This window comes from Aethalodelphis obliquidens, unplaced genomic scaffold (assembly GCF_003676395.1).
Source record: "Aethalodelphis obliquidens isolate GAN/ISIS:26980383/991018 unplaced genomic scaffold, ASM367639v1 scaffold48, whole genome shotgun sequence".
Lineage (NCBI taxonomy): Eukaryota > Metazoa > Chordata > Mammalia > Artiodactyla > Delphinidae > Aethalodelphis > Aethalodelphis obliquidens.
The window spans coordinates 3,605,631-3,747,650 of NW_020837992.1; the positions used below are offsets into that span (position 1 = coordinate 3,605,631).

The following is a 142,020-nucleotide window of genomic DNA, read 5'->3' on the forward strand; positions in this document are numbered from 1 at the left end:
GAGGGAGGGAGATGCAAGAGGGAAGACATATGGGAACATATGTATATGTATAGCTGATTCACTTTGTTATAAAGCAGAAACTAACACACCATTGTAAAGCAATTATACCCCAATAAAGATGTTAAAAAAAAAAAAGAAAGAAAGAAACAAAATGTGCTTTTATAATTTTTCAGATCTGTTGCCTAACTCCTAGGGCATATTTACCAACACTGTTTTTCCTATTTAATTTATTAGAAACAATGCTTCTCACCCCTGTTGAAAAGTGAGCCGTGTTGAGTCATGAGAGTGATTTACACACGAATTTACTCCCTGGGAGTTGGGAGAGCGCTGGATCAGCCTCTCTAGGGGTGGAGCGGGGGCAGGGGGGACAGGGAAGGGCTCATTCAATTGATTTTTAAAAAATCCAGAGAAGGAGACACATGCCCCAAGGTCCACAGGCTGAGGTACTGAGTCCTGTTTTCTTGGCTGCCATCTGGCCTGCCCCGCGAGGTCCACAGGGGAACTCAGTTGGGGTCTCTTTCCTTGCTTTTCACTTTTGGCTGGGAAGCTGACTTTATCCCTTCCTGTAGGACATGCAGGCACAGGGTGTTTCTCTCTGCCTCCTGGGTGTGATGCTCTTTCTGTGCTCAGTGCATGCCCGAGGTCTCAGGAGATGTCTGATTTCCATGGACATGCGCCGTATGGAGGAGAGTTTCCGAGGGATCAAAAACGCCATTGTGAGTACGGGTTTGGGGTGAAGGTGTGGGCAGGGGGGCGTGCCTCACTTTACATCTTAACGTGGAGAGCCAGTTCTTTCTCATTACCTTTGTGTCTCTGGAGAATGTGGAGTACTCACTGCTTGTGTCTGTTCTTATGTTTTCCTCCACAGCAAGCTAAGGACACCTTCCAAAATGTCACCATCCTGTCCACATCGGAGACCCTGCACAGCATTAAGGTATTGGCCTGTGTCTGCTCGTTCCTCTATTGTCATTTTTACGGTGAAGTGGCGCAGGGCTGAGGGAGAAATCCTCACCCTGTGCTCTTCTCTTTCCTAACCTCCAGTGAACTCTGATGCTCCGGCTTCTCACATGTGAACTGATGTGTGAGGGCGCACTCGCGTCTCAGCGACCTTGAACCCCACAGGAAGGTGTTCACCCAGGGAGTGATTGGGGTGCCACACGCTCAAATGGGACAGGATGTCTAGGGCTTAGGGTGACTCTGGAAGGTTTCATGGGGAAGTTGAGAAAATGAGCAGTGACTTAAAACCTGAGTAGGCTTGGGGTTAGTGGCTAAAAGAGATGGAAGGGTTTTGGGGAGAATGGGTATGCAAAATCAATGGATACATGTCAGGGGACATAGAGGCAACCAGGGGGAATTCCTTGGCATTCCAGTGGTTAGGACTCTGTGCTTTCACTGTTGAGCACGCAGGCTCAATCCCTGGTCAGGGAACTAAGATACGGCAAGCCGCGCGGCACGGCCGAAAAAAATAAGAGACAACCAGGCTCGTGGTGTGAGGGACATGAAGGCAAGTGGAAGAGAATGAAGTGCACAAATACATTGGAGTCATTTTACCAAGAACCTTAAGCCAGGCCAAAATGGAAACTGACTAGCTGAGCCTCGGCCTTCTTTTTTTTTTTCTTTTTTGGCTGTGCCGTGCGGCCATAGGGAGTCCCTGCAGGTTTTTGAGCCAAAGACTGTATGGCCACAAAGTCTTTTAGACACAGTCGGGTGATGTTCTTTACAACCGCCAGCTTGAGGCACGAAAGCAGGGAGGGGATCAGTCTACTTGTCCAGAGAGAGGTGGTGAGAGTGTGTTACAAAACTGTTGGCTTACGAGGTGATAATTCACTTTACAGAAGGGGCCACTGAGAAGTGCCTTTAAAAGTGAGCTCCTCCAGTCCTTGTAAGCATTCTAGAAAGATCCAGTTCTTTCAGGCATTTATGTGACAGAGTGTAAGGTACATCCACAAAGAGCTACTTTTTCCTTGGGCTTCTCTGCACGAGATAATTCTTCTAGGCAGTATTAGGCCTGATTTATTTATGGTAAACACATGGGTCCACTTCCTAAATACTATTCCAGCCAATGGTATAAGAGACTCAGAGGATATGATAGCTGGAAGGGACCCAAAAGGCCATTTGTTCCCAAACCATCATTTTCAAGTGACCAAATTGACATCTTGGGAGAAAAAATGACTAGTTAATGGTTGAGCCAGGAATAGACCCCCCAAGTCTCATGCCTCTGTCTCCAGATTCTTTGTCCTCTCAAGGTTTAGAAATAGCTGATGTGGCATAAGGAAAGGGGTCAATGAGGATGCAGGTCTTTGCCATATTTCTCCCCTCCCCACCCTCTCCCTCCTTGATAAAACAAAGGTTGCAACTTTTTGCCCGGTTGGTTAAGGGAATTAGCAGGAGCAGAGGAAAAGGAGGGTTTTTGTGTTGCAAGGTGAGTTTCCATGTCAGAAAATCTGCCTGTCGGGCCAAGGAGGCTTTGCTGCTTTAATGCTAATGAAGATAAGTGCACCACTGGCTGTAGCCACTTCCCTTCTCAGACTGAGCCACAAATCTCCTGCTCTGGCTCTCAGGGCTGAGTGCAAACTGCTAGAAGGAAACTCTGCCTGGCCAGCTGCTTTAAACTGTGCCTGGGGAAGTCAGGAGCTTTCCCTTAGGGAGAGCTGCACTCTGCCCGAGGAGGACCTGCCCAGATGTGTGCATTTCGGCAGCTGTCAGTTTCCACTCTTGCACATCTCAGCTCCATCCAAGTGATCCCTGAAGTTTAAAAAGGACAGACTGGGGGCTTCCCTGGTGGCGCAGTGGTTGAGAGTCCGCCTGCCGATGCAGGGGACACGGGTTCGTGCCCCGGTCCGGGAAGATCCCACATGCCGCAGAGCGGCTGGGCCCGTGAGCCATGGCTGCTGAGCCTGTGCGTCCGGAGCCTGCGCTCCTCAATGGGAGAGGCCACAACAGTGAGAGGCCCGCGTACTGCTAAAAAAAAAAAAAACCAGGACAGACTGGAGGAGGGCTGAGCAGGGTGGCCAGGATAAACACAGTGTCATTACACAGGAAGGAATATGTGCCCAGCACAGGCCTGACATGCAATAGCCATCGAATAAACACATGTTGGTGGCTAGGAGATGTTCCAGAGAGGCAGACTTCAGCACAATGTAAGGAAGTACTTTTCAAGACAGCTGCTCAGACATTGGTCCTTTCAAAAGGGAGGTGTCTGATGGAAGCGGTTAAGCCGAAGTTAGGGATGACTTGTTGGAGATGCTGTAGAGAGAATGCTAGTCTCTGACTGGTCTCCATCCCTTGTGAATATATCTCCTGGCCATGTAAAAAGAGGGTAAGAACCGCAGTCTCTCCTTGGTGCCTTTGTCATAAGTAGCTTTGGTGTGGTTAAGAGGACCCTCTGAGACCAATATGAATTTAAAAAAATGACTTCTAGTTATCTCACTCCTTCTTGCCCCTACCCAAGCAGGCTGCTTTGATCTCTAAGATAGTAAGAGAAGAGGGCCTCTGGGGCTTTCCCTAATTTGTGTCTGAAGCCCTTAGATGTGTGCTGCGTGACCAAGAACCTCCTGGCATTTTACGTGGACAGGGTGTTCAAGGACCATCAGGAGCTGAGCCCCCAGATCTTGAGAAGAATCAGCAGCATTGCCAACTCTTTCCTCCACATGCAGAAAAGTCTACAGCGATGTGTGAGTCACCAGCAGCATCTGCTTTCCGTCTGCCCCAGGGAGAGCCCAGGACATGCTGGCCCCAGTCAGTGTTCCGAAATGGATCCTGGACTCAACGGCAATTCCCGGCCCTGTCGCCCATGGGGAGAGCTGTTGGGAGCTTCTTCCAGTGGTCCCTCCTTGTCCAGGGCTTCCTCCTCACCAGACCCAGTTTCCTCATGGATAATCTTCCTGTGGTGACCGACTTATGTCAAAGCATCTCTTAAGTGATGCCGGGGCTGGCCTGTGAGAGAGGCATACTGAGGATGCCGGGCTTATCACAGGCGTACCCCTAGTTTCTTTGTTTCTGGCCCTTTGGGGTTTCCATACCAATTAACCTCTGGGTGGTTCTCTGGTATAGCCTCTCCTAAGGATCACCTATTCCTTCACTGGGATCTATTGAAGACAAACCACAGAAATAAAACCAAACCCAAACAAACCAACAAAAACTTAGGCCAGGAGAAAACCTGGACTCTGGCCCCATCTCTGCTGAAGATTTCCTTTGTAACTTTGTGGCAAGTTACTTCACCTATCCGTGCCTTGGGTTCTAAAATTGTTAGAAGAGGTCATGACCCCTATCCCACTTACATTAGATTCATTTAACCAATTATTTAATTAACTGGCCCAACATATTCATTGAGTGCCTACCTAACGCTGTACTGGGTGGTGACACACAGACTTGGAACCTACTCTCCAGGCCTTTCCAGCCCTGGGGAAGTGCAGGGTGACTCTACATGCAGACCCTACTGCCCCCTTCTGCCCCAACCTGGGTTTACTCACCTGACTCTCACCTTGGGAGGAAGGAGAACTATCACTCCTCATGCGGGAGGTGGCGGTGAGAGTGAGCTGGGGTGGAAAGGTCCTCTGATGGGTGCTGTCTCTGCTTGATCACAGCAGGAGCAGAGGTTGTGTCACTGCAGGCAGGAGGCCACCAATGCAACCAGAATCATCCATGACAACTACCATCAGGTAAGGGAAGGGAAGAGGATGGGGAAGATGGAAATGGGATGTCAGAGCCTGATTGGGCAGCCTCCTCTCCATTCAAATTCATTCATTTACTCACCAGTATTTATTTATTTATTTATTTATCCTAACATCTTTATTGGACTATAATTGCTTTACAATGGTGTGGTAGCTTCTGCTTTATAACAAAGTGAATCAGCTATACATATACATATGTCCCCATATCTCTTCCCTCTTGCATCTCCCTCCCTCCCACCCTCCCTATCCCACCCCTCTAGGTGGTCACAAAGCGCCGAGCTGATCTCCTTGTGCCATGCAGCTGCTTCCCACTAGCTATCTACCTTACGTTTGGTAGTGTATATATGTCCATGCCTCTCGCTCGCTTTGTCACAGCTTACCCTTCCCCTTCCCTGTATCCTCAAGTCCATTCTTAGTAGGTCTGTGTCTTTATTCCCGTCTTGCCCCTAGGTTCTTCATGACCATTTTTTTTTCTTAGATTCCATATATATGTGTTAGCATACGGTATTGGTTTTTCTCTTTCTGACTTACTTCACTCTGTATGACAGACTCTAGGTCCATCCACCTCACTACAAATAACCCAATTTCAGTTCTTTCTATGGCTGAGTAATATTCCATTGTATATATGTGCCACATCTTCTTTACCCATTCATCTGTTGATGGACACTTAGGTTGCTTCCATGTCCTGGCTATTGTAAATAGAGCTGCAGTGAACATTGTGGTACATGACTCTTTTTGAATTATGGTTTTCTCAGGGAATATGCCCAGTAGTGGGATTGCTGGGCCGTATGGTAGTTCTATTTTTAGTTTTATAAGGAACCTCCATACTGTTCTACATAGTGACTGTATCAATTTACATTCCCACCAACAGTGCAAGAGGGTTCCCTTTTCTCCACACCCTCTCCAGCATTTATTGTTTGTAGATTTTTTGATGATGGCTATTCTGACCAGTGTGAGATGATACCTCATTGTAGTTTTGATTTGCATTTCTCTAATGATTAATGATTACTCAGCAGCATTTATTGCGGGTCTGCCCAATTCTGTGTCTGCAAAGAGTGTGTTGGTCTTACCTCATCTGCTAGTTTCCTGGGCTCCCCTTCCCTATCATCCTTCCAGCATTTTCTTATGCCCTCACATATCAGACCTACGTTAAGTTTTGAGGGAAAGCACATACTGTTTAAGATGGGGGTGATAACAGAGGGAGCAAAGATCTCCAGAGAACTGTAAGCTGTTATATATGAAACATGCTACTTTCTGGGTGTCACTGTGGCCAGTAACTGACATCAGCATCCTGTGTGGTGACGAAGAATAGTGCTTCTCGTGTAGGTGCAGATGTTGAATGCACACCTCATATAGAGGTGGAGTTAGAAGCAGTGTTTCTTAAGTGCATCATTTAGAGATTCTGTTAAAACGCAGGTTCTGGCTGGTAGGTCTGTGTTTCAACCACACTCCCAAATTATGACAATGCTTTGAATAACAAGGAGCTGGGGAGTCCGTTCAGACCTCTGCTTCTTTGTGGAGAGGCTCCATAGGATAATATAACAATGGCTGAAACGCATATTGCTCTTCCTATGAGCCAGGTATTGTTCTAAGCACACTAAATGTATTAACACACTTATTCTTCACAACAATGCTATGAGCCATTATCTGCAGTTGATAACTTAGGAAAGCAAGGCACAAACAGGTTAAGTAACTTAACTAAGTTTATACTGCAGCTAAGTGATGGAGGTAGGGCTCGATCCCATGCCATCTGGCTCCACAGGACATACTTTCGGATCTTACCATCTCCTTCTATTCTGCTGAGGAAGAGTCAGGAGACTTGGGTTCCAGTTCAGCTCTTCTACCGACCGGCTGTGTCACATTGGGTAGGACACATCCTTAGGGGTTTCAGTGCTTTAATTTGTCCAGTGGAAGCACCACCTTCTCCCTCCCCACTGCTGGGCACCTCTGGGATTGAGGCTTTCTGGGAGAACAGAAGCACTAAAGCAAACTGATGTGAACAGGAAAGTAAGCAGAACTGCCAGAGAAGCAAGTTGTTTTTTTCTGGGAAATATAGGAAAAAGAAAAACAGATGGCAAAGAATGAAGACCTTTTCATTTTGTTTATAAGTTGCTGACATGATTTAACTGCTTGTTTGTGGAAAGCAATTTAGGTCACCTATTAAGAAAATAATTTGAGGTCTGTATGCCCTGCAGATATAATGGTTGAATAAAAAGCAAACCTCGTGGGGACCAGAACGTGGGGAAAGTGATTTGAAAGCTATGACACGGTCTAGCAAGGCAGGTTCTTATGATGATTTCCATGGTTTCAGTTGGAGGTCCGGTCTGCTGCCATTAAGTCTCTGGGAGAGCTGGACGTCTTGCTAGCCTGGATTGACAAGAATCATCAAGGAACTTCTGCTGCCTAAAGACAAGAAGTCTAAGTTTGGGGGATGAACAGCCCCTGAGAGGTTTCCAGTGGGAGACAGCCAACTTTGAAGGGGAGGGAGATAGGGAAGGCTCCATTTTTATGCAAACTGGGTCTTTTTGAGGAAACCTTCCTGCCCATTTGGAGTTCTCTTCTTTGGGGCTGGGGTATTGTAGGGGAAAAATCTAGGTTTGAGCACATCTTACCCTGTAGCTACAAGTCTCACTGGCTCGGCCCAAGCTGTCTGATTCCACCTGAAAGTATCCAAGCAGTCTACTGTCATATTTATATGAAATATGTCTGTCAAAAGGTCCTGTGGGCCATCCTGTAGGGAGAGGGTGAGTTTCCCCCTAATTTATTGTGAACTTGTCTATCCCGTGTCTGTGATGTGATCTAAGTGGTATTCTGTAGTGCATATTGTACTGATTGATTTTTTTAATAAACTCTGTTCTTTACCAATGAGTGGAAGTGTCTTCTGATCCAGGGAGAAGGAACCATGAATGGTGACTATTAGAATTAAAAGGGCCTTAAAGAACAGAAACAGATGGGGAAACTGAGACCTAGAGAGGAATAAAAATTTACTCAGAGTCCCAAAGTGAGTTAGTGCCGAGGGTTTCAAACTGGACTCCATCCAGCACACTGTCCTCCACACAATGATCAAGAGGATGAACATAGGGCTTCTGATCATGACTCCTTCTTGCTACCACTCCTTTTCTGATCTCTCTTTCTCTGTGTTTCTGTCTTTTCTCTCTGTCTCTCTGTTATTGAAATTGGGTCCCACAGCTCTACAAAATCAATACTCACAAATGTTGATAGAAAGGAAATGTGCCTTCAGTCAGAATGCTGGCAATCTGGGGAGATGGACTCAGCATCCCCCAGAAACCACCTCCAAAGATTCTGCTCGGACGTGAAAGCTTCTAAAGGGAAACAGGAAAGTAATCTCAGTTTATCCCTGAGTTAGGGGGTCAGAGTCACCGCCATCCCCCACTGTGTGCAGGTTCGTCGACTCCTCCTGATTTTTCTTTAGATGCTATCTTGTTCACAAAGTTTGTTCACAAGATTACTGGAGGGGAAGCTGGGGAAGAGATCTGGTCATCTGTTGATTACCTATTCTTCATTTCTATTTCTTTGATCTACGGAAAGGATCAACAAGTTAGGCAAAGTACTGGGTGATCAAAAGATTTGAAAGGTGTGCTAGGGAGGAGATGAGTAGAGCATTCGGGTGCCTGGGTTAAGGTCGGTGACAAGACAAAGAAGACAGCTCTTTCCTGCAAAGAGCTTTTTCCTGCCCAAAGCTGCTTACATCTCTTTCTCTCTCTCATTCCTTTCTAGCTGCCTCCAACCTGGATGTCTTTTCTGACCCTAAGTTCATCCCGCATGGCTATGTATGTGGGGTTGGAGAGAGGGTGTTTCTGACAAAGGGATGGTTGTCATGGTGACAAAGCTGAATGAGTGCAGCCCAAGGCAGGGGGGATTCTCGGTAGAGGGGTTCTGGCCAAAATGGGCACTAATTTCCAGGTGGACAGTCCTCCGATGGTTAATGACAATAACAACTGGTACTTACTGAGCACCTGCACGTGCCAGATGCTGAAATAAGTGCTTTACATGTACCATCCTGGGTCACTATCTATACTGTAACGGGCTGGCTGAAGCAACTTTTCTTTATTCCTACCTGGGAAAGAGATTTCACAGAACGTGCTTTAGTGGACAGAGCAGGACCTCTGAAGTCAGACAGACCTGGTTCCAATCCTATGTGACTTTGAGCGAATTACTTAGTGTCTCTAAGTCTCAATGTCCTCTTCTGTAAAATGGAGATAATAGCACCAGTCTGCAGGTGTTGCTGTGAGTTACAAGTGAGGCGAAGTCCCTTCTAGCGCCAGCAGGGTGGGAGGCTGCACGTGTAGTGTAAAGAGTGCCAAGTCAGGAATCACAGTCTTGTTCCAAGTCTGCCATGACTTGCCCGGGGCAGGTCACTACATTTCTTTGACCCTTAGTTGTCTGTAGTGTGGGTACTGATCCCTGTGCTATCATTTAAAAGCCAGAGCATTACGATGGCCTAAGAAGCCCTCATATCTGCACATACCGCCTTCCCAACTCCCTTTCCTCTTACTGTGTCCCCTACTTCTTGTCCAGGCTCAGTACCGCCCTACCACACTGGCCCACTTCGTGTTTCTCAAACATACCAGGCATGTCCTCACCTTAGGGCCTTTGGGGTTTGTGTGTATACACACGTAAGCTAAGGTAGGAGTAAAAAAACACTCCAATGTTATGCACGAATGGGATTAATAGACTATTAAGAAGAAGCAGAGTTGTTTGCAGAGGACTCAACCTTCCCAAGGAGACTTGGCTGGATGTCCATCCTGAGCCGGCTGGATGATGGTAGGACCAGTTTCATTAGAGCATTTCTCATCATCTGTGACTCCCCAAGGTGTGCTTCCCACAGACACCTACGCAGCTTACACCTCCATCTCCTTCAGGCCTTTACTCAAAAGGTATACTATTTAAGCATTAAGACCCGATTTCCGGGGCTTCCCTGGTGGCGCAGTGGTTGAGAATCTGCCTGCCGATGAAGGGGACGCGGGCTCAATCCCTGGTCCGGGAAGATCTCACATGCCACGGAGAAACTAAGCCCGTGCGCCACAACTATGGAGCCTGTGCTCTAGAGCCCATGAGCCACAGCTACTGAGCCTGTGTGCCACAGCTACTGAAGCCCGTGCGCCTAGAGCCGGTGCTCCACAACAAGAGAAGCCACGGCAATGAGAAGGCCGTGCACCAAAGAAGAGTAGCCCACGCTCACCGCAACTAGAGAAAGCCCGTGTGCAGCAACGAAGACCCAACTCAGCCAAAAATAAATAAATAAAATAAATAAATTTATATTAAAAAAAGATCCCCATTTCCACCTTCAGCCCATCTTATACCCCTTTCCTGCTTCCCCAGTATCCTATTTTATTATTATCTGTTTCTCCACTCAAATGTAACCTCCATGAGGATAGTTCAGTTTCTTCACTGCCTGGCACTTAGTAAGTGTTAAATTCACATTTCATGAATACGTGATCTGGATGCATTAAAACGATAATAACAGCAAACATTCATACAGTGCTTTCCACATGCCAGACAGTCATCTAAGAAATATACATAATGTAATATATTATGAATATATATTTCATTTAATTTTCATGACAGTCCTATAAAAGTGAGAATGAAATAAAATGAAAAAGGCCCCCTGTTTGAATGTTAGCAATACAGATCATTAAACCCGAAGGAAGAACCTGGGCACAGAAGTTAACACCTGAAGTCACACAGCTCATAAGCAGCAGAGCCAGGCTTCCAATCCCGGCAACCCGGTTCCAGGATGAACTTTAATGTCAACAACAGTGTACAGGTGTTGAGCACTTATTATGCGCCAGGCACCGAGGTGCAAACTTCTTTCGTTTTCTCCTTTCCTCCTCACGATAATCCTCTACGGGAAAGATTATTAACAACACAATTACACAGATGATGAGGTCTGAAGCTTAGCGAGGTTCAGCAGCACACTGAGGGTCACGCAGTTAGTTGTGGAACTGGGATTTGTTTAATTAAACAAGGAGACCGTTACCCTTAGGTGGCTGTAATGCCCTGGTGGGTCTGTGTAAGCAAACCAAAATCTAAGCACGTAAATGCTTCAAGGTTATGAAATCAAAATGCTAAGGACCAATCATAAACAGCAAACTAGGCTTTAAGCTGTAGCCAATCAAATAGCTTCCTTTCTTTGCTTCCTCACCTTCTCTATATATGTCCTTCCAGGCTTCTGATCGCAGAGAGCTCCTAACCACTTCCAGTTTGGTGCTGCAGATTCCAATAGATTTTGGCTCAAATAAAATGGTAAAAATTTTTTAATATGCATCAGTTTACCTTTTAACAATACCCAACGCAGGTGTTCTACCCCACCTTGAATGCATGGTGGACAAGAGAAGAGGAGCTTTACTGGCATAAGGAGCTGTACCTGCAGGAAATAAATATGTTGTATCAATGGTTGTAAAGTAGAGGAGGAGGATATAGGGCAGGAGAGGGAGGGGGAAGAAGCAGTACTGACGGGGAAGAAGCCCCACCCCCATATCTCCTGCCTGCTTACTTCACTTTCACCACTTCACTCGTCTACCTGTCCTTGCTCTCCTTCCGGACTTGAAGAATGTGTCCTGGCTCTTGTGTAGTCCACAGAGGGCCTGGCACAGAGTTGTGCTTTTTGTTCTTGGTGTTGTTATTTTTTGTTCTTGTTTTCACAGAGCTGGTGCTTCGTAAATACCTGCTAAGGAACCAAGTATAAGATTCACTCCCAAACCATACCTTCTGAGTCCTTGATTAGCCCCTAGGAGGAGCCCTTGAGAAATCTAGGGCGCATCTTCCACTGCTCAGGTGCAAGAGGAGGGAATCCATAGCTTGTGGCAGGACCATGCGTGTACTTTATGTATATGACCTCACTTAAGTCTCAGAGGAGCTGAGGGGGTCGTAGATCTCATCCCCATGTGACCAGCAGAGGCATCGGAGGCTCGGGGAAGTGGGAGGACTTGCCTGAGGTCACATAGCTGAGGGACGGCAGGTCCAGAAAGTGAACCCTGGTCTGATCTTCCTGGCTCCAGTGCTCCCTCCTTGCTTTGTTTGGGCCAAGCTCGCTAATCCAGAGCCCAAGTTGCTACACTGCATGCCAGCAACACAGATCTTTAAACCCAGGTGCATAAAAAGGGGCCTGGACTTGCCAGCAACAAGTCTGTGAAGTTACACAAAAATTTATTGACCAACACAGAGCAAAGAAGCAGAGGCTGACTTCTGAATGTGTCACGGGATATTCCTGGCCCAGACAAGTCTGGGCTCCTCCTGGAGGACATTCTATCCCCCTTCCATCTTCCAGAGCAGATCACTGACAGCCACACAGGCTCAGGGCAGCCTGTCTTTTAGAACCATGGACTTGCCCAGAAGTTTGGCCAAATGGATAAGATAGGTTTGTGTGAAATCCTGGTCCTGCCACTTATTGTGTGATCTTGGGCAATATACTGAACCTGAGCCTCCCTTTCCACATGGGCACAAATTAAGGAGATAGCTGCCTCATGGATTGTTATAAGGATTCAAGGTACCATTTATAGTAGCTGTGTAGTAGGTGCTCATTAAAATGATGGTTGTTACTATTTAGTGATTTTCAACTTTTCTAATCTTATTTCCCACAAAACACTGTTGTTTTGGGAAAGCCTTCCTCTTACGTGTTTTTTTAAACTAGCAAGTGAGACAAGGCAAACTGTGCTGCCTTCCGGGTCTGCACCTCCGGGAGGCTCTCAGCTGAGCCCCCGCACAGGGGTGCTTGCAGTTTCTGTGCGGCCAGGCTCCAGGCAGCCTTCCTGATTCTCCTGCTACTCAGCCCACCCCCTGAAGGCTCTTCTGCCCGTGCCCTCCCTCTGTCACAGACTCAGGCCAGTGTGAAACTCTTCCCTTGACTCTATCTGAACCTTGCTTTGTTCACGCCTAGCACAATCCCTGTTGCATCCAAATCACTTGACGTCCCCTGCAGCTGTGAACAAACGCCTCTGCTCAGTGGCAGAAGCCAACTGATCCTTCCTGGAGATAGACGCAGGGGTCAGCAAATCACGTTTGCTCAAGGAGTTTCGGGGAGGATATATTCTTAAAAAGTCATTATGAGCTCTAGAGATAGTGTATACTTGCAGTTCTGTTACGGAAAGATATTCAATTAGCCCAGTCTCAGGCCTCTACCACGGAACCACCGTCCGTGGAGACTGAATGTTGTGAAAGAGACATTTTCTGTGCAGGCACAGACTTGATCCAGGCACCAGGACTGGGCGAGGGTTCAAAATCCAGCTTTCATACCAGGAGATAAGTTTGACTTAGCACGCCTTTGGTCTGGATGTCTCTCTCTGGTCACTTTCTAGATGCTCTAAGAAGACTCTATGCCTCAGTTTCCTTATTTTGGAAAATGAAGGGAAAAATCATCCCTACCTTAAGGGTTGCCTGAAGATCAAGTGAGTTAATATTTCACGAAGTACTTAGTGCCAGGCACGCGGTAAGTACCATAAGCGAACAACAGAAGAGCCTGTGGCCACATTCTGCTGCTCTCCTAGCTCTACCCCAGCCTAGACTTAACTTCCTGAGAACCATAGTCCCACCGCCAGGGCAGAAACAGTCTTCCTCCTGCTTCTTCCTATTCACCTCCACCCCCATCCTCATTTGTGTTCCTGGGACCCAGAGTGATTTTCCAGTTTTTGACAAGTCAGAGACATCTTGCTTCCATCTCCTCTCTCCAGACTGAGCTCCTCAGGACAGCTACTTTGTGAATGGCTGCACTCAGTAAATAAATATTCTTTGAATGAATGAATGCATGCATGCCACAAAGGCAACCCCAGCTGTCCTCTAGGCAGCTCACTCCTGGCCTCTTGGAGGAAGCCTACGGCTTTGCCGTTTGGCTTTAGGAATCTCTCTGGCTTCCTCTTATCCTCCAGGACATTCCTTGCTAATGTCCCCGTCTCTAGCCCATAGCAAAGATTCAGTTTTCCCCTCTGTCTGGCCTCCATGGCTTGGGTTTCGATTTTGCCCAATTGTTGTTTTACGGTCCTTAACTCTATGTCCTGAAGCCTGAAGCATTAGTGCCTCCCATTCCACTCCTGCGCTACCAGCCCTTTGGCTATCGTGCTAACCTGGACCCAAGCTCTCTTGGGAGCCATGTGGTCCTGCGGCCCTGTGGGTGGGGAGAAAGAACTCAAGAAGTACCAACTTCTCCTCCTCTTCCTCACCTACTCGACACCTCTAAAATATCCCTCACACCTAGTCCAAGGAGAGCAGGTGTACTCTACATGAGGAACCCCTGAGGCAGGGTGCAGACGACATCCCTCTGTGGTCACACCTGGGGTGGTGGGATTATGCCTGGGTGGCTAGAAGTGGTGTCTTGTATGAGAGTTGTTGGCAGTCAGAGAGCTCAGTCTCTCTTCAGGGAACCAGCACATGAAAAAGTGCCATGAATTTAGTTAGGGAAACACATCAGTAAGCAATTCTGTTGAGTTCCTGGGATGCATGTGATGGTATCTAGATCCTGAGCAGCTTATCAAAGGAAAACACTCACTGATTCTTCAGAAATGAAAAGTTTCAGAGTGGAACGTCCTCAGATTGATGCTCACAGTTCATTGCATTTTGACTCTTTTCAACCTTTTTTTTAATTACCTACCTCCCTTCCCTACCCAACACCCACAGGAGCACCATCCTCCAGGTACCAACTGGCTCTCTGGTCTCAGGAATTTTGTTGCAGCTTTTCTTACTTTGAGGAGCAAGGGTCCTTCTGCTCCTGACACAGTCTCTCCATCCCCAAAGCTCATAAATTATTAGTTCTTCAAAGTGTTGCTCAAACTGAACTTTCTCCAAGAAACCTTCCCAGAGATACTCCTTATCCCTCAGAAGTCATCTCAGCACTCCCTTCCCCCAATGCCTATGATGAACACAGACCCAGAATTGTTCCAGGGAAGTCCTGGTAACAAACACTCCCATCATCCCTATAAACAGCCTCATTCTTCTCAGACTGCATGTCACAATTGGGAAGATATGGTTGCAATACCCCTGGGCCTTTGCGTCTGCCATTAGAGCAAGGGCTATTAACCTTTCATGTGCCATGGCACACCAGCAAAGCCTATGGACCCTCCTCAGAATAATGTTTCTAAATGCATAAAATAAAATATATAGGATTGCAAAAGAAACCAATTTTATTAAAATACAGCTATCAAAATATGGAAATGACCATGGGTATTATATAATAAATGTGCTTCTTTATTAATGCACTAATTAAGATCTAGCAGTGGGCCTGCAAATTACTGACATTTCTAAGTCGTGAAGATTGTAAATATGTTGAGATATCTGAAATGACCATAATGCGATACAAAATATCTGTGATTTGTATCAGTGACAAAGTCACAGGCACCATTAATACTATTGTGGTCTGTATTTGTTTCCTATCCTTTTAATTAAAAAAAAAGTTAAATTTTGATTAGAGGTTATTGCAAAGATAAGATGTGGCTTTTTCCCATCTGCCTTCTGCCAGATTGGGAACTCCTACATTAGAACATCTGTTCCCCTCACCATGCTCTGCGGTACCCTGAGAGGTCCCAAGAGACCAAGCCTGTTCCTTCTGGCATTCTTGGGTCATCCAGCTCAGCGCCTGCACACGGGAGACTCCACGCTCGTTCGTGCAATTAAAAGGAAAATAATTGAGTACATCCTTATTCTCCTAGGTGAGAAAACTTAATTCAAGTTCATGTCTGGAGTTTTGTTCCCAGACTCTATGTCCAGGAGAGGGTTTTCCCAGTGGCTCCCACTTTGTAGACAGGGGACGGGAGGGGTTAGCTAACTCTGGGGGACCCAGGTACGTCAGAGGAAATACCAGGAGAGAGGATAGCAGCAAGTCGGGCTGATTAAACAGACAAGATGGAAAAAGCAGGAAAGGGAAATGATGTCACTCATTCTGTCAGCTTTGAGGAGACGGAACTGAAAATGCACTGCTTCTGAGGGAATCGGCTGCGCCGCCCATCCCCACCCTGCAAGGGGGTAGCAGGGGCCTCAGGTGGGGCGAAGCTTCTAATATTGCAGGCCCGAGAATGGGAGCTGAGGTCTTCCTCCAGCAGAACCCTCATGGCTACGTGTTTCCCTGCAAAGTGATGCATCTGGGCAGGAAGCCCAGATGCCAGCAAATGTGATGTCGTCATAGACAGGGAAAACCCTAAACTGCCAACTCAGGACTTGCTGTGGGAGAAGAGGAGTGGCTGGGTTTTTTTTCTTGGTTTCTAGAAAATTGTTTCCTGCCCCAAAATGGCTTGGTTAAGAAGCCAATTTTACTTCATAAGAAAGAATTCGTTTTCTCTCTCCTCTGCCCAGCTTATCTTTTCAACTACACAGGCACTGATTACATGCTGACCCCTAGTTTTGAAACCCTACTTCTTAAAGTTAGATTGATGTGCTCATGAAATGTATCCTCATTTCTCTACCAGAGCTGCATCATCCCCAACCATTCCATTTGAGCACTGACAATGTGCTATGCACTGCGCCGCCCTTGAAAAATCTCCTGGTTAGTGCACAGCTATTACTGTGTCTCTCCCCCACTATAAGACCCTTCATGGCTCCCTATTGCCTCAGGGCAAAAACAAAGAATTACAGAATCAAAAGGTCCAGCTGAAGGAGACTTAAGAAGTCATTTAATTTATTTCCCCGCAATTCACAGATGAGGAAACTGAGGCCCAGAGAAGGGAAGTGATTTCCCCAAGACCACACAGTAGGATGAAGCTGAATCCAGGGTAGAACTTAGGTTTCTAGTCTAAATTCACATTCCTTGGCATGTTATGCTTGCTCCTTGATGATGCGGCCGTATTTCCAACCTGATCTGCCACTGCTAGTTCATTTGCCTGTCCTCAAATACCTTGTGAGCTTTGCTGCCCCCTCATCCCTGTCCTGAACGCCCTTTGCCGGACTTCACCTCTCCTCCCTACCTCTCTCCAGAGTCTTTGTCCGTTTAAAGGTTCAGCTCAAACCCTCCTCGGTGTGAGCCTCCCTCCTCTGTGCTCCTCAGCACGTACCTTCTGCTCATGCAGAAGTGTTGACTTTGTGGTTCTGCAAGCACGTGCTTATCCCCTCATCGAGGCTATAAGCAGCCAGGGACAAGAGATCCCCTGAGGCATCACTAATCCTCACAGCCTTCAGCAGTGTCTTGCAGATAGCATTTAGTTAGTAAATGTTTATGGAAAGAACGACTTAAAATCTATTCTATCAGACATAAGGAGTAATAAAAATCTACTTTCGAGCTTAAAGATTTGCATAACTATGCATATATTTAAATATTAGAACTGGGTGTCCTGGCTCTCAGTCCCATTTGGTGTCCAGTCAACCCCCTCTATGTTCTTTCCATAGAAGAGTCATTTCTTCTGCCAGAATTATGATGGGAAAAGCTTCTCTCTTGGTCTCATTTTCAAGGGATGCTACTTACTCTAGAAGAATAGTTCATAATGGGTTAAAAGTGTCATTTATTGGAAAGATTACTTGATTGATTTCAACTTCTGAGTCTTTTACCAGCTGAGTGACCTTGGGCAAGTTACTTAACCTATCTGAACCATAGTTTCCCCATTTGTGGAATGAGGGAATTGGACTAGATGTCCTTGAAGTCACTTCTAGCTCTAATACTAGAGGAGTGATATTGTGGCAGGGGTGCCCCTGGGCCCCGCACAAATTAAATTATGAAATGTATGCACTGCAGGCCACTGTCTTCTCTAAAGGATCTGGGATTGTACCAGCAGGCAGGGGCCAGCTTGCAAAGGGAAGAGATTCACAACAAAACTCTATTTCACTTTTCTTCTCATGTGACAACTTAAGGGGGTCATGTTACAGAAGGTGTGGCAATAATTTGCAATTATTTCCAGCAATTATTTGCAATCCTGAGCCAACATGTTCTTAGAATGATATGATTAATATTAATGCTCCAAGAAAAAGTGAATTTCATTGTATTGGGAAGTTTGAAAACCTTCTGATTTTAGGACTTGAGGACGGGTTGCAACAGTTCCTTGCTTGTTTCATAAACTGGGTAAAAACACCCATCCTGTTTATCGCCTGTGAGACAGGTCCTCAAGCAGCTGGTATTGCCTACGATAGGATGGAATTATCCCAGTGATTCAGGAATCCTGGGAGGGATGATGGGACATGATAGAATGAGAAAGATTGTTTCTATTATTGTGGATTCAGTGTCTGGAAGGTTCTCAGACAGATGAGATGGGTGATCTGTTCTTTTAACTGAACATCTTGTCAGGTCTCTCCCTTGTACATAGGGCCAGAAGTAGAATTGGGAATCCTATCCCTTGGCATATTCCCCTTACTTTTCCTGGGCCTCCTTGCCTCTGAGGACACACAATTTAACACAAAGAGTAATAAATTCCAAATTAGGAGACCTAGGTTGATGTCTCCATCCTGCCACCAACTGTCTCCTTGATCTCCATGTTGCTTCCCTGGGCCTTAGTACTCACACATCAGTAATAACAGTAGAAAGAGATACTGTTTTTTGAGGAAGATCTGTCATTTACTGGCTGGGGGAACTTGGGAAAACCATTCAACCTCTAAGCTTAAGTTTCTTCATCAGAAAACTGGGTTATAAGACCTGCCTCAAAGAGGTAATAATTTATCCAACACATACTTATTAAAAGCTTACTATGAACTGGGCTCCGTTCCAGGCATGTGTAATATAGGGGTAGATAAGACAGACAAAATTCTTGCCCTCAAAAAGCTTATATTCTTAGTGGAATTTTATGAGAATTACATGACAGTAAGTATAATATATATGTATTAGTATATATATAACATATGTTATATATATTATGATTAAAATATATAGAGCATTTAATATCTAAGTCCAGGTACTAGGCTTAGGATACGCTCTACATTATCATTATAATAGTTATTAGGTTGAATTATAAGACAAGGCCAATATCAGACCAGTCTTAATTTTTAATTTTTATTTTATTGAATTACAGTTGATTTACAATGTTGTGTTAGTTTCTGGTATGCAGCAAAGTGATTCAGTTATATATATACTTTTTCCTATTCTTTTCCATTATGGTTTATTGATGTTGACTATAGTTCCCTGTGCTATACAGTAGGACCTTGTTATTTATCAATCCTATATATAATAGTTTGCATCTGCTAGTCCCAAACTTCCAATCCCATTCTTCTCCCACCCCGCCCTTTTCTCTTGACAATCAAGTATGTTGTCTATGTCTGTGAGTCTGTTTGTTTCATAGATAAGTTCGTTTGTAATATCAGACCAATCTTGACCTACACAGATGGAAATTGCATGTGGTTCAACCTAGCAATATTTTTACTATCCTTGATTCCTCCTCTCCCTAACCTACAGATTTAATCAGTCTCCAAACATTTAAAAAATGTATTTAGATTCTCTCAAGTCCACACACGTCTCTCTCTCTCTCTCTCTCTCTCTCTCTCTCTCTCTCTCTCTCTCGCTCTCTCTGCTGCTACTAGTTCAAGCCAAGGTTAAATCTCTTCCTGGGACTACTTCAATGGCTGGATTCCCCGTCTCCAGTCTTACCTGCCTCAAGTCCATTTTCAAGTGTGCCTCTCTTATCTCATTGCTTCTTGCTAAAAGCTTTCATAACGCCTTGCTTTTGGATAAAGTCCTAACTCCCTAACATGACCAATCTTACTTCTGACCTCCAACCAGCTTATCTTTCACTCTTGTGTCCCCATTCTCCTCTCTTGCTCTAATTTTAGGCCATTTGGTAATTACTGATTGGTTTGTATGTCTCCATTTTCAGGTACAGCTAAGCCTGAGATCCTGTGGTTTTAGGATACAATATAAAGAAGGAACAATTTGAAATCAACATGTTCATTCAATAGTCATCAAGTGTTTGCTGAGCACCTACCAGGAACCAGTGAGTGTTGGGACCATGAAGTTGAACAAGGAGCTCTCAGGCCAGGGGGAGATACAGATATGTAACTCAAAAAATTGCAATTCACTGTGATAATTACACAAGAGGCACAAAATAAAGGCAGCTCCAAAGGTGGGAGGGAGGGATAAATTTTGCCTCGGTAAGTGGTGGCATAGAGAGAGAGAGAGAGGTTAGGGTGAGACAGAGGAAGCTTTTTATAGCAGGTAAGTTGAATTGGTGTCTGTGCAGAGTGTGGGATGGGATCTATTCAGCAGATTTAAAAAAGAATAAAGTATTCTGATATAGGAAAAGCAGAGTCTTCATTATTAAAGGAACTTTGGATTGCACATGAGCTAAACTTACTTAATCATTACAGATAACTTAGAACAAAACAATTGGATTCTTATTGGTTAATGAGAAGGAATGGACTGACACGGGTACAGCTTATATTCCCTGAAAGTCTTGTCAGAGCATGTTTCTCAATTTTACTTTAATCACAGTTATGGATGAGAAATTGTTTACTTACTAACAAGGATGGAAAAACAGGCATAAGCGCAAGAGATATTTAGATTAGATATTCACACGTTTTCAGCATTTATCAAGTATTACAGTGAAAAATTACAGTCCTCATTTTCAAGGAACTTTAGGAAGACATTAAAAGACATTAAAAAGGAGTGTTCTGATCAAAAGGTAGAAGAGCAAAGCATCATAGTGACATTGAATGTCAGAATTGGAAAAGATCTTATACATTATCTATTCTATTACTCTCATTTTACAGATAATGTAAATTGACATCCAGAAAGATGAAAGAATATGCCAAACTTATCCTAGTAACTATGGAATCCCTGAACTTAAATACAGGACTTCAGAGTGTCAGATATTGAATAGGAAAAATGTTGCAAAGGAATATGTTACAATCTCTACCATCTTGACGGTTTCCAAAGCACTGTTGGAGGTTAATCTCAGGTGCCTTAATTTAATCTTGCCTGGAGGTGTGTCCTGCCTAATGGATTAGTCCATGTCCAAGAAAATATTCCAGTATCACATTAGGGAGAAAAAGCAAAGACCCATGAAACAGAGGGCAACGTTAGACTCTCATGTGCCAAAGAAAAATCTGCTGTTGGAAGTTAGAGAAGAGAGGAATTGCTTTGGACCAAAGTAGTTCAGGAATAAAGAATTGGGGTCCACTCTTCAATGATGAGTGGAGGGAAAGTAGGGTAGCCGTTGCTGGAGAGAAATGGTGGGAAGAGCAAAGGCAAAGGAGAAACAGCAGGAGTGAGTCCACAGTGTCTGGGTGTGGGGAGAAAACTGGTTAGGAGAACTGGATTTAGAGGAGGGGGGAAAAAGCACCTCCTGGAATTCTCTTCCAGTTCTGTAATTCAGTGATCTTTTCTGTTCTGATTACCATTTTACCTTCCTTCTGGAAGGAAGCCAGAAAGAAAGAGGTTTCCTTTAACCAATAACTAAACCAGTAATCTCCAAAGAAGTGCTTCTTAGAGAAGGAAGGTGTTGAGGTAATCCAGTCTGCAATTAAACTGCCTCAGGCCGGGAGGAAGTCCAGTGCCACCAGAGAAATTCCAGGGGAGTTTTAGCCCTCACCTGTGGGAGCTGACTTCCTTCATGGGATATATATATATATATATATATATATATATATATATATATATATATATATATATATATACACATAATTGGAAACCTCTTAGCTTGAGACAGACTCCTAGGAGATCACAAGTAGCAGCCCTTCCTGAACTCAGGTAAGAGACCTCCTTCTCTCTACACTATTCACATAGTTCTGGGGATGAGCCCAGTTCTCCTAGTCATCTAGCCAGGTGTGTTCAGGGCCATGTCTAAAGGAGTCCTTTGCATTAGGGCAAAATATCCTAGAGCATAGGGCATTGTCATGTTTATCTTTGTATTCCAGTACCTAGCATGATATTCAAGACAGTGGGTGCTTAATAAATGCTGATCGAATTGTTGAATTTAACATATATTTACCATATACCCACTATGTTCAAGGCAACTAACATCATTCTCTATTTAAAATGAGTTGATCACTCACTAGATGCTAGGTGTACGAATCATGCATCATTTTATTTAAATGTCAAAACAAATTTCTGGGGTAAGTTTAATTATAACCATTTGGGAGCTAAGAAAACAAAACTCAAGAGAGGTGAGTTGACTTGTCCAAGGTCACATAGATGGAGAGTGACTAACTCATCCAGATTTACCTGTGACGTTTTCAGTTTTAAAAGTTAAAGTGAGGCTTCCCTGGTGGCACAGTGCTTGAGAGTCTGCCTGCCGATGCAGGGGACGTGGGTTCGTGCCCCGGTCCGGGAAGATCCTACATGCCGCGGAGCGGCTGGGCCCGTGAGCCATGGCCGCTGAGCCTGCGCATCCGGAGCCTGTGCTCTGCGGCGGGAGAGGCCACAACAGTGAGAGGTCCGCGTACCGCAAAAAAAAAAAAAAAAAAGTTAAAGTGCTATGCCCTGGATCCCTCCCTAGTCTTGGGAAAACTGGGACAACCTACACCGATGGGAACTTGCAGAGCAGGCATTTGGACCTAGTTCTCAAACCCAGAGTTCTCTCTGAGGGTTTGGTTTGTTTATTCCTTTTTCCTACATGTGGCAGTATCCCAGGTGAATATGAATGTAAAGTATACCGAGCCTATTGATTGGAACGTAGGAAAAAAATCAGTAAGCAGTAATGATTATCAGTGCTGTACCAAGGCATCCTGGAACCTAAGGCAAACAGGAAAGATGGACACCTTTCTATATATGCTTTTTTAAAATTTTTATTGGAGTATAGTTGATTTACAATGTTGTTTTAGTTTTAGGTGTACAGCAAAGTGAATCAGTTATACATATACATATATCCACTCTTTTTTAGATCCTTTTCCCATATAGGCCATTACGGAGTATTGAGTAGAGTTCCCTGTGCTGTACAGTAGGTCCTTATTCGTTATCTATTTTATGTATAGTAGTGAGTATAGGTCAATCCCAATCTCCCAATTTATCCCTCCTCCCCTTACACCCTGGTAACCATAAGTTTGTTTTCTACATCTGTGAGTCTGCTTCTGTTCTGTAAATAGTTTCATTTGTACTCTTCAGCATATGTTTTTATTATTTTATGTGTATTATTTTCCCAAGACATTAAGGTAGTTGAAAATTATTGAAAAATTGATAATTAGCTGCATTACAACTCACATTATTTTTAAGTTTAAATATGTTATTTATTATAATTTTACTTTCCTGGTTTTAAGGGAAGAGAACTCATCACTAATATTTTCATCATATACTTCTGATACATAAAAACATAGATATGGATATAGATACATAGATAGATATAGACGGATGGATAAACATATGTAGATATACATGGCTAGATAGATGATGTATAGATAGATAGATAGACAGATAGGAGCACTCATTTCCCCTTTTGTCCTGGGTTTCCATATGGCTCAGCATGGCCCTGTCAGATTCTGTCTTTATTTAAATTGTTAATCTTTTGTTCATCATGGATTGTTTTCATTAATTTTGCTACTGTATTAAAATATTATTTATCTTGATTACTGAGACTTTTGTCTCCTTAAATTTTTTGCCTGAAGTGAGTGTTTCACTCTCCTCTTCCTAATCTCAGCGCGTTATCATTTTACCTTAAAACTCAGCAACTACTAGAAAGTACCTTCTTACAGAGCAAGCCTCATCCCAAGAAGAAATGAGTTCCTTCCCACCTTTTTCCTCTTCCTTTTGGGATCACTTACCTGATCCTCAGCCTGAGTTACAAGGCTAGGAAAACGCGTACTCTTGGATTAGTCCCAGGTATGCCTGAGTGCTGCCTTCCTGCAGAGGGCGCTGTGGAGTCCAGGTACCCCAGGAGGGTGGAGAAGTGCTAGGTGGAATTAGGCTGATTGCCCATCAGAACTTGCCTTTCCCTGGCAGAAGGACTGTTATGAAATCATTGACTTTCTATTTGTCTTCGGGGCTGAAATAAATCTACTATCCTCAAATAACCAATCTGATCTCAGACAAATGCCAAATAGAGCTAAGTTCCCCATCCCTGGGGATGGACGTAAAATCCAGACAATTTCCCTGAAATGTTTTTGGTGGCTTGGCAACAGCTTCTATGAGGTTCAGTTTTCCCCCAGTCCCTCTGTGGGTCTAAGGGGACCAGAAGGGTGAGCTACATTGGCATTCTGGAAGGGAAGACTATATACGTCAACTCGCAAAAACAAGTCCTGACATTTTCCCTGAAATGTCATCCTCTATCTACTCATTGCAAGTGCCTGCTGCTCCAGGCCTTTCCTGCTGGGCAATAACGATGGGGCTGGGATGGGGAGAGAATAAAGGAGCCAGGACCTGTAGCACCAACTCATACTCAGACCCTGAACAAGCACCCGAAGCCTTCTCTTCTCTTTTTCTTAGTAAGTTGGATGAATGTGCCAGACCATCTGAAGTCAGATGAAGCTATTAAGTTTCACCAGGGGATATCGGGGACTGGGGGAAGCATGTCCCTGGTGACAGGACTGGCTTCTTAAGACATGAGATGGGGAAATCAATAAGTCATGCTCTTTCCTTTGAATTCTTAGCTCCTGTGGTCTCCAGAATCTGGCTCCAGAATCTCCTGGTCTCCAGAATGAAAGGCTCTGGTCTTCCCCTCTGCCTTCTTTCTGCTGTGTTTTATGTCTTCTGGACACCTTCTGCCAGGCTGAAGACACTCCATTTGGGAAGCTGTGTGATCACCACAAGTCTTCAGGCAATTCTAAGTGGATTTTCAGAGATACAGGACAGAGTGCTATGTGAGGGAAGGACCCCACCTTTCACTTTGTGACTGCCTCCCCACTTTTCTTCTTATTTTTCTCTGTCCCCCAGCAGTGGGATCACAAAAAGAGGCAGGCTGGGGACTCCTTACCAGGAGGATGTGTTCCCAGGAAATATCTGTAGTTCATAATTCAAAAGTGTTTTGGAGAGGGACTCTGCCCACTGTGCCATGGCAGGGAGGGGATGGGAGGTCTGGATGTCTAAGATCCTGGCAACAGTTACTAACCTGTACTTTTTCATCTTGCCTTCCTCAGTTTAGCAACCCAAAGATGAAATCATTGACCTCAGAATCTTGAGGAAGACTCAGCCTTTGCAAGACACGAAGGTACATGCTTGGTCTGTATGAGTTCTGGGAGGAAATATGAGTCGGGGGAATCTCCATCACCCTTGTCCCTGGACACCCTCCGCCCACCAACACGCCAGTCTTCTTCGTAGCCTGCAGGTCAGTGCTGCCTCCTCCGCCATATACTGAGACTCTACCTGGACAGAGTATTCAAAAACTAACAGACCCCTGACCACCATATCCTCCAGAAGATCAGCGGTCTCGCCAACTCTTTTCTTACCATCAAGAAGGACCTCTGTCTCTGTGTGACTAAGGGTCTTGGGTAAAAGGATCCACCTCAGCACATAGCTTCAAGGACTTAGCAATCAGGCTCATTCTTAGCCCCATTTAATGGATGGAAGAACTGAGTCCAAGAGTTCTAAAAATCTGTGTTGAGCCATGTGACTAGGTAGTAAGAACTCGGTTATATTTACTTTTGAATACAAGCTTCATGCAAAATGTCTACAGAACTATAAAGTGCTACCTATTTGATGTCACTGGTAATTTCCTAGTATCCATGAAATTATGCTTCTTCTGTAGGTGAGTTATCCTGCGGCATACTAGTGCATACTGAGTCCAGGCAGCTAATCAGCAGACAACCGGACTCAATCTCAAGATAGGACCTAGGAATCCAATTCTCTTTCCCATGGGGGCTCTCTGGAGGGAGCTAGACTAGAACTGGGTTGGGGGGTGTAGGCCAGATGGGATACAGTGATCACAAACTCTTTCAGTGCTGCCTGTTTCTAAAAAGAAACAATGAGCTCTATATGCTTCCTCTTCTAGCTGGTGATCAGTTTAATGATCCTAAATAAGGAGGTCTGAAAAGACTTCTATAGGTGAAAGAATAGAACTTCCACCTACTTCGTGTCAATGGCAAGGGCAGAAAATCAGAATCTTTAATAAAATCTATCATTCTTTGGTATTCTTTTCAGCATGCCCATATGACATGCCCTAGTGGGGAGGAAGAAATGGAGAAATACAGCCAGCTTATGAGCCACTACGAAGAGGTATATGCAGTTTTGGCCTTGGTTGGGATGAGTGTGTTTTTAGAACTGAGATCATAGATGGGTGTGATAGATGTTCATACTCAAAGAAATGTTACAGCCCTCAGGTTAATGGCCCTCTGAGGTCATGTGGACTGTCCCTCTTCTTTAACCCAGGGGATACCCATTCAGGCTCTAGAAAGGTGCTGTCTCTGCAAGATGCTCTGGGAGTCAAGAAGGAATAGCCATGATTCCATCAAGTCACTCCAGAGACATCTGAACTTTTCAACTACACAAACTAGAGGCGATAGTTTTCCATCATTCATACGCTTGTACATACCCTCAAAATAGTCACTCACAATTTCATGCATGCCCGTGCCATGCTGTTTCTCACCTCAATGCCTTTGCACATCTGCCAGGAAGGCCGGAGTCTGCTCCACACTCAATAATTCCTACTCATCCTTTAAGACTCAGCCTAGGCATCACCTCCAGGAAGGCACTGGCTACTTCTCTCAGAGTTAAGTGCTCCTGTCATCCTGTGGGGACCCCATCATCTATTTCCCACACTACATTTTAATTGCCTGCTTCTGCCTGTCTCCCTCACTCAACTGTGAATTCCCTGTGGGTAGTGACGGTGTCATTCATTTCTGAGTTCCTAGCCAGCCCAATGCTTACTTAGCACAATAAATATTTGTTCCATTGAAGGATGCACAGTAGGCAACCCATACACACACACACACACACACACACACACACACACACACACACACATCTTTCTTTAAAAAACAGCTTAATTACTTTGATCTCTGTGATTCAAGAGGCTTGAGTTGTAGTCCCAATTCTGCTACCCCCCGGGCCTCAGTTTCTCTATGTAAGACTAGGGTGATTGGACTCAATGATTTTTCCTCCCTCTTGTGAGATCTTGAGGTTCCATAATGTCTCTCGAGCTCTTCATTTTGAAAAAGATGCTCTGTTTACAATCTCCAATAGACCTACCAGTGAAAGGAGAGGATTAACCTTGGAGCCCACATTGTCTCTTTATGAGCTGCTCACCACTTCACTTGGTATCTTCCAGCTTCAGCCTCAGGCAGCAGTGGTGAAGGCTTTGGGGGAGCTAGACATTCTCCTGAGCTGGATGGAGATGGACTAGGAAGAAAGTGATGCTTCTGAGAGTATTCTGGGCCCAGACTCCCAGCCCTCAGTACCCAGGAGGCATGACCCCAAACCACCATCTCTTTTTGTATAATTTAGTGCTGGTCACTGTGTATATTATTTATTTATTATTTGTTTCCTTATTGTGATTATCTTCATGTGTTCCTATTCTTAATCTAGAGTTTTATCAGATTTTAATAAGATCTTTTTTACTGTTGAGTGTATTTATTAGTTAATATATTTATTTCTGCTATTTAACTTATTTATTTTTATATTTGAAGATGAGACTTTTAAAAACAATTCACAGATTATATTTATAGCCCAACTAGAGCAGGTTTTTCGTAGAGTAAACAAACCTTCTAAATTCTAGAGGAGTGGCTAGAATTTTATTAAATTAAGGACATGTTTACTGACCACCAGTGTTTTAAGAGATACTTAAAACTGAACCAATGGCTACTAAGCGTGGGTTGTGGAAGAAGAACTTCTGATGTGAAATTACAGGCTTGTCTTACAATTACTGACCACCCCTACTCAACTCCCAAACCCCAGACTTGTGTATCTTCCATTTATGGAATCCTCTGGGGCCAGAATGTATTTTTACAAATAAAGTTTTCTCCGTATGATATCTGCTTGGAGTTTGAAAATGCTTCAGGAGTAGAAACAATGGTGGGGATGAGCTTGAATCTCATATTACCTAGGGACCTCTTGCTTCTCTGGGGAAGGAAGATGCCAGTGAGAACCTGGGCCTTCTCTCCCCTGCCAAATGCATCCCCAGCTCTATCTCCTAAATCACCCACGGCTCTGATCCCATGACTCTGCCCTCCACATAAAGGGACTGTGACTGGGTGAGGGGCATCAGCCCTCCCTGCTTCCTCCTTGCTGGTGTTGAGCACTCTCCCCTCTGTACCACTGTTTTCCTTCTCATTTCAGGCTCTCATACTTCTGTGTCAGAGGTCTTCATTGCAACACAAATTATAATGGGCAGGAAGCTCTATTATAAGGGCTAAGAATGCACAGGGGCAAAGTGTACTTCCCGAGCCCTGCCCAGGGAGGTGCATGAGCCCTCTTTTGAGGTCCTTCCATTTTGGATCCTGGCCAGCCTCATGGTATAGGATGCTCCTGGATTAAGTCTTTGAGTTTGGAAACAACGATTAAGTCAGTGTTCTCGTTCCAGGCCCCTTTCATGCTGAGCTTCCCTGGGCTTGAAGGAGCCACAATTCTGGCCTGGATTGCTTGCCTCCTTCCTCCCCAGCTCACTCCGAATAGCACCTCAGCTTAGCAGTTTAGTTTCCACAGTTTCAGAAACAGCAGACTGATGCTCCTATAGTGAGCTTTCCCACTGCTTCTGGTTTCTGCTCCCAGCTCTCATCCTCGGCCCTGATGAAGTTTAAATAATTTTATTGATTTTTTTCTCATTATTAAGTAACAACTACCCAGTAGAGAAATTTTGGAAAATACAAAAAATATAAAGAAGAAAATGAAAATCACTCATAATCCTATCACCCATAGATAACCATTCTGAAATGTTTAGGTTTTTTTTTAAAATAAATTTATTTATTTTTGGCAGCGTTGGGTCTTCGTTGCTGCACGCAGGCTTTCTCTAGTTGTGGCGAGCAGGGGCTACTCTTTGTTGCGGTGTGCAGGCTTCTCATTTCTCACTGAGGTGGCTTCTCTTGTTGCTGAGCACGGGGTCTAGGCGCGTGGGCTTTAGTAGTTGTGGCACACGGGCTCAGTAGTTGCGGCTCGCGGGCTCTAGAGCGCAGGCTGTAGAGCGCAGCCTCAGTAGTTGTGGCTCACAGGCTTAGTTGCTCCATGGCATGTGGGATCTTCCCAGACTAGGGATCGAACCTGTGTCCCCTACATTGGCAGGCAGAGTCTTAACCACTGCACCACCAAGGAAATCCCTAGGTGTGTTTTTCTCCAGATCTTTTATCTTAGATTCAAATCATGATTCAATTCTGGTTACCTGATTGATTTGGGCTGTAAAATTTAACCTAGGAACCTCTGGAAAACAAGATGATAACACCTACTTTTCAGGGTGATGGAAGAGATGGTCTTTTATGTTCCTTTGAAACAGGGCATTTTTGCTTTTATACTCTCCATTATGATCACCTTTCTTCTATCAGATTTTCCAGTTGCCTGTTTTCTGGTTTCCCTGACCAGTCTGACAAACGACTCAGCTTTAACTCTCAAGGCACAGTTGCAAAGTCAACTTCACTGATCTCAGTGTTAAAATTAGAACCAACATGAGACATGCTGAGGGCGTATCTCAGGTTGACCCACAGAACTGAGGATGAAGCTCCTCCCTTTGTTTTCTGGGAAGCATTTCTGACTCTTCTGAGACTCTGGGCCATGGGAAGCCTTGGTCTTTTGGAACTCCACATTACCATGTAACCACTCCTTGCCTGTTTATTCCTCTCCCCTGCAGGACCCTTCTCCTCCTCCAAGTCATTTTTCTGGTCTCTGCTTGAGCTACCACAGTACCAACGATGGGGAATTCAGCAGTGGAGAGTCAAACCAGTTTGGAGACTAAGACAAAACTTCATGAAGGTGGGCCATTAAGGGACAGACTCTAAAGAATAGTTTACAATTGTCACTTTCAATTCTAACAGTGAAAATGATCGTTGTCATTTATTAAGTACTTCTCATGTGCCAGGCACTGTTCTGGAAGCTTCACATACATTATCTTATTTAATCCTTAAAACAATCCTGTCAGGTAGGTTATTATTACCAGTTTGCAAGGGAAAACGTGCTCAGAGATGGTAATTTGTGCAAGGGCAGAACCAAGATTTGAGTTGAGACATCCTGCTACCACGGCCCTCTATGCTTTCCCACTCTACTGTCTCCTTTCCCAACAGTGGCATCTAGTGTTCAGAAGCTCAGTGGGAAGGAATAATAAGTTTGGGCTTCATAGAGACATGAGTGAAAATCCTGATTCGGACACTCACTATCTTGGACCAGTGACATAACTATCCTTAGTACTATCCTTAGTTTCTTCACCTGCAAAGTAGGATTATACTACTTATCACGCTGAATTGATGTGAAGACTAACCAAGATTGTCATATCTAACTTGTACAAGCACATATTAAGTATCAGGTACTGTTTTAAGTGTGTTGCAAGTGCCTGCTCATTTAATTTACACAAGAGCATGATGAGCTAGGTGTCCTTGTTATCCCCATTTTACAGATGAGGAAACTGAAGACCAGAAAGGTAAAGTACCTTGTTCAAGTTTACAGCTAATAATGGTGAGGGTAAAATATGATAGAATAGGCAGCCTGGAGAACCGTGCATTTAACTACTTCACTTTGCTGCCTGGCTGGAATGCCCAGTACGCAGAGAGCACTTGATCAACAGAGGCTCTGGATATAGCAGTGCTTCTGCCTGAAGGGGAAAGTGATGAGCCTTCCTGCCAAGCTGTAGCACTAACTATTAACTTCCTGGTGCAACTTATCTCTGTAACATCTGTACTGAACTTCATTTTTCCATGGATCTGAACCTTGTTTCCTCAACAAGCAGAACAAGTTCCTTTGGAGGTGATAAGATAAATATGCTAAATCTCAGGTTGACCTATCAGTTCTGATTACTCTTAGCTCTTAGACCTTGGATTAAGCATCTTAGACCACTCTACTTCTCTGGGCCTCAGTTTCTGATGAGAGATTGCATATAGTAATAGACAATGGCTAGACCATGTATAAAAGTAGAACTCTGATCCACAGTCCGCAGCAACCAGCCCAGGAAACCAATCCATTATCTGCAGTAAACAGCCCAGGAAGCCAGTCTGCTATCTGTAAGTCAGACTTGTATGAAATCAGACCACAGTCTCTAGCAACCAGCTCATGAAGCCGAACAATAACTCCTGTAGCCACTGGATCCAAATGGTCAGGAATTGATTAAAAACCGACAGCTTCCCTAATTTTTGTCCCCACTTCCAACCTAGCATGAACCAGACCAAATAATGCACCCCTAACCGATCGTATAGGATGCTCTGCTTCTAGTTAGCCTACTGATGGCTTCCCCACACCAGCAGCCTCCAAGCAAGGCATACCTGATGGCTTCTTTGTTTTCTCCTGTAAAGCTTTCCCACTTCTGCAGGCCTTTGAGTCTCTGCCAAAACATGTGATGGTGGCTGACTCCCTTTCTATAACAAGCTCTGAAAAAATAGCCTTTGCCTGTTCTCATTTGGTTGGTCTTCATTTACTCCACACTGCATTTGTAGAATGAAAGAGTTGGGACAGATGATTCTGAATTCTAGAAACTGGATGTGCTATCGCTGTTTCAGGAGATCAGATGTAGCTACTGCTGCCTTAATTACCAGTGGGGTTTGCATGGTTCCTGTAACATCAGTTTTGGATTTAGAATTTTAGGCGAGCTTATTTGATTGGAAAGACCTAGGTGATGCCCTAGATGCCAGGGAGACTGGACAAGCCTTCCCTCTGATGGGAGGTGGGCTCAGAAGGAAGAGCATCCCCTAAACTTAGGAATGAGATCCAGTTGCAGGGTGACTAAAAAGGGTAAAAAAAGTCTGCTGTATCTCTCACTTCCACCGTGCCTTGGGATTGACCCAATTCCCTGTTTTCAAGGATTCAGACCTTCTCCAACATGGTCCAGTATAATTTTGTCTGCCCGTTCTTCTTCCATACAGATGGAGAGCAAACGGACCATTGCCCTGCTGGACTCTTAAGTTCCTACAGGACAGGACTGTGTCTTTTCAGCTTTTTAGCCTACCCTATCTCAGGAAAAATTACTTTATTGATAAGGACTGAATTCAAAAGCAGGAGAATGGAATGCATTTTTAAAAATTAAAAACAAAAAAAATCTAAATGAAATTGGCTTCTCTACGTGTGTGGTTCTTAGTTAATTTTTTCATGAATTAATGGCTTTGGCTTTTGCTAGAAAATAGATAACACACCCTGCAGACTGGGCCTTGCCAACAGGAGGCAGCAGAACAACAGTTGGTGAAAGAATGAACTAATAGGGCCGCACCCCTAATTCACTGGAAGGTTGGCAGGTTGAACACTCTCCCGTTCAACCCAACTGTCAGGAGCACAATGAATCAGTCACTTAACGGGAAGAGGGTAGGACTCAGAGACCTACCCTCTGAGGCAGGAAGGAGGCAGGAAGCTGTGGATTAAAACCAGAGTGCTAATACCTTTCAGAGTACATTCTTTGTCTCACTGAACATTAGAGGTGGGCAAGAATTTACAGATCACTTTACAGGGTAACTGAGGTTCAGAGAGGGAAAGTGAGTTGTCCAAGGTTACACAGTGAGTTATGGCAGAGTTGCATTAAATTAATTAAAAAATTAAAAACTCTGCATTTAATGCAGAGTTGGCATTAAAACTCAGGTCCCTGTACTTCCAAGATCACTAAATCTCAATTCAGTTAAAGAAGAAGTAAAAATCGCCCAGATTGGAAATGAAGAAGTACAACAGTCTTTATTCATAGATGACATGCCTATCCAGGGAGAAATATCCAATGGATTTACGAAAAGCTAGTAGAACTAATAAGAAAGTTTCGTTTGGTAGCAGGATATAAGATCAATATACAAAGATCAATTGTATTTCCATGCACCATCAACACACAATTGGAACTTGAAATTTAAAAAAATACTATTTAAAATAACATCAAAAAGTTTGAAATCCTTGGAGATAAATCAAGAACAAGAAATGTAAAACAGCTCTACACTGAAAACTGTAAACCATTGCTGGGAGAAATGGAAGATTATTTAATAATGGAATGATGTACTATATTCATAGGTCTCAATATTATTATGTCAATTTCCCCCAAATTGATCTATAAGTTCAATGCAATCACAATATAAATTTCAGTAGCCTTTTTTTTAAGGTAGAAATGGACAAATCCACTTTAAAATTCATATTAAAAAGCAGCAGACCTAAAATAGCCAAAATAACTTTGAAAAAGAACAAAGTTGGAGGATTAATATTATTAGATTTCAAGACTTATATAAAGCAATGGCAATGAAGACAGTGTGGTATTGGTGTAAAAACAAATAGATCAATAGAACAGAATGGAAAGTCCAGAAAAAGACCCACACAACTAGGGGCAATTGATTTTCTACAATCGTACAGAGGTAATTTAGTAGAGATAGAATAATCTTTCAAGAAACGGTGCTAAAATAATTGGATATTGTATAGACAAAAATAAACTTGGATCTATACTTTACTTCATATATACATGTTAACTCAAAATGGACCATCAATCTAAATGTAAAATCTATAACTATAAAATTTCTCAAAGAAAATCTGAGGAAAAAATCCTTCTGACTTTGAGTTAGCCAAAGATGTCTTAGATACAACACCAAAAGGAGAATCCATAAAAAACCGAATTGATAAATCGGACTTCACTAAAGTTAAACACTTCTGTGCTTAAAAAGACACCTAAGAAAATGAAAAGACAACCCATAGTCTGGGAGTACATATTTGCAAATCCCTATATATAATAAGGGATGTGGGTCCAGAAAATATAAAGAATACTCAAAACTCAAATATAAGAAAACAACCCAATTAAAAATTGGGCAAGAGATTTGAACGGACACCAAAGAAGATAAATATATGCAAAAATAAGAGAAACACATGAAAAGATGCTCAATATTGTTTGTCATTAAGTATATGCAAATTAAAACCACAGTGAGAGAGAGTTGAAGATGGCAGAGTAGAAGGACGTGCTCTCATTCTCTCTTGCAAGAGCACCGGAATCACAACTAACTGCTGAACAGTCATCGACAGGAAGACACCGGAACTCACCAAAAAAGATACTCCGCACCCAAAGACAAAGGAGAAGCTGCAATGAGATGGTAGGAGGGGTGCCATCACAATAAAATCGAATCCCATAACTGCTGCGTGGGTGACACCCAGGTGTTAGTGGAGAACAGAAGTCCACCCACTGGAGTGAAGGTTCTGAGCCCCACGTCAGGCTTCCCAACCTGGGCGTCTGGCAACAGGAGGAGGAATTCCTAGAGAATCAGACTTTGAAGGCTAGCGGGGTTTGATTGTAGGACTTTGACAGGACTTGGGGAAACAGACACTGCACACTTGGAGGGCACACACAAAGTAGTGTGTGTGTCGGGACCTAGGGGAAGGAGCGGTGACCCCACAGGAGACTGAACCAGACCTACCTGCTAGTGTTGGAGGGTCTCTTGCAGAGGCAGGGGGTGGCTATGTCTCACAGTGAGGACAAGGACACAGGCAGCAGAAGTTCTGGGAAGTACTCCTTGGTGTGAGCCCTCCCAGTGTCTGCCATTAGCCTCATCAAAGAGACCTTGGAGGCTCCAGTGTTGGGTCGCCTCAGGCCAAACAACCAACAGGGAGGGAACCCAGCCCCAGCCATTAGCAGACAAGTGGAATAAAGTTTTACTGAGCTCTGCCTACCAGAGCAACAGCCAGCACTATCCACCACCAGTCCCTCCCATCAGAAAGCTTGCATAAGCCTCTTAGATAGCCTCAATCCCCAGAGGGCAGACAGCAGAAGCAAGAAGAACTACAATCCTGCAGCCTGTGAAACAAAAACCACATTCACAGAAAGATAGACGAGATGAAAAGGCAGAGGGCTATGTACCAGATGAAGAAACAAGGTAAAAACCCAGAAAAACAAATTAATGAAGTGGAGATAGGCAACCTTCCAGAAAAAGAATTCAGAATAATGATAGTGAAGATGATCCAGGACCTCGGAAAAACAAGGGAGGCAAAGGTCGACACGATGCAAGAAATGTTTAACAAACAAAAAGTGCAGGACCAGATGGCTTCACAGGTGAATTCTATCAAACATTCAGAGAAGAGGTAACACCCATCCTTCTCAAACTCTTCCAAAAAATTGCAGAGGGAGGCATACTCGCAAACTCATTCTATGAGGCCACCATCACCCTGATACCAAAACCAGAAAAAGATACTACAAAAAAAGAAAATTACAGACCAATATCACTGATAAATATAGATGCAAAAATCCTCAACAAAATACTAGCAAACAGAATCCAACAACACATTAAAAGGATCATACACCATGATCAAGTGGGATTTATCCCAGGGATGCAAGGATTCTACAATGTATGCAAATCAATCAATGTGATACACCATATTAACAAGTTGAAAAATAAAAACCATATGATCATCTCAATAGATGCAGAAAAAGCTTTTGACAAAATTCAACACCCATTTATGATAAGAACTCTCCAGAAAGTGGGCATAGATGGAACCTACCTCAACATAATAAAGGCCATATATGACAAACTCACAGCAAACATCATTCTCAATGGTGAAAAACTGAAAGCATTTCCTCTAAGATCAGGAATGAGACAAGGATGTCCAGTCTCACCACTATTATTCAACATAGTTTTGGAAGTCCTAGCCATGGCAATCAGAGAAGAAAAAGAAATAAAAGGAATACAAATTGGAAAAGAAGAAGTAAAACTGTCACTGTTTGCAGATGACATGATACTCTACATAGAGAACCCTAAAGATGCCACCAGAAAACTACTGGAGCTAATGAATGAATTTGGTAAAGTTGCAGGATACAAAATTAATGCACAGAAATCTCTTGCATTCCTATACACTAATGATGAAAATTCTGAGAGAGAAATTAAGGAAATGCTCCCATTTACCAATGCAACAAAGAGAATAAAATACAGAGGAATAAATCTACCTAGGGAGACAAAAGACCTGTATGCAGAAAACTATAAGACACTGATGAAAGAAATTAAAGATGATACCAACAGATGGAGAGATATACCATGTTCTTGGATTGGAAGAATCAATATTGTGAAAATGACTATACTACCCAAAGCAATCTACATATTCAATGCAATCACTATCAAATTACCAATGGTATTTTTTACAGAACTAGAACAAAAAGTCTTAAAATTTGTATGGAGACACAAAAGACCCCAAATAGCCAAAGCAGTCTTGAGGGAAAAAAATGGAGCTGGAGGAATCAGACTCCCTGACTTCAGACTATACTACAAAGCTACAGTAATCAGGACAATATGGTACTGGTACAAAAGCAGAAATATATATCAATGAAACAAGATAGAAAGCCCAGAGATAAACCCACGTACCTATGGTCAACTAATCCATGAGAAAGGAGGCAAGGATATACAATGGAGAAAAGACAGTTTCTTCAAAAAGTGGTGCTGAGAAAACTGGACATCTACATGTAAAAGAATGAAATTAGAACACTCCCTAACACCATACACAAAAATAAACTCAAAATGAATTAGAGACCTAAATGTAAGACCAGACACTATAAAACTCTTAGAGGAAAACATAGGAAGAAAACTCTTTGACATAAATCACAGCAAGATCTTTTTTGATCCACCTCCTAGAGTCATGGAAATAAAAACAAAAATAAACTAATGGGACCTAATGAAACTTAAAAGCTTTTGCAAAGCAAAGGAAACTACAAACAAGACGAAAAGAAAACCCTCAGAACGGGAGAAAATATTTGCAAACAAATCAATGGACAAAGGATTAATTTCCAATATATATAAACAGCTCATGCAGCTCAATATTAAAAAACAAACAACCCAATCCAAAAATGGGCAGAAGACCTAAATAGACATTTCTCCAAAGAAGACATACAGATGGCCAAGAGGCACATGAAAAGTTGCTCAACATCACTAATTATTAGAGAAAAGCAAATCAAAACTACAATGAGGTATCACATCACACCAGTTAGAATGAGCGTCATCAGAAAATCTACAAACAACAAATGCTGGAGAGGATGTGGAGAAAAGGGAACCCTCTTGCACTTTTGGTGGGAATGTAAATTGATACAGCCACTATGGAGAACAGTATGGAGGTTCCTTAAAAAACTAAAAATAGAATTACTATATGATCCAGCAATCACACTACTAGGCATATACCCAGAGAAAACCATAATTCAAAAAGACACATGCACCCCAATATTCATTGCAGCACTATTTACAATAGCCAGGTCATAGAATCAACCTCATTGCCCATTGACAGATGAATGGATAAAGGAGATGTGGTATATATATACAATGGAGTATTAGCCATAAAAAGGAACAAAATTGGGTCATTTATAGAGATGTGGATGGACCTACAGACTGTAATACAGAGTGAAGTAAGTGAGAAAAACAAATATCATATATTAACTCACATATGTGGAACCTAGAAAAATGGTACAGATGAATTGTTTTGCAGGGTAGAAATTGAGACACAGATGTACAGAACAAACATATGGACACCAAGGGGGGAAAGCGGCAGGGTGGAGGGGTGGTGGTGTGATGATTTGGGAGATTGGGATTGACATATATACACTAATATGTATAAAAATGGATAACTCATAAGAACGTGCTGTATAAAAAAATAAATAAAATAAAATTCAAAACAAACAAACAAACAAAAAACCCACAGTGAGATACTACACTATACCTGTTAGAATGGCTAAAATTAAAAAGACTGACCGGGCTTCCCTGGTGGCGCAGTGGTTGAGAGTCCGCCTGCCGATGCAGGGGACACAGGTTCATGTCCCGGTCCTGGAAGATCCCACATGCCGCGGAGCGGCTGGGCCCGTGAGCCATGGCCGCTGAGCCTGTGGGTCTAGAGCCTGTGCTCCGCAACAGGAGAGGCCACAACAGTGAGAGGCCCACGTACCGCAAAAAAAAAAAAAAAAAAAGACTGACCATATCGTATGCTAGGGGAAGGTGTGGAGGAAATGAAACTCATATGGGCTGTTGGGAATATACAATGATACAACCACTTTGAAAATAGTTCGGCAGTTTTTGAAAAAGTTGAAGAAACAGCTGCCATATGACCCAGTCATTCCATTCCTAGGTATTTATCCAAGAGAAGAGAAAGCATATGTTCATGAAAAGACTTGTATATAAATGTTCATGGAAGGTTTATTTTTAATAGCCCCAAATTTAAAACAACCTAAATGTCTACCAACAAACGAAGGGTTAAACTGTGATGAATGTGTTCATTATCTTGATGATGGTGATGGTTTCCAGTTGTACACATATGCCAAAGCTTGTCATATTGTACATTTTAAATGTGCAGTTTATCGCATGACACTTGTATATCAGTAAAGTTCTTTAAAAATAATTCAATTTGAGGTAATTTCTCTTTCTAGGCTTTGTGGAGGTTAGAGGCATATAAAGAGAGTGAGGTTGGTAGGACAAGTCACTGCCAGCAATATAAGACTCAATGTAATTAAGGAAAGACCTCTATGTGGGGAGATGAGGGAAGGCTTTCTGAAGGAGGGATCCTTGAATTAGACCATGAAGGATGAGCAAGGATGTTAGTGAGTGGCATAAAAAGACAAAGGACCTGAAGTCCTGCTACCCCAGGGAAGTGGTTCTGTCCTGTGCTAATATCAATATTCTCACACGTATAGCGTATGGCAGTTCAAAATACCTTTATTTAACTTATTTATGTATGTCCCACCTCCTTTCAAAGTGATCGAGGGTGGCTTATAAGGATACATGCAATACTGCAGGATTTAAGGAAAACAGATGAAACACTTAGAACACAGATAATACAATGAAGTTGAGCTAAGATTGTTCCACAAAGGACATGTCATAAGGTTCTGAATCATAACTTGTTAGAAGGATCAAGATTTGGCTCTGAGATTTATCGAGGCTGGAACAAAGGGAGAAACATGGTTGTTACAAAACTCGCTAAGCACTTTGTCTGTGTTATCTCATTGCATCCTCACAGATGTACCCAGCAGGTGTGTCTTTCCTGTCGGTGGCAGAAGACATTGGTTTTTCTGAGCTGTTGGGGAGCTGGGGAATATGTGGAAGAATCTTCCTTTTTGTCTGTTTTGCCTGAAAGAAGAAACAGCTGTTGGCTTTTAGATGAGTCTTCTCACTGAGAAGAATTCAAGAACAGCTGGAAAAATCAGGAAACATGAAAAAAATACTGTTTGAAGGTTTTGAAGAGATAACAAAACAGACATAATTCCAGGGCCAAGATTTGGGAGAGGGAAATCCAGAGAAGTGAGCCCAGCACTGGGTACTGCTTTTCCCTGAGGAAGGTCATCCAAATTCAGAAAAGTTGATGAAAGGTTGGGAAACAGAAGATGTGCCCAATTTGCCACAAATTTACAGGATCAGGGTAACAGCAATAGGTGCTTGAGCCTGCTGATGAGGGGTCCTAGTAACCTCCCTGTCAAGCTTCCCGTTGAGATCCCAAAGTGCTACCCACTAGGTGTCATGGTCACCCATGGTGATCCCCTAACAGGGACAGAAAATCAGCTTCGAATTATCTCATTCTGTGATTGGATTAAACTAATGTGGAATTACCAATCCCCTACCCTCCTTCCAGAAGCAAATATAAATCCACCTCAGAGGACGATAATATCCTAACCTTGAAATTATCTTTATAACTTTTCAAATACAATGTCGGGGAACGTTTAGAATAGGCAAAACCATAGGGACAGAAAGAAAACCAGTTTTTTCCAGGGACTAAGGGGAGAGAGAGTGTGGTGTGATCCTAATGGTTATGAGGTTTCTTTCCGGGGTAATGAAAATGTTCTGAAATTAGATAATGGTGCTGATTGCACAATTCTGTGAATATACCAAAACCCACTGAATTGTACACTTCTCAGTGAATTATAAAAGGGTGAATTCTATTTCAATAAAGCTATTATTTTAAAAATGAAGGGCTTCCCTGGTGGCGCAATGGTTAAGAATCCGCCTGCCAATGCAGGGGACACAGGTTCAAGCCCTGGTCCGGGAAGATCCCACGTGTCGCAGAGCAACTAAGGCCGTGCACCACAACTACTGAGTCTGTGTGCCACAGCTACTGAAGCCCGTGCGCCTAGAGCCCATGCTCCGCAACAAGAGAAGACACTGCAATGAGAAGCCCGTGCACTGCAACGAAGAGTATAGCCCCCTCTTGCCGCAACTAGAGAAAGCCTGTGCGCAGCAACGAAGACCCAACACAGCCAAAAACAAAATAAATAAATAAATTTATAAAAAATAAAAATGAAGATGAAATAAAGACATTTCAGATCAACAAACTTTAGAGGAAAGTAGAAATAGTTAAGGTATAATGATTTTAGGACAAAATGATTTGGCTTCTTAGGAAACGATTTAGTTCTCATTTACTTTCATTACAATTGTTAATCAAAAAAGAGCCCACTCAATGAATTCTGGTCTTGACGTTTTCATATAGTCTCATGTGACTTCTCTTGGGGCTGGACTATTATTTTTGTTAAGTTTTCTAAATTTTTTTCCTTTTTTATTGACGTATAATTGACATACACTATTATATTAGATTTAGGTGTACAACTCAGGGATTCAATATTTATATATATCATGAAATGATGGCCACAATAAGCCTAGTTACCTTCTGTCACCATACAATATTATTACAATATTGTTGATTATATCCCCTATTCTGTACATTACATCCCCATGACTTATAACTGGAAGTTTGTACCTCATAATCCCCTTCATCTATTTCTCCCACCCTTCTATTTATCATTTCAAAGCAACTTCACAAGTTCTCTAAACAGATTGATTAAAACTGGAATGAGCCATAGTATATTCTGACATATTCTACTGTTTCCATATGGAATACTATTATGACACTTTAAAATTTTTTCCTAAACAGAAGCTCATATTGTTAGAGGCTAAGTGTTTTTTTGTAGCTGTATCAAGCTCTTTTCATTAATAAAAGGCATTAAATGTGCCATGGTAATATATAAAAATACTATTAATAGTATTCTACGAATAGCTAACTCTTTTTCATGCTTCCTAATGTGTCAGCCTGTCTTCTATGTACTCTGCATGTATTTTCTCATTTAATCCTCACAAATACCTCTGAGGTGGGTAGTGTTATTCTCACTTTACAAATGAGGAAACTGAAGCATAGAGGAATCAAGTGACTTACTCATGGTCACACAGCTCTAAGTCTCAGAGCCAGGGGTCCACACACAAAGTGTGGCTCCACGGCTGCATGCTTTCCGGTGCACTGTACTGCCTCCCATACACCCAGGCTTGGAGTCAGAGACCTGGGGTCAAGTCTAGGTAGTCCCATTTTCTAGCTCTACGAGCTTAGGCAAATCACTGTTTAGTGAAGTTTTCCTCTTTGCCTTGGCTTCCTCATTGTTAAAATGGAGATAATGATGTATGCTCTGTTTCACAGGGTTTTTGTGAATATCAAATTGTGGAAGTATTTAGTAACGTACTACACAACACGCTGGCTGGCTTACTGGACTAGTGCGGAGACCTACCCCTAACCATTCCCCCACACACTGCTAAGAAATGATGAATTCCAGTCCCATGCCACCAGAAGCTGCCCAAACCCATCACTCTGGAGGTATGTGGGCATCCTGGGACCAAGAAAGTCTCTGAGTGTAAACTGGAAAAGTTGCTTCACTGAACTCTGTAATACTTTGGGCCCAAACATCCTATTAGGGGTGAATATGACCTTGCAACATTTTTTGGCTGGCGCAAATTGGCGCTGAGAACCTGGTGAGGAGAGTCCCATTCTCACCGTCCCTGGGGCAGCCCTTGGAGCTTGCCATCGTTGGCTCAGCCAGCTCTGATGGCATGGATGGTTCCTGGACAAAGCTGTGAGAAACACCCCTCTGGGAATTCTCAAAACACTCTAGAGAGTGGAGCCCTGCAAGAGCCTGCTAGCTTTATATCAGCACTGGGGACCACAGCACTTTGAGATTTTTAATTTCTAACTTTTCATCCCAGGTTAATGAAATGTGGACTTTCAGATTCTGTTATTCCAGGTTATTTTTATTCTCATCTTATTGTGGGAAAGCAGAATTCACTCAACCAGGATCAAGCAATAAGATCCATTAGATCAGCTTTCTGGTGGGGCCATGTCTCTGGCCTGGGAAGAGAGGTGGTGACTTCAAGGCAGGAACTAGTCCACAGAGGGAAACACCCTCTCTTCATTTTCATGAGTAATAACATTTTCCAAGAGGATACGTTTTGGAAGTTAAAGTCAGAGTCTGAGTGGAGAGAGCCCCACTCGCTATTATTGCTGGAAGCAGCTTCTACTCTTCATCAGCTCTTTGACTTTTGATAATTCCCTGGATTTGATCATTTACCTGTGGGCTAGGGCTGAAGATGAGGAACCAAAAAAATCTATTTTGGGTTAAGAACCCAAATCATTTCTCATTTCCGGTACCATATGTAAGCGTTTTCAGGGACACAATCTCTACTTTCTCACATTCTGGGACATGTTCAGACCTGCTGGGCCTTAGCCTGCCTTGCTTTGAAAGTTTTAAAACCCATGTAGTAAGTGAGTGTGTGTGTGGTGTGTGTGAGTGTGTGTGTGTGTGTGTCTGTTGGCTTGTCCCAAACTTTTTACTGGCACCTGTGAGTAGAAGGGTCCTCTCCATCACTCCTGCCAAGAGCACAGGGCTCTCTCTTGCATACAAGGATTTCAGACTTCCATCCATGCTTCATTCCAGAGCTGTTTCCCCTTTATGTGACTCCTGAGTGACTGAGCAGCCAATTCCTGGATCCCAAAGTGGTCAGCATCATGCCGTAACCTGACCTCATCCTGCCGAATGCATAGTTTTCATTGTATTCAAGGAGAAAGCAGTACTTTGCATCAAAGAAGAATTTTGAGACTCTGTGACTTATAATGAGTTGTCTAAATAGCATGTGGAATAACAGTTTTGTCTACAGCAGAGTCTACATTCATTTTCTGAGGGTTGAAAGGGACTTGAAAAGTGTTTAAATCCCTCTCTCCTCTAACATTCCTTCTGTATTAGGTTAGGCTATGTTATACTGCAGTAACAGACAATACCTTAACCTTTCTCAGTGGCTTATTACGACAAAAATTATTTCTCACTTATATTACATGTCTGATATGTGTTAGCATGGGCAATCTGCTCATCATGGGTACTCAGGGACACAGGCGAAGGAAACACTTCCATCCCTTAATGCTGCCATCCCAACACAGGCAGGATAGGAGAAAGCATGGAGAACTGTGCACTGGGTTTTAAATGCTTCCACCTGAAAGGACACCTGATTCGTCCACTTATATTTCACTGGTCAAAATAGTCCCGTGGCCATGCTGAGCTTCCATGGGCCAGGGAAGTGCAATTTTCCTGTCTCCTAAGAAGAAGGAAACTGTAAATGTGAGGGGTAACTGCAACATCTACCATACTTCTCAGTGGGTATCCCACCTAGAATACTTCCAGAGATTTCACTTCTTTATTCATGTGATGAGATGACCCACAAAAATGCAGACTCTGAATCACTCTGAATACTTTTCATATCGAGTATCTTACTATTTGTTTATTTCTTTAATAACCTATTCTGCTGTGCTGAGCAATGTGAGGAAAAGAGAAGATCATATCTGTTCCTTTGCCCTCCCAAGGTCCTAGACCAGGGGAAAGGGGGTGGAGGGGGAGACAGAGGCAGAGAGGGAGAGGGACAAGGGAAGGGGAAAGATGAGCTTCAGTGCCACAAAAGAAATTCAAATCCCTGTGGTGTTCAAGGGTGATAAAAATTCCTTGAAGCTTTTACAAGAGCTTCAAGGAAGAAACCTTTACAAACAGGTAAAATTTTAATGCAAATGTCTCTTTCACTCTCAAATGGTGTTTGTTGCATTCTTTTTACACCAGTTATACAAAATAGTCTGAAGATGAAAAGAAAATCTATCCAGCCTGTAATCTTACTCCTTCAAAATAAGTATCATTAGCAGGATATATGTGTGTGTGTGTATACACACACATATTATACATGTGTATATGCATGTATGTGAACACATATATACATGCAATCTGTTTTTGACAGTCAACAACATATCACTTCATCTTTCTATGTCGAGGCAACAGATGGTGGTTAGTGTTTGGCACGTGGTAAGGGTGTCCCAGATTCTGTGAACAGCAGCGCAGAGGCAGGAGCTGGAGGTGAGCAGCCCAGTTTGGCTGGGAGCATCATGGGCAGAGGTGTGAGTAGGCCAGGTCTCAGAGAATGTGTACTTCCACAACAGGAATTTCAAAAATTTTCTGTGGGCAATGGTGAGACTAATGATTTATTTAAATTTTAAGTAACTTTTAAAAAACCTTACCCTTGTATTAAACTTGTAGAAACTTGGAAAATACAGATAAGCTCTAGAAAAGGAAAACACTCATGATCTCACCACTCAAAAATTCCTGTTAACATCTTGGTATTTATATTTCTAGATCATTTTCAACATGTACATATGCTTATTGTACTGTTTACAAAAACGGGACCATACTGCATATGTCATTCTGTAACCTGGTTTTTAAGCCTAAAATGTTATAAAAGGTTTTTTTGAAGAATGTAAAGACAAACTATATTTAGTGGTTGAATAGCATCCTATTACATGGACTCTTGCCCATAGAAATAACCAGTTGAAGATCACATCAAAGTAAAAATAAATTTAATTTATCCTCTCCCTTAAATGCATTCCATTTACCTGGTTTTGAAATTAAGAATTTGGGCTTCCCTGGTGGAATAGTTGTTGAGAGTCCGCCTGCCGATGCAGGGGACACGGTTTCGTGTCCCGGTCCGGGTGGATCCCACATGCCGCGGAGCGGCTGGGCCCGTGAGCCATGGCCGCTGAGCCTGCGCGTCCGGAGTCTGTCCTCCGCAACGGAAGAGGCAGCAACAGTGAGAGGCCCGCGTACCGCAAAAAAAAAAAAAAAAAAAAAGAATTGATTAAAAAACAAGCTAAAATGTTGAAGCCTCTGTGCTAGGCACTGATGGATACAGAAATGGACAAAAGAGCAATGGGCTGGGGGGAGCTTTCCTTACCTGAAACCAAAGGTAATTTTAGGGGTTCAGGAGTAATATGATCAGAGTTGTGCATTTAGAAGGATCTTCTGGAGTAGTGTGCATTCTGTTGTAAAGAGGGATGAGACTGGGAGAGAGTCTATAAGACAGATGAAATAGGGACATCTCTCCCTTTGGCAGAATGGTGTGGGTGGCGCAGAGAAAGCATGAAGGCAGCAGTATGGAAGCTCTAGGATAGGATAAGACTTTCTTATTCACAGACCCAGGACTCTCTCTTGTGCTGGCCTAATCACAGACTCTGTTTCCCTGGGATTCTACAATCAGATGGATGGTTATAGCATAATTTCATGAGTTTTTACTCTCATACTATGGACACACACAAAGCTGGTCCAGGTGTTTAATAAGGCCATGGGATTCAAGGCCGTGTCTCCCAACCCAATGGTTGTTGCCTGAGCAAACTGGTCAACACTTGGCAAAGACATGTTTATAAACAGCCCAGGAGGCTATTGGGGCCTGTACATAATTAGATTTGGGGATCAGTCATATGAAATGCACTTATTCAACAAATGCTCACTGAGCACATGCCATGTACCAGGTTCTGAGGGCCATTCTGAGATGGAGAAAACTCAGAGCTGGTGCCTAGGGAGTTCATGGCCTGGTGGACAAGACAACCAGGGCACAGGGAGCGATGACAACGGTGCCATCAGAAAAGAGCACAGGAGTAGAGCGACTGCTGCTGTCTAGGACTCTAAAAATGTCCTTGTAGGTCTAGAGAATGAATTTGGCTAGGAGGTAGGCAGAGGTGCTATTTCGGGAGCATTGATGCTGTTGAATGACCTGGGATGGGATACATCGCATTCCCACTGAAGCCTTTGCCCTCTCTTCCTCCTTTTCTCCCTCCCTCCCTCCCTCCCTCTCCCTCCCTCTCTCTCTCTCTCTCTCTCTCTCTCTTTCTCTCTCTTTCTTTCTTTCTTTCTTTCTTTCTTTTCTTTATTTTTTTCTTTTCTTCCTTTCCTTTCTTCCTTTCAAAAACAATCTGTTAGAAAAAGCAACCTTAAAAACAAAAAAAGCAACCTTGAATATGTGAGACACAGATTGGCACAGGGGACATGGACCATGATTCATCACCTGGATCTACTCAGGAGACTCTGTCACTATCATTTTCCCCAACCCTGTGCACTGCCGTGTATTTATTTAAAATACTCTTGCCCTTGGGACCCAAAAGTTGATGCTCTGCAGGCTGTGGGAGGGTACAAGAGCCTGACTCCTGGGAGGCAGTTGCAGCTTTCAGAACTGCATGTCTCTTGTGCTTCTCTTTCTTGTGACTGGCCAAAGTCTTTGCTTAGAAAGCCGAGACCCAAGTCCTTCACCCCACTTCTCCATTCCTGTCTGTAGCTCCCAAGGCTCAGTAACACTAGGTTACCTTACATACCCTGCAGTTGTATTTAAATTGCTGTTGTCCATTGATTTCCCTTAACTTTCAAGCAAAAGAACAGTTATCCTCCTTCTTCCAGCAACTTCCAGAACCTTCTTCTCCTTGGTCCCCTATAGCAGCTGTGTGGCCATAGAATTAGTGGAGGTCACAGTGGTCTCCAGCAGGTGCCCTCCCTTTATTTTTGCTGGCAAACTCCTACTCAAGCTTCAAGCCTTAGGTCAAATGTCACCTCCACTAGAAAGCTTCTCAACCCCTTCCAGCACCATCCAATACACACCTCACGGAGATTCTGCCTCACATGTATGTTTCCATTGGCTCCATCCTTCTGTTAGTGGTGTTAACACATTCCCGTGACTCGTGTTGCAATCGATCTGTTTGCAAGTGTATCCACTTTACTGACTCATTAGAGCACAAGTACTGGGTCTTAATTCTTTTTTTTAACAGCTTTATTGAGATATAATTTGCATACCACAGAGTTCACTGTTTAAAGTGTACAATTCAGTGGGTTTTAGTATATTCACAGAGTGCATCACTATAATCTAATTTTAGAACATTTTTCCTTACCCCCCAAAGAAACCTTGTACTCATTAGCAGTCACCCTCAATTCCTTCTATCCACCCAGTCCCCAACTCCAAGCCCTAGGCAGCCAGTACTATATTTTCTGTCTCTATAGCTGTGTCTTTTCTGGACATTTTATAAATTGTTATCATAGTCATTCATCTTTTGTATAGACTTTTCTGACACTCAGTTGGTGCTGAGGAAATGTTTGTTCATTAAATGTGTGAATACACGCAAGATTGAGAAGTTGACGGAGGGTGGAACAGAGGAAAGAATACTGGACTGAGAGCCAGAAGACCTGCACTCTAGTTCTGATTCTGTCATTTATTTATGTGACCTAGGGAAGATTATTTGACTTTTCTGATACTTAGCTTTCTAATCTGCAAAGGACAGTTAATAATATCTATCCTCTTTCTCATAACATACTTGTGACAGTGAATATCAAATGAGAAATTTCACTTGGGGGTACTTTGTTCATCTGAGCATGCTGTACAGATGTAAGAATGATCTATGTTTGTTTTCACTCTCATCCTTTGAAATGCCTGTAATAATAAATCATTTATTACACTAGTGACAGAGGATGAGGTGGAACGGCAGAGTGCCAGTCTAAGGGGGCCAACCAGTGGACACCCACCCCTCATCTCTGCTCCTGGAATGACGGCAGCTGAAACAGGGAAAAGGACTAACAAAAGCCCAGAAATCCCACATCTATCAGTGTGTGAGTTTCCCAGCCAAATAAGGAGATACCAATCCATTTTAGAGTGAAGATTAAATCAGGGAAGAAAAATGGTGATGTAACTTTCTTTTATGTCTTGGCACTCAGGAAATACTGATTCACATTCTCATCACTTCTCTCCCGCAGGGCATTTCCATTAATCAGAGAAGGAGGGGGTATTCAGGTTTAGGAGTGAGCTCTTCACTGCCTCACCCAGGAGTGGAGAAGGGAACCTTCTCCATCCTGGTTCAGTCCTTTCCTCTATATATAGGTTTAGGAGAATTTGTAGAGGATGTGGGGTGGGAACAGAGTTACTTCTCAAAGGTAAAATTCAGACTGCAGACAGGATATGGCACACGTGAAATGCATATATACATATACACATACATATGTGACAGACGTGGCCTGAGAGTAACAGAATAGACCTCCTCAATCCAATAAAGTGTATTCAGGGAAGAAAGTGGCCTTGTAAATCAAAGTTTATCCTCAGAGGACATTTTCTCCTGTCCAATATTATTGTGAAGAAAAGTCTCCAAGTTTCCAGAGAGATTAGAAGAGCCCCTGGTCTTAGTCTGGTCCAGGATGGAGTTTGGATGAAAAGACATGGATCTGGACTAAGGGATCAGCCCCCCTTTCTCCAGCCTCTCAAAGTCTGAGACATCGAGCTTCTCTGGGAAAGGGGCATGGGGGGAATGGTGGTGAGCCAGGGAGCCAGGCCTCGCCCATCTGCTCCCACCCAGGAGCCTTTGGTCACTGCCTTCCAAGTTGCCATCTTGATTTGTCCCCTCTCCTGATCATTTCATCAGTCCACTGCTTCCCCCTGTCCCCCAAGAAGGGTACCCTTCTAATCCTTCTCTACGCCTACGTCAGCTCTTTCCCCACAGCCACTACTCTCCTCTAGTCCAGGATTTTTTAGCCTCAGCTCTGTTGGCTTTGTGAATCACATAATTCTCTGTGGTGAGGGCTGTCCTGTGCACGGTCCTGTGCACTGTAAAATGTCTCCAGACATTGTCAAATGTCCCCTGGGGGCAAAATTGCTCCACTGAGAATCACTGCTCTAGTTCCTTCTCCTTCACTTGAAGCCCCTGTTTGTTAAGCATTTACCATGTGGAAGATACCGGATGGTCCTTCGTGTGTTTTATGTAAATGCTTCTCAAATTTTAATATACATAAGCATCATCTCGAGAGTTTTTAAAGTGCACCTTCTGGTTCAGTAGCTTTGGGGGAAGGGTCTGAGATTTTGCATTTCTAATGAGCTTGCAGATCTTGCTGTTTTGCTGGAGCACAGACTACACTTTGAGTAGCAAGGGTCTACGTCATTGGGTCCTTGTGGCCCTATGAGGACTCGGTTTTACAGATGAGGAAGAGAAGACTCAGAGAGCTCCTAGGGGCTCATCATGTTTGGGGCCCAGGTCTGCATGCATGCAAAACGCGAACTCATAACCAGTGATCTCAGGTGTCATGGGACCAAGGTCTTTGAGTTCTCCCCATGCTCTCCCTTCCCTGGGGAGTCTTGCTACGATAAGCTCAGCCAAGCCTGAGAGGCAGACACGTGTTTGCCTGGAACGTCCGTATTATATTACTCCTTCCTTAGACAGTATGAGCAGCTCGTGACCCCAGGTGGGTATTCTGAAGCATGACCTCATGCTTCCGTCCTAGCCTGCTCTGCTAACAGCTCATCCCTCCCACCCTCCCGCCGATCGGTGGACAGTTGTCTAGGATTGCGGCTGCTCTAGGGGCTCACTTTTCCTCTCAGCTCACCTGTCTAGTCTCTCCAGCCCTCTCCTGCCTCCCTGTCATCTATTACCACAATACTCTTACTTTGTCTCATAAATGCCTCTTGGCATCTTCTTCCCATCATAGTTAGGGATTTTTAGTAATGAGCTAGACCCTGAAGGGAAAAAGGGTGGGTGATGTGGGCCCCTGCCTAGGACTAGAGGACGAGACTCAGGTCTTCCAGGAGCAAAGGACTCACGTGTGGTACCTGTAGCAGCAGTGGCAGCTGGGCAGCCTGCTGGCTGGGGATTGCATCATGTATTTGATTTACTAAAGAAAACAAACAACACTGTGAGTGTGATGGAGGGAAGGGGTGCTGGTGCCAGAGAGATTAAGGGTCGGCCACCTGGAGAGGTTGGAAGGGCTGTTCCTCCCAGGGTCCCCTGTTCTTCCTCCTCCCCGGAGCCGGAGCAAGTTATCCTGCCCCTCACATCACATTTCTACTCCCATGGCTTTGCCTGGACCCAGGTTTAAGGAAACTCTTAGAATGTTTGTGAAAGAAGGTAATTCAGAGCAGGGCTTGGCAACCTCTCTCTGCAAAGGGCCAGAGAGTAAATATTTTCAACTTTGTGGGTCATATGGCCTCAGACCTACTCATCCTCGTCACTGTAGCACGAAAGCAACCCTAGACCACATGTAAACAAATGGGCTTGGCTGTGTCCCAATAAAAATTTATTTATGGACACTGAAATTTTAATTCACACACTTTTATGTGTCACAAAACACATGTTCTTCTTTTGATTTGTTTTCAATCATTAAAAAATATAAAAACTATCCTTCTGTCACCGGGCTAAGCCATTCTTAGCTTATTCTTGGCCGGTAGTTTGCCAATTCCTCATTCAACGTCCAATATTTCCCAAACTGTGTTTCCTAGGGTCAGGCTGGGTTAAAGAAAGTTAAACCCACGCCTGGCCCCCTGCCTCTACAGGGTACTAGAGGTTTCCAAGAGGGGCTAGCACATGCCAGCCTTCTCTAATTTACTGACAGTGAAATCCCTAGTTTCATGGGGAGTCTTGCAGACAAGCATCCTTCAGGACTAGATTCTGTGGAACATGCTTTGGAAACACTGCTCCAGTCTGCCCCTCATTCTACAACCAGAGAACTGAAGGCAGAGTGCCTTGCTAGTTGGACACATGGCCAGGTCTCTCTTTTTTTTTTCTTGTGGTACGCGGGCCTCTCACTGTTGTGGCCTCTCCCGTTGCGGAGCACAGGCTCCGGACGCGCAGGCTCAGTGGCCGTGGCTCATGGGCCCAGTCGCTCTGCGGCATGTGGGATCTTCCTGGACCGGGGCACGAACCCGCGTCCCCTGCATCGGCAGGTGGACTCTCAACCACTGCGCAACCAGGGAAGCCCGAGGCCAGGTCTCTTGATGGCACTGGTGTTCCTGATGCTGCACTGACGCACCCCCTGGGTAACCCCAGGCAGGGCAGCACCGCTGAGGCTAGACCACTAGCACACAGGGCTCCCAGCCTTCCAGACCTGGCCATGCACAGCCGCTTCCTTATTCTACTTGAACCTGAGAAGGGGCACATTTTGGTTGAGTGATTAGACACCTGGGTGGCTGTATGTCAGGAAACACTCCAAAAATTCTTGTCCCTGACCGATTAAAGGAGAAGCATATCTTGGCCATCCTTGGCCTCTGGGTTACGGTTGCATCATTAAATAGGGCTTAATTATTGAGTGATTTTAGCAGTAAGGAGACTAGTGTACTCTGTACAGTAATAATTGGTTTACCTGTGTATAGGGGTTACAAAGCACCTCTGTGGCACTTTTGCATTTACTCCTTACGCCTGCCCGCTGAGGGTGGCGGGATGGGTTTTTGTTTGTTTGCTTGTTTTAATTTTATGGATGCAGAAACAGAGGCTTGAGGTAGCTAGACACCCTGCCCCTGGCACACCGACAGTGGCAGAGCTAGAACTCAGACCCAGGTATCACCTCACCTCAGAGGCTGCTTTCTCCATTGCCCCATTGTCTCAGAGTGAAGGGTGACTAGGCAGTGAAGCAATTCTGTAGGACAGCATGACCAATTTCCCTTTCTCCACCTCCCTCTTCTTCCTCTGCCCCTCCCCCGCAGCCCCCATATATAGGAAGCTCCACAAAGCCTGGCTTGCCTGTGCACCTTTACTTTTGAAGCTGCTTCCATAGCTGGAACAGGAGCCTTCCATTCACATTTGCACCCTGATCGCTGAATGGTAGGGGTGCCTACCCAACCCTCTTCCTCTACAACAGGAACCAGCCACCTCTAAACAGCAAACCCTCAAGCATCACTTCTAGGACCTGAGGTGAGTGATGGGAGAGTCTTGAGTACTTGGCTTTGAAGCCTTACACTGACCGCTGCCCTACTGGGAATGGGGGCTGGGGGATGGCAGAAGCCAACTTTTCCAGTGTTTATGTAAGGGTGAGATATACCGTGAGGCTGAGCTGCTTTCTCGGGTTTAACACCCAGAAGAATTTAGGCTGGAGGAGAGGAAGGCCAGGAGGATTATGAGGCCTAGAGATGAATTTGCAAGACAGGCTGCAGATCCTGTGGAATTTGAAAGAAGGGTATGGAAAGAGTCTGAGTGAGAGGCTGAAGGACAGAGCTGCATGACAGGACAATGGGTGCTGGCTCTGGGCCCACTTCTCTGGTCCATGTGTTGGCAGGCACTCCAGAGACTGGCCTTCTCCCCGCTTCCTGCTCAGTTTAGGGGTGGAAGACTGAGTGTCCTCAGGTGTGAGACCAGGGCCAGGAGAAAGAAAGGGAGGGAGGGACTGAGTTCTGAGGAAAGAAGGAAGGAAGAAAAGCAAAGGACAAAGAAATTAGGGAGAAGAAATCTCTGCATACGATTATGATAGACAGACAATGGGGTTCCCTTCCTCTGGCTTGGGGCTCTTCACAGAGTCTTTCAGTGGAAGGTTTTATAGGTGATTCCGCTGGAAATCTGATTCCTCCTCTTGTTCAGTTACCTGAAAATTTAATTCTTAGAGTCGAGAGCCAGTCCGTCAGTTGAGGTGGCATAGTGAGTATGTGACCATAACCTATCAATCAGCTAGTCCTTCCCTGTGGGTCAGGATTAAACCCACGGCTCCTCATGAGTCGGAGGTGGCCTTCTCCTGGGGGAGGGGAGAAAGACCTGTCCACGTGTGCCCGGTGACTTAAGGGCAGAACTCAGGCAGGCAAACGCCTAGTTAAGCTCTCTATCCTGCTGAGCTTAGGCTCCCTATATGAGTTCTTCGGCACATTGTAAAAGAGTGAAGAAATGGCACTCCTCATTTCTTCACTCTTTTTGGTCAAATTCTGACTAGCAGGTTGTTGGCTAGAGTTGACTGTAACAGAGCAAGGAAGGAGGTGCAGGGGGTGTGTGTGCGACATGGATTGGGGGGGTGCGCAGATAGTGGGAAAGCCAGATCAATGGGTATGAGACCGAGTGGCAGAAAGAACCTTGCCCCACCCCAGGGCACCTCAGCAAGGCCACATGTTTGAATTATTCTAACACCGGGCACCCACTCTAGTTTCAGGTTTCCCATCTGTGTGTCCCCGAGGCTGGTCGAGGCAGAGCCAAGGAGCATTACTCTGGGGTGTACCCCTGCTGGGGCAGAGGGCCTGCCTCAGAGGGATGCCTCCCTTTCTTCCAGCAGGATCGCCCCACTCCTTCCTCTGCTGCAGATGGGCTCTCCTGTGTGCATGGCTGCCCTTCCCTGCCTGAGTCTGATCCTGCTTCTCTGGAGCCAGGGGCCAGGGGTCCAGGGCCAAGAGTTCCAATTTGGGCCCTGCCAAGTAGAAGGGGTAGTTCTTCAGGAGCTGTGGGAAGCCTTCCAGGCCATGAAGGACATTGTGGTGAGTGAAACGCTGCTCTGAAGCCAGCCGTGGGGGTGATTCCTTTTGCAGCATGATCATCATTTCCCTATCTAGGAACTTAGTGAAATCAGACGTATCACGAGTCTGCATTTCCTCTTGCCCTTGGGGAAACGGAGGCTCAGAAAGATGTGGCCAGTCTGTAGGAAAAGAAACACAGCCCGCAAGGAAGAAAGAAGGGAGCCCAATTCATTTGAGCTTCATCTATGTCCCAGGGTCACATGAGACTCCACCAATGGGAAGTCATGGGAAATCCTTCGAGACCCACCAGAGTTTTCACCTACTGCTTTGCCAGCTCCTATTATCCTGTTCCCACCTGCTTAGGCCTTGAGTAATGGTCGAAGAATGTTTAATGCTGAGCTGGGAAAGAATGGTTAATAGAGCTTGTGACACATAGTACTTAAAGGCCAATCCACATGCGAAGCAGAAAGAAGGAGTTGATGAGGCAGCTAGGGAAGAGGGGAGGGTGCTGCGTTGGAGACAGGGCATCTATGTATGATCTTGACCTTGAAACCAACCCGTACAGCAACCCCTACCTTCGCCCCCATCTGTTTCCTTATTTGCACAATGAGGAGGTGGGACAAAGGAGCTCTAAAACTCCTTCCTCTCAAGCATTCTTTGGCTCAAGATTCAAGAACTGGGATGAGGGGTGGGCTGCAGGGGAAGCTCCAAGGGGCAGCCCCCCACCCCGCCCCAGAATATGGGGGTAACATCCCATTCCTATTGGATCTTAAACCACATGGGCTTATTTCTTCCTGCCTCAAGTGACCAAAGGGATCAAACAGGTCCCTCATCAAAGCTCTAAGAGCTCCTGGGATTCCATCTGCCCCTGGGGGCCAAGATTGGTGATTTTCTGGGCCTGGAACCTTGTACCCCTACCCCAGGGGCCAGCTCAGCATGGCCTTTCCTGTGTCCTCCCTCTGGCCTCTGAGATCTCACAGACTGGATAGATTTAGGGGTCTGGGGAAGCAGCGTGTATTTGCAAGGTCGGTTTCTATGCTGACCCCCAACCTGGCGACATCTGTTCTTTCTTTCCCCAAAGCAAGCTCAGGATAATATCACGAGCGTCCAGCTGCTGCGGAAGGAGGTTCTGCAGAACGTCTCGGTAATCAGATGCTGGGGAAGGATGGTGCCTCCTCTGGGTGGCTGGTCTTCTATGGGTGACGCTGAGGGGTTGTCTAGGGGAGGCTGACAGAGGACTTCACTTCTGCCCTGGGCTGAGCCTGCCCAGGACAGGGCTTGGTAGTGAGCCAGAGAAGTAATATCTGGGGTTGTCATCTCAGTATCTGGGGCATGTGAACATGTGGCATGAGGAGAGGGGCGGGGATTGCGGCTTGTAAACCTCTGTCTCCATTTAGCCAGAGTTGCCATCAGTCTAGATTTCTCGCGCTTTTGTCGGCCCAGTGAGCATGTGCTTAGGCCACTTCCATGCCCTGCTTTTTTCTCACCTGTTACTCATCACCCATCTAGGCAGTGAGCAGAGACGACTGAGCCCTGATCCCTGAGAGAGGCTGAGCTTCCCTCTGTGGCACTTCAGAGGGCCAGTGTGCAATCCCTGTGCTCAGGGATACTTAGTTTTCTTTTCTCCTCCTTTCTTCTCCTTCCAAGCCTTTTCCCTGCCAACTCTCAACCAATCAAGATCTGGTGCTTTTCAAGGTCCATCACCGCCCAGAGCTATTAGAGAGGCCATGTGGTATAGAAGAAAGAATACTAACCAGATGGGAGTCAGGAGTCCTGGGGGCTAGGCTGTGTCTGCTACTGACCGGCCATGGGACCCTGGGTGAGTCCCCCCCTTTCTGGGTCTGCGGTTCCTCCTGTCAAACAAAGGGGCCTGGAGGCTCCTTAAGATCTAACATTTATCAGCATCTCCTAGAGGATCGCTGCCTCTACTGTGCTTATCTTGCCTTGCATGGCACGTGAGTGGTTCATCCAGGGCTGGGGTGGGCAGAGGCCTTGGCTCCGCAGTGACCCCGCCCCTCCCCAGGAGGCTGAAAGCTGCTACCTCATCCATGCCCTGCTGGAGTTCTACTTGAACACTGTCTTCAAAAACTACCGCGATAAGGCAGTTGAATTCAGGATCCTGAAGTCATTCTCTACTCTGGCCAACAACTTCATTGTCATCGTGTCCAAACTGCAACCCAGTGTGAGTAGAACAAAGCTGGGACTGAGGCCCACAGGAAAGGCTATGTTTTCAGAAGACTCGTCTTCCCTTATTTGGCCCTGGCTTTTATTCCACAACAGGGAGCTGCAGGTGTCATGGAAAAGAGCACAGGCTCTGGGCACCAGCAGTTCTGGGCTCAAATCAAGGCCTGCTTCTAACCAACTGGGTGTCCATTTGCAAGGTGGTCCACCTCTCTGAGCTTTGGTTTTCTTATCTATAAAATGCTGATAATCACCCCTACGTGGCAAGACTACTGTGAGAATTAAAGGACACAGTCCCTGCTGCATGGTGGGAGTTCAGCATTGGCCGCCTTGGGGACGCGGGATTTGGAGTTGTCCTCTTAGGCCTCGGGCACCCCTCTGGCGTCATTAGGAAGCAGTGGGAGGCAGCTCGCCTCTGCTCCTACCCGACACTTGGCGCACTTTTTTTCTGTTATCCAGCAGGAAAAGGAGATGTTTTCCATCAGTGAGAGTGCACGCAGGCGGTTTCTACTGTTCCAGCGAGCATTTAAACAGGTAAAATCAAAGCCAGGAATGGAGCGCTGCCCAGCTGGAAGTAGACTGGCCTGAAGTGTCACACGATTGCTCCTCAGGGACCGAGTGCAGAATCCAGGGCAGCTGACTCCACCTGGCTGGCCCCAAAGCCACCTGACTTAGCACAGCTGTCGCTGCGTCAGTTGCCATATCCTCTGCATAAATACCACAAATGGCAGCCTATTTTTCTGCCAGTTTTCAAGTTAAAGTGCTATTATATTTCCCTACAAGACGATTTCACTACCAAGGACATTCCCAAGTGAGAGTTTTATGGGTACTTGAGGTGGGCGATTGGAGTCAGAAGTGAGGGGGAAGGAAGGGAGAACCCCCGAGCACAACACACATTGCGTGTTTTCCATGATGTTCAAAGGGTCTAGTCTGTGAAAAAGAATTACAGGAATTATGTTGCCTTTTCCTAAATTAAGACAACAAAGAAAATCCGAATTTCATACCCAGCTCCCCCGCAAAGCAAATACAATTTTGATCATTTTTTGAGGAACAGATACCCCAGTTTATAAATAAGTGGTGAAGAGCAATAATATACAAGGGAAAGGGGCCACCCGGGCCTCAGTTTCCTCATCTGCACAGTGGGCTCAGGGGATGGACAGAATCCACCCTGTGCTGGGATTCTGATTCTTAGTGTCAGGGACTCCAGATGTTTTTCCCTTGCTCCTTATCCGTTGCCACTCACCAACCCATCTGTCCTCACCTCCGAAGCAGACAACACTCATAGACGGGGAATAATTGATGGGTAGGTAACTTTGTCAGAGGCCATCCCAAAGGGGACTCAGCTCATGATTTGGAGTCAGACCGGGTTCAGGTGTCGGAAGGAAACCTATTCTTGTGGCTAACATGACAGATCTTCAACTCTCCTTTCCCTTTAGTTGGACAGAGAAGCAGCTGTGACCAAAGCCTTTGGAGAAGTGGACATTCTCTTGACCTGGATGGAGAACTTCTACCAGGTCTGAAGGCCTAGGCCAGGACCTCGTTCTCTGTGTCATTTCAAACAAGCGTTCGTCCCCATGATGTTCTCTGGGTGCTTCACATCCTTGACCATGGGCCCCATCCTTGGCACAGGCTTATCCTCAAAGACTTCATTCTTTAAGGGACCCCAACAACAGTCGTGGAAGGTTCCCTCGGGTGCTGCGAATAACCTACAAAGCAGATTCCTATATTTATTACAACGCTATTTAATTCCTATCAGTGTTTTAACCGACGCCTTATTTATTTGTCAGAATGAAAGTTCTGTGAAGGCAGCAAGGACAGTGCCCCACGCTTCTCTCTGATCCTCCACAATCTTTGCCACCACGTGGGGTAGAGGATGGGTGCTCAGTAAATACTTAATTGGATTTTTTTTAACCTGTCTTTGAATTGTTGAGGAACAATGAGGGATGTTGGGATGTGAAGTTGAACTTTAGGGCATGGAAATCACATTGTCATGACACCTGCAGGGGTCGTACACAGAGCACTGGGATGAGGGGGAGGGCACTGGTTTGAAATATAAATGATAAAAGATATAATGCAGGGGGGTGCCCAGAACAAAGCAGACTCTCCCTAAACACTGCATTTCTTGCCCACACTTCCCACCTCACTCCCACCATCCCTGCCCCTCGGGTACTCTCTTTCTTATCCTACTCACTCGTCCCTTATCTGCCACTTGGGAGGGTGCCAGTGTCAAGCTGACCTCGTGGATGGTGTCATCATACCTGGATGACAGGTATGATGGTGGTGCAAATATAATTTAGGGTTAGGTTAGGGTTAGGGTTATGTGTTATCCCATCTGTGATGACATTCCCTGCTCATAAAAAGCAGGCACCTCGGGAACCTTTCCTTTCTATCATCACTGGACCAGTGCCCAGAGAAGCTGAGTTGTGTGTCTGGGAAAGGCCTTCTTCCTAAAAGCAAGACGGGACATTCTCTAGTCTCAAGCTTTGACTGAACTTTGTAGTTGATTGCAATCCAAACATATAATGTCTGCCTAACTCTGCCCTGGTTCAGAACACTCAAGAGGATGAATGTACGTAGGAGGTGGGATGTCTCTTCTTCCATGATGTGAGTTCTCTTGCAGAACAACTGGCCTTCCAGGAATCCCATATCCTTGTTCTCCCCCACCTGGCTATAAGCCACCTGGACTGGCAAAGAGAGGAGGTGCATTTCTGAAAGCAGAGAGATGTAATGCCTTTGGATAGCTCAAATAGACCAAGGCACACATTTCAGTGCATGGAAGAAGGATAAATAGATGACAAAAACTATTCTATTTCTGAAAGAGGGCGAATGCTGGAGTCAGGGTACTTAGGTGCATCAAGGGAGGAAGACTTAGAGTAAAGAGGGTATCCACATATATCACTAGCACTAACAAGCATGGTTCTGAAAATTTACAACCCTTCATCACATCAAAATAAATTGCCCTCATAGGACTCCAGACAAACAGAAGATCACTGGTAAATGCCGGCCCTAAGATCTGGGCAAAGAGGTTGTAAGGGGTGTTTCATAACAAGGTCCCTTCCTAGCTCAGGGCTGAAGCATGTCCTCACAAAGAAGTTCAGGCACCTTCTACTGGTGGGAAACCCAAGACCGAGAAGGGCTTTCAAAGCAACAGCTATGCCTAGGCTCCAGTCCAAGGCCATGTTGTCTAGATCCAGGGCAGCAAAGACCGTGTGATCAAAGACACTCTGCAAATCCCACAGCCTGTTGCATGGCTTGGAAAGGAAGCAAGTGGCATCAGGACAAATGCTCTGCATTCCCGGAGCCCACCTGAAAACCACAGGGGGCTGCAAAAGGAAGAGCTGGGGGAGGGGAGACTGAGCACTGCTCAGGGCAAACAGACAGGGATGAGACTCGAGGTGGGATGTGGGAGTAATGAGGGTTCTGAAAACGGATGGAGCGGGCGTTGGAAACCAGCATAGAGACAAGATTCATTGGCACCAAGGTCTGGGCCCAGGGGGACAGCTGGAGAGCTGAGTCAGGCAGGGAATATTGACGTAGTCATCGGAATGCGTGTCCTCCATCTTGGCAGCAGGCTGGTGGTAGAAGCTCACATATTCACAGCTGATCTTCACAGATGGGGCATGGAGCCAGGGAGTTTCCGACACCTGGGAACAACCGGAGAAGCATCACTGGATCTGGGTAGGGTGATTGTAGCATCGACAGCAGGCAATGGGGTGGGGTGGGGGGGAAGCATGCATGTGGTTGCTGTCTTCTAGAAGGCAAAACACAGAGGTGGTTGAGCTCCATCAGGTGGCTCAGCCCTGGGGATTTTCAGGGTGGCGTCTCAACCCCAAATAACTGGAAAACACTTAGGTCTAATGTGACAGGAAATGCCTTAAACGGGGCTCAGACTAAAATCATGTGACTAAGCACGGGTCTGAAGGAGAACCAGCTGCTGGAGGAGTTTCCCCTCTGGGATTAGATGATGTGACTTGTGGAATAAATATGCATCTTCTCAGGGAGTTATCAGAAGTAGCATGAGTCATCCTCTGCACCTCCATAGGGCTTTTATTCCATGGAGAGCTTGTGACGTGACATGACAGTGCATTCCAGGAAGGAGCCGGCTGGTGAAGCAGAGGAAGGTGGCAGGCCATGTGGAGCTCCGCTTCCCCAGAAAGAAAGTTCAGGACCATCTGCCTCCAGGACGGATCAGTTCTCGGAGGGCAGGGCTATGCCATGACTCTAACACGGCACAACTATTGTAACATCCACCCAGGAAGGCTGCAGTAGGGAAAGTCACACATTTTTGACACAAGCGCTAAGAACCAGAAGTTCAGCCCCCTGAACACAGTAGGCACTGAGTAGGTGCTCACTGAAAGGAGCTGTTACTTTCTGTACTTTACCAAGTACAAGCTGAGCAGCAGCTTGCTTCAAAAATATATCTCCCGCTGCCTGTTACAGTTCATCATTTGAGATTTATTTGGCTTAAAAATTTTAAAACGTCACTCCCTGTGAAGGCTTAAAATACTCAGTCATTAATCATAGGCACCTTGTTGTCAACTTGCTCCATCAAGATTTTTATCCCTGATAGTGGGAATGTGAGTTTCAAGCAGGGAGGAAGGGTAAAATTTGAGCAAGGTACTGGGCCAGGTGAGGGCATGTGTGGTCACAGAGCAGTTCCAGAGAAAGGGGCTGAGGTAAGTGTAGAATAGATGGGCACCGCTGGACCTACCTAAGCTACTGTGAACCTTCTCCAGCAGGGCTGAGGGCAAGCTCAAGAAGCTGGGCATGATGGGGGCAGAGCTGTTGCTTGTTGCCAGGCATCACTCTCCCCCTTTGTAGCAAGGCACGGTTACCGAGCCGGGGATACATTATTCAGCAACCCTTGAAGGCAGGTGTGACCACGTGACTAAACTGTGCCCAGTGGGATGCAGGTAGAAGTGATGTGTGAAATTTCAGGGTCATGGTCTTAAAAAAGCGACTTTCTCTTTCTTCCTCCCATGCGCTGGGATGCAGACATGGTGCTGGTGATTGAGCATTGACCACGGAAGGATGGAAGCGGCAAGACTCCAGGGGGTGGTGCAGCAACAGGCAGAAGGCATTTGAGTCCCTGGATGACCCCATGGCTCAGGCCACCTCCTCCTGGCTACCTGCCTTTGCTTGAGAGGAAAATAGGCTTCCGTGTTGTGGGCCGTGGTTTAGGGTTTACTGCATTAGCTTAGCCTACCCCCTAATTAAATCAGGGACACTTGCCACACTTAGTTTTTACTGGTTCCTGAAGTAATAATGTTTCTGCTATGGTAGGCTGCTTTAGAGAATAAAATGGAAAATTTGGGAAAACAAACACGAATGAATAGTTTAAAGGTTTTTCACACATCTGCCAAATGGCCATCAATAGAAAGATGAGAAGAAAAAGAAAGAAAGAAAGAAAGATGAGTTCCCTATGTCCAAACCTAGATTTCAAGAGGAATCTTCTTCATCCAAAGTGTTGAATCTTATCTACGTCTCTAGGCCAGGCTTAACTGCCTTCAGTGATGGGTAAACAACCTCCTCTCATCTTCGAGGGCTTACTAGAAAGTACTTCCTCATATTAAGGTGAAACTGGGTAACTTCCACCCCCTTAAGATCTCCTAGAAATCGAATCTTTTCCACATGAAAGCCCTTCACGTATTTGTAGAGGTATCATCTATCATCCTCTACTAAGCTCCCATTTATCCCATGAGAAATGCTTGGCTAAAAGCCGTGTAACTAAGTCTACCACAATTGTTGCGTAGTCGCCTACTGACACCATCAAAGGAGGAAACTGATACCAGTTCCCAGACTCAGGGCCCGGGGAGCCGCTGCGAAAGCCCCCGCCCTCCAGCTAAGCCGAAGCTCCACCGACTGCGCTCGGGTCCAAGCCCAGGTCTGGGGCCGCCCATTAGGGCCGCAACTGCCAATCAGGGGGCGGGGCGGAGCTTACCTGCGGCGGGGCTGAGGGCGCCAATGCTCCGGGGCATGGGAGAGGTGCCGCCCCTTCACCTAATAGGAACCGGGAGGGCCGACATGAGGGCGGGGCCGAGGATCCAGCCCCACCCGCAGCTCTGCCGGAAACCCTGGGGAGGAGGAGCCGGCTGCGCTGCACGCGGCTGTTCTGAAGGCGGGTTTTTCTGGCTCAACCTCCGCGCCGCGCAGTGTCTGGCTGCTCCAGCTCGCACGCCCGGCCAGTCCCGCTCTCCCCCAGCCCGCCTCCCTCTCCCCGCGACCTGTCCCGCTCTCCCCCACCTGCCCGCCTGCTCACCAGCAGCGTCCACCCCCCGAGGGCGCCGAGGGCAGGCGCTGTAGACGTTGTTTTGGGTGCGTGGCCGCTGCGACACGCGTGGCCGCTGTGACACACGTGGCCGCTGTGACAGAGGCCGCTGTGAGGCCTCCAGGGCGCGCATCCTCACAGCCAGTCGGCGGACCCGTCTGGAGAGAGCTTCTCGGTAAAGCCACAGGGAAGGAGAGAGGAAGAGGGCGTCAGAGGCCCATGGGCACCCCCTTCCAGTCTTAGAAAACTAAAGGCTGTTTGCCTGGTGTTTGGCAATGTCTGACGTGTGGGTGCTTAGTGAAGACCAAAGGGCCCAGGCCGCGCTCCTCCCCGCCCCCATTTCCAGACCATTGAGCCCCGTGCCACGTTCCCCACACCCCAGGCTGCTCATCTAAAGCGCCTGAGTGTCCCCGGGAGGTCAGAGGGATCTGAATGCGCTGGGATTTGGGGAAGCTCGGCTCTCCGAAACTTAGCCTGGCGCCCTCACCTTTCCTCCTTTGAATGACCCTCTTCGCCACCAGCCCCAGAAGTGCCAGCAGGATGAGACCCAGGATGGTGGGGGTCAGGATGTAGAAGCCTTGGTCTTCCATCCCAGACACGGGGCCTGGGCCCTGGTTGAGTGAACTGAGGAGGGAAGGAGGGGGAGAGAGAAGGGAGAGGTCAGGAAGGGAGGGGGTTAAGGCAGCACGCAAGTGGCCAACTTTTTTGGAGGTAGCTCACAAGTTTGTCCCTTTGTTAACAGAATTCTCACCCTGGACGGTGCAGGCCTCTTACCTCTGCCTGTGAAGCCTGGTTTGGTGGTTGTAGCTGGCCGTCTGGAGCCTGAGCAGTTCCTCCTGTGCTGAGGTTTTTGAGGCTGTGGCAGATGGCAGGAGGGTGGTGGGCTGGGCAGTTGCTACTGAAGATGCCCTGTAAACTCGAGGGCGGTGGGTGATTGAGGTGGTGGGGGAGGCATGGTGTGCTGGAGGGGCCTCAGTCCTTTGAGCTGGTGTGGTTACTACAGAAGACAGCAGGAAGAAACTCTAGTCTCCAACAGCCTTGGGCCAACCATTTCTTTCCAGAACACATGCTTCCCTTTTACCTAGACTACCTTTGTTCTCACAGTCCTTGTCACCTGAAATGCCTCCTGAGCATGCCATCTGCATCTAGTACGTTCTGTCTATATTTGCTTCAAACTCCATTTCCTACAGGAAGTCTTCCGTGACTTCCCAGGCAGAAGAGCTTGCGCTCCTCTAAGCATGGACAAAACCTTGTTTGTAGTTCAATTCCCACTCTGCCTTGTGTTGTATCTATGCGCTTGTCTATTCTCCCCCATCCCACACCTGTCAGTCACAACCTTGAGTATACAATGAGCTCAGTTACACGATCCCTCTCTCAATGGCCAGCGGTCTTTTAGTGTAACAATATTCAATTAATGTATCTACCTCACAGGGCAGATGTGAGGATGTGATGTAACTATTGCATGTCAAAATGCATTTAAGACAGGAAGATGGTATAGAAATGTAAAAGTATCATTAATATAATCGTGATTGATCTTGTTATTGTAAAATAGAGCTGTTAAATCAGTATGCCAGCAAATGGAAGACAGCCCTATGGGGAGCAGGAAGCAGGAGGACCTCTGGCTGGGAAAGGTCTGCCCAGTCTTGGTTTCCCGCAGTCATTCATAAAAGAGCTAGATTTTGTGAATGGAGCACAAACTTCATTACATGTGGTGCCACCTGGTGGTGATGGGTCATTTCTGCAACTAGTGCCAAGTGTACGTGCTGAAGGATGGGCTTGAAACACTTGGAATGCAGATCTCAGGGAGGTACCCCCTCCTAAGGCAGGGAAATACACATCTGAGACGCAGCTCTGCTCTGCCAACCATCCTACGAGCTGAACATATACCCCCTCCTCCATTTTCACAATGCCATAGAATCTCCCCCACCTCCCCTACCCTACCTTTGGGGAACTGACCTTTGGATATGAATTCCAAAGAACTGGCATGTTCAGGCATCTGGAACCAAAGAGGCATACGCATTTGGAGAAATCTGTTAAACCATGCTGGAGGCTCAGGCATTGGCTCTTCTTCCCAGAAAGGCCCGTAATCTACCGGAGGCAAGAGGAGTCCATTGGTGGTCTCTAGGACGAGACTGAGGCCTGGGGAAGGGACTATGAGCTGAGGCTGACTCAGCTAGGGCAGATGGCAGTGAGGGGATGAGGGCAGGGAGAAGAAAAATAACCAGGCTGGGGGCTTCCCTGACAGAAATCCTCTTTCACCCTAACCCCGTCGGCATTCCCTGCAAAACCATCGGAGACCACTGGGAATCTAGGTTGTTGAATTAGTGCTGTGTATGTCTGAGGAAGTCAGTGGAGAAAAGAAAAAAGGAAGGATTCGGGAGAAATAAAGAAAGGATCAGATCATAAAGTAACAAATTTGGCCATCAACTGTGAAAAATGATTGTCTTTCCTTTATATCTATCCCTGATATCTCTCATGGGACAATTATGGTAATAATTATGTCCTTTTGCTTCCAATTTCCTTCAGTCTCAGAGCCCCTCCTCAATCTCACCCCACACTCGCCTCGTGCCCTGGGTAGGATGAGTAAAATACCACACAAGGAGAGCACCTATCCTGTCCCTTTCATACAGTTTGGATAGAAAATTTGGTGGACCGTGAAGTTCATTGACTCTATGAGGTTTCGACTCTACAGATCCCAATTCCTACTGGACTTGCTAATATGGGAATAGTGTAAGAGTGTGGGGACGGCTGCAGTCCCATTGTTGTCCCAGCCTTCCTGAGTGGAAACGTTTTCTGGGTGGCCAGAGCCTCCATCGTGTGGGGCACCTACCACTGTGAACAGACAGGGTGACCTGCTGGGTCTTGCCCCGGTCTGTGTCCATGCCTGCCCCACAGGCATAGACCCCGCTGTCACCCTCGACCAGCTCTGTCATCTCCACCAGGAACAGATTCCTGTCTGGACACAGCTCCAGTGTGACTCGATTCTTGAATTCCTTCTTGACGAAGTTCCTGTTGGACACCACGGTGGCGCATCCTCCAGACTCAACAATTGTCCGGCACAGATATATCCTCACATGCATTTCAGGAAGCGGGCACTCGATGACAACGGATCCTCCCAGCATTCCCTCCACCTTTACTTCTGGAACGACCCTCAGGGCTCCAGCTACTGCAGGGAGAGGGAGTTAATGTAGAGGAAGCCCCATCCCCAGCCACATCCCCAACTCCAGCCCTGTTTCCAACCCAGGCCCCAGCCCAGCCTCACACTCATCCCTACTTCCAACTCCATCCCCATTAGCAGCCCAAGCCTCAGCCAGCCCTGAGCCTCAGCCCTCTCATGATCTCTAGCCCTGGCTGCATCCTCAGCCTCTTCCCATCCCCAACCCTATTTATATTCTTGGTCCAGCTCTATGTCCATCCCTAGCCCTATGCCCAAGGCTGAGTCTCTCCCCAGCCCAAGCCTTAATGTAATCCTCAGCCTTGTTACCAAACCTGAACCCATATGGATCCAGACATCAAACCCCTGAAAATACAGTCAAAGCCACTACCCCACTCCAGGGGGAGAGAATGTGCCACAGTGATCCCCCCAACCAGCCCATGATCCCTGAGTGACTTCAGGGTGGTGTCGGGAGGCATGGTACAATTTGCTCCAACAGGTTTTCTGTCTAGTTTTGTTTTGCTCAGATCCATCCAACCAACCAAAACAACCATTCACCTCCAGTTTTTTTATTCAATCATTCAACAAGTATCAGTTGAATGCCTTTCATGTGATAAGGTGCCTGGCATCCCTCCCTCACAGAACAAATCATTTATTGAATGATACAAATGGACGGCCACTATGTGACAACAGAGTATAGTAAATCCCATGGCGTAGATACACAGAGCCCCTTGGAAGCACCAAGCAGGGGCGCCTGATCCAGTCTGCTGCAGAGGATGATATAATTTGAGGAAGGCTTTCTGGAAGACGTGATGTGTAAGTTGTGACCTGAAGGACTGGGTGTGGACGGCAACTCAGAGAATGATGGTGTTGTCTTCACTGAGGAAGGGAACACAGAAGGAAACAAGGGTATATTTGAGTGTGTGTGCACATTGTATGTGCATTGGGGGTGGTGTGGAGCAGGGTGGAATAAAAGGTGTGGTTTCTGAGTCCCTGACATCAAAAAGCTTATGCTTTGGCTGAGAGAAGGCAGGTCTAAGCTGGAGAAGAAAGTAAGTCCAAGTATGATTAATTGTCAGCTAAGTGGGTCCCAGTAAGTGTCTGTATATTTCTGGGAAGACAATTCAGAGGATGAAATGTGTGTGGGGGGGAGGGGGCTGTGGACTAGGGTGGAGGAGAGACCCTTCTAGACAGTGAGAACCACCCCCAAAAAGGCTGGGACAGGAGAGAGAACATGGCACGTTCATGAGGCGGGGAGGGATGTTCACAAACTTCCTGAAACTCATCCATAGAGCAAACGTTAAGAATAGCTCTAGGACTTCCCTGGTAGTACAGTGATTAAGAATCCACCTGCCAATGCAGGGGACACTGGTTCGAGCCCTGATCAGGGAGGACCCCACATGCTGCAAGCAACTAAGCCCGTACGCCACAACTACTGAGACTGTGTGCCACAACTACTGAAGCCCATACACCTAGAATGCATGCTCCGCAACAAGAGAAGCCACCACAGTGAGAAGCCTGTGCACTGCAACAAAGAGTAACTCCCAACTCACCGCAACTAGAGAAAGCCCACGCACAGCAATGAAGACACAATGCAGCCAAAAGTAAATTAAAAAAAAAAAGATTCTCTCTTAAAAAAAAAAAAAAGAATAGCTCCAAGGAGTCAAGGAAAGAAGTGGGGCTGGAGCCTCCTAGATGAGCAGAGAGAGTCGAGGAGGATGTTCTGGGGAGAGGGAAGAACATGGACAACAGAAACAACCATGGGAACATGAGATGGGGGTAGAGGAGGCTAGATAGGGGCTAGCTGGGGACATTTACAGGAGTATGTTAAGATCTGAAAGTGTAGCTGCTAAGTGTGGTGGGGAGAAGAGGGGCCCACCAGACACGTATGACCTGACATGGAAACCCTTCATGAATAACCCAACACTGCTTTAAATCCCCTGGAAACAGATGTGTGAGGTAGCCCTGTGACTGGAACGTGCCAGTGGAAGGGTGACCCATCAAAGGACAAACATCCAACCAGGGGGATAGGTGAATCCCCTGTATGTCCAGAAGGACCATACCTGTGTGTAAAGCCCAGCACCTGAGAATGAGCATGCAAACATTTTTGGACCAACCCAGCCAGAAAAGGGCATGCCTGCTGCTTTCTCAAGGGTGAGATGCTGTAAAATGGGCAGGCGCAAGACAGAGCAGAGAGGGGTCATCACCGTGCAGATGCCTCCAGTGGCCTCTCTCTGCTCAGCGATGAGCTGCTGGTAACCCCCTGGCTTGCCCAGGTCCTCTGTTATGGACTGTATGTTTGTATCTCCCCAAAATTCATATGTTGAAACTCCAACCCCCAAAGTGATGGTATTACGAGGTGGGGCCTTTGGAAGGTAAGTAGGGTTAGATGAGGTCATGAGGATGCAGCCCTCATAATGGGATTAGTGTCCTTGTTCTCTCCATGTGCACAAGAAGAGACCATGTGAGCACACAGGGAGATGGCTGCAAACCAGGAAGAGGGCCCTCACAGAGAATCATGTCTGCCAGCACCTTGATCTAGGACTTCTAGTTTCCTGAACTGTGAGAAATAAATGTCTGTTATTTAAACTATGCAGTCTATGGTATTTTGTTAGAGCAGCTGGAGCTGACTAAGACATCCTTATCGTGCAAACTTTGGATGGATGAAGCACAAGGAAAGCTGCTGGGTACACTGAACTCTGGTCCCAAGGAAGCACTAATGGGTGAGATGAAAATGACCAGATCCCATTCTCCTTGGAGTTCATAGTAGCTTCTAACCAAAAGCAGATTTCCCAAGTAGAAAAAAAGATAGATATAACCTCCAGGTTTAGAACTTAGGCACAGTGTGCATAAGACTCCTTTGGGGGAACTTGCTAGGATACAGATAACCTGGTCCTGCCCTTAAGCAATGTGATATCTGCTTAGAATGGGGCCTGTGGATCTGCATTCTTAGATGCCCTTGAATTTTTGCAATTCTGGACCCCTTAACTACATTTCCAAATGATTCAGGGGAAAAAAGAAAGGGGTGGGAGAAGGTATCTAAAGGAACCAAGCTGTTTAATATTGACATTTTAGAGAGGCTGCTAACTAAGTGTCATTAATCTTTAAGTTGGTGATTTGATTTTCAGTGGTGATGGTAGGGGAAAGGGATATATGTAGCTCAAAAAGTCACTCTCAACATATAGTTGGATATAAATATCCAATTTGGAACATGGAAAAAATCTTTTTTTCATAATGCAAAATAAGGTAAAGGCCCCCAAGGCCTTGGCTGGTGGCAGTGCTCTGGGAACAGACTTTGGATTCCGTGTAGCAGTGATTTTCTAGGTGGGAAAATCGATGAGGACCCTATCAACTCAAGCCACAGCAGAATCTCTGGAAGAAGGGAGCTGACCTGAGAGTTTTATGTTTATCCAATGGAGCGTGGATTTTTTTAAAAGGATGGGAAGCATCCTATGCTCCTTCCCACTTCCGCCCACACTAACCTGTGTGTGTCTGGGCCCGCTGTCTGCCCTCGGCCCTGTTGCTGTGGATGGAGTGTCCCCCTCCTCTCAAAAGCCAGTCCTTTCACCTTTATCCTGAATCCATGCCATCACATTCTTTAGAGCATGTCTTCTGCAATCACCCCCTTTCTCTGTCTGTCTCACTGGTTCTTCTCCTCCAGCATTGCATGGCTTACACACACGCCCTGATATGGCCCATACTGGAAAAACCCTTGGTCGACTTCTCCCCTCCCCTTCAGCTGCCACCCCTCTTCTGTTCACTTTCTCAAAATCACTGAATCCACTCCTCCATCTCCCGATTCCTCTTCCACCTATATCTGTCAGAATTATGGCTCCAGTATTCCGCTGAAACTGCTCCGGTCAAGGTCACCAAAACTTTCCTTGTTGCCATGCTGGATGGTCACTTCTTTATCCTTTTTTCTCTTGCTCTCCTGGCAGCATTTGGTGGAATTGAGCCTTCCTGCCTTGAAATGCTTTCCTCTCCTGGCTTCCCCGACATTACACTCTCAATGACTGTTCCTTTGCAATCTCCTGACTTATCTCTCCTTATCTGTTCACTTTAGTTCTCCTCCTCCTTCCTTCCTTCCTTCCCCTTCTCTATCAGCATTGGGCCTGACGCCTGGCCTGTTCTCTTCTCTGTCCTCCTTGCTTCCCCCCACACTAGCTCATTTACTTCCATGGCTTTTAATACCAGCTCTATATAGATCTCACCATAATATGGATCTCCAGTCTTGTCTTTACCTCTGGGCTCCAGACTTGCCTTTTTGACACCTGCTCTTGCACTTCACTCAAACATATAAGATATTTTCCAGACTTAAATGGCAAGAACAAACAAACAAAACCCTCTTGATGTTTCTTCCAAAGCCTGTTCCGTCACCAGCTGTTCCCATCTCCAAAAATAGCACCAACATCTGTCCAAGTGCTGAAGCCCCAGAGTCATCCCCATATTAAAGAATCAAGAATAAATTTTAGGTATGCGTATGTGTACTGGGCCACAGCATCAAGTGTATGTATTATTATTATTATGGGTCAAGGTAAAAAAAGTTTGAAAGTGTATACCCTATGCTACTGCCTTGCTTTTTTACGGAACTCCACTTAGGGCCCCAGGCGATGTGGCCTATAGCCTGTGCCTCATGCACTGGGCTCTGGGACCAGGACCACCCCCACATTTGCAGGACCTGGGGCAGGAATACAAATAAGACCCAAATATCATACGTCTAAATATTTTAAAGTTAGTTATCAGGCTAAAAAACTGTTGAATAAATGATCCCCCTATCCTGACAAATTTACACACTCCTTGGATGTCCACTCTAATACATGGCTGTGCAGGGAAAAATGGCTCCAAGTTTCCTGCCTCTATCCTCTGGCCTCTCTCCTGTCTGTTCTCATCCCTCGCTCCTGCCCACTCCACAATGGTCCTGGTATGTACATGGGGGATCACCCAGCTTACGTGTACAAGCTCCATCCATCTCCTTCCCAAACAGCCACCTGTAGCCACCCTTTTATAGGCCAAGGGGTCACCCTAGGACAGAAGACCCAGGATAGAATCTCACACAGTCATTGAAGGTGGTTCCAGAGACATTTGGACAGGGAATTTGAGGTCTAGAAGAGGGGGTGTGGGTGTGGGCTTGGAGTAGGCACATCCTTTGGGGCCTTGAACGCCTCACCCTGTGGAGATGGGCACAAGTGGAGAAGGACCAGGCCCAGAGCAAGGACACCTCTGGCTAGAAGGGTCATATTGCTCAGGACAGACTGCAGGGGTACAATTTAGGTACCCTTCACTCCTAGACATTTTCCACGTCTACCCAATCCCTCTTCCCCCTCAGGTCTAAGTTTAGTTAACCATCCACTGTGATCACCTATGTCCTACCACCTCTCACAGAGTCTGTTTCATTAAAACTTCATTCCCTTGGGTTTTTAGGGATTTCCAATATTTGATTCAAAGATTTGACTTTCTTCCGAACTCCAGCCATTACAAAGAAAGCAAGTATGAATAAAAAACAACTTTGACCCCCAAGAAGCTTACCATTGAATCAATAAAGTAAAGTGGACACACCCTGAGCTACAATACAAGGTAGAACGGGGTCAGCTATTGGGGTTCAGAAGAGGGCCCTGTGGAACATGTACGAGAAAGTGGAGGTTGAGATGGGATTTGAAGGACCCATAAATGGTGGAGGTGAGTGGAAGGCTATTCCCGGCAGCAGGAATGGCATGAGCAAGGGCATGGTGTCAGGAAAGTCTAGCACATGTTCAAAGAGGCGTCCCATTGGCTGGAGGTTAGGAAAGTACAGGGGAGTATGATAAGCTCAGAGTATAAAAGGGGAGGCCAAGGGCTTCCCTGGTGGCGCAGTGGTTGAGAGTCCACCTGCCGATGCAGGGGACACGGGTTCATGCCCCGGTGCGGGAGGGTCCCACATGCCGCGGAGCGGCTGGGCCCGTGAGCCATGGCCGCTGAGCCTGCGCATCTGGAGCCTGTGCTCCGCAACGGGAGAAACCACAGCAGTGAGAGGCCCACGTACCACAAAAAAAAAAAAAAAAAAAGGGAGGCCAAGAGAGGAGTTTGTATTTAAGGAGTTCGATTCAGTAGGCAGTGGGAGCCATGGAAGGTTGTTGGAAAGGATGATCCTATGATCACAGTCAAGATGAAGGAAGGTTGATCTGGAGCTACAGGCTGATCAGGTTGGAGGAAGTGGGAGAGATAGTTAAGAGGTGATCCTGTGGTCTTCCTTTCCATTCCCTCTGTTATGTCTCTAGTAGGGGCTGCCATGGCTTCTCATCCTTGTAAATGTGAATCTAGAAACTACGTGAATTGGCCATTGATTAGGTCAAAGTCTGGTTGGGGATAAATAGGAAGAGGTGGTAAAAAGCTATTTTGGCATTTTACAGCTGATATCAGGGATAGTTAAGACAGAGAGAGTAGCTGATTTGGGTGGTGACCAGTGAGGAATTTGAGGTTAGGTGTTAGGCCTGCTGCATTTCTGATCTTGATGGGATATGGAAGTGGGAGTGCCCAGGAGACAGCTGTAAATTGAGATATGGAGCTCAGGAAATGGATTAAGGCTACCAAATGGGTTAGGGAGACTTCATTTACATTGGAACTTTGAAAATTCAGGCATTAAAGAGATCCAAAGAAAGAGAATGTAGAAGTAAGAAGAAAGAACTTAGGAGGTACTTGCTTTGAGATTCCATATTAACAGGCCGATATGTCTGGAGAGGTGGCAACTTCAGCCCTTACAAGTCAACTCCTGAGCGAGCAGGAGGTGTGTCTGGAGTAGAGGGAGGCGCACTACCTGGGAGTGGGGAGGGCCTCCATCCAGGTCCTGCCCTAGGTACCGGTTTACAACTAAATCCATCCAGAAACTTCAGAGCTGGAGATGCACAGCAACTCCCCTACCTGTGGCCAATTAAGCCCTCATACAACGTCCCGTGTGTTTCCCCACAACACTTACCTGGCAGGAAGTAAAGTGACCAAAGCCAGAGGTCCATGGCTCCTTCCAGACCAAGGTCCCATCCAAGAGCCCCTGGAGAGGGGGACAGAGACCCACTGCTCACCCAGGAGCCCTTCACTGTTTGATGCTTGAAAGAGACTTCTGGTGCCCACAAGGAGTATGGCTTGAAAATGAGGAAATGACAACCTATTTTATTTGCTTACTAGTTTTAGATGAAAAAGAATATACCAGCAAACCAAAGAGGAAGTCAGGAACTGAGAAAACATGTTGTGTTCAGTGAGAATGGGTCACCAGGGTTCAAAGTGCCTCGAGGCAGCTTCTGAAGACTATTAGAAACTACCAGTTCTGCTATTTCTCTGCCTTGGGGGGTCCTCCCATGCTTTATGTGAGCCACAGTCATTCCCCTTGTGCCTGTCTTCAGGATAAAAGAGCCTCCTTACCAATTTTCTGCATCTGAGGACAGCTGTATGGACAGAAGCTTCGGCTTGAAGTCAGAAGGTGCTGGTTGTAGCCCTTGAACTCATTTGACAAATGCTTTGGGAGACCTACTATGTGGAAATACCAGCTGTGGATTTTGAGCAATTCACTACCTTTCTCTGAGCCTGCATTTCTCTATCTAGGAAATGAAGGTGGGACTAGATGATCACTGGCCTTCTCTCCCACAGAACATCATTCCTGGGGTCTTAACTGCAGCTCATCCCCCCTCAGATCAGCCACCCCTCATCTTCCCCGACTCTTTCCCTAAGGTGCTGCCCTCTCACAGCGGCCCAGGCGCGGTCCAGTGACCACAAGGGCAATGCCCGGAAAGGGTGTGACAGGTCACACAGCAACTCTGCCTAGAGTCACAGCAGCCTGGCAGAGCTACCCTTCAGGACCCTGACGGTCGAGGGTGAGGGCCAGTGGCCGGGACACTGAGAGTCATCATGGAAGGAGCTTTGGGCTCCAGTCAGAACCCTGGATTCTCTTGCTGGCTTGGCACTTTCTAGCGTGGGCCTCAGTTCTCCCACGGATAAAATGGGATGGTGCCTGCCCTGCCTCCCTCCCACAGTGTGCCTGAGGCCCCGCAGAAGCCATGGTCATGCAGGTGTCTCTAGAGCCCCTCATGCGGAGGCGTGGAAGATGCTACTGATGGGAGGATTCAGCATTCATCCCTGGACGATTCATCCCTGTCCACAGGTTGGTTCCCAGGGCCCCCACCTCCAGGTGCTGCAGCCTCCTGTGCCCACAGGGGACTCTGGCTGTCCCCATACCTTTCCAGGAGGCCCCACCTGCCCCCACAACACAGGTCTGTCACACGCTCTCCAAAACACAGAAGACAACATCCGCAGTGGAAGTGGGGCGTGAGGCTCGGAGCAGGTGCAGAGGAAGTGTGGGTGGCGGGGCGCTGGGTCCCCACCAACCCAGAGCAGCTGCAGCTGTGATTTCTTCCCCGCCCCCGCCGAGGTGTCGAGAGCAGCCTCCAGGCTCTGGTTCAAGTGGGTGACTCTAGGGGTCTTCCGTCAGCCTCCACCCTTCCCTATTCTCAGGCCTCTTCCCAGCCCTGCAGCTGGTGCACAGCTGGGCTCTGGCATTGCCAGGCCCGAGGCCTGGGATGCCTTGGAGGGAGACAGAATAAATGAATGAATGCAATGTGTGTGTGTGTGTGTGTGACTGTGGGTGTGACAGTGTGAGGTGTGTGGTGTGAGCATGAGTGGTATGTGACCAGAATGTGTGAGTGTGTGACAGTGGGAGGAGCGGTGTGGGAGTGTGTTATGTGTGATGTTAGTGTGTGAGTGCGTGTGTGGAGTAATGATGTGTGTGTGTGATGTGTGAATGTATGTGTGGTTGTGAGTGTGTGTGTGTGGTGTGTGCTTGTGAGCGTGTGGGTGCGTGGCTGTGAGTGTGAACGTGCTGTGTGTGTGAATGTGTCTATGAAGACGAGGGGTCGGCTGAGCTGTGGCTGCGTCTGCCAGGTAGTGCAGGGATGTGTGGGATAAGAGCGTGTAGGAGGGAGTTTCACATCATGTGTGGCCCAAATAAAACTCTTAACAACATCACATTGGGCTCTTAAGAGCGAATATTAGGGATCTGAGGATGGTCAGGGAGGAAGTGAATGTTTGGAGTCTGAGGGACTAAAGCTCGCAGACCTGGGCCGTCTAGTCTCTACTTTCAGATGTTGCCCCCGGGTCTTGGGGGTGTGGCCCCAGGGGAAGGCTGATCCCTGGCTATATTGCCAAGTGGGAAAAGTTAGCCATCCTCACTCTCTTCTCCCTCCCTTTTTTCTGCCCATCTATACTATTTCTTCTTTCTGACCGACAGGGCTGCTGGAATGCTCTGGTGCCCCCACTCACAGGAGAAGCTCTGAGGAGCTGCAGCGCCCCGACAGGCAGGGGACTCCGTGGCCTCATGTCGTGCCAAGGCTTGGCCAGAAGGGATAACCCAATGGAAAATATTCAGAGCCCAGTGACCGGCGGGTGGAGGGAATAAATAACACCAGATAGATCAGGAACTTCAGGTAAAGTCCTTCAGGTAAATTCACCCACTCTCCATAACAGCTGAGGTTTTATTATCCCACCTCTGTTACAGACGGGGTGAGAACATTTCTCATAAAGTTCTTGTGAGGGCTGCAGAAGGCAGGCATTACCTAGGGCTGGAATATAGTGTGAGCGCCGAGGAGACTAGCCCTTGTCATCAAGGGGGACGTTGTCCTACGGCTCTGCTTGGTTATCACATCACCCTGCTTTGACTTTCCCCTTGGCCAGGCTCTGAAGAGCCATCTCCTGACCTTTCCAGACAGAGGGCTGAGATCCTTGGGTGGCCCTCACTATGACCCAGCACTGCTCTCCCCAAAGACAGACCGTGAGAGTCCCCTGCCCCCTGGACTCACTGGGGAGCCCGCCCAGGTAGAGGCACCTGGCTCAGGCATCCTGCAGTTTCCTCTTTCTGAGAACTTCGACCACAGGCTTGCCCGCCCCAGAGGGAGCTGCTCCCCAGGAATGGGCCTTTGGGAAGGTTAACCTTTACGGTAAACAGACTCGTGACTTTCTGCTACAAGAAATGGTGGAGTTTGGGTAAAATTTCTTTCCTGAATATGGTCATGTTCCTGTTGGTGTTCTAAGGTTAGAACCCAAATATGTGGAAATTTTGGATGAATTTTAATGTGATTTGTCCGCAAAGACCTAGATTTTAGAATATTCAGCTTCATACACTTAAACAAAGACTTTTGGCTCTAGTGAGGGTGGATTGGCCACCCATTTCTTTATCAGCCTTAGGAGAGGTTTACAAGCTTCTAGAACTCCTTGAATTTTACAGCTCTACTATCTTCCTTCCCTTCCTGCTTCAGCTTCCTGTCCAGCTGGGGACCGCTGATCTTAGTTTTATATCTTCTCTCTCGGTGTGCCCCTGTCTAGATGTGTAGTCTTTCTGAGATGATCTCATAATTTTTATTGTACAGGCTCCATCGTAGAGTTACTTCAGAGAAGCTTGGGGATGGGGAGCCCTACTTGTTTCTCTGCCCTGGGGACAAGCTTCACAGACCATATCATAGTCAGGTCCTCTCTGCTGTCTGCTGTTTTTAGGAGAGATGACCCGTCCTGAGTCTTGGGAAAGTCTTGGACAAATTATATATATATATATATATATATATATATATATATATATATATATATACATATTTAGCTTTGCAAACAAAAATCAACTGCTATAAACAGATTCTCAACCACTACTGGGTCTTAGTAATGTGTAATCATTGTTACATAATGGATTTTTAAAAAGAAAAAAATCAAGATAATTCAAGAACTTGAGGAAGGTTTTCTTGCCATCAGAAATATTGAAATAGTTCTCTGCGTGGTTGCTGGACACTAAACCTTGTTATTTGATGTATCATTATCAACCTCACAGTTGATTGTTACTCCCCTATATTGGGCTGAATAGTGTCCCTCCAAAATTCATGTCCACCTGGAACCTCAGAACATGACCTCGTTTAAAAACAGTAACTTTGCAGATGTAATTCATTAAGATGGGGTCAAACTGGATTAGAGTGGATCCTCCACCCAATGACTGGTGTCCTTATAAGAAAGCATGTGAAGACACAGGGCAACACACAGGGAGAAGGCCATGCGATGATGGAGGCAAGCCCAGGATGTGATGCATCCTTGTTGATGCATGTGATGCGTCTACAAGCCAAGGATTGCTGGCAACTACAAGAAGCCAGGAGAGAGACATGAACAGATATTCCCTGCTGACATGAACCAACCCTGCTGACACCTTGATTTCAGACTTCTAAACTCCTGAATGGTGAAAAAATAAATTACAGTCATTTTAAACCACCCAGTTTGTGGTACTTCCTAGAGTAGCCCTAGGAAATTAATATACCCCCGCAAATTGGTGACTTTTTAACTTATTAGAGATCCCATTTAGGCTATAGACCAGCTTCCTTATTCATAGGAAGGTTTTTCTGTCCAACATGCTGCATGCAGAGCAGGTGGATTTGGGGCAGGTCATATTACTAAACTTGCTATCACCTATTGACAATGTCAGTTAAGAATAATACAAGATTGCAGCTTTAGTGACATTTCTTGGCCTTTGATTCTAGGGACTGGGATAGACTGCCTAAGTTCAGGACTGGCTTGTAGGTTGTTGCATTAACACAGAAGCTGTATCTTAATTCTTCTGCCCCAGGCATGACTCTTTGGTGGGTCAGGGAGCAGCTTCCTGAGGGTAAAACAGTGATGGGTTCTAACATACCTTGTAGTTTTGGTTCTCCTGCAATGCTTTGCGATCCAGACTGGGGAAGCACATAGCATGGAAAGCATTATGTTCAAGGCCCGGATAGAAACATAGGTTCTATCCCACATCAGGTGGGCTAGACGGCCAGGAAGAACTCTCTCCAAGAGAGAACTCTCTACACACTGACACCCTGAAGAAGAGTCTAGGGATGGCACGGAAGCTTATAAGATATGGCAAGGTTTAGCAGAACCTAGGAATGGCCTTAGGAGACGAGGGGGTCCTTTACCTAATCACTGTCCCCCAAGAGGCTTTGGGTCAACTATTCTAAAACCTAACTCATCATCTAATTAGCCTCTAGTCTATGGAAGGAGTCTATTCATTTGGTTACTTGAGTTTTGATTACTAGCCTCTTGATCTTGGAGGATACCCCAGGGAGGTATGAGATTTAAGGTCAGGTGTTCCATGGATTCTGTACCAGGATTTTTTTTAGTGCCTAAGAGGAGCACTGGTTATATCTGCTTTCAGTTTATTCCATCATAGTCTTTCATTGCAGAGCTTTGGCATCTTGACCACTGGTGTAGACCCCAAAGTGTTCTCTTATTGAAGATAATCTTGGTCCCACTTGCAAGCTGTCCCCTAGCCTCCCTCAGCCCAGCATTGGAGGTGGGGGAACTCTGGTTTAGATACATGTCCTGGGGTGTCTAAAAGTGGGACTACAGCAAACTGCTCTGAAAGGGTTGCCTGGGAAACAAGTGGTATGGGGGACAAATGCAGTCTGAGCCTCCTTGGTGGCAATCACTGTCTTTAATTATTAATTAATTCACATTTTTGATTTGTTAGCAAGTCCCAGCTTGTAGGTGCTAGTTGAAGTGCAGAGCTTAGAGGGAAAAAGACCTTAAAACCTTAGCTCTTTGGAGATCAGCCCCTCCCTGGCACCATCAAACCCCCTCTTTTCTCCCCTTTCACTCAGAACTCTTCAAATACAGGGGTTATGAATGTTTGACCATTCTCTTACACGATTAGGTCTCTGTGAGTGACCAAAAGGGAAAGGGGGGTCTTCCCTGAGGTGGGGCTTGCGAAAGTCGCTATTTACATTTTTCTCCTCCTCTTCCTCCTTCCTGTAGAATTCTGTCTCCATCAGGAGAGCAGAGGCTCTTGTATGGAGACAGGAGATGCGAAATCTAGCTTTGACACTAGTGTATCTCATTTTTTGCCCTTGGACAAAATTCTTCACCTCTTAGGACCTCAATTTTCTCACCTGGAAAATGGTAAGAATGTGTTTTTGATTCCTTGTATGTATGCCCATGTTACATAATCCCCAAGGCCTCAGGACTGCAGACCTTTTATGGTTTCTCCCAATATAGGCAGAGGTGAGAATACCTGATGAGGATTTTAGTGAGTGTAAATACACAGAGATGCTGTGGCTTCCAGGGATTCAGTGATGTTTTTAGAAAGGTTGCTAGCCGGGTTTGTGGCCTACGTGTCCCGGTGTCTAGCAGAGCACATGGAATCTAGTGAGTATCCAAATGCGTATTTTTAATGAGGGAAAGAAGAAGAGAAGATGGAAGGGAGTGGGGGATTGGGAGACTCGGGGATGGAGTGGAAGGGAGAATCCCACTGACATCCCAAAACAAGGGTGCAGAGAAGCCCTGAGTGGCTTTCTGAAATTGTCTTTCCACCCACTGTGGTCCCTTTTCTTTCTGAGAGGTCCCCTTAGATCTTAATTCTCCTTCCACACCTTAGTTCTTTCATTAGGAATAAACTGTAGGTGGGAATGCCTCACGTCACCTCACCCCCAACAGGAACAAGTAAGCCAGGCTTGGATGCCACCGAGAAGGGACCAACATACCCTCTGAGGACAGGTAGGAAAAGCCTAGGTGGGGTGTGAGTGCAGGGAGTGGAGGCCCGGAGCTGAGGGCCCTGAGGATCAACGTGATTCAGAACGTGATTGCCACGTGCAGAGGGATGGGTGCAACCAGGGCTCTGTCTAGGCTTCTCTGGGGCCGTTCTGGGTGGCAGCGGCCATGTTGTTGGTCTGGAGCAGGTAGGTGGTGAAGGCCATGTCGGCTTCCTCCTTGGATGACTAGGGGGCAACAGGAGAGGGGTCAGTGTTTGGGGCGTTGGCTCAGAGAGTGGGGGTCGGAGGGGGGGGATGCACTAAGTATCCTAAATTCATAATCTTGGCCTAAACAACCCAAGACTGTGTTCACCCACTGTTCTCATTCCAGCCACCGTGCTCACCAAGAGGGACTAATTTTGAAAAATGGAAAGTTGCAGCTTCTAAAAATATCTCCCTCTGTCTCACTACCTCCTTCCAACACATGGAGTGGAACCATCTCTGTTGCCTGGGCCCGTCCCCGGAAGCCCTGCCCCCGGTCACGGCCAAGGTGGCCTAGGTTGGCGTCAGTTACAAGGTTTACATTTTTCTTTCTCTACCAGTTCAGAGACACAACACCAGGCTGGAGGGGAAGGCTGTCTCCAGGACTGACTCATTCCCCTAATTGTTCCCAGTGCTGGGATCTGTGCTGCCGCCAGGGAGAGTAGATATGATAACAAGCGTTAGTGCCTTGGGATCAGGGAAGTACGAGGAGAGGGTAACATGTGACCCAAAGGCAGGCAGGATTTCAAGTAACATGGCACTTGGTTGGGGTGAGAAGGGGCCTCTAGTGACTATCAGTACCTCCCACGAGCAAATGTCTTCCGGGCCCAGGGAAAATGCTGGTCCCAGCAAACCCTCAAGCGAGCGTGGTGACCTGAGTCTATGGGTCCCATGGCCAGCGTTTGACATTTGACCTGCCCACCCTGTGGCTGAATCTTTAATGCATTTGCCTTCCTCATCCCCTGCCAACCACTCCCCCTGCCCCCTCCCCCCCACTGCCGTCTCCCTCCCTCCTGCCAGTTTACAGCCTATAAACGCAGCTTACCTCCTGCCTGGGCCTCAGCCAGGTCAACACCACAACCAGAAAGATGCACTTTCCAAATACTGTTTACACCCCCTTCCCTACTCTGGCACCAGCCCCACTCTGAGGTGGTTTTTCCTGATGTCTAACTGCAGTCCCTCATGCTGCATTTCCTCGTCACCCACGTGAGGCCTCCTTCTCCCTCCTTGCTCTCACCCTTTTCGCCTTCTTGGGTTCTTCCTTCTCCACGGCATCCTCGGCAGTGGTGGCGAACTCTGTGTGAAGAGCAGGGGTGGGTGGGTCAGCCCTCCCCGGCCTCCTATTCCCGTCCCAGATGCGGAGTCAGGGCTAATTCTTGTTCCCCAGGGACTGGGCATTCCCTTGAGTGAGGGATGTACCGTCTTTTCCTCCGAGAGTTGTCTCCTGAGTGTCTGGAGAGGCTCCCATGTTGTCATGGGCTCCAAAATCCCTGGAGTTCTCAAAGTCTGACATGCTAATGTCCGTCCTGTAGCTTCTGATTGAAATCCGGTCTGTCAGGGGGCAAAGAGGAGTTGGTGTAGAGATGGGGACCGGGGCGTCCCCGAGGGAGCCCCACAGGAGAGCTGAAGGGGGGCAAGTTCTTTGCTGCTCGTCTCTGACTAGGACCCAAGGCAGATTAGAAGTGACCCGAGTCTCCTCCCCAGTCCCTTTTCACAGACAATCTAGACTCAACAGTCGCTGACCTCTCTTCATCACTCTGCAAACTTGCAATGCCCAGGACCTTGTTTTGTCCTCAGAGATGTTTATTCTTACCCCTGTCTTGAGCCGTGAGGAAACCAGAGGTATGAAACTGGGACACCCCGAGTCACACAGCTGACTGGTCCTCACACCAGGCTGGAAGCCCAGCTTTCCCAGCACCCTGCCCTCCTCTCCCCAGCAGCTATGTCTCTGAACTTAGACCCGCAGCAATTGAAGATGGACTTCCAGCAGAGATGACGGCATTTGGACCACAGCACTTACTGTAAGTTTTGAGCATGTATGGGTTTATTATTCCCCACCTCACTTTCCTGGACCCTTCCTTTGAGCTGATAAAAGGGAACAAATCATGGCAACTCCCCTCAGCGCCTCTGAGCCAGGACTGAGGCTCAGTGTTGGAGGTGGGGGGCAGGGAGCACCCCGGGACTCACCGACATTCTTCCTGTGTCGGGCTCTGACCACTGCAATCGCTACGGCCCCTGCAGCCAGCACCAGGGCCAGGGGCACCAGGGTGAACAGCGCTTTGGAGCTCTCACCTTGTCCTGCAGAGCTGGAGGGAGCATTAATTTAGTTAGTCCCTGCAAGGGACACTGGGGATCCCAGGAGGTGCTGGCCGGTTGTCTCCAGCCAGTTCTTCCTTCCTGGTTAATCCACTGCGTCCTCCTGATACAGCCGCCCGAGCTCTGTTCTTCTAAGAAGCCCTCCTAGACAGGACAAAGCTGAGGACCGGGCCTTGCCTGCATCCCCGGACTGGGAAATTGAACTGAATGGTGAACACCGCACTGGTCGCGGGAGAAGGGCAGAGAGCACAGACCGAGGCAGTGAGGGCTGCCTCCGCTGTGAAGAAGCGGACAGGCTCTCCTCCTTGGGCCTGGTGGACCAACCTCAGGTCCTCAGTCTCCAGAATGTTCTCCGGGTGGGAATCCCCAAATCCCTCCTCACCTGCCAGGATCTGCAGGTGCTCCGCTCCCAACAGATGGACCTCCAACATCCTTCACTGCTCTTTCCTCTGCAAAAAGGCTGGGACCCTGAATGACTTTGTTCTCAGTCTCCCTGGCCCTCGGCTCTATCGCCTCCTCACCAGGAGCAACATTCACTCGACTGGTATCCTGGGACCCTGGAGAGAGCAGAGGGGGCTGGATTATGGTTCTTTCTGTCCTTGAGTTTAGGGAGTCTGAGGAGTGGGACTTCATTAGGAACCCCAGGGTCAGGATGAGATTTCAAGACTGTTAGGATAGGGTCTCGAAGGACACTAGAAACAGGACTGGTGGTCTTCAGTAGCTTGTCACAGATGACCTCGGTCCCATTCATAGCAAATTCACTTCCATCTGCAAGGTTCCGTGTCATTAGATCCAGCTATGCATAAGGGCTGACCCATCATTTGTGGACAGGGAGATTTTTCACAGCTTTGAAACCCTGCCCAGGGCCTCTTGACTACAGGGCTGGGCGCCATAGTGCTGCCCCCTGGTGATAGCTTGGTTAGGGCTCCCTCAGTGAGCCTGACCAACTGGATGCTGACATAATCGAATTTCTGGAGGGACTAAAAATACCTTCATTAGGGATAAAACATTTCATGTGATATTTTAAAAAGGGGCTTGAAATGCAAACTTATTAGAAGATATTGCCCCGATTTTCTTTATCAGACCTTGTACATGAAGGTTATCTGGCCCTCTTTTGAGCAGACTTTGGCAGAGTATGACGCATATAACAGTGACTTTGACATTTCTACATATAGAAGAAGATCTCTCTGTATAGAAAGGGCTTCAAAGTGGCCTGAAGGAGCAACTATGGGACTTGTCTTGAACCTGAGGTTAAATGGCAAATCCACTATTTTTAATTAGTTTGTATATTTATTGGGATGCCCTTTCTGGAAGGCTAAATTAGACCAGGTGGGGGCATAATCTACCCCCCTCCCCACCCCCGCCTCTTATAGCCAAACCTAGGGGCCACCCCTGATGGCGATGCTCTTAGGCAGCTTTCTGTGGGGTCCCAGGGTACGTGGGCATGGCCCTCGGAGACTCACCCTTCACCCTCTTCTCCACCGCCACATAGACAGCCACAGTCTCTCCGTATTTGTGGCCCTCCTTCACTCCGCACCAGTACCAGCCTTCGTCCTCGCTGGTGACGGAGTTCAGGTTCAGGGACACGACCTGGCTCTTCTGGTCGCAGTTCACAAAGGCCTGGCTGGGGCCTTCGTCCTGGCTGGGCAGGGTCCTGCAGCCTTTGTTGCTCCACTTACACCAGTACTTCTCATAGGAGTAGAATTTGCAGGGGAAGTGGCAGGAGATCTTGAGGGTCTCTCCCAGCAAAGCCTTGACATTCTTGGGTACCTTGAGGCTTGGTTCTCCTGGAGCAGGGAGGGAGAAATAGGCACAGAAGTCGGCGCTGGTGATGCTGCAGAAAAGTGACGGGGGGACAAGGGGGGTGCTTTGTCCACAGCCTATTTCCTCTTTGGACAGCATGGTAAATAAACACACTATACTGAACACAAAAGCACTTGTAATTATGTGTCTATAATAGATTATTGGTGACCACCGTGAGTCACTCTAGTCTATCACAGACCATAGACCTTGCTAATGACTTCAGTTTGCTTTCCTCGTTGTTATCTGCTCTCCTAGACTCAAGACAGCCATACTCTACTCAGCTGACGCCGTATATACTGTAAAAGAAGCCGATACTCTTGATCGCTGGAGGTGTGGTAGTTTGAAGAGTGTGGGGCAGGAAAGGGTTTGTTACAGGTGTGAACGGGACGGGGATGGGTGCTTGATACAGGTATGAGCAGGTGGGCTCTCTCCATCAGCATGGAGGTGGGGGAAGGTGGGAGGCAGAGTGGTTGGGGGGTGTTGCTGCTGCTGACTGGAGGGGTACCTGGGGCTGCCTGCCTTCCCTCTTGCCCCAGTGCAGCAATTACCTTCCACAACCTTGAGCTCCACCGTGGACATCCAGCGAGCATCGCCGCTTGTCACACACCAGTAGAAGCCGGCGTCCTGGGTGGTGAGCTGGTTGAGGATGACGGTGTAGGTGCCATTGCCTGGCTCCTCGTACAGTGCGAGCCTGCCCTTGTACTGCTCCTTGACCAGCCCCTTGCTCTGTACCAGCTGCGGGCAATGGCCACCCTGAGTGTCTTCCCAGCGACACCAATACTTCAGGCTGTCTGTGTCCTTCGGGTTGTAGGCACAGGACACGGCCACGGAGCCTCCCACCACTCCTTTCACCACAGGCTGACTTGGGGGAATCATGGTCTCTAGAAGCACAGACAGGGATGGGAAGGAAGAAGAAATGTAGTCTGGGCAGCCTCTTCCCCGTGGGCTCAGCCAGGGTGGAGAGTGACATTTAGACCAATCACCTCACCCTCCTGAGAAAGTGAAAAAGATTTTCCTATGTCACAGAGCCCAGCACTGGAGCCTTCACCCAGCCTCCAGGAGACTTCCCCACTGGTCTGGCGACCTTGATTCCTTCCCCACCTTATTCTGAGCAGAGAATGGAAGGGGTGTAAAGAGAGACTATTAGCCTTTCTCCTTAGGCTTCTTACAAAATCTCCCCCTAGGTAAGTTTTTGTCTGTTTATTAGCTTGTCCCACAAAATGGCCAGATGTTTTTTCTCCAAATTAAGAAAATGTATTAGAACAGTATGATTTAAAATATACACTATGTAGCACAGATAAGTTTAATTGTTGAGCACCCCGACTGAGGGCCATGTCCAAGAGAAGAAGCATGGCTTCTCTCCAAGAAGCTAAAGTTGAGGTTCCATGAGAACCCCAGATGACTGAAGATGCTGAGGGATGTGGTGAGGACCGAGCTAGATGGAGAAATGATGTACAGGGAATGTGAGCCCCTTACAGGAAAGTCACAAGGGCAGTGACCATGAACTTCAAGTACTGGTTCACTGTGTCTCATGAGGGTAACTCTTTGTGGAGTGCTCCAGGGTGAGAAGAAGCAGAGATTTAACCTGCTTAATAACAAATAACCCTAAGAGATGTTGGAGGGGAGATTTTAGAAGCTGGGGCATTGCCTTCCTGGGAAAGCTTTGCGACCAACGTAAGTCAAGACTTCTTCCATCTGAGTGTGAAGGATGAGATGCCATAGTGCTCGAGGGTCAGGTAGCCTCCGTGTTATGTCCTCACCATGGCTCCCTGAAACCCAGGCAATCTACAGGTCGGGTCTCAATCAGGAGCTTCACTCCCCTCATTGCTATTGATCAGGGACGGCCATCAAAGGCCTTTGATAACAGAGAAGAAGAGTTAGGAGATCACACAAGGCAAAGGCTATGTCGTATAGCTCTCGTGTACAGCTGCCCACAGAACATCTGATCCAGGGCTCGTCAGTGAGCAGCTATTGTCAGCTGACTGACGGAGATTAAATAGACTCACAGGGAGCGAGTGAGGCTCTCCCCTGCCAGACGGCCCACCTCTTCCCTCTCCCCACTCTCAGGTCTCACCTTCATTGACGAAGAGTTGCCAGGCCTGGGTGGGCCAGCCTTCCTGAGGCTCACCATCAGGGTTGGCTCCGCACAGGTAGAGCCCCGCATCCTCTTTCCTCAGGCTGGTGACAAGCACACTGAAGCCGTCATCCTTGAGAGTGAACAGGATCCTGCCCTCAAAGTCCTGAGCCTTCTTCCCCAGCGTGTTGAAGATCACACTGCAAGCTTCCGCATTTTTTACGTGGCACAGAAATTGGGCCACATTTGCCTTCTCGGGGCCCACGATACAGTCAAAGGTCACTGAGCCCCTCAGTTCTCCATAAATCAGCTCACGCTTGGGCTTCAGCACTTGGAGGTCAGCATTGCTCTTGTCGGCGTTGGCATCATCCCCAGCCTGGCAGACGTACATCCCAGCATCGTTGAGCTGGATGTGGTTGATTTCAACGCTGAACGCTAATTCGTTGGTACCCTGAATATTGAGATGTACTCTGTTGCTGTAGCTGGGGCTCACATACCCAGTAGAGTCGGTGACTAGCACGCAGCTCTGGCCTGTCTTCTTGCACACAGATTTCTTCTTCTCAGAATTCACAGCCTTGAAAGGGCAGTTGATGGTCACTTTTCTGCCCAGTTCTGCTGTGTAGACGTGGACGCCATTTATCTGCCCAGGAGCTGCAGAATGAGGGGTGGGGGGTAAGTTGTGATTTTGCTTTCTTGCAACATAGGACTACTCAATGTTCCCCTTGAGGGCTGGGTGTGCCTGTCACCTGGAGTGCCCTCTTTTCCAGAGGGACACTGTCGGAATATCTACCAAGGCTCAACTTTACTGCTGCCTCCTCTATGAAGGCTTCCCAAGCTGGCACTCATCTCTCCCTCCTCTATTCTGTCTTGATACTTACACCTGTATCACTTATTACATCCAGTCTTGTGGACTTTGGGCAAGAACTGATCATTTTATTTACGCTGAGAGTTCTGATGGACTAATGGATCTCAGGTTAGAAAATATATTTTAAAAGAAGCCTTCTGGTGACCCAAGGTCTTGATCTGAAGGGTGCTCTAATAGCAAGAATTTAAGGGTCCCTATGAATCTCTCCCTGCTCATGGGCCTCTTGTCCCTCCTGCAACAAATCTAATGAGAGAAGCTGTCCTCCTCATGCTCTTCTAAGTTAGAGCCTTAGTAAAACCTGAAATGTTTCAGGCCCTGAAGACCTAGAAAAGTGCCCCCGCACCCCACCACCAAGTAGGTCCCATCTGTCTCGTTTCCATGTTCTATTATGCAAAGTCCTTTCCTCCAGATGGACCTTCAGATGGGCCTTCCCCATGCCCTCTCAGGAGATCCTTCCTCAGGCCTTCCTGTTGCTCCTGGGATGATTCCCTCTCACTTTTCCCCAAAAGTCTAAGGCACCTGGATCCTTACCTTGACTGACTTCCAGGCTCACATCAAAGGACAGGCCTCGGCTGCTAATGCCCAGACCACACTTGTAGAGCCCCGAGTCATTCCGAGTGAGATGGCCGATGTTCATCACAAATGTGCCGCTCTCTGGGAAGTTGGTGAGGTTGGCTCTGCCCTCATAGTCCTTGGAGACGTAGCCCTCTGAGGAGATGAGGGTAGTGCAGCGGCCCCTGGCTCCCTGCCGGCACCAGTACTTACGGGTATGCCGGTTGACGGAGGTGGCCGGGTAGTAGCACTTGATAGACACTGAGCTGCCTTCCACACTGCTCACCTCCTGAGGACCGAATATGGGACTCTTCATGGAGACCACTGTGGGGACAGAGACAGAGGCTTTCCGAGGCTGCAGGAGGGTAAAGCCCGCTGAGAGGATCCAGACAGCCCACGCCGAGGACATGAACATTTCCTCCCAAGACATGTGCCTTCTGTGGATTAATTACCATGTGCTACAGCTAGGCAATTGCTAAATTGCCAAACTATTGAACAATTCTTAAATTTTAATCGTAATTCATTAATGATAACCATTTTAAGGAAAACGGAATCACAAACTTATTTAGTGATATCCCTTGTGTGTGTGTATATATATATATATTTTTAAACCACCCTCGTGGGGTGCTACATTATTTCCTTTGTTATCTGTTATTTCCTTATATTTCTGAAAACGCTTTACAGATTACTTTCTTTTTTTTTCCAGATAAAAATATTAAGAGCCACAAGGATAAGTCATTTCCCCAAAACCCCCAAACAAAGCAACTCATAGTGATGCTTCGTTCAAGGTCAAGGTCTTATTTTCTTTATTCCCAGTGAAGATCCTTCACCAGACCCCTGACCTTCAAATGTGGGAGCGCCATTTCTGTTCCCCATCCCCAGCGCTGGCTCACCAATCCATTTTCAGATGTGGCCTCTCTGCATCGTCTGTGCGGTTACTCCTCAAGGGAGTCCAGGCTTTGCAAAGGACATCCTTGGGGACGGGCCTGATTTCAGAGCCCCCAGGGAACTGGGTCTGGGATGGGGGTGGGCTGGGACCTGGCCGACGCACCTGGGAAGACAGCCAGCAGGCAGGCGAAGAAGAGGCGCGACATCGCTGGAGGATCCCGTGGGGCTGTGCCACCCAGGCCGCCTTCTTGAGTGGTTGCTGAAAGACAATAGCATGAGGTGATGGAGTGCCTTTGTCTTCCAAGACTAGCTGACCGAGTTCCTGCAACACCTGTTTGATTTTGTATCTCCAGTAACCGACATAAAACCTGTGGAAGAATGAATGGCTCCGCCTTTCCCATTACAGTTCAAAGTCCCATTATCCACAATGCTTCTTTGTTCCTTAATAGGTATAAGTAGATTTTCATCTTCTCAACTAAGCTGCAAAGTTCCTTTGGGGTAGGGACACGCACATGGGTCATTTCCTCTCTATCCCTGTCCGGGGGTCACGGTCCTGGGCAAGATCCGTTACAGCTCAGGAACAGCTCACCGGATAATTGGTTACTACCAAGAAATGGCTCCATCTCTCTGTTCCAGCCGCCCTCCCTACACCCCTGGGAGGTGGAGGGGGGCTGGCATATTTTATGGCGTGTCATATGAGTAAGTAGAGATGCCTAGAGGCAGCCTAGCAAGGATTAAGGTGATGATGATGGTCATAACCACCATGAATGGTCTTTGTCCCATGTTCCAGGCACTGTGTTAAATAATGTACCTGTATTATCTCATTTAAACTTGATATCGCCCCAAGGAGGTGGGTATTCTATTTTTGTTGTTGTTGTTGTTGCTGAGGAGACGGGCACTCTTATCCACACTTTACACAGGAGGAAATGAAAGCTTAAAGGTTAAGTGCTTTCCTCGCGTTCACACGAGGATTAAGTGTGGGGATACGTAGGGTGGGAGTGGAGGAGGTGGGCAAGACCTGAATCCTGCTTTGTCTGACCCCCAGGATCTAAGCCCTGAGCCTCTCTTACTGCACTGTATTGCACCTCAAATAGAGTGGGATGCTTATCCCTCATGCTTATTCCTGTTACTTGTAGAGCCCCCTTTGCTTATCAAAGCATTGCCATTTACACTATTTCACTGGAGCTCTATAAGTTCCCTTTAAATCAAGATCTTGAGATGCTGAGTGATCTGCCCACGATTTCCCAGATGCTCAGTTATAGGGTTGGGGTTCAAAATGTGGGTGTGATGGCCTCTGTCATCCTGGTTGCTGAGGTGGGTCCGACGAAGATGGAGAATCCAAAGTAAGGCCACTCAGAGGGTGCAGCACGTGTGGACCTTGTAACATCTGTGGACATAGCCCAGGGCTGGGGAGGGTGGAGGGCCCCAGGGCCCAGCCTGACCACAGCTGTCCTCTGGACCCAGACTGCAGCCTAAAGGAGGAGAGAGGCGAAGAGGGGAGTCCCCACTTTCCCACGGACTGTGACAGGATTTCAACTTTGGAATGGACTTGATGAAGAGAGTGTGAAAGGAGAAAACTGTGTTCACAAGTGCTGGGCAGTAACCAGCACCCGTAAAGATAAGGAAGCTCTAAGCAGCGGCGAGCGTGGAGACGCATCTCCCAGGCTCCCTTACTGCCTTGGCCCTGTTCCTACTTTCAGAGACGCCCTTCGCTAGCTTGAGCCAAAGGAAATAGAGCTGTTTATCTCGGTTATTTCTTTTCCGTGAGGGAATTTCCCAGCAAGGCACCTTTTTATTTCCTTGTGGAGATAAAGGTATTCTGTTTCTCCGGTTCTTCAGAAGAGTAGGAGGAGCGGGTGGGGGCAGATATGGGTGTCGGGTGGCAGCTTGAGGCTCTCTTGATTCTGGTTAACTGCCCTGGACTTTTCATACCAGGCCAATGATTAACTTCTGGGGTGGGGCCTTAGCCAAATGCCAACGTCCCTCCCAGCCTGGATGTGCTCAGGCAACGCTGGCTGCAGGACCACCTGAGTGGGCACCGTGGTGGCCATGGGATTGACTCCCAGGTGGGGGCAGGGGTCAGAGGCCTGGGAAGTCTCTCTCCTCTGGAGCACTTGGGATGGACTCGCTGCAGAGTCCCAAGGACTCTACCACCCGCCATTTGCGCTGGCCTTGGATGCAGTGGCCACTGGGCGGACACAAAGCCACGTGCTTTGAGGAGCCCAAGCCAGTAGCAGCTCTCTGGTTCTGGTCGCTGTTCTCACCTGACATCAGCAAGCTTCCTAATATTTCTGTGAGACTGGGGTCGGTCTTCCCATAGGCTGAGCTGGGGGATGCAACCCCTCCTCTGGATTGGTAAAAGCAATTTGCCTTGGGTTACATAGAGTCAGATGCCAGATTTTCCAAAGCGGGGGTCCCGACTGCCAGCCCAGGCTTCTCTCATCTGTGACATGCTTGGATGGCTGTGAAGGTCCACATCGGGGGAGGATGCGCACACGTACCCATTACCCTTTGCATAACCTCACACCAGGGATGAGATCACCAGGCATGCGCAGGGGGAGGGCAAATCTGGTAGAAGTTGACCTTGGTGAGGAAACACACAGTCCAGTCCCCAGGGATACTGGACTCTTCCCGTGTCCCCACGCTCTCAAGAGCAGGAAATCTTTGCTCAAAGCTAAACTTGAAACACAATTTCTCTGTTCGCAGCTGAAAGGACCCTGGGCTTTGCGAGTCATTTGAAATCCCTTCCTCTCAAAACCAGACTTTCTCCCAAACCTGGGAGATTCAGGTCTCAGGGAGGCCCCAGTTCCATGGTAGCTGGGGCTGGAGTCAAAGGATTTGCTTTAGGAAGGAAAGAAAGAGCATAACATCTAGTATGCACCAGATGCTTTGTTACCTTCTTTTCTTATATGACTTCATCCATCATCTCAGCCAGCCAAGGGATAAATAATATCTTCATGTGCAGATGGGAAATCTAAGGGTTAAGAGATTCTTGGCCCCAAGACTCCACAGCAGAGTGGGGGCGAATCGCTACCCTATTAGCACTACTTGGATGCTCAGAGGGACCCGTTCTTTTGGGATCTACATGGGCTAGTATAGCATGCGTGAAGGCACATTTTCTGGCTCTTAAAAAGGAGCCATGGGCTTCCCTGGTGGCGCAGTGGTTGAGAGTCCGCCTGCCGATGCAGGGGACACGGGTTCGTGCCCTGGTCCGGGAAGATCCCACGTGCCGCGGAGCAGCTGGGCCCGTGAGCCATGGCCGCTGAGCCTGCACGTCCGGAGCCTGTGCTCCGCAACGGGAGAGGCCACAACAGTGAGAGGCCTGCGTACCGCCAAGAAAAAAAAAAAAAGGAGCCGTATTTTCACTAGTCAGGCTGGGATATTCTAAATCATTCTCATTTTACCAAGTTACCGACCCTGATATATTCATAACGTATGTCTACACCATTGTGGGTGGGGGCAGGGTATTAGCCCTGCTGAATAATAGAGTCTATCTCCTCGTAGAATTAATCTAGCTCTAGCTCCCCTGAAGTTAGAGTGGTTGGTCTTCAGCTCTCACGGCTTGGAGTCAAATCTCTGTCCATCTAATCTTAGGGTTTTCTCCTTTTTCAGAGGGAGGAGGCTCTCCTGGACCAAGTCCTGGCTTGGCTGCTGGCGAGCACAGGCCCTCAGCAACTCTGGGTTCTTCACCTGTTTGGCACACAGCAGAGGGTCAGCTGAAGCTCTCACAGCCTCCGGGGCTTTAGAGGGAACAGAAGCAGGCACTGTGGGGACTTGAAGCCAAGTGGGCAGTTTCTGACTTCCTGTGAATGTGAACTTGGGGGAACAGGAAGCCTTGGGGCTCAGAGGAGCAGGGAGTGGCTGGTCTGGCTGGGGAAGGAGCTTTCCTTGGCCTGGACTGAATGGCCAGGAGAGGCACTGACTGGGTCCATGTGGGACTATCACTCTCCTCTCCCGTGGGTGCAGAGGCCGAGCACAGACTAGCGTGAGCCTGGAAACCACAGCATCGCTAGGGGAGGGAAGGCAGTCTGTGTAGTCTGGAAGGGCCTCAGACTTGTAGTGGCAGGCAGGCGCATAGGAGGGGCTATGAAGTTTATGTAAGCCCTGGATTGTGGGAGAATCTCCAAGGAAATGCAGTGTTGGGGAAAAGGAATCGGAACTCCAGAGGGCAGGGAGACGGAGAGAGAGCAGCCACAGGGTCCAGAGGATATATGAGCTAGAAAGACCCAAGACTTTCTGGTTCCATTCCTGTCAAAAGTCGGAATGCAAGACTTCAGCAGAAATTAAGCATTTGGGATACAAGCTCCATGAAGCTCTGGGAATAAGACTTGTGGATTTTCAGATGGCCTTTCCACAAAGACTGAGAACCCCTGTTATTGACTTCATCCCATTCTACCCTGATGTGTAAGTGTTTACCTCACTACTCTACCAGATGGCAAGCTCCTGGAAGTTAAGAGTCAACTGAAATCAATCTCTCCACCTCCAGAAGACCTTGCTCTCCAGAGAGTGCCTGGTGAAGACCAGCTGCTCAGCAAAGACTGATTAGATTGGGAATGGTTACAATCTCATTCCCTCTCTGAGAAGGGCAAAGTTAGGGCTGATTTCTCTCACTTTGCCCAATAGCTTCTTGGTTCTGGGCACTCAAGGGAAAGTAGCATGAAGAGGAGCATGGAGGATGGAAGAGAACCCAGAGGTCCAGAGTCCTGCTCTGTCACAGGCTACCAGAAGAGCTCTACCACTTGGGCAAAATATGCTGGCTCAACTTTCCCATCTGTAAAATGGGCATCATGGTCCCTGACTCTTCTAGTTGAAGGGCTACTGTGGGATGGGGGACTATGGAGTGGAATAACAGGTTAATATATATGGAAGCACTCTGAAGAGTGTAAAGTGCTCTTCCACCGTAAGAGGTTGCAATTACTCCTTAGCACAGGAGGGTGAGGGTCTGTGCACTTAACTTTTACGGTTGCTGTGCACTTGGAGAGTAGCACAGAACACGGACTCCTCAGCCTGGCTCTCATCTCTCTTACTTGGGGGTTGTGTGATTGGGGGCAGGCTATTTAAACTCATTGAGCCCCAAGTCCTCATCTGTAAACTGGAGACAATTGTACCTAGTAGAGTGAGTCGCTGTAAGGATTAAATGAAGCAACATATGTAAAGTTCTAAGCAGGGTGCTGGGCTTAAAAAAAAATAGTTCCTTGCCCATATCCTCTCTAAAATCAACACAGTCTTCTCTTTTTCCTGTCTTAGAGTGAGAGAACAGAAGTCTATTTGCTGAGTGTCCTTTGAAGACTGGGGGGAGCTGCTCAGATTAGACCAGCATGGCCTGAAAGAGAACTAGGTTAGAAGTGAGGGATCATAATTATAGCTAGCACGTACTGAGTCATTTTCAAGTGCTTTACATGTGTTAACTCATTTAATCTTCACAACCACCCTAGAAGGTAGGATAAAATGGGCAAATGCATTTCACAGATGAGACAGTTGTGGCCCAGAGAAGTAAGACATTTGTCCAAAGTTATACAGTAGGTAAGTGCCTGGGATGGGATTCAAATACAGGCATTCTGGGTCAAGAGTACAAGATTTTAGTCACTGTGCTGTACTGCAGAGGGTCTTAGAGTTGAGAGGAAGCAGTCAGGAGGGGAGGGAGCAGGAAATCCAATCTCAGAGGAGAAGTTAGTCCAGTTCTCGCCTCTCTGCTTTTCACAGGAAAGGTAGTTCCTGTGAAGAGACTCTATTTGAACCCGGAGGTAGGTGCCAACAGAGAAATTTCTTCCTGAAAAAATAATACTGACTGCTACTTATTTAGCACTTACCACGTGTACAGCATGCTACATTCGTTTCCTAAAACCAGACACGTTGCCTTCAAAGCTTCTTTCTACTCCATCACACTGTGTCAATGCCAGGGACTTTGGTCTCCCAGCTTCAGCCCACCCAAAGAGGGGCAAGACGTAGGTGAGGGGATCTCTGCTGAGCACATGCCTGAATAATGTTATTGTTTATAAAGCTGAGTATCGTGGTTTTTAGGTGATGTCAGAATGTCCCCATGACCATATCAAAATGACTGCCCCAAAATGTTGTCATTTGTACTTGCCGGGTGAACTTGAACCACTCACATTAACTCACAGTCTTAGTTTCCTCAACTGTAAAATGGGATTGTGATACCTACCCTGCCTACCTCCCAGGTTTGTTTCAGGTGGGAAGGGAATGAAGCTGTGAAAGCCAAGGATAAGTGTGTTTACTACTTGGAAGCTGCTGCTATCACACTATTTGTAAAATAAAGCCACAGTGTCTAGAGGTGCTAAGAGACAGGCTAAGAGACAGCTAGCTGCTCTCCTGGCTCCTGGTTCATTGCTCTTTCCACTACATCACCACACCCAAGGCCAGGGAGAGAGATGGATGGAGAGTTTCAGAGCTGGCTCTGGGCAGACCAGAGACTTGCCTTCTTCCCTAACCCATGAATTGGCATAGCTCGTCCCCAGGTGTTCAGGGACCTGTAATTCCCCTAGTGAAGGGGGAGAGTGATGGCGAAGGCTGTGGTGCAAAACAGCGCCAGCAGCTTAGGTGGCCTGGGGCAGTTGCGAAAAGGGAAGTGGGGGTGGTGAGAGACGGAGCTTGTGCAGCGTCTGTGCTTGTGCCGGAGGGTCCCCTGGCTGGCCTGGGGATGCTGTCGGACTGGGCCAGGGGAAAGCCTATGTCTGAGGCCTCCGGGCTGCAGAGCCAGGAGGAACATCAGGACTGGGGAATGCTGCCTATGCCTGGGAGGGGTCTCTGCCCGCCTCACTCACTTTCCCAGGAAGGACCTCATTTTTCCCACTTGAGCAGGTGCAGGATGTTACAGTGATACACACTACACCTCAAAGCGGCAGGAATCTGCAAGAGCAAAGCTGGGTTGAAATTGGAAAGGATCTCAGAGGCTCTTCGAAGCCGGGAATAAGGGGCTGCCTGTGCCCTCACCAGAAAGGTAGAGGTGGAAAGCTTCAAGGACTAGAAGAGTACCTGCCTCATGCCAAGCACTGCATATGCCTTATTCTATCCAGGTCTTTCTGCTGCTCAATAGTCCTGGAATAACTGAACCGAACTGAAAAACACCAAACAACTGTTATTTCGCTCTAGAGTTTTCAAAGCAATTCCACACGTTTTCTCATTTGAATCTCACATCCACCCTAAGTGATTGGCCTTATTTGTATCCCCATTTTACACATTAGGAAACCGAGACTGAGAGAGCGATTAGGTGACTTACCTAAGGTCACAGTTAAGTTATAAAGGAGTTAGTAGGGAATTCGGAGACCAAACTTAGAGCAGAACCACACGTGCTGACCCAGGACATCCCTTCTTCCCACCTGCTGAGCTTCCACCCATGCGTCCTTACTCAGCTCTCCGAGATGCGCCTGCCTACTCCCCCACGACAGGCTCGAGCACACAACCAGCGACCACGCTCTCCTCACCCCACTCTCTGTAAGCTGGGAGTCATGCACGCAGAGAGCACTGCCTGAGACACCATCCCGGGCCCTTCCCAGATGGCATCCCTTCGGGGATCCCAGGGCAGCCACACTTACTGTTAACCACTTCCTTCTATCCTGTCAGCTTCTTGGGCACAGCCTGCTGACCAGTCCGCAACCCTTGCCTTTCTAGAAGCCTCTGGCAGGACACTGGATGCTGCTGCCAAAACTGAAACCGTGTGTGGTGCTTGACCCACACCTGGGCTCTTAAAGGGACACTCTCCCATGGGCATGGCGGCTGGCCAGTGGCACGTGACTCCCCCAGATCCCTTGCCTTCCTTTCCTTTTGGCGTTCCTGGCTGGCACCACTTGCTTCTCCTTGACCTTGGGAGACTCTGTTCCTTGGGAATATCCTACATCTTTACAGCTGCAGGATGTGAGATAGGGTATCAAGCATGAAGAGCCCGTTCTGTTGCTTTCTAGCTGCAAGATTCTAGGCAAGTCACCTTCATATTTCTTTTCAGCTGGAAAATAGGGAGAGTAATACCAAACCTACAGGTTGAGGATATAACCAGATATTAGATGTGAAACACCTAGCCCAGGGCACAGCGTGGAATCGATATGCATCGGAAGGGGTATAGGTGGCAGGAATAGCCTCACATCCTTGGATTCATATCTCCACTCACCTGGCAACATGTCCCCCACTCCCTGGGCTATTCAGCCTGGATTAAGTCCACTTGTTACGCATCTCCTGCAGAGCCGCTTTTGCCAGCTCCAGAGCTCCCAGGACCCTGGGGACCGTGCTCTTCCCTCCTCACTCACTAGAGGAATTGGAGATTCTGGCTGCCTCTGAGCTCCCCCGCGGATGGCAGACCTCGGAGTCCTGTTGGAACCTGGGCTTGGCGCCTCGGCAAAGAGGGCGCTGACAGGCAGAGCTGGGGTAGAAACCTCCTTCCCTGACTCAGTTAGTCCTTGGTGCTCTCCCTGACCTGACCCAGTTAGGACTCCCAGGAGTTCCCCAAACGACCTGAGTCACACAAGTGAACCCCACTCCCCAACACACATGTGCGTCCTCCACCCCTCACCATGCTCCCCCAACAGAATCCTGCCCCATCATACCTGCGCAGGTCTGGCCCAGGCTCTCCCTACAGCATCCTACGGACTGAATCCCAAAAAGGGGAAGGAGGAAAGGGGAAATAGAGTCCCGGAAAAACACAAGGCAGTCAGAGCCCAGGTCTTATTTTAGCTAACCACTCAGTCACAGCAGGCTATCAACTCGCGATCACAGGTTTGGATGGCAAGAAAAGAAACCAGGTTCTCTACTGTGGAGCTTAATTTTAGACCCTAAACCCACAATCTGACTGATGTAAGAAAAAAGTTACCTAGTCATTTCTGGGCAAAGTCGGTCCAATTCAACGATATCTCAGTCACTTGACTCCCGATTGAAAACTCAGTCTCATTCTGGATTTTCTTTCCTTTTTGTCTCCCCTCTCTCCTCTGGTGATGATGTGAACCCTGGGGAAGTGGGCCTGGGTGAGGGGATGGTTTGTGCCAGTGTAACTGTCGAAGTGGGAAGTGGGAAGGAGGGCCCCATCACACTGGCCTTGCTCTGTCATGGTTCTATGTTGGCCTCATGCACCGGAAGGAAATAGTCCCATCCACTGAGGTGTAATGTGCCCTGCTGGTGGGTGGCCTTTACACTGGCCCATCCTGAGAGGTCTGTTGTCCACTCTGTGTTCTACTTGTCCCTTCGTCTGGGCTCCTTCGGGTAGGACCTCCGGGCCCGCTCAGCCCTTCCTCGCCCTTCTTGTGTATACAGGGCAAACGTGGCTCACCTGCATCTTTCTGATGCCTCCGGGAGATCGTGTGCCTCAGAGGCACGTTCTCCCCAACACTCCTTGTAGCCTTCCGTGCTCAATTGTCCCCATGTAACTGAGGCCGCAAAGGACATTGGCAAGATGCTAACCACCAAAGTTGCATACAGGACAAGCAAGGCACAGGCCCCCTTGGCTCTGGTATCTCCAAACCCTTCTGGACCTCTCCGTCATTGCCAACCTCCTCTCCCGACTGCAGCCCTGATCTAAGCCTGATGGTGGTGGGCGGGAAAGCACAAAGACATATCGATAGCTAAGCCATCTTTCTTCCCCTTCAGCAATTGTTCTTCCTCCCAGTTCCAGGGTCAATGTGAAGTGGGAGGATGTGAGGGGAGATGGAGATGGTTTGGGGACAGTTAGGGGAACATCCTGGTTCTGCTCCTTTCAAAGGTTTTCCTTCTCTCTCTCTCCTTTGGAGCTCAATTGTCAAGATATTTGTAGGTTTTGTTTTCTTAGTCTCATTAACCGATCTCCTCCAAAGCAGGGATACCTTGTGTTGTCTGGGCTGGAGTTGGTGTTAAGAGAGGTCCACCGAGCACTAAGACAGAACCTTGATGAGTGTAAGCCTGTGGGGAGGGAGGGAAGCACATCCATGAAACAGTTGCTTCTCATGCTGCCTTGGGGGCCTCAGATCTCCACTCCTATTCCTGTAGTCTGTGATGGTGGGAGGGTTCCTCGATCATGTCCTGCTGTATTCCCAGGAGTCCCCAAGACTATCTTAGCACACCGTTCCCCCACTCACCCCCGCCCCGCCCTACATATCCAAGACCCGCCTGGATTAGTGATCCAGCTTAGGGAAAGAAGAAAATGAGAAGTAGAACCCAGGGAAGAGCCACAAAGTCAAGACCCTGCGTCCTATTTGGGGCTCAGCCACATGCTAGTGGTGTGATTAGAGTTCCCCAGCTTCCCCTCTTTCTCTGTGGTTTCGCCACCTGGAACCCACTGGCCCTAAGACATAGCCCCTGCATCCCAGTCCTGAGAGAGGAGATACTGGCCAAGAGGGTCCAACTACCCAACTCAACAGTGATGTTAGCAACAGGAATTATACCTCCAAAACTGCCATCACTTCATCTGCTTAAAAGCTCCCCCTCCCTCTTAAAATAATCATATGAGAAGAATATAATAATGAGAACGGCTTCTCATTTGGCTTTCACGACTCTGGGACTCAGCATGAGTCAGTGTGGTGAAGTCCAGAGCCCTGGTCTGGGGACAGAACGCCTATATCGTGGCTCTGGCTCTGCCTCTAACTTGCTGAGCGACCTTTGCCAAATCACTTCCTCCTTTAGGGCTGCAGTCGTTTCATCTGTTGAATGGGGGCGCTGGACCAAATTGTCTCCAAGGCTTTTCCGGTTCTAGGATTCTGTGTTTTGATCGAGCACCCCATTAGAGTCCTGTGGCTGCTGTAACAAATTACTACAACCTGTGTGGCTTAGAACAGCTGAAATGTATTATCTCTTGGTTCTAGAGGCCAAAAGTCTGAAATCAAGGCATCGGTGATGTGCTTCCTCCGGAAGCTCTGGGGAAGAACCTGATCCTTGCTTCTTCTGGCTCCTGGTGGCTGCTGGCATTCCTTGGCGTTCTTTGGCTTGTAGCCGCATCACTCCGATCTCTGTCCTTGTGCTCACGTTGTCTTTTGAAAGTGTATCTCAAATGTTTCTCTGCCTCTCTTATAAGGACACTTGTAATGGCATTTGGGGTCCACCCGGATAATCCAGGATGATCTCCTCATCTCAAGATCCTGAATTGAATTACATCTGCAAAGACCCTTTTCTCAAATAAGATAACATTTACAGATTCTAGAGATCAGGAGGTGCACATGTCTTTGGGAGGTCGTGTTTCAGCCTACCACAAGCATCTACTATGCCCATGACCAGTTAGATCAGTTTGCCACAAAATTACGCCCACAAAAAGTTCGAGGTCCAGGGAGATTTGAGACATGCAGGGGTATGCATCCCTGTTCCCCAAGGGCTTATGGTTTAACTAAGGAGTCATCACCCCAACACACCACTGCCAAAGAGCGACACCAGCCAGGCAGTGTAGCCTTGTGGAAAGCTCCCAAGCTCCAGACCCAGAACGCCCTGGGTTTATGTAGGAGCCCTGCCACCTACTAGCGGGGGGACCCTTGACAAGTTTTTTAATGTCTCTGGACCTTGGTATTCTCATTTATAAAATGGGGCTAATTACACTTACCCCATAATTATGGTATGAAGATTAACTGTAATATGGACAGTGGCTGGCATCTAAAAGGTGTTTATTGTCCAGCTTCACATGAAAGGGACAGCATAGGCTTTTGGAACAGAGCCCCACTGACCCATGAGGAACCAAGGGCGGGGAAGTGGAATGACTTGCCCAGGTTTGCATGGTGAGTTGATGGCGTGGATGGGTTGAGAACCAAGGTCTCCCAGCATTGGGCACTTTCCTCCACTTCCCAAAGCCTTTACTCCCCCAAATGAATCTTCTGAATTGTGTTTCCCCAGGCAGCAAAGGGCTCCCATTTGCATCCTGAACTGATCCAGGGAAGACGGGAGGGGGCCAGGTCCACACGCCTCCGCAGGTCCAGCCCTTCAGATTGGCACCACTAGCGTGTTGCTCCCAGACCAGGGGCTGACCCAGCCACCAACAGAGAAGGGGAGGTCAACGCCATCCAGTCCTCCCCCAGAACTCCACTGCCCTTCTGGCATTGCTCACTGTGGATGGTGTCCATGAATGTAGCTGGACAAGTGGGATGAGATGGGACGGATGAAATGCCTATAACTGCCGTTTACTGCCTGCTCTCTGCTCCCATGTGCGGATTTTTAGCTAAGTCAATGTTTAACCCTTGTCTGGAGTCAATGTTTAATCCCAGGTCAGCCAGCCCTGAAATTTAGCGTTCCTTGGTAAGCCAATAATATATAGTATTTTAGTATCAATCACTGGAAAATAGAATTGTGACAGTGGATCTACCAAAGCTAAATAGCAAGCCCCATCCCCCCCTTTTTTTTGTTTTAAGGATGTTGACTGTTTGGGGTTGTTTATGCCAAGTATGCTGCCCTCGCCATCAGCAAATAATGATCTAGCATTTCCTGGCCCCAGCTGTCATCTACTGGCAAGAGCACAGCATTGGTTCTTCCTGTTCTAATTTCACCTTTGAGGCTTGGGAGAGGGCATGGGATGGGGACGACTGCCCTTTTGGTCAGCTGAGCGCTGCCGTCTGGCAACGTGGTCCCTAGTGTGGTCACTGCCTGGAATCCCAGACTAGAACCGTCCAGTTGGCTGGGCTTGCTCGGGCAAGCTTTTGGGGGAGTTTCTAAGCACAGACTTATGTTCAGAGGCTCCCTGGTGAATCTCCCCATTAGGAAGTAGGTAGAAGGAAACTTCATTATAAATGCTCTATGTTTGCCTGGCTACTGGGTGATTTCATAGGGGCTCCCCAGGACCCTTCTTAAGGAGCTTGGAGCATAGCATCTATGACCTGGCAGCATTGTGTCCATGACAAGAGCAAGCTCAATGAGGGAAAAGTCAGAATGGCAAGCTGGGTGGTGGACACGTGGGGAGTGTGAAAGAAGGGCAGAGGGCTGCGACCAGATTAGAGGTTCAGGTTACCGGATGTGTTGGAGAGGGTGACTTATTGGCCAAGTGTGTGCACCTGAGCCTCAAATCTTTTCTTTTTTCTACATGAACTCACTGAGTCACCTCCTTCTCCCTGACTACCTGCTTCCCTATGTCACTGTCCAGATGTCCAATCCCTCATCTGTTTTCCTAGCTCTGTTGACTCCCAATCAGGGAGTGAAAACAACATTTCTTCTAGGCCTTCCGGGGTGGTGGTGAGGAGGATTGTCTGTACTCTATCATTGTGGCTGGTGGGGGAGTGAAGGCAGAGACTGTGGTGGGTGCCCCCTGAGCCTATGTCTTGTCCCGAGGAGGCTAGGAATGATGAAGAGGAACATGAAAGAGTCTGGAAATGGAAAGTTGGCCTTGGTCCCAAGGCTCCCTCTATTTCTCCTAAGCCAGTCCCGGGACCCCAAAGAGCTTTTATTCTCTGGTTCTGAAAGGCAGGAACAAATTAACAAACCACTTCTGAGGTTACCAAACCACTCTCTTGCCCTCTACTACCACCATCCCTTGGCCAGGAAGGGGCGGAAGAAGGAAGATTTTCAGAGTAGACATCCAAAGTCAACAGAGTGTCAGGTGACAGGGCCCAGCCCCTCTCATAAGCTACTGGTGTCCTCCTGAAGCCTTGTTGTTTCCTTGTTCCTGGTCTGAGCCTGGCCTTTAGCCCAACGTTTGCCTAGCAGGCAGCCATCGGAAAAACATCGCCTGTGATCCCCTGCAGCCTGTGCCATCCGAGCCTCAACAGTCCCACCTGTATAGTGGTGTACAATCTGCTTCTTTCCGGTGACGTATACTGTCATTAATTTTCAGTTTTCTTTGCTACACGGGTGGAGGAGAGTGCTGGCAAAATGAAAAATTTAGACAAGTTGCATTTCCTAACCAGTCTGTCCTTCCCATGCCAGGCTCTAAAGAAGTGAACTCCCTGATGCCCTTTTTCTGAATTCGTGTCTGAAGTGAGGTGCAACATCTTCAAATTATGGGACAACTTGGAAAACGCCTTTGGTCATGGTCATCCTGGCTCTCTTCCTCTTGTCTAAGATACTCAGGGCTGGGGAGGCAGGACTCTGTAACATTAGGAGAAGAAGTGGTCCTTGTTGATCGACCCTCTACACTCAGAGCAACACTGGTAGATCTAGATCAAGGCAGCAAACAGGCTAAGGTTAGGAACTCGGCCAGAGGTTGGAAGAGGCAGAACACAGAAGATGCCAGATGCTAATCAGGGAACATATGTCTTCGACAAAACGGGACCAGGAGGCAAATGGTGGCCTCCTGACCTAGTGCCTCAGTGCTCGTGATTTCTACGAGCCTCTAGGAGTATGGCATAGGGTCCTTTCCTGCAGTTGGCACCTCTCTGCTGCTTGTCTGGGTTTCAGCTGACCCCCTGGAGAGCAGGCCATGGGGTGACAGCTCATCCCCTTGCTGTTAGTGAAGGGAGCAGGTTGGCCTGGGAGGGCCAGTGCCTGCAAGCCAAGCTGTGTCATTTCAAGAAAAATGGAGGGCTTGTTGGCCCTGGACCCTGCATGCAAGGCCACCCACAGAGAGTGTGTTTCCTTTCGTGTAGAATCTCCATTCTCCATTGAAGGTTTGTCAAGCTGTTAGCCCTGGATTATCTACACCAATGGAAAATAATCACATAATCCATGTCTACTTGACTGAAGTGAAGTATAAGTCTTTCTGTGGAAGTACCTTCTTCTTTATATCTGACTGGAGCTGTTATTTAACTGATTCTGTATTTCCCAGACCCCACTGGCTCCTGGAGAAGAGGAAGAAATCCCCAAAGTCTTAGTGGAGAGCATGAGAAGTCGTCTGTGGAGTTAAGCGTTTGCCCTGAGTTACCTGTGACAGATGGACACTGCTGCAGGCAATTAAGATCTGAGCTCAATTTGTACAAATGCCAATAAGGACCTCGGGGCTGGTGAGTGAATTTTTAGCTCTTAGTTCCAGCTCCCTGAACTTTTCCACTTCACTTAGCCAGGACAGGAGTAAGTCAGCTCAGTGATTGAAGAGAACAAATTATTGGAAATGGTTATGAAATTTTTACACCCAGGCCTAAAAGAGGAAAACAAGGAATTCTCTAGAACCTTAAACAGGGAAGGCCTGACCAGATATGCAGGCCATAAGTCCAAGTATGGAGGTGCAGCGCCATGATCAAGGATCTAGGCTGTAGCTGCTGTGCGTTCAGCGCCCAGGTGTGTAGCTAATTCCTGTCTCCGGCTTCAGTCTTCTCATCTGTAAAATGGGGATTATCCTGCCTACCTTACAGAAACGTTGCATCAAGTGAATATGGAATGTGAAGTCACCTAGAGGCGTGCCAGCTGTGTAGAGATACTTAACGAACAGTAGCAGCATTAATAGGTAGCGAGGTGAGAACGGGAGGGTTGAGCCCTAACCCGGAGAACATGCTTGATCCTAGGAAAGTCAGTGCTTCCCTGCCCTGTATCTTGGATTAGAAATCTCCATGGACACTTCCCTGATTCCAGCTTCAGAGATGGAGTGTCTCCCTGCCCCTCATCCCAGAGGTGTGGGTATCATGCTAGCTGGGGATATGAGATTAAAAAACCAAAGCACTGACAATACCCAGCAGTGGATGTGGCCTGCTTAGCCTGCTTTGCCTCTGGCCCCTTAAGGGCTCCTGCCCCACTGCAGGCATTCTTTAGCCCATAAAGGAGAGCTGTAAGCCTTCGGGGCTGCCCCACTTCCTTCCTGGCCAAGATTTCCCTCAGATCTTATCTCTGCTCAGCTCCAAAGACTTTGATCTTGGCTCTGCTCCATCCATTTGAAATTTTACTGGCTCCTCCTGCTTGCGGACCTCAGCTTTCCCTGGAACTCTGATTTGGCAGTCTTTCCTACTTCTGGAAGCTGCCCCTGACTCCAGCCCCTTGGCCAACACCCTTGCTGGCTGGTCCCCTCCTTCCCCCATGCAGGGGGTCAGGCAGAATGCCCCAAGGCTGAATCCCAGACAGAGGGATTACAAGAGCTCAGAAGGAGGAGGGGGTGAGGAAAGGGGTGGTCCAGGGCAGCTGTTGAGAAGGAGTGATCCTTCATATCAGAGTGGGAACAGGAGAGTCTCAGTTGGTTTTATGGCCTCATGCAGGGATTGGCAAATTATGGCTCTCGAGCCAGACCCAGATCCAGCCTGCTTCTGTAAAGAGTTTTGTTGAAACACAGCCAAAGTCATTCACTTAGAGATTGTCTCTGGCTGCTTCTGTGCTGCCAGGGCAGAACTGGGTAGTTGTGACAGAGGCTGTACGGCCTGCAAAGTCTAAGTATTTACTACCCGGTCCTTTCCCAAAAAGGTTTGCTGACCCCTGGTTTAGTGCATCAAGCTTCCCCAAACAAGAAGTGATTTGAGGAACCCAGTCCTGTGAGGTTGCTTCACCAAAACACAATAGTCCAAAACCCGGGGAAACACACATAATGTCCCCACCCCCCAGAGCTATTCACAATGCACCTTAGTGAGCTAAAGTCTTCCAAAAATCCTGCACAAAACCTGTTTTTTGGTTAACCCACATTTCCCAAACTTCTTTGGTCTACCAAACCTTTTTCTCAGCATGCCTCTTAACAGTCCTCAGAAGCTAGCACTCTGTGGACGCCTCTGGAAGACTCTATCAGGTGGAATTATCCTATACAGCCTGGGTTCTCTCCTGTCCCTGCCTCTAATGAGCTGAGGGACCATGGTTGAATCACATACCCTTCAGGGCCTGCTTCCTCATTGGTTGGATGGGACAACAGTGGCTCTCCTATCTCTTTTACAGGTGTTTCAGGCAGGTCCCTGAGATCATGTGCACGAAAATGGTCTGGAGCTAGGGCTGTGGTGTCATGGATTTTTGAGGATGAGCTTTGCTCTGATACATTGTTTAGCAAAGGTGAAGTGGGGAAGCCACCAGGTCAAGGTCGTGAGTTCCCTTTTCTAGTCCTCACTCTGTTATTCCTAACTGGGTCAACTGAGTGACTTTCAACAAGTTACTTCCCCCCATGGGGTCTCAGTTATCTCACCCTGGGCAATGGATTTTAGACTGGTTAATCTCTGAGGATCTATTAGCTCTGAAATTCGGTGATTCCATTTGGTTAGGTGCAGGCAACTTCCCTGCTTATCCAAAGCAGTGAGTCTTTCTCTCCCAAACCATGAAAATGGCATCGTATTGATTTTCTCTGGACAGTGTCTGGGTTCAGCTCCAGCTATGAGGAGGTAGTAAGGAAGGAAGGACTTCTGGTGCTGCTGACAGCTTAGGAGAGAGGGCCGAGCCTTCTGGGAATGTCTACCTGACAATTCTTGACTGGATACTGGCGCCTTTCTTTCCCTTCTCTTCCACTGCTCAAGGGCTGCTCTGTCCAAACATGAAGTTCAGACAGCTTGCTGACAGATCTGGCAAAATAAAAGAGCAGATGTAATTCCTGAAAAGACAGTGGGCCCAAGAGTGGAGCAAAAGTCCCCCAACAGGCATGAAATAAAGTGATTGTAAAGCAGAATCCACATAAAATTCCTCTTGGCCACCGTCTCTCTTCTCTGTCCCTCTGACCATAACCACTTTCCAGCTTCATCATCAGTCCTTGATATCAAGGATTTACAAGCAGTTGAATAAGAGAAGCTTTATGAAGAAGATGAGAATCTACTGAAAAATACCCTCTTCCTTCATGAACTTAGGAAAATCCCAGAAAATCTCGACTGGGTCAAAAGGTCTACAGCATAATAAGTATGGGGCCAAACGGGCAGGGAAGAATTGAGAATGAGGGTTCTTCCTGTTGGTCCCTGTGTAAGGACCTATGGGATCATCTAGGGGACTCCCAAATGAAGGGGGATTCAGAACATCTGTGTTGGCAGTGTCCCCAGAGGTCATGGAGCCCATGCCCCTCCAGTCAGCCATTCAGTCACAAATATTTATTGAGGGCCCTACGGAGCTGAAGTTCTTTGGGGACATAGTGAGATGGAGAAAACACAATTACTGCCCTAAGAGCTTAGAATGTACTTGAAAAGGTTATAGTTTAATGTGTGCAGCAGGCTGAGTGTTAAGAGATGTCAGAAAAAGGGGGCACCTACCAAGGGCTAGGAGTGATGGTTGAAATTTTGTTAATTCTCCACTCTGATTGGAAGCCTCTCATATTTTCAAACCTCCAGGAATGGAAATTCCACTTTTTCCAGGTCCACTGACCTCCTCCAGTAACTAATAGATCCTTTCTTGTAGCCTTCTTTGAGTCATAGCATCACCTTTGGCCATGAAAAATGCTGGACCTTCCTTGGTCCAGTGATGGTCAGCCTTTGGTTCCCCAGATGGAGTCCCAGCTCCCCAAGCTTCCCTTCATACAGGCGGAGGAAGGAAGAGAAGAGGCCGGTATTCGGTCCTGGTTCTTTTTTCCATGGTGTCTGAGCGGCTTATCCCTCCATTCCTTGGGGTCCAGGGTCCCTCTCCGGGATGCTCAGGCTGGCACGGAGAGGAGGAGAGTCATCTTGGAGCACCTTCCTTTCCTCCTGGGGAAGCTGGTCTGGCTGGAGGCTCAGCTCCGGGAACTGCGTCATCTGAATCAAGGTGACCCCTGATGACCTTTCTGTCTCCTGAGCTGCACAGACACAGAGCACACTGTGAGCACCTGGGCACTGAATTTGATTCCTTGAGAACCACCCTCACCCATCGCAATCCTCAAGGACTTCCTGACACAGAGGGTTTGCAACTGAGCCCTTAGATCGGCAGGGATTGGGCCAGGCCTTTGGGGAGCTGGGTCTGAGAATCTTAGCCCCTTTGACTTGCTCCCAGAGCATCTCACCCTTTCTTCGCCAGATCTAAACGCCGTGGAGCAGTCCCTTTAGGAATGTTTAAACCTGGGCCTGGTGTTTTAAGAGACTTCCAGCTGGGCCGTGCAGAGGGTACAAATGCAGTCTGGTTCCACATTTGGGCCCTGTACTCCGACCTGCTGTCAGGATTGTTCACGTGGTTCATATGACTACCAGCTGTCTTGCCATCTTCTGAAGAGCTTCTCCTTAAGCTCTGGGATGCCATTGAGACATAAATACATAGACTATTTTCCCATTTGATTGATAAAGGAACCAAGGCCAAGCTTGGTTAAGTGGCTCAGACTAGAATTTAGCACTTCTACATCCAGAGGTCCTGGTACCAACTCTGACCCCGACCCAGTCCTGAGGGTGTCAGATGGGAACAGGCGCTCCCCTCCCCGGCCTTGGGGTGACTTAAACTCCACTTACACCTCCTCTTTCTCCGGAGCTTCCTTTGCAGCAGAACAAGAACCGTCAGCATAAGCGGACACAGCAACGAAGAGACTGGAGTCAGCATCCGAGAGATGTTTTTCTCTTCCAGAGAAACACTGGAGTGGAAGCAGCAGGGGAGGGGATGGAGGTTGGAGCTGGGTAGGAGACTGAAGACCCTTTGGCCCTTGCCTCTCATTTTACAGATGAGAAGCTGAGGCCAAGGCAAGCTGGCTGCCCGAATTCCCATGGAGGGTTAGTTGCCGACCTGAGACTAGGTCCCCTGCCTTCCAGATCCCAAGCCCTGATCCTTTCCCTCCTCCACCAATGTGCAACAGTGGGCAAGAGAAGTGAGTGAGGGTCAGGGCATCTACGCTTGGCATTTGGCTTTGCCACAATCTGTCTTTGTAGCTTCAGTGAGTCATACCCCGACCTCGTTGGAGCTTGTTTCCTCATCTTTAAAAAAAAAAAAGTCCCAACAGTCCCACCTAAATATTCCATTATTTTAGTGCTTATATTTTTGCTTGAAAATCACATGAAGATGCTCAGATAGTGTCTCCCAGCAAGGACCCTTGAATGAGGGAGGATTCTGACTTTCATGTCCCTTATGCTTTACTGTCCTGAGGTTACAAAGGGAGAGGAGTGAGCAGACAGAGGGGGTCACAGAAGTTAGCTCACTGAGGAGCGTGCAAAGGGATGGAGCAGATGTGGAGTCCCAACGGAGAGGGCAGCCTGGGGGTTTACCTCTTCACTTGGGAGTCCTTGCCCAGGGGCCTGAAGGGCCTTGCTGCCAGGGCCTGGCTCGATGTCACTTGGGGACCACTGTCTCCAACAGGGGTGTCTAGGTCTCCTTCACTGCTTCCTTCCGCAGATGCCATCTCTATGCTGGTTGGCTCCAAGGTCCACACAACTGCAACTGGGGGTGTTCCTTCAACAGAGCCCAGGGCTTGTGGCTTAGAAACCGACATTTCTTCTTGGTGGGTTTCCCACATCCACTTATCTGAGACCAGGGTTGATGGCCTAATGGTCGCCATGACCTTCTCAGCTGTGTCTGGGACTGTTCTGACCCTCTCTGTTTCCTCTCTTTGACTATCAGTCCCAGTAGTTGTTTCCCTCTCTCTTTCGCTGGCCCTAGTCCTGTTTGCTTCCAAACTTCTGGTGCTCCACACTCGATCACCTTCTGTTGTATTGGACACACCTCTGATGGCTGAAGCTGGACTCTGCGGAGTGGGGATGGTTGCCCAAATGGAACCCTCTAGCTGGCTGCCTGTCCCTGGAGCTACTACCCCAGTTGCTCCTGGGGTTTCTCTTCCCTTAGCTGAAGCTGTGGTTTTGCTGGTTCCTAGAGTCAGAGCAACTCTGTCCCATCCCGTCCCTTGTCTCTCTATAGTCTGCATAGTTCCTGGTGTCCGTCTGTTGGCCGCTGGCGATACTGTCACAAAGGATCCCGTGATGAGCTCGCCAGCAGCCACAGTGGCTGTGGGGACAGCTCTGGAAAGACCTGTGTGAACAGCAGAAGGAGACCAAATGAGAAGGCTATCCGGGCTCCCTACAGGACACCAGGCTGCAAAGGACACCAGGCTTGACATGTTTGCTCCATGGAATGCAACCTCACTAAGCAATGCAGTCTTTGGCCAATATGTTGGATAAAATAAAATATTGGGAAAACCAGATGTGTTCTCTAGACTGTTGCCAATATTGACATTTTATGTCCCTATCTCCTTTTACGCCCACAAATTCTCTATCCAGCTGCCCCAGGACACCATGCTGTCCCGTTTCCCAGGGCCCACATCCCTTCACGTACTGCTTTTCAAATAAGAAAAAAAGAAAACTCCAGTCACAGCAGAGCAGCCAATGTCAGCAGATGGTTAGATAGCAACATCTATTCAAACAAGTCCACTCTCTGGACTCCTGCCTGCCTGTGCCATCTCTCTGGTAAACCTGCCTTTCATAGCCTGGATGCCCTTCCTTGGACTCTGGGTACCTGACTCTAGATCAACTCTCCAGAACGAGCCACGCACGGCGCTGGCCTGGTAGCTGTTGGATGTCTGCTGAGAGGCTCAGCCTTAGGAAGAGCTCAGTCTCCATTCTTCTGCTTTGCCTGTCTTATGTGATCTGCATGTCTGAACAAAAAGACATCATGACCCTAAGAAGCCGTGTCCTCCAATTCACCAGCTTCACCGAGCTCTCTTCAAATATATGTGCCACAACTCTCAGGGGGAATTGGGTGAGATAGATTACGGGGATTCAGTTGGGACGTTTTCCCTAGTATCTACCTTCCCTCTGAAGGTGGTCTCCATCTGAAATAGAAGTCTATGTCTTAAAGTCCTTGCCTGACCCCAGCTTTTCATCATCACTCCCCTTGTGTTTAAAGCCCTCTTGGACCTCTGGGTCTTCTGTTGCCCCTTGCCCTTCCTAACATTCATGTCACCAAACTTGACCTGCCAGCCATCAGCCCTTACCTGCAGAGATGGTCAGGTTCATGCTGAAGAATAGCATGTTGTTTGCGTTTCCAATGCCACAGCGGTAGTGCCCCACATCCTCCGGGGACAGCTGGGACAGCCTCACCACAAACAAGCCTCTTTGTGGGAAGTCTGTTAGGGCCACACGGCCACGGTAGCGAAGGTGAGTGTAGTGGTTGGTGGACACGATGGTGTGGCAGACCCACGTCAGGGGTCTTAGGCGGCACCAGTACTTCCTCTGGTGGCTGTTGATGGGCAAGGGTGGGTAATGGCACCGGATGGTGACAGCTCCCCCAGGCTCCCCAGACACCAGCCTCGGGCCCCTCAACGCATTTGCAGCTGCAGGCAGAGAAAAAAAAAGTCCGGAGCAAGAGTGCTGAATTTGTCACTGTTTGGGGAGCTATGAGCTCCAAACTCTGCCAGAATTAGGGAACAGGTCAGAAAATGCTTCTGTGAAAGTGAAGCTAGAAAGAATCAGTATAGAAATGTCAGAGCTTAGCCACTAGGTCAGGAGTAGCTCCAAGGTATGAAATGGAGCCGTGTCCAAGGCCCCATGGAGAGACGAAAAGGCAAAAATAATCTTACCACTGTTTAGCTAACCACTGTTGAGCTTATCACGTGCAGGCGTTCTTGCACACGTCCGTCCAAAGCCTGGATTCATGCCACTGTGCTCTAGTGCGGATGTTTTTAAAAAAATGCAAATGTTTAAGAAGCTACCATCTAAGCACCTGTAAGAAGGCCAAGGCAAGAGCTGACAGAAGGGCTGTGGTTGATTTGCATAGAATGTAAAAGAGAGATGTTAAAACAACAAGGTCCTACTGTATAGCACAGGGAACTATATTCAATATCCTGTGATAAACCGTAATGGAAAAGAATATGAAAAAGAATCTATATATATATATGCATAACTGAATCACTTTGCTGTACAGCAGAAATTAACACAACATTGAAAATCAACTATACTTCAATAAATTTCTTTTTAAAAGAGGGATGTTAAATAGTAAAAAAAGATGAGTGTGACTTCTGCTGAAAGGAGAGGGTGCTGGAAGCACAGGAATCCTGCTCTGCTGGGTGGATAACTCCCCAGACCATCGTTTTCAAAAACGTACATACTGCTCCCTTCTCTAGGAATGGAAATAACCAAGTGTCACTGTCAAAGCACAGCAGAATTTTGAATACGTCTGCTTTGGCGGTAGGCGTGAATCACAGTTGAAGCACAGTCTATGGTCCTTTTACTGATTTAAATTTGATCCAATGCAAGCAGAAACAAAGTTTACTCTTTCTCTCACTGCCTCTTCATACGAGCTCTGGGATGTCCTTCCTCCTTGATGAAATCTCAGACATAATTTCAAGTATAGTAGCTTTCATAGTCTCGCTTGGATAAGAAGGTGTCCAGCCCAGTGACTGCTGCAACTCCAGCCTCTTATCCAACTGAAGCCTTTTCCAATTTCCCAGCTACACTTGGAGGCCTGATGTCGGGGAGGGGGACAGGTCGGGGTCTCTTGCTTTGCTCGACCCCTTCCCCTACTCAGAACTGCTCTGGGGCCCCTCTGGGATTGGGTGTGGAGGGGAGAGATGAGAGGTGAATGGAAAGTCGTGATCTGCTTGGCATGGCAGACGTCCAGAGCTGGGTCCTTCCCTTTTGCCTCCCAGATCGCTTGTCTGTGGCCTCTGGCTGCAGTTCCCTCTTGGTAAGAACTGCCTCTCCTCCTGCTGGGCTTTTATGACTCCTCCACGACCAAGCCTAGGACTTCTGGCCATGTGCCCCTCTCGTGGTTACAATCCCTTCTGGGTAGACCTCTTGGTAGAGGCACTGGGGCAGCTCCTTTCTGTGGGACCTACATCACATTGGGCCCCAGGAAACACACTTTGTCTTGCTGTCAGGGGAAATCTGGGACATACAGCAAGCTTGCTGAGTGGCGTCCTAGAAGTTCCTTCTCTTACTTGGCTTCAAGTGAGGAGGAGGTGATCTGCCTTGTCCCCCAGGGGCAGGTGGTGGAGAGCATAGCACGCTGTCTCTCTCCAAAAAGCTCTTCTCTTCTACCTCTGATGATTCTCCAGGAGACTACATGGTGGGCTATTTCTGGAACAACTAGCCTTGCCATCTCTCTCCATAGTCCTGCCCAGGTGGTTCTACATGTTGCTTTAGGATGTGGGTGCCTGGCATCTATCAATTTGTTCTATGTCTTCAGCACCTCTGAATCCAAGAAAGTTTCATCCTGTTGCCAGGACTGGCTACATAATTTGCAGGGTCCAGTGCAAAATAAAAATGGAGGATCCCTTATTCAAAAGTTACTAAGGATTTCACTATGGCAACAGTAGAGCATTAAACCAAGCACCTTCTGAATGGGGTCCTGTGTGACTACACAGGGCACATGCCCATAAAACTGACCTTGCCTGTTGCATATGTCTTGAGGTCTCATTATAAGAAGAGTCAAGGCCATAAATGTTAGGGATAAATCAATACTCATTGTAGGTTTAATTAAGCGACACACCACAACTATGCCAGTATTGATAAAGTTAAATGGCAACTCATCATTAAAAAGCAAGAATCTGGGCTGGCATAGTGGTTGAGAGTCCGCCTGCCGATTCAGGGGACACGGGTTTGTGCCCCAGTCCGGGAAGATCGCACATGCAGTGGAGTGGCTAGGCCCATGAGCCATGGCTGCTGAGCCTGCGCGTCCAGAGCCTGTGCTCCGCAACGGGAGAGGCCACAACAGTGAGAGGCCCATGTACTGCCCCCCACAAAAAACAAACAACAAAAAAGTAAGAATCTTCGTAATTACAAACAAGGACCACCTCAGGATGACAGTGATGGTGCTCTGATAAAGTGTTCACACCTCATATTTCAGGAATCTGCATGTGATCTACATGCGGCGCAGGCAAAAGGATTAAGGAGCCCCATTAATCAGTGGGATGGGCTGTTCTGACTTTGCAGTTGAGAGCTGATTAGGAATCCTTAATCAACTTTTGCAATAAACATTTTTTTCTTTTATAAATACCAAGTTTCACTTACCCTTAAGAACTTAATCGCTGGATGACTAGTAGCTCTTGGTTCTATATAATAAAGGTTTTTGGAATTTAGTACCGGTTGCCTGTGAGAATTAAAGAAAGGGCTGGCATTTTAGGATCAACGTGGCGCCTGCCAGGGGTCCCTTCGGTGGAGGTGGTGCCCCTGCTCTCATTCACCCGTCATCTCCCAGCAGCTGTCCACTGTACAGCTTCAGGCAGGGATGGGCGAGGGAGGCCTGCACTGGAACTTGACTGGAGGCCGTGGACTGGAGCTTGACCTGGTCTGAGGAAGTGCAAAAGGCCTGTGACATGAACAGGCAGAACAGGGCTGGCGCCTGGGATGGATCACTCCTCCCTCCAGCAAAGGGGTGAGAAAACCGGGAGTGTCTCCGTGGCCCAGAGGGTGGGCCCGGAGGGCAGAGAGCCATCCCACAGCCACCTGAGACGGGGTCTTCCGTGTGGAGGGGCCAAAGCAGAACCTGGGGCACAGGGAGGAGATGGGCCCTCGAGGGATCCACAAAGGCAACCACAAGAGGAGGAGCCAGCTCTAGAGCCCTGCCAGGCCAGAGAGCTCCAAGCCATCCCATCAAGTAAGAGCTGCCTGGCTCCTGCTGTCCTCCCACCTGCTGCTGTGACCCTACTGACGTCCCAAGTGCCAGCTGCCTCGGCGGGGAGGAGAAAGAGTAGAGGGGAAGGGAGAAGGCAGCCCCCAGAGCCCTCCATGCCTTCCTGACTGCGGGCCGTGGGTGATGAGGGGGCAAATCTCTGAATGAAGATTAAATTGCTGACCAAAATATTTAACCCGCCACTTACAATGATCAAATTAGAACATCTGAGACTTAAAGGAATTAGGTTAAGACTCTTATATGTTCGGAGAAAAATCATGGGCCTGCCTGAGTTTTCATCTGGGGGCCGGGGAAGCTTGCTCCTACTGAAAAATTTTAAAGGGGGCATTGGCAGATGAAATTAAAGAGGTGGTGTGATTATATCACAGAGGGCTCTCGCCCAGAGATAAGCTACCTTTGATTCATTAAAATTCTGATTTGTTTGTAAGACAAACACAATTGTTAATCCCTTTTTTGTATTATCATAGCGTTTATTTATTCATTTATTCTTTCGACAATTATTTGTTAAGCATCTACTTGGGTACCAGACACTCTAAGCACATACTCACTACATTCCTCAATGGCTCTCCATTACCATCAAAATAAAACCAGATACCACAGCATGGAGACAGGATGATCGGTCCTCTGAGCCTGATCAGCACACCAGCCTGTCAGGACGTACAGAGCAAGAATTCTGTCTTTCATCCATGTGTCCCTAGTGCCTGGCACCTGGTAGGCCCTCCATAAGTATGTGTTGACTAAATAAGTAAATGCGTAGATGTATTTACCCATCTGGTTTCTTTGTAGACTCTGCACTCTTTGGAGTAGGTCGGGGTTTTTATGTCCCTAGTACTGGGTCTGCCACTTGAGCGTTTTTAGAATGAGTGGAAATAGAACGGTGCTACCTCTGGCTTTTGCACACCCTGGAACCCATATCTTGCAAATGCAGCCAACTTTCAGTCATCAACTTGAATGGAAGAGAGTAGAGACAGATCAAAACTGTGGATATTCCAGCAATCGTCAAGTCAGACATATGCCCCCTCATGTGAGCTCTCACCTCCCTCATTCACTCTGACCCGGATCTGACCACGCCCTCGATCCAAAGCCATGCGGATGTCCAAACTATGGTGCGGGTGCTGAATGCTGCTGAGGTGCCTGTCAGGCATGTCTGCAGCCTGGAAGGCTCGGGTCTGGGTGTACAAGCTCTGAAGCTGGGCTGTCTGGGACTCACCCTGCAGCAGGCACAGTATGAGGAGGACGGGCATTTCCCATCTTGCCCTCTGGTTGCTGACCTGCAAAAAACAACACTGTAGGTGAAGAGGCCTGAGAGGAGGCGAGTGAGAAGCTGGGCGAGCAGCCCTGGGACCTGGGCAAGCACCTTCTCACTCTGGGATCTTGGTTTGCTCAGTGCTGGGGCTGGATCAGCTCCACCTAAGAGCAGGATGTACCTGCCCTCTGAGAGAAGCACAGCTCCATCCTTACTGCCCTAAACACGCACATTTGGCCTGGGTCACTGCCACCAAGCCTAAAAAACTCCCTCTGGGGGATTCCAGCCCCGGCACCCACCTGCCAGCACGGAGCTCTGGATTTGGGGCAGCATTGCGTAGTGGAAAGACCCCAAGCTAGAAGTTTAAAACTTAGCTGGAATTGTGGGATCCTGGAAAGGTTACTCAGTCTTGGGGATCAGCTTCCTCTCCAGGGGGAATGAGAATCTGTATGGGGCTGTTGTACCAGTTACATGAGACTGTGTTAGAAGAGTCACCAGCAGGCCTGGTACTCAGTCGCTCGCTTCCCCTTCTCTTTTGCAGAAGGAGAATTGCTTCCTTCAAGGGAAGCTTTCTATCTCACTGGTAGTGTGCCCCCAGTCAATGATAGGAGTAAATTAACTCTCAGGCCAAGTAGTTTTCTGCCCAAGGGTCCTATTCTGTTTCTTCTCCACAATTTCTAGAAAGCCCTCCCTGGCCCCCAGTCCACACTGATTTTCCCCTGCTCTGGTCTCTCTCACTGGCCTGGGGAGCTCCTTGAGGGGAGGACTTTGAGCCTCCAGGCTCTGAAACAGGATCTAGCCCGGTGTAGGTGCCCAAGGCACAGCTACTGTGAACAAGAACCTTCCACACTTTTGCCAGACACCATGCTGACCACTACTCAATGGCCTTCTGTTGCTTGCTGATTAAAAAGGCAGGGACGGTACATTATACTTCACTTGTAGTTCCCACAGGGTTTTCATGGATGCTTTTTGAGTGACTAAAAATCTCTTCTTTGAATCTATCTACTGTCTGCAGTTCCTGGGACCTGTGGACTTTTTTTTCTAAAGAAAGCAAAATTAAGTTAGCCATAGTTTTCTCCTTCCAATGCTCATACATGTCTCGCGAATGTTAAGAACAGACTCTTAACAGTCAATGGTCTGGTCCCCTCCCCCCCTGTATAACTAGACAAAGCCACACAAGGCCACTGGCCAGTCTGGGCTGTGGGCTAAAGGGGGAGAAAAGGGAACAAGGTGAGGAGGAGAGGGGGAAAGCAGAGGAAGTAGGAGAAGGGGAAAGGAAAGGTAAGGTGAGAGTTGAAAGAAAGGAGAGAGGAGAGAGGAGAGAGGAGAGAAGGAGATAGAGTCCATGGTTGGCCCTGTAATGCAAGCTGTCGACTCAGTGTGGCTCAGCCTAGCCATCTCCACTAAAGCCTCTGCCTGCTCTATCCAGGTAGGGCCCCCAGAGTGGCCAGATCTGGAAAAGTCCACGGGTTCCTTCTGCTTCCTGTGCCCTCCCCTTAGAATCTCCCGGGTCTTGGGCACCATCATGGCAGCCTCAGGCCCTCCCTGCCCTCCAGAGCTGCTGGTTTCCTGCCTGCACCTGGAGGCTTTCCCAGGTGTGCCTGCAGCTAATCTTTTGTTTGATTAATATTCACCAGGTCCAGGCTAATTCTGTGGCTGGTGCCCAGGTTCCCCCAGGTGAGTTTTTCAAAAGTGCTAAGTGCTGACACAGCACACGCTGGGGCCAAAGTCTGCACTGTCCTGCTGGGGTTCTCTGAAGTGTACACCAGTGGGTGCAGCTATCTCTCGGCTTCAGGAGCAAAAGCCGCCTCTGAGGGGCAATGAGGAAGCACAAGGTGTGAGATAAAATGCCTCCAAGGAGTTACTGGCCTTGACTAGAGGCTGCAAGGATAACATTCAACGGAAAGTCTCCAAGTTATCCACCTGCCGATAACCTTCAGAAAACCTCTCTCCAGGAGACAGGGAGCCCCAGCTCAGTAGCTTGGGGCCACAGGCCTCTGTGATAGTGCACAGCATTTTAGGGGACAAGGGAACATTGGGGAATTCTCTTGTCCCTCAGTCCTGCTGAGAAGGGATCTATCCCATCTTCAGCACAGGCTGGTGTATAACTCCCCAAATCCCTACTGGCCCCCTGAGCCCCACTTCTCTCCTATGCCCGCATCCCCGTGGCAGCAGACAAGAAAGGAAGGAGGCAGATGTAGAGGGAAGAGCACAGAACAAGGATTCAGGAGGTTCCACATTGCCCATGGCAATGACCTTGAGCAATGCCTCTTTCGTCTCCACTGCAACACAAGAGCTTTGACTGCAAGAGCTCCATATGCTTCCTTCTCCTTCTTAATATTAGTTGGTTCTAAATCCCTCAGGGGGCTGTAAGGAGTCATGCACTCTGGTGGGAGGGAGAGTGGGGGTTAGCAGAAGAGCAGGGAGGTAGGAGGGAGATGCTGGCCTGAACTCCAGAATCCTTCCCTGGCCCCTGGGAGCGAGGCCAGGCTGCTCTGGGATGGCCACTGCTGCAACTCACCACCCACATCCGGAGACAAGCCCCCAACCTCTCGGGGGAAAGCCTCACCACACCTTTTGTTCTCCGGGCTTAGCTGGGGATTCTCCATCCATCTCTGTCCAGAAATAAAATCTACTTGGACTTCTTCTGTTTTTGATATGCTGGTGATTGGACGCCTTCTAGTTTCTTTTCTTTAAACCTTGAGGCTGAGTTGGCTGTCTGATGTGACGGAAGGCAGCTGGAGTTAGCACTGGAAGATGGAGGGATGAGGTATAGCCCTGCCACTCACCTCTCCACACTCCCATCAAGTCACTTCACGCTGGATCTTGGCTTTTATTTCGTATAAAGAGGGAGCCAGTCCAGGTCCCTTGTTGTTCTTACTGTCACTTATCCCTGCAGAACTTTTCCAGGGGTGATGACAGTGGCTTCAAGGGAAACACACTGACCCACATCCTTCTACCTCTCATTTCGCCTCCAGTCCAGGGTCCCAGACTTTTTAGGATGCCCCAGATCAGCCAGCCCATTCAGACCTCTCCCGGGTAAGTGATGCAACAATATATGGCAGAAGAGAAAATTCAGGAGAGGAATTCCCCTGCTTTCTGGCTGGCATCTGGTTCCTCCTAGCTGGCTGGGCCCCTTCAATTTCCATGGGGAGGCAGTTTGGGTCCCTGACTCCAGTTCAACTGCATGCCTGGTAGTTACCAGCTCATGCCCTGGACAAAGCACAATAGAGTAAATGAGATGATCTCCATGGAGAAAGAACACTGACAAGTGTGGCTTATCCAGATGGATGGCACACTTCAAAAATATCCCAATAAAGCAGCCGCATAGCACAGAGAGATCAGCTTGGTGCTTTGTGACCTCCTGGAGGGGTGGGATAGGGAGGGTGGGAGGGAGGGAGACGTAAGAGGGAAGAGATATGGGAACATATGTATATGCATAGCTGATTCATTTTGTTGTAAAACAGAAACTAACACACCATTGTAAAGCAATTATACGAGAAAAAAAATGATAGAATTTTATTTAAAAATAATTCATTAAAAATCCATTATTTAAAGAAAAAAAATCCCAATATTTCCCTTTGGAAGATATTTCATGGATGGGATTTTTTCCTTGTAGAAGATATAATTTGCCTGCCTCTGTTGGTTTTAAACTGACATCAAAACGGAAGGCATAGGGGCTTCCCTGGTGGTGCAGTGGTTAAGAGTCCGCCTGCCAATGCAGGGGACATGGGTTCAAGCCCTGGTCCGGGAAGATCACACATGCCACAGGGCAACTGAGCCCATGCGCCACAACGACTGAGCCCGTGTGCCACGGCTACTGAAGCCCACGTGCCTAGAGCCCAGTGCTCCGCAACAAGAGAAGTTACTGCAATAAGTCTACACGCCGCAATGAAGGGTAGCCCCCACTTGCTGCAACTAGAGAAAGCCCGCGTGCAGCAACAAAGACCCAACACAGCCAAAAATAGAATAAAATAAATAAATTTATATAAAAACAAACAAAAAAAATGGCAGACATACCCCAAGCACTCAACAAGGAAGGGGTTCCAGAGGATACATGTGCTGCGGGCTACAGTTAAAGACCCTCACCAGGACCCCAATAGAGTATGTAGCATCCTTGAGCCAATTAGAAGTGGCACTTCTTCCTTCAGAAAAATAAATTTAGTTGGTGTATTGTTGCATAACTTGGATAGCCATTGGGGCAGTATGTATTACCTATGCTTTCCCCCTTCCAGGTTTGCAGGCAGGGTAAGGGTAGGAATTGAGCCACTGAAAGCAATAGGAGAGGAAAAGAAACACCACCATGGGATGCCTGGAATATGGCTGGGACGAGACTGTCTCACGCATCTGTGCATGCCAGTGTCCTTGTGCACAGCCATGTGTACTGCTGTCCCAGGACTTGGTCGTGAGCTCCAGATCTTCACAAACACCTAGGGCCTCCCATGTAAGTTTGAACACACTACAGTGTGGATGGCATCCCCTTAGGCGTGGCACGCTGGAGCAGTGTACAACCTGAAGAACTGTACATGGTGGTCCTGCCTTCAGAGGCTTATCCCCAGGTTTGAACGATCTCTGTGCAGGTGGTAGAGAGGGTTGATGGCTGGCTAGATTCTCCCCTCCCAGCTCCCCAGAGAGCAGTATAGCCTCATGGTTGATCACACAGACTTGGAGTCAGGCTCCCTCCAAATTAATATCCCAGTTGTACTTTTTGCTGGGAAAGTGATGTGGGTCAGATTACTTATCTTCTTTAAACCTCATTTTCCTAATCTGTAACACAGGAGAATAATAGCACCTACCTTATAAAGTTCGTACGCGAATTAAGTGAGATAATCCATGTAACTCAAAGGGCACAACCTGCAGTAAATTCTCAATAAATATTATCTGATAGGATTAATAGCTTAGCTTACAGCAACAGGGAGCAAGTGTCTTAAAGACTATTTGATTAGTAAAGACGTTAAGTTATAAAGTCCAGTTAGTTTGGAAAGCATGGGCCAGTTTTCAGAGCACTGGTCCAGAGCCAAGCTGGTCCCCTCTCTGAAGATTTATGGGGGTAAAAACGGTACTGGCTACTTCTCTTGGGAACATAACTGAATTCTCTTGCCCAGCACAAAGCCACCGGTGGCCTCTTTACACAGGTTTATGACACTGTGACCTTCTGATTACAGGGCCCAGACTCCAGAAAAAGGCAAAATAATACTTAGACCAAATGTCACATCTGGGAAGAGCCTTGTCCACTCCCTGACCCCCCACCTCCAACCTCTAATCCCAGTTGTAGCAAAGGATTTTATTTGTTCAGTAGACACAGCAGAGGGAAAATCAGCAAACAGAATGCTAACCAATGCAAGAAAAGTCATTTGTGCTGAAACAATCTGTATTGATCTCTTTCCTCTCCAAAACATGTTTTCTAATGAATAAGAGCAATGTATAGAGATGTTTTATGCTTCCATGTCGCTGGTGGTCAAGACTTACATTCCTCCTTACACATCACTGCAAATTTTTCTGCTTCCTCTACCCACACACGTAAGCTTTTTTCTATCCTTGTTATTTACGGGAGAGACACATCCTTCCTCCCCCTCCCTCAGCCAAGCTCTGGTCAGAATACTGAAGGCTGAAGAAAACATTGTTTTAAAACACTTGGATTACTACAAGTTCTTTATCACTTCCTCAGAAACTCATAGAGGGACTTCCCTGGTGGTGCAGTGGTTAAGAATCTGCCTGCCAATGAAGAGGACACGGGTTCTAGTCCTGGCCCAGGAAGATCTCACATGCCGTGGAGCAACTAAGCCTGTGAGCTACAACTACTGAGCCCACGTGCCACAACTACTGAAGCCCGCGCACCTAGAGCCCACGCTTCACGAGAGAAGCCACCTCAATGAGAAGCCTGCGCACTGCAACGAAGAGTAGCCCCTGCTCGCCACAACTGGAGAAAGCCTGCGCACAGCAACGAAGAACAAACGTAGCCAAAAATCAATAATTTTTTTAAAAAAGAAACTCATAGAGGAAGGTGAACTATGCAACTTGTCACTCCTCCAAATGATAACAGACGAAAGTAATTGTATAGAACAAATAATTGTTTTATGATGCCATTAGCAGGCTTTTACAGCTCCAACCATCATTTGGCTGACAGCAAAGATTACGGTCCAGCAACATTCACACCTTCCAAACACAGAAGACGTTTGTTCTGGAGGCAGCCAGGAGAGCACTGAGATGGTTAAGTTCCTGCTGGTAAAAGCACAGAGTAAAGAATCCCAGGATATTATTTCATAGATCATAGGAGTATACATACAGCTAAGATCTTAGCTGAAACTCATCTCAGGACGTTGGTATGAGATGGAGAAAACTGTGGAGAAAACATGCTCCACAGCTCTTAGCATAACCTTTCTGGAGTGACTTGAGTCTGGGGATTAAAACAAATATATTTCTTACTGGTTGGGATTATTTGCTTATGATGCTATTTGTAATAGACGTTATCCTGTGATGACGAATCACTGGCCCTTGCAGGATGGAAGGGGCTCCTAATAATTAACTCGCCATGGAGGAGCAATTGGTCTCCCCGAGGAATCGTGCTGCACGGGGGACTTGGTGTTCAGCTCTGCTGCTGGCAGGTTGGACGCTCGTTAGCAACAGTGCTAAACTCAGCCTTGGTTAGTGGGAGCCCTGGCTGTTCTTGGGAGCCCACTTCTCTCTTGTGTCCATTGTACCAGCACCACGGTGGCCAATGCCTGGAATTGGCTGATGCCGGATGGCCAAATCATTCTGTCTGCTTGGTAATTTAGTGCCTCTTCCATGGTGGATACTTTCTGGTGGGCATTAGCCTATGATACAAAGAGCTTCACACTTCATACAGCTCCCTTGTCCAACCGTGTGTCTTTAACCAATCTTTCAATCTTTCTCTATCCAGGCCTCCATCTCTATTCTAACATCAGGCCGTTTTTCCTTTAACACAGAGTAGGTGCACTGCCTAAAGTTCTACTTCCTGGAAGGACTTTCTCTTGCTCTCTCTGCTTTGCAAGGCCACTCCTTGTAACACAACTACTGGTTACTTTCAACTTGAACCCGCATATCAAACCAACTCATCTATAAACAAAGCCTGGGTTTTGTTCCTCTTCCATGTGGTTTAATGTGTGCTCTCGTGTGGCCCCTTATGGAGGGGCACTGGTGCAGCAGTGGTCGTGGAGATGAGGGACAGGCTACTTGATCATGCAGCCTGCTTGTGCCCTCAAGCCCTTATTGTGCTTGGTCCCAGTTGTACCACTTCCCATTTATTCTGAGTTGCTGCTGGCATACTTGACCTTATGACTTAGTAGGTGTAATAGCTCTCAGTTCACGATGGGCAGTTCCACATGCACATTCATCTGGGGTCCTGTGTTCAGGTGTTACGTCTCTCCCAGGGCCCAGTATCACGATAGCAGTTGTTTTTCAAAAGACACATGATTCTCCCTTGCAGGTGGCATGGCCTTGCCAAACAACCACAGGGGACTATGTGCCCAGGCTGTGATTCTCCCACTGGGGCTTGTCATAAGCTCCACATAACATCTTTTCCCAACACCTCTACCTCTAATATTAAGTGGCAGGGCTGCTTCCATCTCAGCCTGGACCTGCTGCTGAGGTCCTGGATGTGGACCCTGATCTGGGCCCCGGTCAAAGGTGGAAGCATTTCATGCTGCCTGGTGTATGGGCTAGAGCAGTATTTTTATGTGGAGGGTACACTGCCTCCAGAACCAAAGAAGCTTGTCAAATACGCTGCTTCCTTCATTGTGGTGGAAGGTACAAGATATAATATCTTGTCTTTCACTTGGGATGGGAGTTCCTGGCTGGCCCCTGATCACTGGACCCCTAAAAACATCGCTGATGGGGTGGTCCCCTGGAACTTCCACGAGGTCTTCCTCCCATCCTCTGAGGCATGTGTGTCTTACTGGGTACTCCAGCATTCTAGGTGCATCTTGCTCACCCGGCCTGATTAGCATAATACCATCAATAAATAATGGAGCGATGTGACATTCTTTAGGATGTCCAGATGGTCCAGATCCCTTTGGACTATATTATGACATAGGGCAGAGGAGTTAACATAGCCTTGGGGACAAAATTGTAAACCTATGTTGTTATTCACCCGTATAAGTGCAAATGGTCTCTGATCCTTTCCTCTGAAGGGAATAGCAAAGAATGCATTCACCAGACCAAGGCTTCATAGTATGTGCCAGAGGCCAGGTCAAATCTGCTGTGGTAGATAAACAGATACAGTGGCTGGAATTGGGGCTAATATTTGGTTGAGTTTGCAGTAGTTTATTGTCATCCTCCAGGCTCCACTAGGTTTCTGAAGGGGCCAATTATTGAATTGAATAGTGACATTATGGGAACTGCCACTCTGCATCCTTTAGATCCTTAAGGGTGGTACAAATGTCAACAGTTCCTCCCTACTGTGCAATAATATTTTGTATTTATTATCTTGGCTGCGGAGGCACCAGTTTCACAAGCTTCCATGTGGCTTTCCCTACTAGGATAGCTCTTACCCACAAGCCTAAGACCCAATGATTCAGCTAAAAAGCATGTCAACCCCAGTTACACATTCAGGGACTGGAGGTATACCTGCAGACCCAGTGGGCACACTGTAAACCAGACCTTGGCAGGGACTTTAGCATTACCCATATACCCCACTAATTAGAACAGGGGGCTGTGATGATGCTTTGGTTCTCTGGGTATCATGTGAGCTCAGAGTCAGTGTCCAATAGTTCTTAGAACACTTGGAGGTCGCCTTCCCCCAGTTACCCAATCAAACAACTGTGGGTCCCTTTGGGAAGGACTTACGGAATCATGACTCTGTATGTTTGGTGTTGTAGGTTTTTCCCTTTTTTTTTCTCTTCGGGACCTGGCTGAATCTGAGTCTGACATTTTATTGGGGTTGCTGCCCTTACACTCCTTGTCATCCATCCTTGACTTCTTCTAATGATATAAGCCAAGAAACACCCTTGTTGGTTGAGTGTTTATTTTGCCTCTAAAGACACCATATTATTATTATTATTATTTTTGCAGTACGCGGGTCTCTCACTGTTGTGGCCTCTCCCATTGCGGAGCACAGGCTCCGGACGCGCAGGCTCAGTGGCCATGGCTCACGGGCCCAGCCACTCCGTAGCATGTGGGATCTTTCCGGACCGGGGCACGAACCCGTGTCCCCTGCATCGGCAGGCGGACACTCAACCACTGCGCCACCAGGGAAGCCCAAGACACCATATTCTTTTAATCATGTCCATAACTCTCTGGGGTCAGGCCCCTTGGCTGCCACTCTAAACTTACTGCTCATCGTAATAACTGCAACCACCTGGCCTCTTTGGTCTGGGCCTCTCAACACCACTGGTATCACTGAGCCAATTTCTCCACCCACCTCTCCTACCAGCAGCCTGGTTTACAGAGGAGAGCCCCTCTCGATCTTTTTGGTGATGCTGGTGTCTTTCTTTTAGCTAGCTCATTTCTTTTAGCTTTTGTGAATGGTGTATTCGCCAGGGCTTCTCATGGAACAGAATCATCTGGTAAGTCTTCCAGCCTTATAAAACATCCTCTCTAGCATGATCCCTTCCTGAACCTTTTCATCACTTCTTCCACTGCCTGCTGGGGCAGCTCTGGCATTTCAGCTGCATCTGGCTTGGGCCATCAATTTTTCCACGCTTCTAGGAGCCGTTGGAACAGTGAGGACTTCCTGAAGTCCTTGCCAGGGTGTTAACTCTTGTATCCTTGGAGAGCGCTCCCCAAACAAGAAACTCTTCCATATCTTTTCTTATGTTTCAGCCCCCTTGGTTCAGCAGCTTCAGAATCCAGTCCCATGTGAAATCCTCTGACTTTTGCTCGTTCATGCTGGCTGGAACTTGCAGCTCATTTGAGGTCTATTCCCTTTTTTCCATTATCAGGCCCAGTATATCCCAGCTGGGTGATGCTGGGACTTACCTCTCATTAGAAGCCTACTTACTAGAAAAGTAGATGGTGGGGAGAGGTCTCTGTAGTGTCTTCAAACAAGGAGGGGGTGGTGGGGTTTGGGAGGTAGAGAAAGTGGTGCTAGTTCTTAATAGGGAGAGGTGGATCAATTCTGCAGACTCTGAGAGTTTAGAAGAAGCTGAGACTTAAAATTTTGGAGGGGTCATCCACCAGATGTCCCCTCTCAAGCTCCCGGGTCCCATCTCCCCCACAAATGTCTCCATGCTCTTTGGACTTAAGCTTGTATACGTGTAGGAAACAGAAAGGGCAGGTTCCGCTTTCCTTTACAGAAAGAATGTTGTGTTACTTGCCCAGCTTGCCCGAAATCCCGCAGAAGCTGATAAGAGGAGGCTCCCAAGGCCATTTCCTCACCAAATATTGAAACAAGCAGATGGATGCATTTAGTTTCCAGATTTTCTACAATGGGACAGTCTCCACAATGATAGGACATTTCATTGAGTCGCAAGTTCTAAATAAAGCTTTTTTGTTCACATTATCATCTTTTAAGCTCTACAGTAACAAAACATCTTAATTTGAGAAGGCAGATTATCTTCAGAGATCATTACCCTTAATCTTTCATTCACCTTTTTAAAATCTTTTCATTTTTTATGGCTTCTACAATGATGCCTCATTCTGCATTTCAAAAGCCAATGCCTAGGATCCTCAAAGTTCCTGGGGTTATTTCCTTCCTAACTGTTCAATTTTTGAAGCTGAGGTTTATCTTGAAGGAGAGAAGGGGCTGGAATCCTGCAGCTGCACCTACTTGGGCCTGGGAGCTTTGCTCTCTAAAAGCAAGACGGGGCTGGATCCACCCTTCCTCCCTGAGCAGTCTTTTTTTTTTTTTTTTTTCCCATTACAGGATATTGAATATAGTTCCCTGTGCTATAAAATAGGACCTTGTTTTTTATCCATTCTATATATAATAGTTTGCATCTGCTAACCCCAAACTCCCTGTGCAACTCTCCCTGACCACTTTTTATTGAGAACCCAGTGACCATCTGCAGTGTTGCTGGGTGCCTTAGGGAGGGGGTAGTAAAGCATAAATATAAGGTATGGTCCTCAAAAAATGTATGACCTAATTGTGGAAGAAACAGCAAAACTCAAATATCAATACAAACTTACATATTCAGAAAAATAAGACCTCAAAAGAGTGAGAGAATTCAATGAACCTAAGAAGTTAGGAAAGGATTCTCTTAGAACCATAAATTATCATAGAATCATAAGATGTGAGGGACCTTAGAAGTGAGCTAATCAAACCTCTACTTAATGCACAATACCTTCAAAGACTTCTTTATTTATTTATTTTTTTATTTATTTTATTTATTTTTGGCTGCGTTGGGTTTTCGTTGCTGCACGCGGGTTTTCTCTAGTTGCAGCGAGCGGGGGCTACTCTTCATTGCGATGCACAGGCTTCTCATTGAGGTGGCTTCTCTTGTTGCAGAGCATGGGCTCTAAGTGCACGGGCTTCAGTAGTTGTGGCTCATGGGCTCTAGAGCGCAGGCCCAGTAGTTGTGGCGCACGGGCTTAGTTGCTCCGCGGCATGTGAGATCTTCCAGGACCAGGGCTTCAACCTGTGTCCCCTGCATTGGTAGGCAGGTTCTTAACCACTGTGCCACCAGGGAAGTCCCTATTTATTTATTTTTGATCTTTATATTCTTTTAAAAAAATTTACACGATTTTTACAGGTTACTTTCCATTTATAGTTATTATAAAATATTGGTTATATTCCCCGCATTGTGCAATACAGCCTTGTAGCCTGACTTATACCCAATAGTTTCTACCTCCCACTCCTCCACCCCTCCCACCCCCCGCACTGGTAACCACTGGTTTGTTCTCTATATCTGTGAGTCTGCTTCTTTTTTGTTATATTCACTAGTTCGTTGTATTTTTCAGATTCCACATATAAATGATATATGGGATTTGTCTTTTTGTTTCTGACTTACTTCACTTAGTATGCTAAGCTCTAGGTCCATCCATGTTGCTGCAAATGACATTATTTCTTTTTTTTTAATGGATGAGTAGTATTCCATTGTGTATATATGTACCACATCTTCTTTATCCATTCATCTGTTGATGGACACAGGTTGTTTCCATATCTTGGCAATAGTAAATAGTGCTGCTATGAACATTGGGGTACATGTATCTTTTTGAATTAGTGTTTTTGTTTTTTTCAGATATATACCCAGGGGTGGAATTGCTGGGTCACATTGTACTTCTAGTTTAAGTTTTTTGAGAAACCTCCATACTGTTTTCCATAGTGGCTGCACAAATTTACAACCCCACCAAAGTGTACAAGTGTTCCCTTTTTTCCACATCCTTGCCAAACATTTGTTATTTGTGTTCTTTTTGATGATAGCCATTCTGACAGGAATGAGGTGATAACTCATTGTGGTTTTCACTTGCGTTTCCCTGTTGATTAGTGATGTTGAGCACTTTTTCATATGCCTGTTGGCCATCTACATTTCCTCTGAAAAAATGTCTGCTCAGTTTCAAAGTCTTCTGTCAGGGCCACGATCCCTCTGAAGGCTCTAGGAAATGATTACCTCTTTCACCCCAGGCATTCCCTGACCCGTGGTAGCATCACTCCAATCCATACCTCTTTCTCTTCTTATACAGACACAAGTCATATTGGATTATGGGTCCGCTCTACTCTGTACGGCCTCATTTCAACAAATTAAATCTTCAAACGACCTTATTTTCAAGAGGTCCCGGGGGTTAGGACTTCAGCCTATCCTTTTGGAGGAAAGAATTCAGCCCAAAAACAGGAAGAAAAAAGAAGAGAGCTAACAATTAAAGGATCATTAGGAAAACCTTCTTCATGGGCCAGTTGAACATATCTAAGTAGTGTGCACCTTCAGTGCAAGGACTAGTGTCTTTGTAGGTCAGGATCTCAGAAACTGCTGGTGGAGAGGACCCTTCCCTGGGTATCACACAGGAATGCTTGAACCAAGGTCTGACTTCACACGCTAAGAGAATCCTATGAGCTTCTCTCATAGTTGTCAGGTCTGGGGGATGGACAAGATGACCTCCTTGCTTTCTAAGCTACCCTCATTTCGTTGGTCTCGTGCTGTATTTCCAGCCCTCTCCTGGGTTAAGAAAGGGGGTAGTTTCTTGCCACAGATGCTGGAACCACCCGCAAGCTACGGTGCTTTTTCAACCATGGGCAGATGCTGCCACCTTGTGGCAAAAGGGCTTCATAGCTACGGTGACCATGCCCTTCGTTACTCAGATTAGGACACTTTTTAAAGTGAAAGGGGGCTTTTTTAATCATGGTGCCGGGCCAGCAGTTGCAAACGGAGACAGGGAATGTGAGGGAACAAAAGGACGTGCTGGGATTCTCTAGAGACAATTCTGGCAGCGTTTTCCAAATTGTCCCACTCTCCTCCGTTTACTCTCAGCAAGAAGCTTCCTTCCACGCTGGCCATCACCCATCTCATTCAATGTTAACAACACAAGAAAGTTTTGAGTTCCTCTGACACAAAGTATAAGGAAATGCCAACCACGCCTATTAATAGAGGAGAAAAAAAAAGAATTATGTCTTTCTACATTGCCTGTGGATTCAAAGTGCCCCAAGCACATTTAAAGTTTAGTTCTGACTTTAAACGTACATTTTAGGGGTGGCTTCCCTGGTGGTCCAGTGGTTAAGACTCCACTCTTCCTCTGCAGGGGGTACAGGTTCGATCCCTGGCTGGGCAACTAGGATCCTGCATACGGCAGGGCGTGGCCCCCCACCTAAAAAGATATGTTTTAAATCAATAAAGGAACAAAAAGCCCAGAAAAGACCTCAAGTGAGTGTGTGTGTGTGTGTGTGTGTGTGTGTGTGTGTGTGTGTGTTTGGTGGTGGTAGTTTCGAAATTTATATATTACTCAGAAACGTAAAAGTAAAAAATTTTTTTATAATTGCATTTTATTCTGGATATTAACTTCTGTTGATAGCAAAGATGAAGTGGCATTGGCAAGATACTTAAACCTGATGATTTAACGGTAACTTAACCTCTTTCATTTTCAGACCTCTTTTAGGTAAAGCAGTCAATTCAAAGCCCAAACTCCTAACAGCTTGAAGGGGTCCCTCTACCCCTTCTCAGGATGGTGTCTGGGTACAGTGACATTGCTCAGATATCACCTGGTCCCCCCCATTCTCCGCTGAGATATTCTTGTCCTGCGTGACACCTCTCAGAAAGCAATTTGTCAATGTAACCCAGGAATCTCACTAGTTGGAATTTATCCTATGGAAATAATTTAAAAGAAGACTCAAGTTATACACGCTTTTTATAATCCCTTTCATATTACACTGTGATGACCATTTTACACACTGGACTCTCCCATCAGACAATGGGAGACTGTGTTCTTTTCACCCCAAAATTCCTGATGCTTAGTCCAGAGTCCAGCATATTGTAGGTGGCAAATAAATGTTGCAGAATACATTTTTTTAATTTATTTTTTATTGAGGTAACATCAGTTTATAACATTATATGCTTCATGTATACAACCTCGTATTTCTATTTCTCTACACCCTACAGCATGTTCACCACCAAAAATTCAGTTTCCATCTGCCACTATACAGTTGATCCCCTTTGCCCATTTCAACCACCCTTCCTCCTTCCCCTCTGGTAGCCACTACTCTGTTCTCTGTATCTGCTTGTTTGCTTTTGTTTGGTGAGATTTGTTCATTTATTTTGCTTGTTTGTTTGTTTGTTTTTTAGATCCCACATTTGAGTAAAATCGTATGGTATTTGTCTTTCTCTATCTGACTTATTTCACTTAGTAAAATACCCTCAAGGTCCACCTATGTTTGCACAAATGGCAAAATTTCATCTTTTTATGGCTGAGTAATATTCCATGGTATTATATACCACATCTGTTTATCCTTTCATCTGCTGATGGGCATTTAGTTTGTTTCCATATCTTGGCTATTGTAAAAAATGCTGCAATGAACATATATCTTTTTGAATTAGTGTTTTTGTGTTCTTTGGATAAATAACCAGAAATGGGAAAGGGGGATCATATGCTAGTTCTCTTCTTTTTTTTTATTTTTCATTTTCATCAAGAACTTTATTGAACAACATATTCACCCTTTTGTTCCACTACCTTCTGCCATTTTTCAGGCAACTTCATAATTCCATCTTCCCAAATCTTTTTATCTTTTTGAGTAAAGAACGGTTCCAGGTGCCTTTTACAGTCTTCCAGGGAATTGAAATTTTTTCCAAGAAAAGAATTTTGTAAAGGCCGAAATAAATGGAAACCCAAACATGCAATGTCTGGTGAATACAGCGAATGAATCAGAACTTCCCAGCTAAGCTGTAACAGTTTTTGCCTGGTCATCAAAGAAACATGTGGTCTTGCGTTGATAGAAGATTATGCATTTTCTGTTGACTAATTCCGGATGCTTTTCATCGAGTGCTGCTTTCCGCTGGTCTAACTGGGAGCAGTACTTGTTGGAATTAATCATTTAGTTTTCCGGAAGGAGCTCATAATAGAGGACTCCCTTCCAATCCCACCATATGCACAACATCACCTTCTTTGGATGAAGGCTGGTCTTTGGTGTGGTTGGCGGTGGTTCATTTCGCTTGCCCCACGATCTCTTCCATTCCACATTTTTGTACAGTATCCACTTTTCATAGTCTGTCACAACTGTTTTAAAAACAGAACGTTTTCATTACGTTTCAGGAGAGAATGGCATGTGGAAATATGGTCAAGAAGGCTAGTTCTAGTCTTAATTTTTTTGAGCAATCTCCATACAGTTTTCCATAGTAGCTGCACCAATTTACATTCCCATCAACAGTGTATAAACGCTCCCTTTTCCTCACATCCTAGCCAATACTTGTCATTTCTTACCTTTTTGATAGTAGACATTCTAACAGGTTAGGTGATATCTCATTGTAGTTTTGATTTGCATTTCTCTGATAATGAGTGATAGTGAAGTCTTTTCCAGTGCCTGTATGGCTGTATGTCTTCTTTGAAAAAATGCCTATTCAAGTCCTCTGCCCATTTTTTAATCTGGTTATAATTTTGTTTGCTTGTGTGTTTGTTTTGTTATTGCTGTTGAGTCGTATGAGTTCTTTAATATTATGTATATTAGCCTCTTACTGGGTATATAATTTACGAACATCTTCTCGCATTTGGTAGGTTGTCTTTTTGTTTTGTTGATGGTTTCCCTTGTGCTACAGAAGCTTTTTAGTTTGATGTAATCCCATTTCTTTATTTTTGCTTTTGTTTCCCTTGCCTGAGGATACATATCTAGAAAGATTCTGCCAAGACTCATGTTAAAGAACGTACTGCCTACGTTTTCTTCTAGGAGTTTTATGGTTTCGGGGCTTACATTCAAGTCTTTGATCCATTTGAAGTTGACTTTTTTTTTTTTTTTTTTTGCGGTACGCGGGCCTCTCACTGCTGTGGCCTCTCCCCCTGCAGAGCACAGGTTCCGGAAGCTCAGGCTCAGCGGCCATGGCTCACGGGCCCAGACGCAGAGCGGCATGTGGGATCTTCCCAGGCCGGGGCACGAACCCGTGTTCCCCACATTGGCATGCGGACTCTCAACCACTGCACCACCAGGAAAGCCCTGAAGTTGACTTTTGTGTGTAGTATGAGATAGTGGTCTAGTTTCATTTTTGTGCACGTGGCTGTCCATTTTTCCCAACACCATTTAATGAACAGACTATACTTTCTCCATTGTATGTCCTTTGCTCTTTTGTTGTAAATTAATTGTCCCTATATGTGTGGGTTTATTTTTGGGCTCTCAGTTCTGTTCCGTTGATCCATGTATCTGTTTTTCTGCCCATACCATGCTGTTTTGATTACTATGGTTTTGTAGACCAGGGAAGCATCTGTTGCAGGCCTTTCTCTAGCTTCTAGTAGTTTCTTGGTTTGTGGTAGCATAACTCCAATCTTGACATGATGTTCACCCCCTGGCATATCTGTCTCTTCAGGTAAAGTTTTGTTTTTGTTTTTATAAGGACACTAGTCATATTAGATTAGGAATCCACCCTATTCCAGTATGACCTCTTCTTAACTGGACCTTGTTACCAAACCAGGTTCATTTTGCCCGATGCACAACAAGCCAAAATGCTGAGACACCGAGGTTTGCAGCAAAGAGAGGGTTTATTCGCAAAGCAGCCAAGTGAGGAGACTGGAGAACAAATCTCAAATCTGCCTTCTCAAAGGTGAGGGGCTTGAGATATTTATGGGATAAAGAAGCAGGGTGGTCTTAGGCGTGGGGAGAGGTAGGGAAAAGCTGAGGTAATTAGTGTTCTGTGCAGGCATATCTGAGTTACATGCTTCTTCATGGGATGTATGTTTAAAAATGGAGGTGCTTAGCACAATCTAAGGGTGGAGTTTTTGGCCTTCTGATGTCAAAAGTTCATTCATCAGACACCTATGCATGGCCCAATTTTAGGGTTGGTGGTCCCAGCTAGTCTTAGCAGGCTCAGGCTGGAACTAGACACTGCTGACTCCAAGTTCCTGGTAAACAAGTGGGGTACATCTTATTGTTTAGGCTACCTGAAGCTTGGAGGGTATGCAATTTGCAACAAAATAATTAAGGCAAGCTTGCTCATTGGAGGCAAGCTACAAGAGAAGGGGTTTTAGCAAGCTGCAAGACAAACTCAAGGATTTCTATTAGTCACCAGTTTCTGTTAACCCTGTGAGGCATGGCTTCAACCTCATCTACAATGACCCTATTTCCAAATAAGGTTACATTCTGAGGCACTGGGGGTTAGGACTCCAACATATGAATTGGCTCGAGGCGGGGGCACAATTCAACCCATAACTAGTAACAGCAACTGAAAGCTGTTGTTACTTGACATTGTGCTCTGGATACCCTGATCAATTCCCAGTTCCCAACTCTAAAGGACTCTGGCTTTGCTATATCAGTGGACAAGTGTTTGTCCTGGGTCAAATTTCCCCAGTCTCGAGGATGGTGTTATACCTCTTGAATCATGCCTTTTGCTGAACACCTTCCTCCTGGAGCCCTTGGATGTCCTGCTCCACAGGGGGTATCGTTTGCTCACAAGACCTACGTGCGGCATAGCTGTCCCAGGTTGTCATAGCTTTCACAAGCAAGAGCCGCTGTTTCTGGGGTCCCATGTTTTCCCTGTCTTAGCTGACTCCCGTATTTGCTGAAGTGTGTTGTTAATCATTTACTAACACAGGAGGTTTGATAGGTAAATTTCTTCAGCATTTCTAAAAATATTATTATGAATAAAACAATTAACAAGGTTGGTCTAATGGACATACATTAACTACTATACTTAATAACTAAAGAAAACAATCTTTGAAAAACATATTTAAAATTTATGAATTGACTGCCATTGTAAATCATAAATCAACTTTCAACAAATTTCAGAGTTAGTATCCAGCAGATAGATCTTAATTCTGATCACAAAACAATGGTGCTGAAATTCAATAACAAAAACATACCTATCTTTTAAAAGCCATATGTTTGGAAAATTTAAAATAGATCTTTAAATATCTGATGGGTTAAAATAGAAATGATAATATGAATTAGAAAAATACTTAAATCTAAACAATAAAAATACCAACTTTCAAAACTAAAGTAGAAATGTGAGGGAAATTTATAATCTTAAATTGCTTATTTTAGAAGAGGAGAGAGGCTGAAGATCAAGTAATTATACTGGATTAAGTATCCAACTAAAGATGTTAGGAAAAGAACCACAAAGAAAACCAAGTGAAAGTGGGGACTGAAATGCAAGACAAGAGCAACACATGAAATAGAAACCTAAAATAGAAAGTGACAGAACCAAAGTAACTAACAAAACTCTGGAATGATTCTTCAAATAAGGGAAGCAAAGGCACTCACAGACTGTATCTTGAATGAAAAAGGAGGTTACTACAAGATTAAAGGTAGTGTTGTAAATTATGCCAATAAACTTGTATTCTTAGGTGAAATGGACAAACTCCTAGAAAAATATAACTGGTAACAATTGCCTTTACATAAAATAGAAAGCTAGAATGGTTTTATAACTGTTAACAAAATTGAATCATAAAGAAAACATGGAGCCCAAACAATTATAAAGTTGAGTTCTAGCATGTGTCCAAGAGACAAAGGGAGATAACCCAAACTTACTCAGACTCTTACAGAAGGAGAGGCAATACTCCCAACTTCACTTTATGAGGCTAAATGGAACCTGATCCCCAAACTACACAAAGACAGTCTGAAAAAGAAAAATAACAGATCAGATTCATTCACTCATACAGATGAAAAAACAAACAAAAACCCAAGTTAAATGCTCCAAACATAATCCAGACATTAAAAAAATGAGTCTATTCCACAAAGTTATATAGGAAAATATCTTCATATAATTTATCCCATTAGAGATTTAAAGAGACAATCATCTCAATAGGTCTAGAAAGCATGTTAGATGATATTCAACATTCATTCCTTGCTAAAAAAATTAAAACCAACCTCTTAATAAATTTGAAATAGAAGGTAATTTTCTTTACCTGGTCAAGGAAAACTATTTTTTAAAACTACAGCATTAACATCATAAGTCATTGGTGAAAAATTAAAAGTATTGCTTTTAAATTCAGAAACAAAATAAAGATTGAAGTGACTATTTTAGCTAGCTCAAGGCAAGAGAAAGAAGAGAAAAGATATAAGAATGAAAAAGGATGAAATAAAAGTCTCATTTTGGCCAATGATATGAATATCCACATGAGATACTCCAGATAATCTACGAATAATCTTTATTATTAAAATTAATGACTGTTCAGCAAAGTTGCTAGGTATAAAACCGATATACAAAAACTAACTTCATTTTATACCAGCAATAAACAGAAAAATATAATTCCAAATTTCCAATGATAAAAACAGCAAAAAACAAAAATATCTAGAAATGACTCTAAAAATGTGTAAATCCTTCATATAGAAAGTAATATGACTTTTTGAAAGATATTACTAAAGACTTAAATAAATAGAAAGACAATATATTTGTGGGGAAGGAAAATCAACTTTGTAAATATTTACATTTTCTCTATCTTGACCTATAGAATTAAAGAAATTCCAATTAAAGGCTTAACATGGTTTTCCCTGGAATATGATGATCTTACCCTAAAGTCTATTTGGAAGAACAAAGGGCCAAGAATATCCAAAGCCCTCCTGAGGAAGCCCAAGATTGGTGATTGGGGTGGGACAGCATGTTCTCTGCTGTCACAATTTTTAAAAATAAAACTAGAGTAATTAAAACAGTGTCATATTAGCAGAGGATAGACATATAAATCAATGGAACCGAATAAATAAGAAGACCCGGGAAGAGTCGAACACATAGATGAAAGCTTGATATATGAGAAGGGGGGTATTGCTGATTATTTACCTATGATGAAAAAAGAAATTAATTCCCTAATTACATCATACAGGAAAATAAATTCCAGATGGATTAAGAACTTAAATATAAAAAACTTAAATTTAGTAGATTATAGAAGAATTTCATGACTTCAAGGAAAAGAAGGTTTTTTCTTTTTTTGTAACAGGACACAAATCACAAACTAAAGGAAAAGGTGGATACATATGAATACATTAATACATTGTATATATTTTTATACATTGAATACTTTGATACAGATTATCAAAGTATACCATAATGAGAGACAAGGAAAGCCACAAACTGAGGGAATATATTTGCAACACACATAGGTAACAAAAGAATTTTTATCCAGAGTATAGGAAAAACACCCACAAATCATAAGAAAAATAAAAATAAACCAAGAGGAAGACTGACAAAAGACATCTCACGTCTCACTGGAGAAGAAAGCTAAAATGTGAGCTCAGTATCTTCTTCAGAGATGTCTAACCCAATAGGGTACCCCGGGTTAGGTCCCCTTACATGCTCTTATCATACTCCCTATGATAATTGTCATTATTTATTTAATGCCTATCTCATCCTTTGCTGGACAGAATTCTCCATGAGGACAGGGAACCTGTCTGTTCTACTGCATGAGGGAGTCAACTGTATCCAATTCATTGAGGACCTAATACTCAGGTTCAGCAAAGACGTACTGAGCATTTACTACTTGTTAGGCATGATGCAACTTCAGATACAATCTTATTTAATTTCATCTCCATGAACTTTTTTTTTTTTTTTTTTTTTGGGTTATGCAGGCCTCTCACTGTTGTGGCCTCTCCCATTGTGGAGCACAGGCTCCGAAAGTGCAGGCTCAGCAGCCATGGCTCACGGGCCCAGCCGCTCCGCGGCATGTGGGATCTTCCTGGACCGGGGCATGAACCCGTGTCCCCTGCATCAGCAGGCAGACTCTCAACCACTGCGCCACCAGGGAAGCCCCCATCTCCATGAACTTTATGCTAGGATTTGAGGTTCCAGGAGCTGAGGTTACTGCATTGAGATTATGAGTATTAGATGAGCTCAATATGTTGAAAACTACAGGCCTGACACATAGCAGGTGCTCAATGAATATTTATTTGATGGAAAAACACATTTGAAAAAAGCAACCCTCTGCTGTAGAAGTTAAATTATTCATTTTACGGCTGAGAAAAACAGATTTCCTAAATCAGACAGCTAGGAATTCCTGGGCCTAGGATTTGGACCCAGGCCTGGAGAGGTGAGTCCAGATCTCACCCCGTGTGCCCACTTATCTCTGCTGGTCCAGTGGGAACTCAAAGTGGTAAAGACCTTGGTCTGCCCTGGAGGGACAGTAAAATTGATAAGAAAATGATACAGGCACAGGAAACAATCTGAAGACCTAGGTGCCTCTTGGTGCCAAAGCAACGGATATGAACAGGAAATGAAGTTGGAAATCGGAGAAGGAAGAGCTCCACATAGTAGTGAGGGATGCCTCCAGGGCTGGAGAGGCATGGAAGGGCATCCAGGATGGGTGAGCCAGCGGAAGCAAAGGCAAAGGGGAACAACTCAGCATGAGTGGGAATTGTGCAACCAGACCAAGCGTGTTCCCGAGCAGTGGGAGATGAGGCATGGGGAGAAGAGGAGAGGGGGTGCCAGTGGCTGAGGGTCCTGCATGGCAGATGGAGAGGTGACTGGACCTGGCAATGGGAAGTCAGTTGAGATTTGTGATCTAGGGAGCAGCCTGATGCGAGTGGAGTTCCAGGAAGATCAGTCTGGGAGTTATGTGCAAAATGAACTGTAGCAAAGAAGAAAGAAGAAAAGGCAGAGGGGAGGAGGCAGGATGGACAGATGGAGGAAGAAGGGAGAGGTAGCCCTTGCTGAGAACCTAGTAGGCCCTTCAAAAGAGCTACCTCTGTTATTCTTGTCAACAACACTAAATGGAGTGTATTACCATCCATGTTTTACAGATAAACAAGCTGGAGTTGAAAGAGGTGAAGTAACTTGCCCAGGATTACTTAGCCAGATAGGAACCAGACCTAGTGCTTGGGTATTTTGTCTCCAAGTCCAGCAACCTTTCCACTGCATCACAAAGTGCATCTGATAGAGAGCCCAGTTAGGAGGTCACAGTGATGCTGAAAACTTGGCCTCTGTGCACCGGTGCTGAATAAAATCTCAGAGACAGAGTTTTGGGTGAAGTAGAAAAGAAGAGCTTTATTGCTTTGCCAGGCAAAAGGGGACGCAGTGGGCTCGTGTCCTCAAAAACTGTGCGTCCCAACCCAGGGAGATTTGGTGAGGAGTTTTATAGCAGTGGTTCAAGGCAGGGTTGCTGATAAGGATCGGGGTGTGTACAGGGCCTGCATTCCTTTAATTTGGCCCCAGGTGGTCTCCTGATGAGCTTTTGTGGTTCTTGAGGTTATAAAACTATGACCTTCTCTCTGGAATGAAGAATGCTTCACCAAGTAGTTCACCTTCCGTTTGTTGGGAGTTTTAGTTCTGCAGAAGAGCTCAAAGATATTTTTATGTGTATCCCTTGAGGTGGAACCAGGACCCTGCCCCAAGGCTGCACTGTTGTTTCTTGACTGCTCCTCCCTTGTCTCTGCATCCCCTCCCTTCCCTGACTAGCAACTGTTTGAATCTGCCCTTTGGAACTCAGGGAAGGTCATGGAGGCTGGAGCCTATTCCCTACAAATAAGACATGGGGGACACAGAAAGGCTTCTGTGCCCAGGAGCCCCACAGGGTCCTGATTGGTTTCAATAGGGTGGTGGCTTTGGGGACTTTTCTGAGCGAAAATGGTTGTGTTTATCTCTGGGACCCAGCTCTAAAAGCACCATGGCAGGCATGCTCGAACAATTCTAGCAAAGAGTTCAGGAGCAGCACAAGGTCAGTCCTGGGAGAAGTGTCCCATGTGGAGACACATGAACAGCTGAATCCAGAGCAAAGTCTCAGGATATGTAGTTAGAGCCAGGGAGTCAGCCTGGCCTGGGAGTCGGGATAACTGGGTTCTGGCCATGAAAGCATCCCTTTGGGACTTTGGATCAGTCACTTAATCTCTTTGAGCCTCAGCTTCCTCATCTGTAAAATAAAATTAAAAATCTCAACTTCCTCATCTTCCATGTTATGAGATCCAAATGAAATTGTCACTGTGGGTGTGTTTGGATTACTGAGAAATGCTAGGCTGGTGGGAGAAATGGTTGTTGTTATCAGAGGTCAGGGGGTGATGGGCAGGTTAACTCCAAGGCCTGAAGGGGAGCATTTCCTCACCCAGGATCCAGTGGACACTTTCATTGAGCTGTTGCCCTGAACTGGGTGTTTGTCATCAACCATTTCTCCTTGACCATCACTTCCAATCAATTCATTGCCTATTTATTAAGCACCACTTTATTTAAACCACTGTCTGGACAAGTCTTGTTCCGATCCTCTTACAACCCTTCTTTTACTTTTCCTCTTCACTGTGTATCAAAAGAGGAAGTCAAATAAATCCATTGTGCTGTTGGTAAATAGTGAATTACTCATATCTGAATCTTGAGACAGATTAAGAGGCTCCTTTCACATTTTCCCCAGTCCATCTCCCTTCTCCAATGAATTCACCATCTGTGACATATTTGTGTTATAAATGACAGGCATAGCCTATCTGATTCCATTGTTGAAAGAAGAAAAAGGAAAAAAATACTTACCAATTTTCATTGCTGGTTAACTTTAAAACATGATGCATTTTATATGTGTGGATGAGGGAACCTAGGCATTGGCCAACACAATGCCTCACAAATTTACTTTTCACAGAAAATGCATTAGTACAGGCAGTGCCAGCCTCTCCCATCTTGCATCTGGGATGGCATGGCTATGCACGGCCCACAGCTCAATCTGTCTACTGCCCATCAAATTCCATCCTCCTCTGGGCAACTTACTTTGCCCCTCCTCACGTCGAGCCCTTCAAGATGGGGCCAGTCCGCAGTCTGCCTTCTTCAGATCCTGCTGGAAGCAAGGAGAAAAAAGCAGCACCCACTTCTGGCTCAGGAGGGAGAGTACCCAACCTTTTGCAGTCCTTCCTTACCCCTTCCACAGTTCACTGCACTTGCTCTCTTACTCCCTTTCCTTTTCAGTCTGGGAAGAGAATGACAAGAATGCTTCCTCCTAGTTCAGCCGGTTCTTCTACTTTCTTCCCCCCTCCCCAGAACACAGGTCTTATTGCCCCTCTTCCAAAGCCCAGCCCCAAGTGCCAGGCCCAGCAGAGTCCTGATTCTTCTGTTTCCAGGGAGGTGGGGCACAGGCATGGCTGGAGCAAAAGGAAGGCAGCAGGTGCTGATAATAAAGGGATTGGGGTGGGCGGGTCGGGGGGCTGTCACATGTATTTGTTCATATACTACGGCCCTCTCATGTCCTTGTCCCCAGCAGTTATTCCTCCCAACCCCTCTTGCACACATGTCGACTGAAAACAAACTGCACAACCTAAAAGTTGAGAGTTTTGTTTTCTTCAGGGACCTTACTGAGGACTATAGCCTGTGAATCAGCCTCTCAGATAGCTCTAAGGAATGGTTCCAAAGAGGTAAGGGAGGAGCCAGGATACATAGGAGTTTTTGCTAAAAAAAGAAAACAAACAAAAAACATGTAGTTGAACATCAAAAGATTACTATTAATCACAAAAAACATACATCTCAAGTTAATGTTTTTAGTGCTTTTCTAAGATGCAAAAGTCTGGGCTCAATGAAATTATTCCTTTGATGTGCAACTTAACTCTCCAGGGTCAGTATCGTGTTTTATCTCCATCCTGATTTCCCCTCTGGGCACACACTGGAGTGGCTACAGTGGCTGATGGCTTGACGGTAGGCAACATTCTTTGTTTACTGAAATGGCAGGAAACATGATTTTCTCCAAACACACATGATTTTTTTTTTTTTTATGTTTAGGATTTTGTATTTTATTCTAAACAGGACAGGAAGTCATTGAAGAATTTTAATGAGGACATGATTAGTGTGATCCAATTTGAATTTTGAGGATATCAATATAAAGAATAGATTAGAAGGGGCAAGACCAAAGCACTAAGGAGCTAACTTAGGAAGTGGTTACAGTTATATGCCATAGGAGAGTCCTGATCCAAACGTTTGCCGATATTAGAAAATGGAGGGGCTTCCCTGGTGGCACAGTGGTTAAGAATCCACCTGTCAATGCAGGGGACATAGGTTCGAGCCCTGGTCCGGGAAGATCCCACATGCCCCGGAGCATCTAAGCACATGCGCCACAACTACTGAGCCCTCGTGCCACAACTACTGAAGCCTGTGTGCCTAGAGCCTGTGCTCCACAGCAAAAGAAGCCACCACAATGAGAAGACCTCACATGGCAACGAAGAGTAGCCCCCGCTCGCCACAACTAGAGGAAGCCTGCGCCCAGCAACGAAGACCCAACACAGCCAAAAATAAAATAAATAAAATTAATTAATTAAAAAAAAGAAAATGGAAAAGAAAATTTAGTGATTTCTTTGGGAGACAGAAATGTTAGCCTTGGCAATGATTAAATATGTGTTGGGTCTGTTAATCCTAAACTCCCAGTCCTTCTCTCCCCCACCCCGCTCCCCCTTGGCAACCGCAAGTCTGTTCTCTATATCTGTAAGTCTGTTTTCGTTTACAGTTATGTTCGTTTGTATCATATTTTAGACACAGTTGTTTGGAATTAACAGATGCAAACTATTATATATAGGATAGATAAACAACAAGGTCCTACTGTATAGCACAGGGAACTATATTCAATATCCTGTGATAAACCATAATGGAAAAGAATATGAAAAAGAATATATATATGTATAACAATCAATTTGCTGTACAGCAGAAATTAAACACAAAATTGTAAATCAACTGTACTTCAATAAAATTTAAAAAACACATGTGTTGGGAGGCAGAAAGTATGAATAGGGGATTAAGTACAGGATGATGCTAAGAGTCATTTAGTGTATGATGGTGTGATTCACTGAAATGTCATCAAAGGAGGTAGTTCTTGAGACCTAGGTAGGGGTGGGAGATGGAGGATGATGAGATTAACTTTGAAACAATTGCATTTGCATCACCTATGGGACAGTGAGATGGAGACTTCCTGAAGGCTTGAAACTCAGGATCAAGAGCTATAAGGTTTGAAATTCATCAGCAGGTAGATATTAATTAATAGTGGGGGAGTGGATTAGATCTCTTCAGCAAACACACATGATTTTAACCCTGTTTTTCTGCACCCAATTCCAATGTGTGTGTGTATGGGGGGTATGGGTGAAACGGAGCAGGACCCTGTGGGGACCTCCCAGGTACAAATCCTGTGTCCAATGTAAGGCCAACTGGCCCGAGGCAGGGGAACACAATCAGATTCACAGGTTGCATCAGACCGAAACTCTCCGGACCACCCAGTTCCAGGACCTGACCTGGGGACTTTGAACCTGGCCCAGCCTTCCCGCCTTTCGAGGGGCGGGACTAACGGTCCCCCAGGATACCCGAAAAGATCACCAAATAAGGAATACCCTGCGCCCTCCCAGATTCACCACACCCCTTTCCCTTCTTCCCCTATAAAATCTTGCCCAACCCTCGCCCAGGTGCAACTTCTCTGGCCCCTTTCTCTCGGACCAGTGAACCTCGCCCGGGAGCGCTCCCTAATAAAGCTCACTTGAAGCTTTCCTCTGTTTCGCGGTGCTGTTTGTTAAGATCCGACCTTACATCCACCATTTCATTGTTTGTAAGAAATAAGCTTCATTCAGCCTCTTTGACCTACCCTGAGTTCCAAAAGGCAGATTCAAACACTTACTTATAAGGGAAGGGAGGGAATGCAGAAATAAAGGAGGAGCAGTCAAGAGGCAATAGTGCAGCGATGGGGCGAGGTCCTGGCTCCTCCTCAAGAAATATACACAACAATACCTTTGAGTTCTTCTGTGGAACTAAGGCTCCCACCCAGGTGGAAGATGGTACTTCAGGCTGAGCACAAGATTCCTGGAATGCCACCCTGTTACCTCACCACCAACCAATCAGAAGAAAGTCTGCACACAGTGGAAGATAATAAAGACCCTGACCCCCTCCACTAATGAGTCTCCCTTTAAAAACTTTCATGGTTGAGCAGAATCTTTGGAGTTGGTTTTTGGACACAAGTTGCCAATCTCTTGCATAAAGCAACCTTTCCAATCCTACCAGCACTTGTCTCTCAGAAGCATTAGCTTTTGAGCAGCGAGCAGCCAAACCCGAGTTCAGTAACACGGGGGCAGGAGTCCACACACCACCAAGCAATTCTCGGACACCACCTGAGTTTCCTACAATCAACTCGATTCTGAAACTATCTACCTGGAGATAGCATCAGATTCTACAAGTTAAAGGCTCAGTCCTATAAGACTGCCCCCTTCCCCGAGTTGCCACTTCAGACACCAGTCACAAGTCCAGGTCTTTCTGACCCACCAGCTGTAAAATCGGAGCTTCCAATGACCGCTTCCTTGAGTTTCTGTACCAGGGAAGAGCTAAATCGGACTTCTTGTTAGATCTGTTATCTTTGAGTTTAACCTTTGCTTTTTGTTGCTTTTATTATTATAATCATACATAATGGCCTGCCTCGGAACCCTGACCCTCTGTCTGAATGTTAAACCAAAGTGCCTTTGTTCAGGGAAACATCCTGACCCAGTCTACCTGTGAATTGCTGCAGAAAAGAAGAAATTAACACCTCCCCTCCCGGAGGCTGGCCATTCTAGGAGATATTTGCAAGGCTTATGGCCTTTTTACATTACTTCCTCACCTCCTCCCCTTCTCTGTTCTATAAAAGAAACTGGCATTCAGACCAAAATAAGATGGTTTTTTGGGGACCCTTGTCCGCCATCTTGTCGGTCTGCCGGCTTTTCGAATAAAGTCGTTACTCCTTGCCTCAACACCTCGTCTCCCGATTTATTGGCCTGTCGTGCGGCGAGCAGAGCGAGTTGCACTCGGTACCAGTTCCAGCAACCCCTTTCTTTGGTTCTGATTAACTTACTAGAATGGCTCACAGAACTCAAGAGAAACATTTTACTTACTAGATTACTGGTTTATTATAAAAGGATACAACTCAGGAACAGTCAGATGAAAGAGATGCATAGGGCAAGGAGTGAGGAAAGAGCACGGAGCTTCCATGTTCTCTCTGGGCCACCGCTCTCCACTAATTTCCATGAGTTCACCAATATGGAAGCTCTCCAAACCCCATCCTTTTTGGGGTTTTTATGGAGACTTCATTGCATAGTCCTGATTGATGAATTCATTGGCCATTGGTGTTTAAACTCAGCCTCCAGCCCCTCTTCCCTCTCCAGAGGTTCGGGGGTGGAACTGAAAGTTCCAACCCTCTGATCACAAGATTGGGTCCCCAGGCGACCAGCTTGAGTCTTTATGTGACCTAGGAGCATTCCAAAAGTCACGTAATTGACATAACGAAAGACACCTTCACAATTCTCCTCAGTTAGAAAATCCAAGGGTTTTAGGAAGGAGTTCCAAGCCAAGAACAGAGGTTGGTGTCAAAGACCAAATATATATTTCTTTTTAGGAATCACAGTGTTACAAACCTCTAACTGTTCCTCTCCACTTCTCTTGATAAAATACAAATGGCTCAAACAGTGGATGCTAATCTGCAAGCACAGTTCCTCCTTCTTCTGAGAACCTTTTTTTTTTTTTTTTTTTTTTTTGGTGTACGGGGGCCTCTCACTGTTGTGGCCTCTCCCGTTGTGGAGCACAGGCTCCGGACGCGCAGGCTCAGCGGCCATGGCTCACGGGCCCAGCCGCTCTGCGGCATGTGGGATCCTCCCGGACCAGAGCACGAGCCCATGTCCCCTGCATCGGCAGGCGGACTCTCAACCACTGCGCCACCAGGGAAGCCCCCTGAGAACCATTCCTAGTCAACTAT

At 46.6% G+C, this 142,020-nt stretch overlaps 6 protein-coding genes and 1 long non-coding RNA gene across 11 annotated transcripts in view; 4 read left to right on the forward strand and 3 right to left on the reverse strand.

Moving 5' to 3' along the window:
- IL19 (interleukin 19) overlaps positions 1-7,538 on the forward strand; it is an 11,164-nt gene extending 3,626 nt beyond the window's left edge. For both annotated transcript variants that reach the window (XM_027082843.1, XM_027082842.1), the window contains exons 2-6: positions 570-716; positions 869-934; positions 3,522-3,674; positions 4,587-4,661; positions 6,985-7,538. In XM_027082843.1, the coding sequence (XP_026938644.1) occupies positions 573-716; positions 869-934; positions 3,522-3,674; positions 4,587-4,661; positions 6,985-7,080 (534 nt within the window). In that variant the 5' untranslated portion in view covers positions 570-572 and the 3' untranslated portion in view covers positions 7,081-7,538. The remainder of the gene's footprint in view (positions 1-569; positions 717-868; positions 935-3,521; positions 3,675-4,586; positions 4,662-6,984) is intronic.
- A 16,572-nt stretch (positions 7,539-24,110) lies between these two features.
- IL20 (interleukin 20) lies at positions 24,111-27,401 on the forward strand. The gene is given in 5 exon segments (XM_027082634.1): positions 24,111-24,314; positions 24,591-24,661; positions 24,772-24,924; positions 25,591-25,665; positions 26,717-27,401. Coding segments are annotated over 5 exon segments (537 nt in total). The 5' UTR covers positions 24,111-24,151; the 3' UTR covers positions 26,792-27,401.
- A 23,698-nt stretch (positions 27,402-51,099) lies between these two features.
- IL24 (interleukin 24) lies at positions 51,100-56,875 on the forward strand. Of its 4 annotated transcripts, none has more exons than XM_027082846.1 (6): positions 51,100-51,279; positions 52,613-52,814; positions 53,875-53,937; positions 54,817-54,975; positions 55,434-55,508; positions 56,411-56,875. In XM_027082846.1, exons 2-6 carry the CDS (start codon positions 52,644-52,646, stop codon positions 56,492-56,494), a joined length of 552 nt encoding a protein of 183 aa, XP_026938647.1. In that variant the 5' UTR covers positions 51,100-51,279; positions 52,613-52,643; the 3' UTR covers positions 56,495-56,875. The 4 variants fall into 4 exon arrangements, with proteins under 4 accessions (XP_026938647.1, XP_026938648.1, XP_026938649.1 ...); XM_027082847.1 differs by having other exon boundaries at positions 52,616-52,814; positions 55,437-55,508; XM_027082845.1 differs by having other exon boundaries at positions 51,101-51,279; positions 52,616-52,814.
- A 671-nt stretch (positions 56,876-57,546) lies between these two features.
- FCMR (Fc mu receptor) lies at positions 57,547-71,496 on the reverse strand. Its single transcript, XM_027082844.1, has 8 exons — positions 71,346-71,496; positions 64,073-64,408; positions 63,199-63,330; positions 62,017-62,239; positions 61,730-61,866; positions 61,234-61,410; positions 60,916-60,974; positions 57,547-58,618 (listed from the first exon to the last, which is right to left on the reverse strand). Exons 1-8 carry the CDS (start codon positions 71,380-71,382, stop codon positions 58,442-58,444), a joined length of 1,278 nt encoding a protein of 425 aa, XP_026938645.1. The 5' UTR covers positions 71,383-71,496; the 3' UTR covers positions 57,547-58,441.
- Positions 71,497-72,233: 737 nt separating this feature from the next.
- LOC113607466 (uncharacterized) lies at positions 72,234-74,720 on the forward strand. The gene is made up of 2 exons (XR_003427954.1): positions 72,234-72,521; positions 73,644-74,720. It is a non-coding gene; the product is annotated as an uncharacterized LOC113607466 (long non-coding RNA).
- A 1,876-nt stretch (positions 74,721-76,596) lies between these two features.
- On the reverse strand, positions 76,597-86,635 carry PIGR (polymeric immunoglobulin receptor). Its single transcript, XM_027082649.1, has 10 exons — positions 86,593-86,635; positions 85,521-85,865; positions 84,125-84,775; positions 82,599-82,931; positions 81,711-82,034; positions 80,630-80,804; positions 80,119-80,237; positions 79,351-79,482; positions 79,169-79,227; positions 76,597-78,135 (listed from the first exon to the last, which is right to left on the reverse strand). The coding sequence occupies exons 1-10, from the start codon at positions 86,633-86,635 to the stop codon at positions 78,040-78,042; spliced, it is 2,277 nt and encodes a 758-aa protein (XP_026938450.1). The 3' UTR covers positions 76,597-78,039.
- Positions 86,636-104,701: 18,066 nt separating this feature from the next.
- FCAMR (Fc alpha and mu receptor) lies at positions 104,702-112,891 on the reverse strand. The gene is given in 6 exon segments (XM_027082650.1): positions 104,702-104,886; positions 105,527-105,645; positions 106,271-107,027; positions 107,989-108,327; positions 111,336-111,479; positions 112,837-112,891. Coding segments are annotated over 6 exon segments (1,578 nt in total). The 5' UTR covers positions 112,871-112,891.
- Positions 112,892-142,020: the final 29,129 nt, after the last annotated feature.

What these genes read in the sequence shown, in the direction of transcription:
- FCMR (XM_027082844.1), bottom strand. Translation starts at nt 71,382, where the DNA reads ATGGACCTCTGGCTTTGGTCACTTTACTTCCTGCCAG. An exon ending in GTCACTTTACTTCCTGCCAG is followed by an intron (nt 64,409 to 71,345) that starts GTAAGTGTTGTG and finishes CTCTCCCTGCAG; the next exon opens with TAGCTGGAGCCCTGAGGGTC. An exon ending in GGTCATTCAAAGGAGGAAAG is followed by an intron (nt 61,411 to 61,729) that starts GTGAGGGCGCCA and finishes TTTACCGAGAAG; the next exon opens with CTCTCTCCAGACGGGTCCGC.
- IL24 (XM_027082846.1), top strand. Translation starts at nt 52,644, where the DNA reads ATGGGCTCTCCTGTGTGCATGGCTGCCCTTCCCTGCCTGAGTCTGATC. An exon ending in AGGTTCTGCAGAACGTCTCG is followed by an intron (nt 53,938 to 54,816) that starts GTAATCAGATGC and finishes GCCCCTCCCCAG; the next exon opens with GAGGCTGAAAGCTGCTACCT. An exon ending in TCCAGCGAGCATTTAAACAG is followed by an intron (nt 55,509 to 56,410) that starts GTAAAATCAAAG and finishes CTTTCCCTTTAG; the next exon opens with TTGGACAGAGAAGCAGCTGT.
- PIGR (XM_027082649.1), bottom strand. Translation starts at nt 86,635, where the DNA reads ATGTCGCGCCTCTTCTTCGCCTGCCTGCTGGCTGTCTTCCCAG. An exon ending in GCAACTCTTCGTCAATGAAG is followed by an intron (nt 82,932 to 84,124) that starts GTGAGACCTGAG and finishes CTGTGCTTCTAG; the next exon opens with AGACCATGATTCCCCCAAGT. An exon ending in CCGACACAGGAAGAATGTCG is followed by an intron (nt 79,483 to 80,118) that starts GTGAGTCCCGGG and finishes GCCCCCTGACAG; the next exon opens with ACCGGATTTCAATCAGAAGC.